This window comes from Schistocerca serialis, unplaced genomic scaffold (assembly GCF_023864345.2).
Source record: "Schistocerca serialis cubense isolate TAMUIC-IGC-003099 unplaced genomic scaffold, iqSchSeri2.2 HiC_scaffold_1406, whole genome shotgun sequence".
In the NCBI taxonomy this organism is placed as follows: Eukaryota; Metazoa; Arthropoda; class Insecta; order Orthoptera; family Acrididae; genus Schistocerca; species Schistocerca serialis.
Genome location: NW_026047632.1, coordinates 1,617,707 through 1,761,885, shown reverse-complemented (window position 1 = coordinate 1,761,885; position 144,179 = coordinate 1,617,707).

Here is a 144,179-nt window from a genome sequence, read left to right as displayed (position 1 = left end):
CTGTAGATAATCCCAAGGCTTTTCTTGGCAGTAATTTAATCGAAAGAACGTAACATTTCTTATCGTGTTTTCTGTGGATTAAGGGAGACAACGCTATGCCGTTTTAGTCTGTCCCCTAAGCAATGAAACTAAAAGACAGATTTGCCCCGAGTGGAGAAATCGCTTCATCGTATCGCTAGTACGGACGGCCTCCAGATTCAGCCGTTGACAAGAGTCTGCTGTCGACGCTTCCTCGGTTCCCAAATAGAGCAGTGCACACACCGAGAGGTGAGTAACATACACGGTAATGAATCACTTCGTTAAATATACTGATATCAGGTTTCTTTTTTTTCTGGTCTCCCTATAAACCTACGGCGCAAGAGTAACATACTCTGTGTGGCACGGTGGTGGTACGTGCAGCTACGGTGAAGTATAATCTGTCGAAACAAAGAGGTGCTGTCAGTTTCTTCTGACCAGAAGACATCGTAGCTCCATATACTACCAATATGTTACCGGTTCTGAGTAAACTGAAAGCACCTAAATACTTACTCCAGAACCGTATCTGCACTGGCTCCAAAACTTTAATAGCAGCTGGAAATTTCGATACTTACGTCGAAGCATCGGTCTGGACGAATCAGAAGAGTCCTATTGTCTGTGTCATGTAAGAAGGCGGCCCAATTTTCAGCTGTTCTCCTCATTCCCCTCCACTAGCCACTGGCGGCCACTAATATTCATGCTCTTTCCGAGCGGCTAGCAGCGAGTTCCATTCCAGCAGAGAGCGAGAATCTCGCTCCTACGTGCAGCACTGTTGCCGCACTTCGCCACAATCGAACTGTCCATCCAACTATCAATTTCTTTCTTTCCTTTATTTTCTTGCAGCAGTACAGCTGTGAATCTGTATCTTGTAAATGTTTAAGAGCGATTAAAAAAAAAAAGTCGTATGACGGCAATAAACGTGAAGTGCATCACAAGCAGGCGAGGCGGATTATTTACCTCATTTATAACTTTTTTAAACGTGAATTTAAAAGCGAGTCTCCTACGGTTGATATTTGAAAGCACAACAATGGCCCGCAGAACCATGTGCGCGAATTGTAAAGGGAAGTGTCAAGACTGTCGGAACTGTAGAAACAGTTGGTTTCGTGTCGCCGGAAAGCATCGAAATCGCAAAGAACCAGTAACACAAATGGATAGTTTTAACATTGATGTTTTAAAGAGATCCATGTGAATGATGAATGCCTGACATAACAAAAACGTGTTACAATTACGCAGGCTTCAATGGTAAGCGCTTCGTCAAGGTAAAGTATTTTCAAAGACATTGGTTCCAGATACGCTAAGAAGAGAGTTTTTACTTCAGACAAATGATATAGGTGCAGCACGAACTACATCCCATATAAAGATTCACGATACAAGAGAAGGAGGTAGGTCAACAGTGTATTACCTCGATGAAACATGGGTCAGTTATAATGATTCCAAGAAGATATGCCGGAAAATTATTGATGGTACTGGCAGTTTTAAATTTCTCATAGGGATAGGTTCTCGGACAATTATTATGCAGTCTGACTCTTCTCGTTTTGTTTCTGAGAATAAACTTGTATTTACGTGCAAGTAAAACAGCAGTGACTACCATTCTGGATGAACGCTGCCAGTCTCGTGATGTGATTCACAATTCTTGTCATACCTCGCCTCGAAGTCGGTCATTGCCAGTTATAATTAAACTGTTATAGAAAAAACATCAAGTACAAACACCTGAAATGTGGATATTTTTCCCCAGCTTAAAAATAAAAAAGTAAGCATCGTATAATCTAGACTCGTGTCGATCTTCTGCAGCTCGTTAATTTATACTGTACCAGTCACGTGACAGAACGTTCACACACGACTTCCTTGCACATGAATGCGGTCACACCATTTTGCGTTTACTCACGTGTCACTGTCATTGTAGCCACATGGAATTAGTTTGGGCAAAGGGTGTTAACACTATGTGGAAGAAAAAGAAACAAAACATTCAGGGTAACATACAGTGAATCGCTTGTACATGAGGCAATAAGCAACGAGGCAACAGACAACATCCCACCTGTAGTGTGGGCATAGTCTGTGTAGCATGCTGAGAAGCTTTAGGAAGAAGAAATTGACAGGGAAACGATGATTGATATAAGACTAGAACCTGTCATCATAAATTTAATACCAGATTGTTCGGAAACAGACTCAAACACAAGTGAAGATGGTATTACAAAGTAGACTTTGGAACAAAGTAACATTTCTTAGTTTTAAAGACTCGTGGCTTAAAAATGTGTTTGTCAACAGATCAGTTGCATACATAATAATGAGAACTTCCTAGCCTTTCTGATTAGGACTTGTATCCTTTTAATTATGCAGACTACAAATATATTGCCCAAGGAGAAGTTAAGCTTCTCCCACCGCACTGTAAACCTCTGTCATTTTCAAGACACTTACTGCACAGGGCTCTAAAATGACAATGATGGTTATCTGTCGACATATCGGTAGTTTTCGATGTTATCGGTCAGATTCCCTGGAGTTATTCGCAGGTGGAGCTTAATTTTTTGCTCGTTCTATTGATTATCAATGCGGTCTCTCACTGTAACATCGAACGTGTTAGTTTACACTCACAATGCCCGTTAACAAAGAAAAATATGACAACTTACTGACCATTGTTACGGTAGTCTTTTACATTAGTCTTTTCTACCACTAATTCTTTTTTTACACGCAGTGATTACACTCAACTACCGTCAAACACACACACACACACACACACACACACACACGCACACACACACACACACAGACACACCTTAGAGACAAAGCAGAAGCAGTTGTCAAGCAGATATAATGATTTCGGTTTGTGCTCGAAGTTAATTTTGTAGTGTATTAAATTTCTACTTATAATGCAGTTCAAATCGCAATAAATGGTAATTATTGCAAGCAGTTTCAATGTCGTTTTGAGAAAAATGGTACTTGGCTTCTTCACAAAACTGTGTCAGCTGTTCTCGAATATTTACTATTTCCCTCGTAGATTTGAACCTATAATACGATGTACCATAGGCAAACGAGCCTGAATGTTGTCCCTAGCAATGCAGTTCGGCCACGTGGACTTTGTTTGCCCGCTCTCTGCTGCTGGCACGTGCGCAGTTCTCACCCCACCCCCTCCCCCACCCCCTCTTCCTATCCCCTCCGCGTCTGTATGCGGAAGCGCCGCCCTAGATGACGAGGGCTTTAGTGTGCGTTATTAATGGAAATCTTCAGAGTACAGCACACGCCTTGTTATGTAAAAGTCAGTGTATCTATGACAAAAATTCTAATAGTACACCGTATTCAAGTACAGCAACTGTTTCCCGTAATTGGGTCACGGTTTTCAAAGGTTATGCACATGTACGATTCGCGCCAATTTCTACTACAGTTTTCTAGTAAGGACTATTGAAACACGACGGAGAGTGCACAGCACATTTGGTAGAAGCAGATATTAATCATAAATTTATTCTCTGTCATCATCAAGGCATCTTTGATGCGGATGTGATACGTGGCCGGAGTGTGTAAGATGTCGCAGAATTACTTTGCAGAGAAAGATGCAACTACAACGTTAAGACTTTGGCAACAGAAGTTGCGCGTTTCGATTGTCGAGACAGAAATGAAACCGCTGGAAATTTGTGCGTTTGGCACTTGTAGCCCACACTGTTCCAAACGAGCTGTTAGCACAAGCTACGCAGCAAACACTTTCCAAAATCCATGGGTTGGATGAATGTAGGGATCTAGGCTATGTTGGTCGTCAGATCGAAAACTCTACGAATGGCGAAAATTTTTGACACGACAGAATGTTTCTCTCTAACCCACTATTATGAATTTACTCTTCAAGTGACGTCATCTCGATACTGTGTCGGCATCTGTACTGGATTAATCAGAAGCCATAGCGTTTCATTCCGTATAAAAACAGGACACTACGGATGTTTCTTATTAAAGCATAATGACACGCAGTCCTGAGGAAAGGGCCAGAAAAATATGTGCTTCCCGTGAAACTGACATTTAGTCTTCTGTCGAAGCGGCCATCTAAATGAGCCACAGTCCAACAAGAACAGGAATTCTCAAATTACTGCAATTCTGTCGTTTGTGTAAATAAAGAATTGTCAGGACAGTGTTTGAAACGTTTGCTGTCGCTCTACCTGGCCAAACGTAACAAGGACAATTATCGCGTTAACATTGCGACTGTTGGAGAAAGTAGGTTAATTGACTTACTACATGTGTGACACTAACACAACAAGATCAGTTTTGAAATCAGTAATTGATTCCAGGTGTAGATAATGTAATTCTAATCCATTTGGTTCCGAACCTCACAGCAAGGATAGATGCACCCCCTGTGTATATGTGTACCTCTGTGGTCGAACGCATGAAACTTGGTGTGAGTCCACAGTTTCACATGCGCCAACGAGCGGCCTATAACGCAATCACGCGCAGTAAAATAAAGCTTTGGTGATCTTCGTTCTCCCGATCGGCGCCGCCCTGCGACACGACAAAATAACACCACTGAAAAAAGCTCTTCCCTGTTCATCGCCTTTTCAGAGAAATTAATTGTTGGCTCTAATGTGGCCCTCCTCCTCTCATGTGGAGTGTGTAAAGACCCTCGACGAATCGTTTTTTATCTGTTACCGTTTAACGAACGCAATTTGTACAAACAGAAGGTGAACAGCTGATACATTGCCACGAAGTAAAACAAGGCCTCACACTTGGGTTTAGATTTCGCATCGATAAAAAACAGATGATGCTGTCAACTTCATTATTACTTGTTCTCAAACTGTGGCTGGTGACATATCCGCTAATACTATGTACGTGATTAGGAGTTCGCCTTGACTCTAGAGGAATTTTGCTAGGCAGCTACACTTCCTCAAAACCATGGACTGTAAATACGTTCCACCCCTTACTGCTATTCCTATTCCTCACTACGCAAGTCATCCAGGTGAGTATAATAAACGTATCACATGTGTTAATTGGTTTGGATAAAAACGTTTAGACGGTATTTTTTGACGATTTCTACACGTTTTCCGGAAGATCTTCTCACACAATCGCCTCCTTCTCGGGACTGTAGAATAACATCAGCTGGAGGCAGCTGAGACGAAGGCCGTCCATGAATGTGTCGAGTGCGAAACAGGAAGTGTGCGGATGCGTTAAGATGGTAAAACTGACCAGCGACTGTCAGTGTGACTCATATGTGGGAGTGGACACGCGTCTCGAAACTTGAGGGATACGCGAGGTTGTGGTGTGGGTACATTTTAAAAATGTAGTCTCTGCGTCAAATATAGATTCGCTCTTATTAAGACAATTAACTCATGCATGCAAATTTCTCTGTCGCTCTCGTTTACTTCATATAACAGCCATTACTCGCGGGAGAGTTACAAGTGGCAACAATCCGCGATGCTAACAGCAACAATCAGTCGCTGAGGCAGTGACAAAGCTGTGTCAACGAAAAAATAAATTCGACTTATATGTGTATAATGTTTCGCACTTTCGTTTCAGACAAAAATATTTGCAGTACTGTTATCGACGCAAAACCGGGGGTACAGACTTTTTTAAATCATAATATTGCTTAACGTTTTCTGTTATCAGAGAGGCCACACTGATCGGATTTCGCAACAGTAATTTCAATCGAGACAGCGGCGTTCCTCCAGACCAATTCGTCGAATCATTTACGTCCTTACGTGAGGAAACAGCGTCGCAACCACCGACATGTTCCCTGGCAGCACGACGGCGGCCATACGTTGCCGGGGAAAAGGGCGATGGACCTTTTTAAAATAATGTCGAACTGCTACTAAAGTTTTAACTCGACAAGAGCACGGACGGCGTCTGACGCAAAAAATGCCGTCGCGAGCAACTCCGTTCCCAGTTGTAACGGAATTTTCTGGCCACAGCAGGTGTCGGGGCAGTTTATTATAAACGCCGTGCCGTTTTAATCGTCCGTTTATATGATACTGACGAACTACCGAGCGGCGAACTGGAAGGAATTGCGATTACGGTGATGAGGTGAAGGCTTTTCTTAGTTGTAGTTTGATCGGGAGAGCGTAAAATTTCTTATCGCGTTATCTGTGGGTTGAGGGAGACAACACAATGCTCTTTCAGTCTATTCCCGCAAGCGATGAAACTAAAAAACAGAAAATTTACCCAGAGTTGATGAACTCGCTTCATGGGCTCGTTAGTAAGGGCGACGTCATTTCATGGCGTCTGTGGTTTGCGACCGGAATTTCAGCTGTGGGCAAAAGTTTGCTACCGTTACTAACTAGAGACGCATCCTTACTTCTCAAATAAAGCATTGCATACACAGAAAGCTGAATAACATACACAGAAATCAATGAGAGGAACTTATTTATAATGATTTCATCGTATTTTTTTCTTTCTGGTCTCAATATATACCTGCGGCACAACACTTTCATAGCATATGTGACGTTGTGGTCCACGTAGAGGAACGGTTAAATATAATCTGTCGGAACTAAGAGGTGCTATCAGTTTCTTAAGATCAGAAGACAACGTAGCTTCATTTGTTAGAAATCTTGATTACACTGAAAGCTGTTAATATTGCCTCTTAAATCGTATGTGGATAAACTCCAAAACAGTAACTGCTAGTTTCGACGTTTACTTCGAAGCATCGAGTTGAACGAAACAGAAGTAGTATGCGCCATCCACAGAAATGTGTTGAGCACCTGACACGCTTGCTTACGCAAAGTCAGTGTATTAAAAACAAATTAAAGATTCTAGTAATACACAGTAGTTTTAGCTTAGCAACTGTGTTTGCCCTAATTGGGACATGGTTTTCAAAGATTAGGTACATGTACGATGGGTGCCAATTTGTACTACATTTTTCTAGTATGGACTTTTCGGACACGTCGGAGAGCGGACACCAAATTTCGTACGAGCACCTAGTAATGATAACTTTCACTCTATTGCCATCAAGGCAACTTTCATACCGATTTGATACTTGGCTGGAATGTGTAAGAAATCACAGTACTACTTGGCGGAGGAGGAAGCACACTCCAACAAAAACCCTTTGACAACAAAGGTTGTACGATTCTATTGTCGATGCAGAAAATAAAATGGAAATTTGTGCGTTTGGCACTTGTGATCATCGTTTTCGTAACGATCGATAAGATGTACGCCATTTGCATGTACTGAGAGTATATTAAAGCTGTAGTAGGACAAAAATTACACGATTAAAATGCTAAAACTTAATAATAGGACAAATCTTTTGCAATACTAAGCGTATCATCGTGAGTAAGAAGACTGTAAGGCCAAGCTCTGTCGATGGTAGGGGCTGTATATGTGGTGCTGCAGAGTCGGTCGTAATAAACAGGACGAGTGTGTCCATGTTATGACGTCACGGCTGTGTATCACGGAACGTGGCCGGCCGCGATGAGTGCAGGATACGTGTACATTTTCTAAAGTAGGTGTCTACATCTCCACATTATGCGTTTCCCGGGCTGGATGCACGGCAGTGCTTAATATGCAAGTGGTTGCAGACTGACACGTGGATCAAAAGTCGAAATAGTTTGCCCAATCACGGAGCAATGAGGAATGCTTGAACACTTTCTTTCAAAAGAAACAGTTTTAGCCCAAATGACTGTACAAACCTGTTTAAAAATCCTTGCATGCGTTGAAGGTGTGGATGCATGTTGGTCGTCAGATCTAAAAGACGCTCTTGACCGCTCGTCGTTTCGACTGTCCAAGCGTGTCACGTAAGTGGCCGTAACTTTTCCCTGGCTTCACCTGCAAGCACAAAACTTTTCCACTGCCATCACGCCATCGACGCTAGAATGTGACATAATTTTCAACTTGATACGCCAAAGTCTTCCTCTGTTTGTAGTTTATTCGTACTTGAAAAGAAAGTTACGCTGCTAGAAATTCTTGCAAAAGGTGGCAACAGGTGCTTGTTTTTCTTTGTGCGTTGTGTTTTATCTACACGTCCGCCATATTCAGTGAGAAACACCGAACGACACAGTGTATGTTTGTATAGTCGTGGTGTACTTCAAGAAAGGGAACTCGTCTTTCATCGTTTTAGAGGAAGAACACTTTCTTCTCCTCGTATTAAGGGACGCGAGTCGGTTTACAGCCAACAGACAATGGGGCGCACTAAAGCGAGCTCGGCGAAGCCTGTGTGGCAACTGCCGCCTGCCTCTCACTGTTGTCGGTAACAGTCCGGAGACATCGCCTCGGTGGCATCTGCACGGCTCAACCCTTCGGGGGTTCGAGTCCTCCCTAGGGCATGGGTGTGTGTGCTGTCCTTAGTGTAAGTTAGTTTAAGTTGGATTCAGTAGTGTGCGAGCCTAGGGACCGATGACGTCAGCAGTTTAGTCCCATAGGGACCCAACACCACCACGTCGGTTGCATCGGCTACAAATGTGTCATATGACTGTGAATAGCTAATGCGTAAGTACGAATACAATCTTCTGTTCGCATCTATCCTCATCCTGTGACGAAAATACAGCGTCTTGGTTCCATTGTTGCGTTCACCAGAAGTGGTATTGGGAAATCGGTTTACGAAATCCGGTTTTGGGAGCCCCATGTAGGAAGGGGGGGGGGGGAGGGGTTGTTACCAACTGTATAGCACGGAACGAGATGAACGGACTGTGGCGTGGATGGACGCAGTCGGTCCGGCAGTGCCGACACGGACGTAGACGCCTCGCTCGCTCTGCTGCAGCCGTTCCCTCGCATGCCGCGGGCCGAGCTAGCAACCAACGAGTTAAAATTTCATAGAGTGGCTATAGGTCCGCCATGTTTGAAGCAAATTGAAGTTCTGGCCGCCATGTTTTCTTTAGTCAAGGCATTCGTCTGCTGTGTCCCGCCCCCTTGTAACTGCGTTTGACTTACTTGAAATAGCCCATACTAGCTTTATTTTTTCTAAAACAAGCAATAGACAGCAGTGATTTCAGTGTACACTGACAGCAAAAAGGGATGTTTTTGTCGAAATATGGCTAAACTTTTCGATGTAGATAACACTACAAGACAACTCAAATAAGTCTGTCCATCCACTATAACGTTACTTGTTGCCCATAAATTAATGCAATTAGAGCAGGTACCACCAGAATATTACGGTGAAACTTCTAAACATGCTGTGGTTAACTATTAGAAACAGTAACGGGCGCAGAAATGCGATATTTTTGTCGCTATTTCAAAGTAAACAGTCAAAGCCTCAAAAACCAGTACACTGTGAACGAGAATTTATTTGAAATATGTGTTACAAGTAGTTAACACAAGCGTAGTAATTCAATAACAAAGTCGAAGCGTTCTTGGGTGGGGTAATTTCACAAATTTTCGTAAGTAGCTGTATGCCTTGGCAGAATAAAAGTGTAGGGTCAGGGCAAATTTCCTTATTTGCTGAGAATAATGGCATACTTTAGCACTGCACTGAAGCTCCAATACCTCCTTCAACAAACCAACTACATGTTCACTGTTTAACATATCAGAAACTGAACTACATAGCCTTCTTCTCAAACCAGCAACTAAAGTCTGTAACTGCACTATTCTTCTTTTGTGTCGTACACTAAGTTGCTTCATTTGCTTTATCCGCTTCTTTAGTCGCACATTCTCTGCTTGTACTCTGTTATATTGTGTTTTCAACTTCTTAGGGCTTGGTAGACAGTAATTGTGGTCAGCAGAAACAGATGTGGGTCCGACAGGCACTGGAAGAATGTAGTTACATCATAAGTTTATAACAGAGTTACACCATAAGATTATAATAGACAGTATGTAATTCAAAGTAATAAGAACACGGAGTAAAATTAAATTATTGACTTACTTTGTGCTAATGATGTCAATGTAATAGCACTATCTTGCAAATTGTCGAAAGATCGCTTTCTGGTTTGCGGTCGTAATACTTTATCTTGCTTTTGTAAATGTGGTGGAAAGTTAAAGATAGTAGGTACTGGTTTTGACAAAAGGCGCCTCTGGACGTTTGTGTGGTACATATATTTCTCTTCAAAATGAGCTGAACAGAGGTAACTGGCTGTAGTAGGAAACCAGTATTCTCGCTTCATATTTATAACCCATCTTTTTGTAATTTCCTTATCTTTTAAAGGAAATCTGTAATCAACGATAAATAAATTACTTCCTGCATTTGTCTTAGGCATAATTACAGTTCCAATGCAAATGACTCTTTAATAAACATTAAAAAACGTGTGTCGTATTTCGGTACTAATATACTTACTTATAATAGGAAATATTTGTCGTTTTATCGCTGCGATTTGTGCAGTTGAACGCTGAACACACTGCAGGCATGTTGACTTCAAATTTTGTAACAAAAAAGTCAACCAGAAAAGTTAAATATTACAGTAATATCACAACATCTGACACACTTCCAACACAAACAACAGTAACGCTTTCCTAATGTTTTGACTAAGGAGAACATGGCGGCCGAGTTAGCGTTGGTTGCCGCTAGGAGCGCTGTAACTAGTATCTCAGCTACTCTATGAAATTTTAACTCGTTGCTAGCAACTCAGCCTCATGACGTCATCGTGTTGTTTGTCGTTGGGGGGGGAGGGGGGGGGGAGAGAAATGGGGCAGCCGCGCGCCGCGGCTGTCTGTGCGGCCCAGCTGTGGCGGAGCGGCCAGGCGTGTGGCTGCGTGCGGCGCAGTCCCGTCTCTCGGCGAGAACACCAGAGACACGTGAGGCGGGCAGCCGGCCTCCACTGGGGTACTTGGAAGCTGCGGCTGTCGTTCTGCTCGCTTTTGTGTGGCTTGTCGCGTAACTCACGACGGAACTGCTCTTGTTTAATACATTGTCTTACTTTAACAATTAGGATCGATACGTTAGGGATGGCGAATAGTTTGTTAAATTAGCGCGTCGAGTGTTTAATAATATATTACTCGTTATTTATCGCCTTGTTACAGTCGTTTAATCGCTGATATCTTGAGCGAGAATAGCGTGCAACGAACGGAAAATAGCGCCACATTCAGTCGGGCAGTGTTTCGATGTACCATTGTCGATTCCTGCAGATTTCTCGTACCACACTTGTTGGAAACGAAAACCACGCGTTCCTGGCTACGTCACTGCAACGAAATAACCAATGTTCGTAGAGGACGCAAGTATGCGGAAATCATCAAACAGCACTTCGGACTGAGTGAGTTTTAGTGCGACACGGCGTCTTCAGCCACTGACTCCAGCAGCCGTGGCTGTCTGTAATTCTGAACCGCCAGCCGAGAGTGACAGCAGGTTGCCTCTGTTGCGGCTTGCAGTGCTGACAGAAGTTTATTTTTCCACATTTCGCTTAATTTGGCCGAATTTGAACATCTAAAATGTTGTAAGGTACTCATTCAAAGGTATAACCTGCCGTTACGGCTTTCACACAGTAAGAAAAGTATCACAGTTGTAAACTTGGCGTGTCGCGAGGTAACGTAACGCACGGCGCTGAAATACGCGAACGTTAATCACCCAGTATTTGAGCACTTCGCGACTTCGAACACACGTGGAGAATAATTTCAAAGAGTTCCAAAACTTTTTCTCGCTTACACGCTTAACGTCAAATATTACAGACGTTAACGCGTCTGCAAAGTAATCAGACGTCCGAAGTTGTTTAGTGCATAGGCATTCCTAATCCTGTACTCCACTCGTGGCGTCATGCCGACGTGCTTCTGGCGATGAAACGCAGCACTTGCGTTTATTTCAGTATTTTTACAATTTTATGGAATTTAGGTTGTGATGCGCGAGGGATCTGTTGTTTTCCCCAACCTACCTTAGACTGAGGCGAAGATTTGCTTGGTTGTTGGCGAATTCTTGAGAATTTATCGTAATGTTTGCGTTTCATGAAATAAAACTTTCTCATTCTCTTTTATCGTTCTGTGACGTCATGTTTCGTTTGTGATTTGCTGATAAAAGAGAAGCGGTCACACACCACAATTTTTTTGCTCTATAGAACTCTGCAGCGCTTTGTTCTCGTGTTAGTATTTGTTGGGTAAGAGAGACTCGTGTGTCGACGAAGCTACGCAAGGTCTTTGACACGCGTCGTGTTCCCAGTGGCTTGTTGTGCAGAAAAGTTGTCGCAATCGTGCTTGCGCATTAGTGGTATCTTACGCGACCAAAGAATGGATGATGGTGATTGACTGTCACTTGCCAACTTCTTTATCTGACGTTCAAATAACACAATTAAAATGCAGTGTAAATTTTTATGTGCGACCTATAACGACGGCAGAATCTAGATTTAATTGGTGCCATTTCCAGTGCAATATTTGCAAGAATCTAGGTAGATTTGTTATTAGTTTCCGTCAGAGCACTGAATCACGTCGGAATTACATTTGTGGAGGTATTTGCTAATTATATTTGACTGAAACCTATAGCAAATACTATTTCGTTTAGGCAGATACTGTTACAGAAGCCTTACCCGTTACTGATGGTAAGTCACTTTTAGGGAATTATCGGTAGCCACTGACGCCAGATTTACCGACACTTTAGCATGATAAAGTACTCAAAATCTTGAAGACTTCAGAAATGTCGTATATCATTTAGACTGCATATCGTCATAAAACGCAAATTTGAGTACCAAAACTATGAAATTGCCAACTTTAACTTCGCAAACACATAGATCAGCACAGCGACTGTCCAGTTTGCTCGCCGCATCCAATCGCAGCACAGAACGCGTGATGTCACATAAGAGTGACTGTCTTCACACGTGAGGGACGGGATGATTAAATAAAAGTTCCACGAATTTTATGAATAATGCGTAACCCGAAATCTGAGCTCCAACTGGTCCTCACTTTCGTGACACTGAAGTGTGTGTGGTGGTTTCCGTTCTTATACTCGGCTGTCACAAAATGTGCAACGCAATTGATGCACCGAATTGAAGACCTGTCCAAAACGTCTCGTGTGTAGCGAGATTAGTAGTGCTGAATTGTTGGGAAATGTGACGTTGACGGTTGAAGAGTGGCCGGAGCCAAAACAGTTTCAGAAAAAGACCGCCATTTAATCGAAAATGTGTGGAATTCGCTCTCTGAGGCACACATCGATTGCCCATAATTACGGATTAAGACCGCTGGTGACTTACGAATGTGTAGAATGTTTCTGGGTGCTTTTCATTCTTCACGTGTTCTGTCCACCAGCAGAATATTTGACAGTGTGGTGTCTCACACGATACTTGGGCTAGCAGTAACGGTACTGTACCACTGGGTGCTCATAATCTGAAGTTGAGCCACTCACAGGGGTCCAGTGTGGACTGTAACTATTGTATGGCAGCGAAACTTGGTATATAAAGCCCCCTTGCGGAACCGATTTACACTGGAAAGAAATTATTTCCGATTTTGGCCACCAAATGGCTCTATCAACGGAAGAAAGACGTATAGAAATGTTTCCATATGTAATGGATTGGCAACGGAACATGGGCAGGAAGGGTCAAACAAGTGAGAAGGGCAGAATGTAGATCTTGTTATTAACCGCCAGCTGCACAATTTGTTCAGTATGAGCACCGAAGACTTCTGCGAGACGTTGCACAACGACAGATTCGCACCTGGTAACTAAAATCGGAACTGATTTCCTCCGGCGCAAACTGGTTTCGCATTAACGCCTCACCATACCTGCCAAGTTTCGTTGCCATACGATAATTACAGACCACAGTGAACTTCGGTGAGTGGCTGCATTTTACTTACGACCACCCGATACTTCTATGCCTCTGCTGAAGAAAAAAGCGATTCGCGAAAATTTCGCTGTCGCATTTGTGGCCCATTTGGTCATAAACCATTTAGTAGTTAGCCAGTTAAAAAAAGTTTGCAGTTGTCTGACTTCCGTCTTGTTTCACCTTTTTGAAGCATCAACACTCCTTAGGTTCTGCAAATACCCGTCTTCCCAGTACAGGCGGCTGTCTAAAGTGGAGCAGGTCGCACCTACCGATAGGGGGCGTCGACATTGCCCCGTGGCGTAGTGATGTACTCTGTGACGTCATATATACTTACGCATACAACAGAACGCGGTGATGTTTACATGGCTGCTATATTACGTGTTTTTTCTAATATGGGTTGTGGTGGAAAAGTGACGTGTTGCGTAGCCCGAGGTCTAGGCTGGGTTGACAGGTTACTGTACGGCTGTCAGTTAGCGGAGCCAAAGAAATGGAGTGTTACAGTAACGATAATTATTGCTGTGTCAGATATTTTATGGACGTTAGATTTCGACGAGTGTTTTATGTCCGTTTTGATGTCGTCATCGATCGAAACACAGTTGGAACGGCAGGTTCAATATTTTTCAGCATTGGGCACAGTTCGTAGCTAGTGTAAACGTACGTTTACACCTGTGTAAATTTGCGTGTGCACAAGACTGACGCAGCCTTCGCACAAAGAGGCATCGGTGCAGCCAGCCTCGTACGCCTGTTGACACGTGGGCGCGGGCAGTGAACACGTCCTAGGCGAATACAGGCCGTGCTGTCCCGTCCACGGTTTTGTTTCGTTTGCTCCGTTTTGCTGCGTCGCAATATTAAGTTCTAGTCTTTCGTGCGCTTTCAAATTTTTGTTAACCCATTGGCCGAGTGGCCTAAAAAGGAACAAATGGATCTGAAAAATATTATCGTGCATTCTTATGACGCGAGTTATCGGTATCATCTAGTGTGTCTTCTGAGTGATATAATGGAAAATCGAGTTGAACTTTTTACTGCTAATGTTATGAGGAAACGTGCTTTCCAATGCAGTGGTAACGCGTATGAATTACTAATGGCCTTTTGAATAACATTCATGTTGATTTGAGACACACTATATAGTACCTGCTATCTATCGCTGCATTCTCGAAAACAAACAGCATGAGAAACCAGGCTGTAGTAAAATTATAAAGATTACAACTTAATTACAGCAGTCAACCACGAATATTATATGCAAAGTTTATTTACACAAAACCGTTACCGGTTTCCGATTTTCAAAAAAAAAGTTGTTAGATGGCTTTCAAAAGCTGATCAGTACTTGCGTTAACCGCCATTTAAAAGAATATTCGTTTCTGTGCAAAATATCAAACCTTCACGATCGGTTTTTCTCTGCAGATGTGAAATTATCGACTAAATTTTCCCACGCAAATGACGTCGGAGCTTTGTGTTGGGACACTACATAACTAGATGAAAGGCAACAGTGAACCCAGCTACAGAATCAGTATGCATTAAATGAAAAATAAACAAGAAGCAGGATCATTCGTGAGTGGTAACGAAAATGATGTACAATATATGTACAAGTCAGCGATATAGTAGAGATCCATCTGCCCTGTAAAGAACGTTAGATCAGTTACTCTGGCAGTTCGTATCTTGTAATCGGTATTTCAGGTAAGGAAAGCAGCCACTCGTCACTGATTCTATAAGTAAATTGTCAGCAAGACGTGAATTAAAAGTTAATGAATAGCAGCTCTGATAGCTCACCATACGTGTTAGAAAACACTATCATACATAAATTTCTCATCATTGTTTTGCAGGAAGAATAAAGCCATTGGCGTATTAATTTTTCGTTCTTGAGGCTGCACAGTAAGATGTTCTAGATTTAATTACGGTATTAAAACACACGCTACCTATTAACGATACCTGTGCCTTGGTCTATGAGTACGTCAGTCAGGTATGAAATTGCGTTAGGTTGCATGATCGTACTTAATGAATAGTGTACTGGAAAGGAGTAATAAAAGTCCGGTACAAGTAGGCATATACTCACCATTTACGTACATCATCGTTGACTGCTTACGGCAAGATGGCAGATACTAATGTACGCAGTATAAATAGTAGCATTGAAGTCACTACATAGTTTTGGCAGTATGTGATTAGTTAGTACAGAAGTGCTAGTACATTCTGTGAATGAAATATTAGGCGCTGCGGTGATTAATTGGACGTGCACAGAAGTACTTTGATTCTTAACATTATCAGGAGAATCCTTGGAGGCAGGTTTTGTGTGCAAATATTATCTATATTATTAAAAGAATTTGTAAATACAACATTGTCAACCTTTCCGACTAATAATTACGAGAACTTTTGGCGTCACACGAAAACAACAACGGGATCGAAATCATGAGTTGAGTCGCTCAGTGAGCATACCGTCACAGCAATGGAACACGACACAGGAGGCAAAATACATGGCTACCAATAACTCATTCACTGGTTTCCAGAATTCTACATTTTCCGAAATATTTTTCGCCTCAGCGAGTTTAGACAGTGCCGAACACCCGATCTTACGAATGCAGCGCCTTGTGAAAACGTCGAAAAGGCGAGAGAAGTGTTTTCGTGTGTTGGAATGTGCGGCATATTTCACCAAATGTGGCAGCTTCGACCGTGGAGGAGGGTGAGCGAGATTTTTGTACAAAGAAGTCAACAGCAGCGACAAGCCGCGAACTCTGAATACCGCAGCAAGGTGTGTGGAAGACCGTGCGTCGGCTGTTACACTTCGAACCGTACCGTCTGCAGCCCGCACAACAATTGAAAGCAGAAGGTTGCGGCCGGCGCATTCAGATTCGCGCCACAACGGAGGGAGCACTGGGGGATGAACCTCCATGCTGATCTTCAGCGACGGAGCAACCTAGAATTTATCTGAAAAACTTAATCTCCGCAATATGAGTGTGGGCGACTGAAAATCCTCATGAAATTGCGGCGCATGAACCAGATTCTCCGATGGTTAATGTTTTCTGTCCAGTGTCACAGACAAAGCTGAATAGGCCGTTGTTATTCTGTGAAGGAACTAGGACGATCCTCAGTACGCCACACCCTCACATTGCGGAGATAAGCATTTTCAGATAAATGCGAGGTTGCTTCGTTGCTGAATATGAGCATGGGGACGAAATGTCCATCCTCAACCGGTCCGTGCATAGTGGCGCAAATCTCAGGGCGCTGGTTTTAATTGTTGTGAGAAATGCAGACGGCGCGGTTCGATGTGTGACCGCCGACGCACGGTGTTCCACACACTTTGCTGCGGTGTTTAGAGTTCGCGGCTTGCGCCTGCTGTTGACTTCTCTGGACCGCGTACAGAAATCTCGTTCATCCCCACAGCCGCCACATTCGGTCAAATATCCCGCATATTACAACACGAGAAAACTCTTCTCTCGCTTTGTCGGCATTTTGGCAAGGCGCTGCATTGTTAATGTGAGGTGGTCGGCACAATTTAAAATCGCTGAGTTCGCTGTTATATCCATACACCAATCATATTTGTACATGTAATATTTCGGAAAATTTAGAATTCTGGAAACGAGTGAATGATTCATGGCAGCTCTGTATTTCGCCTTCTGTCTGTCGTCTTCCGTTTCTGTAACAGTATGGTCACTGAGCGACTCAACTCATGGTTTCGATCCGCTTGCTGCTTTTATGTCATGCCAAAAATTAGTTCAATTTTTAGTCAGATTGGTTGACAATATTTTATTCACGAATTCTTTGAATAACGTAGGAATATTTTTACAGATAATCTGCCTCCAAGAACACCCCTGACAATGTTTACAGAGAAAATACTTCTGTGCCCTTACTATTAATCACAGCAGCGCCCAATATTTCTTTCACAGAACGTTCTCGCACTTTGCCCCTTCCTGAGCACACAGCGCCGACACTGAAGGTACCGCCTCTGATGCCAGTACTTACACTGTGTACGTTACTGTCCGGAATCTTTCCGTAAGCAGTGAACGATTACGTACGTAAATGGTGAGAATAGCCTACTTGTATCGGACCCACAATACTCCTTTCTGTTACACAACTTGTGTACGTACAGTCATGCTCAAAAGTATCCGAACGAATCGAATTGCATTTTGCCTGAATCGCATGCAACCCGCATAACGCAGCTGTTTAGCAGGTTCTCTAATAGCCTCTCAGTACATCTACATCTACATCTACATCTACATTGATACTCCGCAAGCCACCCAACGGTGTGTGGCGGAGGGCACTTTACGTGCCACTGTCATTACCTCCCTTTCCTGTTCCAGTCGCGTATGGTTCGCGGGAAGAACGACTGTCTGAAAGCCTCCGTGCGCGCTCTAATCTCTCTAATTTTACATTCGTGATCTCCTCGGGAGGTATAAGTAGGGGGAAGCAATATATTCGATACCTCATCCAGAAACGCACCCTCTCGAAACCTGGCGAGCAAGCTACACCGCGATGCAGAGCGCCTCTCTTGCAGAGTCTGCCACTTGAGTTTATTAAACATCTCCGTAACGCTATCACGGTTACCAAATAACCCGGTGACGAAACGCGCCGCTCTTCTTTGGATCTTCTCTATCTCCTCCGTCAACCCGACCTGGTACGGATCCCACACTGATGAGCAATACTCAAGTATAGGTCGAACGAGTGTTTTGTAAGCCACCTCCTTTGTTGATGGACTACATTTTCTAAGCACTCTCCCAATGAATCTCAACCTGGTACCCGCCTTACCAACAATTAATTTTATATGATCATTCCACTTCAAATCGTTCCGTACGCACACTCCCAGATATTTTACAGAAGTAACTGCTACCAGTGTTTGTTCCGTTATCATATAATCATACAATAAAGGATCCTTCTTTCTATGTATTCGCAATACATTACATTTGTCTATGTTAAGGGTCAGTTGCCACTCCCTGCACCAAGTGCCTATCCGCTGCAGATCTTCCTGTATTTCGCTACAATTTTCTAATGCTGCAACTTCTCTGTATACTACAGCATCATCCGCGAAAAGCCGCATGGAACTTCCGACACTATCTACTAAGTCATTTATATATATTGTGAAAAGCAATGGTCCCATAACACTCCCCTGTGGCACGCCAGAGGTTACTTTAACGTCTGTAGACGTCTCTCCATTGATAACAACATGCTGTGTTCTGTTTGCTAAAAACTCTTCAATCCAGCCACACAGCTGGTCTGATATTCCGTAGGCTCTTACTTTGTTTATCAGGCGACAGTGCGGAACTGCATCGAACGCCTTCCGGAAGTCAAGAAAAATAGCATCTACCTGGGAGCCTGTATCTAATATTTTCTGGGTCTCATGAACAAATAAGGCGAGTTGGGTCTCACACGATCGCTGTTTCCGGAATCCATGTTGATTCCTACATAGTAGATTCTGGGTTTCCAGAAATGACATGATACGCGAGCAAAAAACATGTTCTAAAATTCTACAAGAGATCGACGTAAGAGATATAGGTCTATAGTTTTGCGCATCTGCTCGACGACCCTTCTTGAAGACTGGGACTATCTGTGCTCTTTTCCAATCATTTGGAACCCTCCGTTCCTCTAGAGACTTGCGGTACACAGCTGTTAGAAGGGGGGCAAGTTCTTTCGCGTACTCTCTGTAGAATCGAATTGGTATCCCGTCAGGTCCAGTGGACTTTCCTCTATTGAGTGATTCCAGTTGCTTTTCTATTCCTTGGACACTTATTTCGATGTCAGCCATTTTTTCGTTTCTGCGAGGATTTAGAGAAGGAACTGCAGTGCGGTCTTCCTCTGTGAAACAGCTTTGGAAAAAGGTGTTTAGTATTTCAGCTTTACGCGTGTCATCCTCTGTTTCAATGCCATCATCATCCCGTAGTGTCTGGATATGCTGTTTCGAGCCACTTACTGATTTAACGTAAGACCAGAACTTCCTAGGATTTTCTGTCAAGTCGGTACATAGAATTTTACTTTCGAATTCAATGAACGCTTCACGCATAGCCCTCCTTACGCTAACTTTGACATCGTTTAGCTTCTGTTTGTCTGAGAGGTTTTGGCTGCGTTTAAACTTGGAGTGGAGCTCTCTTTGCTTTCGCAGTAGTTTCCTAACTTTGTTGTTGTACCACGATGGGTTTTTCCCGTCCCTCACAGTTTTAGTCGGCACGTACCTGTCTAAAACGCATTTTACGATTGCCTTGAACTTTTTCCATAAACACTCAACATTGTCAGTGTCGGAACAGAAATTTTCGTTTTGATCTGTTAGGTAGTCTGAAATCTGCCTGCTATTACTCTTGCTAAACAGATAAACCTTCCTCCCTTTTTTTATATTCCTACTAACTTCCATATTCAGGGATGCTACAATGGCCTTATGATCACTGATTCCCTGTTCTGTACATACAGAGTCGAAAAGTTCGGGTCTGTTTGTTATCAGTAGGTCCAAGATGTTATCTCCACGAGTCGGTTCTCTGTTTAATTGCTCGAGGTAATTTTCGGATAGTGCACTCAGTATAATGTCACTCGATGCTCTGTCCCTACCACCCGTCCTAAACATCTGAGTGTCCCAGTCTATATCTGGTAAATTGAAATCTCCACCTAAGACTATAACATGCTGAGAAAATTTATGTGAAATGTATTCCAAATTTTCTCTCAGTTGTTCTGCCACTAATGCTGCTGAGTCGGGAGGTCGGTAAAAGGAGCCAATTATTAACCTAGTTCGGTTGTTTAGTGTAACCTTCACCCATAATAATTCACAGGAACTATCCACTTCTACTTCACTACAGGATAAACTATTACTAACAGCGACGAACACTCCACCACCGGTTGCATGCAATCTATCCTTTCTAAACACCGTCTGTACCTTTGTAAAAATTTCGGCAGAATTTATCTCTGGCTTAAGCCTGCTTTCTGTACCTATAACGATTTCAGCTTCGGTGCTTTCTATCAGCGCTTGAAGTTCCGGTACTTCACCAACGCAGCTTCGACAGTTGACAATTACAATACCGATTGCTGCTTGGTCCCCGCATGTCCTGACTTTGCCCCGCACCCGTTGAGGCTGTTGCCCTTTCTGTACTTGCCCAAGGCCATCTAACCTAAAAAACCGCCCAGCCCACGCCACACAACCCCTGCTACCCGTGTAGCCGCTTGTTGCGTGTAGTGGACTCCTGACCTATCCAGCGGAACCCGAAACCCCACCACCCTATGACGCAAGTCGAGGAATCTGCAGCCCACACGGTCGCAGAACCGTTTCAGCCTCTGATTCAGACCCTCCACTCGGCTCTGTACCAAAGGTCCGCAGTCAGTCCTGTCGACGATGCTGCAGATGGAGAGCTCTGCTTTCATCCCGCTAGCGAGACTGGCAGTCTTCACCAAATCAGATAGCCGCCGGAAGCCAGAGAGGATTTCCTCCGATCCATAGCGACACACATCATTGGTGCCGACATGAGCGACCACCTGCAGATGGGTGCACCCTGTACCCTTCATGGCATCCGGAAGGACCCTTTCCACATCTGGAATGACTCCCCCCGGTATGCACACGGAGTGCACATTGGTTTTCTTCCCCTCTCTTGCTGCCATTTCCCTAAGGGGCCCCATTACGCGCCTGACGTTGGAGCTCCCAACTACCAGTAAGCCCACCCTCTGCGACTGCCCGGATCTTGCAGACTGAGGGGCAACCTCTGGAACAGGACAAGCAGCCATGTCAGGCCGAAGATCAGTATCAGCCTGAGACAGAGCCTGAAACCGGTTCGTCAGACAAACTGGAGAGGCTTTCCGTTCAGCCCTCCGGAATGTCTTTCGCCCCTTGCCACACCTTGAAACGACCTCCCACTCTACCACAGGTGAGGGATCAGCCTCAATGCGGGCAGTATCCCGGGCAACCACAGTCGTAGTCCGATCAGGGGATGCGTGGGACGAGCTGGCCGTCCCCGACAAACCCCCATCCGGACCCCCACAGTGATGCCCATTGGCAACATCCTCAAGCTGTGTGACCGAAGCCAACACTGCCTGAAGCTGGGAGCGAAGGGATGCCAACTCAGCCTGCATCCGAACACAGCAGTTGCAGTCCCTATCCATGCTAAAAACTGTTTTGCAAAGAACGTCTGAACTAATCTACAGAGAGCGCAAACAAATCGACAAAATTTAAACGGTTATTAAAATACAAGATTGCCTAGTAAATGCAGTAATGCTGCTACTTGCGCACTGCTGACACTGCTCGGCGGCGGAAGGAGACTAAGCGAAATTACACTATTCAGGTACTAAAACACGATGCTACACTCTCAAATACTATAATACGCCCGAAATTTATGAATTAAACAATGCAAGAACCAAAAACACGCAAAGAAATTAAGAATTAAACTATGTAACAAACGAGTGAGCTAGGAGTATACGACTTGCTGCTGCAGCTGCTTATCCAACGGCGGCAGGGAGCACAGTCGTTTGACTCTTGAAAATGGTTCCAACAAGTCACCACTACGAAACACTGCTCTGTATCGCAGTAACTCAAGATGTAAAGTAATACCACGATACTACTAATATCAGGGAACCCCTTATCACATATAAACTGTCCTTAACGCTTGTAAGCTCACATTTATTACAAGAAATGACATACCTCAAATGTTACCACTCTCATTGTTACGTCGGATAGGTAATGCACGTAGTAAGTTCGTCATATTCATGATTTTTTCTTGAAAGTAACATACCGTACTTATTATTTAAAGCAAAATGGCATTAAAAATTTAAGTTATTAACGAGCAGCTAGTAGAGAATATCTATGAACTTCAAATGACACGACGAACCGTCTCGTTCTGCATATGGATTCAAACCCAGGTCATGTAGACTAAGCAAAGATTTCGTGACTGACGGAAACTAACAGTCATTCCTGACTAGGCGTACAGAGAATGATATACCTCGATTTTAGACCGTATCAGTTAGCAAATATCAACTATAAATTACATAACGTAAACATTTTTAACGGACGCGGATTCCTACCCAGCATCTATCGTCCTTGTTAACGAACTACGAGAGATGCTAAATATTGCTTCTTCACATGTAACTTATTTGAAATGCCGTGACGTGAAGCTTTGTGTTGGACTGGGGTTCGAACCCAGAACCTATTCTCAACAACATTTCTCCTCATACTATCACCCGTCTACTCCTGTTCCGCTCGCGAATGTCGAGTGGCTGGGGCGATCGTCGGCAGGGCCTCTTATATTGGCTGCAATTGCTCAGTTTTTCTCGTCGTGGTCATTTCGCTGCAAGCCTGAAAGCCTCGAGGAGACGCGTTGGCACGCCACTTTTTCAATTACAGGCCACACGTCCTGTGGATACATTCAGTCGAGACCGTTCATAGCGACATCACTTTTAACGACTTATTGGCTATAACATCGAAATGTAATGGTTCTATCTAAACCGTACATGAATGCTGTATTTAGGCTATAACACAGGAATCTAATGGTCTCACCTAAACCCTATATGAACACTATATTTATAAAGTCCCTTAGGACGTCTCTTTTTGCGACTTACCGAATAAAACTACGTATTTTTGTTCCATTTTCTGACAAATGTATCGGCTGTAAGATCCAATGCTAGTTTTCCTTGTTGCTTATTTGGGGAGGTAACTCTGATTTTCAAACATTCGATTTCTGCAGATTTTTGGTTTCAAATCAGGCGTCACAACGAATACATCGTCAAATGCAAAGTGAGTACGTACATCTTAGATCCTAAAAGCAAACTAACGTAACAGATTACGTTAAGTAGGACAGTATATTGTAGTATGTGTTACTGTACAGCGTATAGTGCAGGATCGCTAACAAGAGATCAATTTTTTGCATTCAGATGATACAATAGTATCGTCAGTTATTTTCCTAACCATTTCAGGAGTGAAATTTTTTTTGATTGATTCAGATACTTCTTTCCCAGGTGTACTTCTTCGCTGAGGTTTATGGGCCAAGTTCGCAGAACCACATTTGCGTATTCTTGGAGCTGCTTCTGGATGCACTCTACCAGAACTTGTAGCATTTTGCGAGTGTTGTCTGTGTGCATTGTTTCTTCATTGCCCCCACCCCCCGTATCTTCTTTATTTGTATTCTCTTCAATGTCTATATAATTCGATTCGAAATCCCGTAACTCGGATACTTGTTCGTCTATTAGATGTTAAGCGAAAATTTCCGCCTCGTTCAGGTCTCTATGACTCATTGTAGAAAATCTTCCTCAAAAGAAACACGTTTGCACAACTGTGACAAACTGCTAATAATAATGGTTAGTCTATAAATCAACCATGAAAATGAAACTAAGCAACTAGACATTCAACAATGCGCCATCAAACTGGCATTCTGGGTTGCCAAATGAGATTTAGACCGAATTAGAATAGCGGTCGCAGGTGGCGTCAACCCAGTGCAAAATATGCTCTTGGGCGCAAAAGTTAAAGTTTTTTTTCGTTATTATTTCCAATTTTTAAAAGGAATGATGGGCGATCTGTTATTTTAAAATGTGTGGATAAAAGTTGTATTTCATGATCGCTGAAATTCCTCTACTGATTACTAGTTTCAGATCATTGACGAGACTTCTTCAGATCTAAAACACAAAAAGGTAGCATAAAAGAGGTCAACTATAGCATTATACGTTTTATGCTTAAAATTCCATTCACACACACAAGTAGTAATATTTATTGGTACGTATCAGCCACCAGGCATTACACAGCGCCGTAGTCTGTTGAGCTGAATCGCTCTTGTTGCCATGCACACACTGAAAAATTTTATATACCGTGACAAAAATAATGACATAAGTGCATTTGGTAAGTGGTGTACAGCTTGAACCTCAGCTAGTGCTTGATTTGTAAAAACCAGGTTCCGATACTGTGGTGACCTTCCAGGGTGGCAGCGGGGGGTGGGGTCAGGTGTGTGTTTCTGCAACTGACCTCTTAAGACGGTATTTTAACGCTTTTCTGCGCATTTCAAAAGTGACAGTACAACATCTTTACTACTAAAAAGATAATGTTCTATCATACCACGTCTCAAAATCTGCAGTATCGATCCTTTTTTTTCCCCCAAGACCGAGACACCAGTGGGGAGTACCTATGCGTACCGTCACAAATCAAGCACTGAACTTGCCGACAGTAGGTCGTACTGGATACGCAGTGTGCAACGTCAGCCATACAGGTCCACTGCTCACAATGCCACTATTGTGTTGGATTGCACAGACTCTGACAGAGGTAACTATCACTCAGCCCGTGTGGGGATGTAGGTATGGCCCGTCACTCGCAACGCTGCAGGAACCAGGGAGTGGCTGTACTACGGCCGTCAGGGAACTGGCCGCGTATGTAATGTATATATGTATGTATGTTTTTACTACACGAAAGCGCCGACTGCTAGGTGGCGCCGCTAACCATGGAGTGTGTAAGCTCGATTCACAAAAATCTGCTAACGCTGTTGACATCAGTTTATGGAGAGGCGAAGTACAGGCGAATTTCACAATTCTATATATTTACTCCTATTGATGTGTAAAAGAATCCTTTAGTGATTTCAGAATGTAGGAGAACATAGGATGTTACTTTATTGACGTCATTTTCGTCGCATCAGTTCACCTTGCTACCAGGTGATGGAATGGAAACAAAAGCAAAGTGAGCATTTGCTCATAATATTACATAAATCAGAGTCTTACATAAAAACTGACACTTTAGCTTCAGAAATCGAAGTAAGGGAAAAGTTCTACAAATAGTAGACAGCAGAGTTTGACTATATAAAATTACCTATTAAGGGTAAGCGTTGGTCAAAGTAAAAGCGGCACCAGTCACAGTTGTAGAAGTGTGTCTGTACTCTGGCAGCCCGTTAACAGTGTCTGTGAACTACAGCCGACGTGGCACAGTACAGAACCGTTTCACATGGAGATGAGAGTACGGCGTGGATAAACATTCCACGTCTAGATAGGTTTTGACCAGTGTCGTTAGATGTGGCCGGGTTGCTCATCCGGTAAGAAGTTAGGGTCAAGGTTCAAGGTTGAAGTGTCATGTAGGACACGAAAGTCTGTGTGAGCATGCACAGCCAATATGAAAGTAAAATGCTTACCTTCAGAGTCTGGAACTGAAGCTTGAGTCGAATCCACGGTTGAAAGATAATCGTTCATGTTGGATTGTTCATCTCGTACACATTATTGAAATAGTTACACTAAATGTCAATTTAAGGATTCTCCTAATTATATTTAAAAAAAAATACATATATATTTATGAATAAACATCAACGGATTTGGCGAATGTTCAGAGATTTCCGTTTGATAACATGATTTGTTCTACTTTTTCCTGTCAGGCGATTTCTTCTGTCAGTTATAAGATGTCCTGCCTTCGAGAACACTCTTTCACACGGCGTGGAGGTTGCAACAATACACAGTCGTATTTTTGCAAGTTCAGAGAGCGAGGGGTATACTGACACCCGTTCAGACCACCACTGAAGTCGATTGCCTTGTCTCTGTATCAGGGGCTCTTGTAAATATTTGTCCACTTCCACCATTGCAGCAGCTCTCGGGTGTGGACTACCCTGCAGCCTGGAAAACACTTCGTCAAATTCGAGCCAGAGACTAGAAGTAGATTCAGTGGTTGGAACTGAGATTGTTGCAGTAGCAGTGGATGTGTTCGTCACAAATTTCTCACAGTGCCTGATCAGGTTTAATTTCACCTTCTCAGCAGAATTTTTATCAGAAAAACCTTGTAATTTGAACCGGGGATTTAATGAAGTTGCTTCTGCAAAAATGAAATTTCCCTGCATATTTCTAAGCCGTCATTTTAGGTCTTTAGCTAGCTTTTCGGCCATTATTAACAAAGCTGCAACACCATTTTTTCAACGAGCGACTAAGGAGTATACCTTTTGAAGCAGTGACATTTTCACTTGACATTTCCTCGGTGCAGTGTTTGAAAACTTTCAACAGGTCACAGGCCTGTGTTACACTCGCAATGTCCTCTGCAGTCAGACTTGGAAGATCCGGATAATTCAGAGTGATAACCATCATTAGGGAATTCTTAACCTCGATTATTCTTCGCAGCATATCATAGGTTGAATTCCATCTTGTAACAGTGTCCTGTCTTAGTGTCAGAACAGGCTCCTTAAACTGTTCCTGCATCATTTTGAGTTTCGTGCAGGCCTGTGAATTTCTTTTAAACAATTGAACATTTTTTTTTTACTTTATTCAGAATGGTTTGAATGTGCGGAAGCCCATTCTGAGCAATTAAATTGAGTGTGTGCGCAAAGCAGGGGATGTGTTTCCAGGCTGTGAGTCTTACAGCTGCCACAATATTAGCAGCATTGTCGCTAACAACACACACGACTTTTTCTTGAATGCCCCATTCCCTTGTGACATGTCGCAGTTCTTCGGAGAGTTTTTCTGACCTGTGCCTTTCGTCGTATTTAAAGCACTCTAGGAGGGAAGATGCCAGCTCCAGGTCTTTAACGTAGTGTGCTGTCACCGAAAAATAACTCTCATTTGTGGTTGAGGTCCACCCATCCATTGTCAGCACAACCGCTTCCGCAGAATTTATTTTGACTCTTACAATTTCTTTCATCATGGCGTACTGTTGTTTTAGTAGTGTATTGGAAATTGTCCTCCGAGCTGGCATTCTCTGGTTCAGATGGTTCAGATGGCTCTGAGCACTATGGGACTCAACTGCTGTGGTCATCAGTCCCCTAGAACTTAGAACTACTTAAACCTAACTAACTTAAGGGCATCACATACACCCATGCCCGAGGCAGGATTCGAACCTGCGACCGTAGCAACAGCGCGGCTCCGGACTGGAGCGCCTAGAACCGCACGGCCACCGCGGCCGGCTGTTGAAGGGCAAATAATCCTTCACAACAATCTCCAGAAGTGTGAAATCTATCTCCTGATTTCTTTTGTTCGAAAGAGATTTCGAAAAATACGTAGGTAATGTCCTGTGTAAAAATGCCTGCTGTCTGATAATGAAGTGATACTGCTATTTTCTGGCACCGACTGCTGTTCGCTTCTGACAATTGCTGGTGTTGGTTCCGGATTGTCCCACTTCCCCTTGCGCAGTTCTCATTTATGCCCTTATTTATCTAAGATTGCTGTAATTTTTCAGGGAATCCAGCGTAACTGGACTGTCTGTGCATATTTCTCGTGAGTCATCCTGGGCTTCTGTGCCTATATCTGGAACAAGCAGCATTTTCTAAAATATATTTTCCAGTTCCTAAAATTATTCTCTGTTCCACGGCTCGAAATGCCTCGATTATGCCCACACGTAGCTCATACATGTCAACAGTCACAGTTACTTTCATCATTTCCACCGGAAGATAGCGATGGATTTGCAGGTATGTGTGCAAACTGAGGAAGTAACTTAATGAACCATGATCGCTGCACCTCAGAACTCTGATGATCCTGAAATGACGGTCGTGCGGAGGATGATTAAACTTTGCTATCAGGACACAAGTGACTGGCCTTTTCCACTGCTATAGACATATTCGTAAGGTACAAGGAACGAAATACAAAAGGACTGACACGTCAAAAAGAGCGAGAGGTAAACTATTTAGTGCTCGTTCCACAGTATCGAACGTGAAAAAGTGCTCATAGCTCATAAGGTATGCATTTTAGAACTTAGTTTACTGGACCGTTTCTCTCCGATCGTCCTTTATAGAAGTGTCCATTCTTATTCTACTAAACTGGCTAATGCGCTATATTGCAGTATCAGTAGCTTCGGAGACATTTAAGCTTGCATCTCCATTACTTAGTACTTACGTATTCCACTTTTTTGCGTATTGTTTCTTCCTGACTAATGTTTCAAACTTCAGTCTACTCTTCACCACTATTAAATTGTGACCTGAGTCTATAACTGCTCCTGGGTATGCGTTACAATCCAATACCTGATTTCGGAACCTTTGCCTGACTATAACGTAATGTAACTGGAATCCTCTTGTATCTCACGGCCAGCGTGTTCTCCAGACATAAACCCTATCGAACATGGCTGGGACAGATTGAAAAGGGCTGTTTATGTGCGACGTGACCCACCAACCACTCTGAGGGATCTACGCCGAATCGCTGTTGAGGAGTGGGACAATCTGGACCAACAGTGCCTTGATGAACTTGTGGATAGCATGCCACGATGAATACAGGCATGCATCATTGCAAGAGAACGTGCTACTGCGTATTAGAGATACCGTTGTGCATAGCAATCTAGACCACCACCTCTGAAGGTCTCGCTGTATGGTGGAACAATATGCAATGTGTGGTTTTCATGACCAATAAAAAGGGCGGAAATGATGTTTATCTTGATTCTATTCCAGGTTTCTGTACAGGTTCTGGATCTCTCGGAACCGATGTGATATAATACATTTTGATGTGTGTATCTATAGGCAGATAGGATTTGCAAACCTTTTTAGCATCAAATGCTAAGCATTGTCCTAACAGAAAGCCTGAAGGTAGTACAATTGGACCTCCTCTTACAAAGTCAATACCGTCTTCAGTTGCTCATATCTCTGTTTTAAGTATGTGGATATTTGCAAGTAACTTGAACCCTTCTTAAGCTGTTTTAAATGTGTGTTTATATCGTCGAAATTTTTTGACACTGTACCATACTGGCTCTATTCACTCAATGAGTGAATATATTTGTTGTATGTATGATTGAGGGTTTGCAGAATAGTATGACGTATTTATCATATCTGTAAATATCTTGCATAATATTTGTTTTGCACTGGTGCTCTTTCAATGAAAGACAAATACACATTTTAAATAACTTTGTTTATTAACATTTTTTACATGCACAAAATAAAAAAAAACAATTGTTGACACATTTCTTAATATTCATTCTGTCTTATATCTCTACATTATTCTTTAAATAACTGGTTTTTTTATGCTATAAATTCTGCTTCCATTGTGTTCAATCCAACAGGAGCAACGATGTATCTCCGTTCTCTGTCTGTAAACCAGGCTCTACAGTTTCAATATTTACAGGATTGTAGTAGCAGCCCTTGGTGCTGCAACCATACATATGTTTACATATTGTTCTAAATCATCTTGTATGTAACATTCACTTACATAACATACAACATCGTTTAGTAACGCTTTCACATATACTTGCCACCGTATTTGTCTGTTGCAATCCGTAGTGCACTGCATAACCATTACAACTTCACGACACTTTTATACAGGTCGATGATGGTTGCCTTATTGCTACAGATGTTCATGTGAAGAGGAAGTTGAAAAGGATCGTAGTCTGTTGTCATCAACTTCTCAGTGTGCTTCATCGGCCAACAATGCTCGCCCTAACTCATATCTGTAAATTGTGTTTTACATTACGACGGACATCCTCAGTTTCTACTATAACTTCACACTCACGATCTCATGGTAATCCTACATATACATGTTTTGAACCATACGCTAACATGTATGTACTGGTAAATAGTAGCATTCTGAAATGAACTGATGATATCATAGAGCTGTATAGATGACCTCGAAATCCCAAGACTTAATGCAATAACATGCAAAAATTATATAGCACGACGACAGGGCAGTTAACACACTTTCTAAGCAGTGAAGACATAGTGAAAATGACACTGTGCCGCGACTCTCGTCGGTAAGTACTATTTCAGTATCCACAGTCCAGTTCGCTTCAGGATACAGAGACCAAGACCATGGGAGAAGCATAACTGATAAATCATTTGTAATTATTTGATGAAATTATGACATACACCTCAGGATCCAGAAGACAGCCCCTGGGTAATTACATATCCTGATGATTAAGCATGCACATAATCGAATCAGCACGTGTGAGGATAAAGAGATTCTGGAATTAGCATTAGAGTTGATCATCATGTGACGTCACAGCAGCGGGCAGGACATGCAGCTGCCTCAACCGTGTTGCAACGTGTGACCCTGTTTCTGTTATGATAATACTGAGGCCATTGAAACTGGAATATTTAGAAAGCGTCATTGAATTGTCTGTAAATAGAACATTCACCCCATGCTTGAGACAAGCACATCAGCCTTCTCCACTGCTAATCCATTTCAAGATCCTCTACTGATGTCTGGGGAGATCGAATCCTTTCTGCATGAATGGGTCCTTGACTAGATGCTTGTTGACTATTGATGACGGATTCCACTGAATTTTCCGTAAATGGTTGACAATCAAAGAGGACACAACGAGGTTTTCTGCTGTGCATGATGAGGGTTTCCTTGATCTCAAGTGTTGATGTTCTGCCTGTGGAGCATCTCGATGACTGGCCAGCTGAGGATTCTTCAGAATGTTCTTCCAGACCTTTAGGAGAGCTGGTTTCTTAGAGCTGGGGGTGGGATGATGCTGAGAACAGGAAGTCTTAGAGCGATTGTACTCTGAATACATCCCATAATACCTGATTCAGTTGGACATCTATCTTGTTAGTATGAGCACTATTGATCCTGGTCGAACAGTAATCTTCAGCAACAGAGCACTTATGATAGGGTTAGAGCTAAGGATCTCAAAACACGAGCATTAGCTCCCCATAAGATACCACCAAATGTTTGAAGACTGTTCTTTCTCGTTTTGACTTTAGGTGCTACTTGTAAGTCAAGAGTTCTATCTAGCGCTGTTCCTGTGTATTATGGTGTAATGCAGTACAACGAGACTTGGTCTCTGAATCTGTCTTCTGGTGTGCACTCTGACTGTCTTCTGCATAGATGTAATGTAGATACAATTATTTTCTGTGGGTTTAGGTGGAGCCACTATTTCTTGATGTATACATCTAAGACTTCCATATCAGTGGCTAAAGAGGTTTCAGTATCAGAAACGTTGAGGCTCTGAGCCACGAAGCAAATGCCATCAACATAAATACATTTTCTTGAAGACTTTTGGTAAGCTGTGCATGTACAGACCAAAGTGGTAGTGGACTCAGAGCAGACATTTGAAGTAAACTATCATTTGGTTTACGTACCCTATATCTGTCATTGTGAGAATGGATATGAAATGCTCTATTGCTGAGCATGTTGTTAAGTAAGTCCTTAAATTGACGACACAATCGTGAATTTTTAAGGAAGTGCTTCTAACCAAGCAGTGTCGAGAACAGCTGATAGGGCCAAAAAGGCAGCTACACTTACTAATTTCTGCTCATACTCATTTTCGATATAAGTAACTAGATACAGTGTCTCTTCCTTAAATTACTTTCGCTTCTTAAGCTGGGCTAGCGCCTTTATTCTTAACGAAAGAGTGTGTTTCGATTGTTACTATATGTTGAGAGTTGCACTCTGTAACTTTGTTGGTGTAACCAATAGTCCATGGAAAATGTGGTTCATTAGTCAGCATGGTATGTTTTCATTATTTCTATTTGCTTATTTCTTTAATATCTGAAAACAGTTTACTATTCACATTCACCCGATAGGTACTTTCCAATTACTTACACAGTTCCAAGATATGCTATTAGATGATGGCGTTCAAGCCTACAGAATTCATAGCCACATTGTATTTACCATGACTGGCATATCATCACACAGTACTACGTAACTTTGTTAAATATGGTTAAATCTAAGGCAATTCCCTGTTTATTGTTTCTTTTACAAGCTAACAATAGTTGATTGGCAACCAAAACGTGTAATGGATGGTAAAGCAATGTGTTTTTGCGATCAAGAAAATTAAAAGGTTTCGTAATTAAGTTTTAATGTTTTAGAAATACATAAGATCACTTATCTGCAGCGCCTAATAAGTCAGGTCTTAATAAAATGTGGTTAATTTCAAGATCATTCGTCGACTACTTCAGAGTGACTTTGTTAAAGAATGTCTGTTTCTGAGTTGCTGATCCCAATTACAGTCACTGTTGACAGGGGAGAGGTGAAAATGAAAATATTTAAGTTTAGTACAAGCAGCAATGTGCCTTACCAAACGTGTTACTCTTTGAATGGAAATGCGCTTGATGATGTAGTGACGCTGTCCATCTTAAATGTGAGGCTCTTATTTGGTTTGGACACAGCGTGTAATCCTGGCGGATTGGAGGACGATGTTATTCTTACAGCTGAGTCCTGGCATTCGCCTTATGAGTGGGTTAAAACCTTCCTTTAAAAAAGCATCACCTGCGATTGTTTGACGATCGTTATGGCATTTTGTGTCCTGTTACATTGTACCAGTAGTCTTTAAGACTAATGCTTAGGAACTAATCTCTAGTATGATACGAAGGGATTTGTAACATAACCGTTTAAGTCAGAAGTAAGTGCCATGTTATATAGAAGAAACTGGAGTCCTTCTGAATGGTGTAGTGGTCTATGTCTTTGTATAGTCAATAGCATAGCTACATCATATTTAGAATTTATGCTGTCATGACATCAGATAGGTTTGTTTTTTGCTAATGTAGTTATGTCAGATGTATATATCATACTGAAGGTAATATTACAGATAGGGAAGTGGTCATGGATGTAAATGAGGTGGAAGATGTAACTGTGCGAGATCAAATTTGACAGTGTTCTGAAACATCTAAGTCGAAACGAGGCCCAGGGAGTAAACAGTCTTCTGGCAGGATTACAGGCAGCCTCGGGAGAGCCGGCCACGGCGGAGCTCTCCCACCTGTTGTGCCCGGCGTATGAGACAGGCCAAGTACCCACAGACCTTAAGAAGAATTTAATGTTATCAGTTCCAAAGAAATCAGTTGCTGGTAGGTGTGAAAATTACTGAACTATCGGTTTAACAACTCGTCGTTGTAAAATACTAACACAGATTCTTTACAGAAGAATGAGAAAACTGGTAGACGCCGACCTCAGGGAAGATAAGTTTGGATTCCCGAGAAACGTGGGAACATGCGAGGCGCAACTTGACCAAATGGAGGGGCGGTTGGTAGGACACGTTCCGAGACGTCGACAGGTAACCAATTTAGTTTTGAAGTGAAGTGTGGGTGAAAATCGTAGAGGAAGACCGGGTGGTGAATACAGTAAGGAGATTGGGATGGATGTGGGCTGCAGTATGTACTTGGAGATGAAGAGGCCTGCATGTTATACAGTAGAATGGAGAGCTATTTTTAAAACCAGTCTTGACACTGAGGGGCGCAACAACATCTCTCTGTGTTATAACATCTTATTTTCCAGTTGGCGTATTTCTTCATTGTTTATAACTGGCTGTCAGAGTACCTCTGAAGATAACGTGAGGAATGCATATTTATTCAAAGTAGGGGTAGTTGAAAATCACAGGTTGGCGATGAAGGATAGATTTCGTGGATCCACTGTATTTTAATCTACTCGACTTGCTTAGCGATGATTCCTGCTTGTTTGTGAAGGGGCTGACCTGCTCGTTAATTCTGCCACATGTCGGGCAGTGTCAGTACGCAGTACGCAGTGTCATCTTTGTACAGGCCTCTTCTTTCGTTCCTCGATCTTTAGCGATGTCAACCGTGTTGTTGGTGTGTAGCAGTGGAGACGTGACTGTCCCACGTGGCGTCGCTGCGGCTGGCTTAATGCTTGTCGAATGGTGATCACCAAGCAGCGCTTGTACTTGCCTGTTTCCAGCAACGTTTTTAGTAAGCTGCACACTTTGGCGTGGGAAGTTCAAAAGTAACGTTTCAAAGAGCAGCCCAGCATGCCACAACCAGTGGAAGGCGCGTTCGCCGTCCACGAGAAAGCGTGCTGGCGTTGCTCCTGCCGTGTTGCGTTCAGCCTGCGTCGCTCTGCTGCTCAGTCCTGGGACCGGGTCACCTGTGCTGTGGTTGCCGCTGAACCTGGCTTGTTCTTGTGCGATTATATTGTTCTTCCTTGAATATTTTTAGTCTGTCTCGAAAACGTTCCCTGTCACTGAGAGCACGGTAACCTATGATTTGGTGTTGTTTTTTGGCCTTTCGGGTTGGGAAATCACCTTGATTTTATCTTGCTTCTATTTTAGAGAAACTATTTTCAGTTTCATGGCCGCGATGAAGAAACGTCTGATGTGTTTGAGGCAGGTGTCTTGTGAATTGAGTGATTTATTTTGTTATCTTCCAGTGCCTCCAGTCTCTGAGCTGCTTTCTTTCCATTTCATATTCGTCAATCATATAAAGAAGTGGATGTTAAGCGGTTGCATTCGGATTTTCGAGTATTATATCTTCGTCGGTTCCATCGAATTTTGGATACCGTGGATGACCGTGAATGTTTTTCTAGCACTTTGAGGAACTTCTTTGAGGTCGTCAGTAATGAATGACATTCTCATCTACTATTAAGGATGGCTGTTCGCAAATGGTGTGCTTTGACCTGTTGGAAATTTTTTCCAAAAACTGCTGCTATTGTGGGACCTAATTCTTGTGATTACCTCGCGCATCATTTGGTGGGTTTCTCTTCTTATTAGGTCATTGAAAACGTTCAAGCCAATCGTAGCATATCCATTTGGTTAGTGCCGTATGGTCTATAGACTTTCCCTACTGTTTAATTTTGTTTCTTATGTACGTCAGGAGTCTTTCTCTTTGTTATGTTATTTTCTTCTTAGGGTAGTTTTAGGTATAGCAGGTTGTATTGCTTCCACTTGTATTTGGTGATTACAATATGTTATAAGGAGTGGTTTGAATAGTTGATTCGTTAGGTTTTGTGTTAAAACGTATCAATCTGAATTTTTCGACTATCCGATTTAGTGAGTTTATGATCGTTTTTCCTAGTTTTTGTAGTTGACACCATAATAAATGTGAGGTATTCGTTAGCTATGCAGTCGCCAAATTCAGTATAGCTTCAGAATCTGGGTAGCTATGTTGTACATAGTATGTGTTCTAAGATAGAAGTGCCATAGTGATTGATAAAAGGCGGCGAGTCATTTCTGAGTCTTGCGTGATTCAAAATGGCTACAACAAGTTTAATATCTTTCTTGTTCAATTTTTCAGCAAATATCGCAGATGTAGCACTGAGTCTCCTGTTCCTTTAGCTGGGCAAAATGAGAGTATATAATTAACGAGATCAGCTGGCAGTACCGCGGCAAGATACATCGTTGTGGTGTTTTATATGGAAGACGCTGAAGCATCTATCTCAGCTTCTACTATGGTCTGGTTTGCGTGACAGATACAGCTATCTAGATTGATTTCTCTACCTGCTCATGGGGTACGTGCTGCGACTATAATACCAACTTCTTTTTTTCTTATTATGCCTTTAGGGAGTTTGTTTTTAGAGCAGAAACCCAGTGTGTTGACAATGCAGATAGTGGCAATATCTTTCTTAGGCTTGAATGTGAAGGTCAATTCTTGCTTCCTGGTGTCTCAGGCTAGGTTGGGCATAGGCCTCCTTGTCTATCAATATGGCGATATAGACGTGGATCCGTGTTCGCCAAAGAACGTAGTAGGAGCTTTTTAGAAGCTGCTGTTATTATTTCCCTTCTTTCAAATATCATGTTGGGAAGGGCTGTAGTAAAAGAGTATGTTTTCCGTTTGATTGTTTTCGTGACATTCTTGGACGAAGACCGTGATAGTTTGATCAATGCGCTTAATGTTTTCAAGTTTTGTTTGCTGAGATAGGCTGTTTTGGTCTTTCTTTGCAACTCTCATCACTATTAACGTTATCAGTGTTGCAGCTCCTGCAGCTCCTGCATTTTGGTGCTTCTTGTTTCGAGTCTATTTTGTAATTAAAAATTGGATGTGCTCGACTCCGCTCTTCACATTTCAATTTATATCGCAGCTTTTCGTGGCTTTTTTGAAAGTGTTGCAATATGGACGTAGCTTTTATTGAGGAGGTAGTGTTTAAATAGTCCAACCTTGTGAGGTAAAGAGTGCATTCTGAAATGGTGAACAAGTAGCTTGTTAGTTGGTTCTTTGTAACTATAGATGACTGGAAGGAATAGCGGGGAATTTTGATTTAGTTTCCCGGTACCTTTAGGTCCCCTTCAGTTTTTTCGTTTGTTGTACCACGGTCAAAATTGGTTATCACAAAGGCGAGCGTGAGTCTGTGTGGTTTCTCTTTTGCTCAGTGTTTGGCGTGCGGTGTGACTTCTGTTACTGTTGCTTCAGATCGGTAAGTAACTCAAACTGTTCTCTCGCGTTTCGATATCTGATGGGTGTGTTGTGATGCTGCCAAATTTTTTCGGATTTTTTCTGTGAATGACTTGGTGGCCCAGGCAACTGTTTTAGTGCAGGTTACAATGATTTGGCGGTTTCTTTGCCACCTTCTTAGTTTATAGTAGGGTTTGCTAAAGTGCCGTAAGTTGTGTTAGATGTGCTTTAATTCCATCTGCATCCAACCAGTTGTAAACGTTGTTCTTCGTGAGATGTATTTGGATGAGTGTAAACTATTTGTAATTGGAGTATCGTGTTTGTGTCGGCTTTGCCTGTTTACTTCGTATTTCTTGTCGGGGTTTTCGGCGTAGCGTTGCGTTTCTGGAGATCTGCTGGAGACAGAGTTCTCTACTTCAGTCTGGTGCGCTGTAATCTGTTGTTGCATATCGGAAACAGGACGATCCATAGTCCCCACGCCCTGCTTGAGAACGCTCGCAGTCAGCGTTGGGTTCTGTGCCTTTAGCCTCGGCAGATGCGAGTTGGTCGTCCCTGTCTCAGAGTGTGGCGGTTGTGCGGACTGCTGATCCCAAGTCTGAGTCGCTCTGACAATGCTGCGTTTGACGACAGTGGCGCGAGTTACGCATGATGCACTTTGCAGGGGAAATCGTCTGAGTAACATGTGTGCTGTCGAACAACTACGTACATGCAACAACAGTTCAAGCAGTTTCGGCTGCGAGAATGCTTGTCTCCAGATATATCAGAGGAAACCCCTTAGTAGGTATATCGGTTGCAGAAGTTAATGCTTGATACCCCACGAGTGAAAGGGTTGTAACAGGTGATTCCCTGACCACCGATATCTGCTCGCTGGTTCGCCTTTTTGAAGACCAGAACGTGACAGCAGCGGCTGTAAGCAGCAGCAGGTGGTGGGGCTTCCAGTCCTCTGCTGCTCCTGATTGGCTGAAAGGCCCCATGTAGAAAGATTTCGTGGAGAGGCTCGGAGCTCGGGGAAACGAAAGCTGGCCGTCGGCGCCCGTATGGCCGACGTGGCGGGTCGCGGGCGCTCTGGAGCGGAGTTCTGTGTCGCGACGCACAGTGTTCTCGAGTTTCCAAACGCCTTCTCGTTTGCGCGCATCCATTACCGCTTAAGAACTTTCCTGTCGTTATCTGCGAATGTTGAAATAGCAATTAGTGTGGGCGTTTACGGCGAATTGTAGCTCAGGGAAAACTCTGTGATGTTAGCTAAGTGGCAGTGGTGCTCCGACTCAAATGACTGACTTGGCTGGAATAATTGGATAGCTATAATCTCAGTTTGATATCCAAATTTGGGAGTAATGTTTTTTGAGTGACCGTCTTCCTGTTGAGTTTGAACTGTGCATTTCTTACAGCCAGTCGAAAGTAATTTCCTGGACTTGGCTGTGAATGTTCCCAGTACTGCGGTCGGAACTCGGGATCTTGCCTGGGGGTAAGTAGGTAGCACGAGGGCCGTTAACTACTGGCTTTCGAGCGATGAGGTTCGATACTTTCCAGCGGGTCGAGGCTCGGCTGGCGACCACTGTGTCGGACTGACTTTACGCGTGTCCCGGTGGTGCAGGACGCTTGTCTGGGTGGGCCGCTAAGCGCCCCCAGTGCGCCCCGTGTCGGCTCTGGCCACCTCCACCTAAAGAGAAGGCCGCGGCGCGCTCTCGTGACGTCACGCAGAGCGGGCCAGGGTTGGCTTGGCGCCGCGCTGACAGAATCGAGGCGCACGGCCTGCATATCTTCGTCAAACGGGTTTACAGAATGTGTTGAGCTGCCGGCGCCCCCCTGCGGCCAGGCGGGCTACACCCGGCACCTGCCTCCCTCGTGCCGCTGCGGCCTCTGGTTCCACTGCGTCCAGACGCAAACCGCGGTTAACTCTGCGGGTGCCTGGTAAGTGCGCGATGATGGCTATACTTTCACAATTCACGAAAATCACTCCACGTAGTACTATTTATCACAGGACTTTCAGTTGGGCTTGAAACTAAATTCACACAGACACTCCTTTACTTTGCTCACTCAGGTTTTATTTGAACAAATGGGAGATCGTCTATTGATTACGAATCACAACAATTTCGGCGTACTGTGTGCTTCTAGTGAAGCTACTATGGCACATGTTTTCCAGGACTCACAGTACTGGCACAAGTTTATCCTGCCACAGTACTGTTTCTGTAAATACGCCTTTAAGTAATGTTCTTCCTTGCTCAAGAGTGGCACATGGAACATTAACTTTTAACATCTGCCATAGTACCCTTACAAACCTCTAGCTTAACAAATCACCGTCTTGTCTCACAAACCCAATAATGCTAATCTCATATAACTCTGCCATTCGACATTTTGCGTTCACTTCAAGCCACATTTCGCACAACAAGTCATCTGTTACTTTATTACCATACCTGTTTGAGCCACTCTATGTAATCGAACCACTAATAAGCTAAACAAACCCATTTACACTTTCATTCACACACAACTTCAGTCATTGGCCCCTCTCTTTTGATTTTATAAGTATCTGAATGTCTCTTGTCATGGTACTTGAATTACAAATCATGTAAAAGTACATCTTTCACACACATATGGAAAATTTCCTTGTTTCAGACATAATGTTATATACTAATATCATACATTATACATTAATAAAACCGACAAACTGCAAAGACAGATCCTCGACGGAAAACGGAGATAAAACGTCCTATGAACATGTTTTCAGAAATGCACCATCGTCATGGTAGATGACCCTGACGAACGGGAATTTCTCCGACAACATCCTGCGTTCTCCTTGTATATAACAGGCCGTGTGATTGACGCAGCCTATTGTATACACGAAGCATTTCCCAACAATTTTAGTAAGTAGTCTCAGTGCATTAGAATAGGTAGACAGAGGCTACCACTCACAAATAAGCACACAGTTATAAATGAAGGAGACGTTAGGAAAGAGAAGTACTGGCTGTACGATATGAGATTCAATGACGTTTGATATTGTCATACCAGGTACACTCCATTTTATTGCTGAGTTTAATGCAGTGTAGTGTGGAAACAGTTATTTGCGAAAAATACTGAAGGAGGCTACAGCGAGGATTCTGAAAAGGGAGACTGTTCATTGTTTCTCCTGGCCAGATTCCTCTCGGCTGCCGAACACAGCTCTAGACCTGCAGGGATGGTGGTTGGGTCCCACCAAAGAAGTATCCTGTTCTTGAGTATGGGGAGCGTCGTTCCATTGCAAACGAAACAGACGAAGAGCACTGGTCCTTGCACCATCGTAACTAGATGCATATAGTACACTAACTGCGCTATTCCCTGAGCCTGGTGGAACCCAATTCTAATAATAATTCCTATTCCACTTAATATAACGGCCTTAACTGACATAAAAAGACATTGCTTCTTCGAGGCAAATTTCTTGTTATCAACAATTTCGAGTTGCCGCATGGAGCACCGAGTACGTAGGTACATGTATCCAAGCAGTCCGAGACAAACCAAATTGAATGTCACAGACACTGAAATCCCTGCAAGGACTACTATGCGACTGTGGATCAGGTAATATTTACTCGTCTTTTCCAAAGCAACAGCTGCCACACATACTATACTCCACGGTATAAGCACACACAGCACCTCACGACGGAATAACTGGCTTACTTCAGCAGGTAGTAGCTGGTTAGGAAGCCTGAGATGGCGAACACAAGAATACATGTGGTAGCAGAATGAGTTCAGCCAGATACAGCTGAGAAGTGTGAGGGCGCTGTCTATCAACACTGCTGTAGGTAAGTCAGGGACGCCTGCCATACGATACACGACCTCAGAACACAGGATCTGGACTATGCACGTGATCTGAAAGGACAAGAGTATCTTTCCAGGCAAGTTGCGTAACTGGGGAAGGTACATGTATACTCCGGCAGTCGAAAAACGGAAAATGATATTTATCAGTATAAATGAGATTTCTAAAGGCTTCAAGCTGTCAATTTTGAAATCCTTGTATTTCAAGGTGGCGTTGTTTAAACTGTTTTTGTAGTTCAGTGTTTCTTCTGTTAGCTTTTGATAGAGCATCCTGTTAGTACTATAGAATATTCCAAATCCGATACTAGTGAACGTACAATTATGGGAAGTCCAAACGACGGAAAAGTCGCGACACTTTAGCAACAGAATAGCTCTGGAAACAGAGCAGATGGCGTCTGTAGCGTTCGACTGCAGACATGATTGATCGTCAGGACTATCGAAATAGCAGCGAGCATCGTGCACGGATTGTATCATACTAAACGGGACGTCCTGACAAATGCCGTACGAGTTGACCGCCATCCAGGCCAGCAGACAGAGGTTGACGTTTACCCTCTGCGTGTAGGCCAGGTAGCTGGTGACGGGTATGTGGGGCGACCTCTGCACCACGTCGTCCCACAGCTGCTCGCGGCACTGCTCGCGCTGCTTCACGGCTTCCAGTGGCAGGTCTTCCAGCGGACACGTGGGGTGGTCCAGGGCGTTCACCAACAGCTGCACGCAGTCAGTGTTCACGGAGAGCGTATCGTGGCTTCTGTCCTCCAGCTGCCACTCCTCGTCTGCAAGAAAACGACAGCAAGTAGGTGGTGGCCGTACACTGCAGGCAGCTGAATCCAAAGTCTTCTCTGGATGACGAGCCTGGGCGTCGTTTACCCGCATCATACAGGTTCAGTTACCCAGAAGTATGTAAGGCGGCATGTCAACACAAAGTAAGAGTATTAACAAAGACAGGTATCATTGTTAAAATTCACGTCTATTTCATCATGTCCAAGAAGTCCCTGCATCGCTCTTGACATAGTAAAAATAAGGAAGTAAATAGGTTTTATTGATAGTCCTGCATGGAAAAAAACAATGTTATCAGAATTATATTTTTGTTTCAGCGCTGCAGTCTTTGAGTTCCGAATCCATCTTGTAAAGGAGGGATTAGTGGAGGATTCGTGGGTTCATGAACGTCCGCAGATAGGAAAAACTATGTAACGCATGATGAGACCATTTGCCTCAGTCCCCCTCGTAAAGTAGCCATGCCTGATTGAGATAAATGTCCTGTATTTTCAGGCTGTCTCAAAGACAGGCCACGTATTGGAAGCAATAAAAAGTGACAGGAAACGTGTGTCACCCACACTTAATCAGATGAGCAGTCTCCAATGAAAATCATTTGCAAAAGAGTAGTTGGACTTCAAGCATCTTCTTCAACAATGCACGACCACACTGAAAAAATATGAATACGAAAGGATTTAGGCCCATGTTTGTTACTGAATTATCTGACAATGGTGTGGAGCAACGATTTGTAACCTACCGTACTTTGTTGTGGTGACTTCTGCCATGTCTCGCTCAAGAGTGTTGTTTGCGTATAAATGTGCCATATACCACTGTTTGATCAGGAAAAAATTGTTTTCTTGTCTAAGGAAAGTACCCATATTACCAAGAGTTGGAAAGGAACCTACCTCACCTTATGTGGGCCATTGTGTGATCAGAATACCTGTTAGGACCACATTCTTTTGACGCTTACATGAATGGGAACTTCCATTTCTCTGTACAACAGAAGTTTTCAGTATCTCAGCTCCATGACAAGGCAGTCACGGATCTTGTGTGGTTGTAGAAGGAAGGAGCTTGAGTCTCGTTTTGTTGTTCAGATGTGTGGGTTTCTTAATGAACAACTTATTCTCGGATTATTTGGTTCTGCAGCATTTAAAGCCACATTAAAGTGGTTACCACGAAATCCCAACATTACCACCTCAACAACCTTTTGAAATCGTCATGACAAACTTTTGATCTTACCACGCAAATAACTGAATATGAAGAATAATAAAGCCTCATGTGGCTCAACGTTGAAAGATTAATGGAAAATTGACACAAGTGTTGAAGAAGTCTTTCTAAGCAGAATTACTAGAACGATCCGCAATAAAGCAAGGGGGACAGCGAGACACATAGATATCTGAGGAAGGTGTGATCGTCCATACACTGATCCGTTGGATACGTATTTTTTTTATATATATCTAACTACCTCCATATAGAATATACTCTTTTGACATAACTCCATAGGCGTCCTGTACAAAGAAATAGGATGCAGGCTGAATTCTCGTCTTTGTGATATTTCACTTTCCTCCGTGAATTTAGTGACCCCATCACGCAGCGTAAAAAAAAGTGATGGAGCATATTTGTCACCAGTTTGTTTCGTTAGCACGAGATTGTCGAGAAAAAGCACAACAAAATACATTAACTGATGATTTTGGGAGTTCCTTTGCCACAATGAACGATTTACTGTTAATACTCTGTTTGCATACATTCAAAAACACGCAGAAAAATGTAATTACTTCGTCTCACTCGTACCTAGTGTAATGATAATAATGTAGCAATAAATGCAATTGGGACATATATGCCTCAGCTGCTGAGTGGATGAATGTGGGATTACAACTCCAGAGATTTGGGATTCAGGCATTGCTCCCGAGATTCCTTCTTTCACCTCTGACATTGATTTATGGAAATCGAAAATGTTGGAACTGTAGAATTGTTCGGAGACCCAATAATTAACTGTGTCCCACAATTATTAACTGGGTAAGTTAGTTCAGAAGTAGGAAGACGGCGAGTGACGACAACCTGCAGTAGGACAGTGGCTCGCGAAGCACTGTGGTGACCAAACCAGGCTTCAGATTGATGACGGCTTTACCTACTGCATTCTGAGAAGTCCTGATGGTCGTTGTCCTCGAGCACTATTCCTGTTCAGAGTACAAATCAAAGGAGAGTGATACTGATATGCTACACGTCATCCAATGTATACCTCATTGGCGTGTTGAGCGTAAATGTATACCCAGTAAGACGAATAAGTTCTGAAAGATTCTTATACACAGGCACAGTCTGTGAAAATCCGAATGCACGACTTTGTCGTAAACACTCCATTTTCTTTGTTATTCATTCCACTCCCACCACATTATCGTGTGGTGCGCAAGGTTTGGACACTTTGCTGCTTTTTGGGGAGAATGAATAAAATGATAGGTTTCAAAAAAATAAAAGCCATAGCGTCTCTACATAAACACATGTACATTGAAGCTGATGATGGTGCTATGGTGAAGATAAGGCTCTTGCTTCTGGCAAGTCACTGGCAGTCAGTTCCCAATAACTACTACGAGGGTAATACAGTATGATGCAGGTGCCGGCCAGAAAGGGTGTATGTATTCAAGGTGTTGGAGTGGGCTGGGAAGTATGATTGACAAGTTGATGTGGGTAGAGGTAGGTGTGTGGGAGGGATGACAGTGGTCAGGAGGCTGGAAGCGGGACCATCTACATATTGAAGAGGCGTAGACGCTAGGATTATAGCTGGTTGGAGGAGTAAGTGTCTACATACTATTCTGGAACAGGAAGAACCAGCCAGCTGAAGTTCCGCTCTAATAGGATACAGAAGGGGCGGGTAAGTGGGGGGTGGATATGACATGTTGGTATAGGCGCACCAGAAGCCTAGGTATCCAGAGGATAAGCGAGAAAAATTGCTTTTGTTCCCCACGTTTATGGAACGTTTACAATTTGTGACAAAGTCTGAGGAACTTCAGAAGAGAGGGCAATGTAATCAGCTGGTAGAGCTTGCGTCTGAGACGGCAAATATGATACAGAGTGCAAGGTGTTCTAAGACTGTAAGGAATAGTAAATTTTTGAGAGTGCTAAGATCCAAGCTATATTAACGGAAGTAACACTGGGGCCACTAAGGCTTTTGGAAAGACGAAGGAAGAAACAAGATCAGGGGTTAACGTCCTGTTGGTGAAACAGCTATTAGAGCATAACCCAGAATTGGGAAGAACGGGGAAGCGGGACAGCGGCGTCCATCCATAGGAACCGTCGTGTCATTCACCTTAAGCTGTGTAGGGACATCGCAGAGAAACTAAATATGGTCGAAAATCAAGTTTGGAGCCAACAGCTTACCACAGCATCGCCTCGTTCAGTGGGTTTTACCGAAGTACAGAGGATGGCTGAATGATGGAATTCCCACATTGTCGAGTTTCCTGTCTTCTTAATTTGAGTTTGTTGTAAGCTGGGGATGCGTGATTATTCCAAGATATGAGAAAGTGAGAGTCCTCTGCCCATGTCAGCAGAGAGGAATGGAGCAGCAGGTCCACCGCCTTACTGCAAGCGCTTATCTTCCTCCACGTAATTGTGCACTGTCCTTGCATTGTGAGAGAACTGTGACTCGGAGTTATCTGTTGAGTGTACGTGACTTAATGGATGCGTTAAGAGCTTAACATCCACATCTGACACACATGTTGTTGTGTCATGCTTTTAATAAATTTACAAGCAGATAAATGAAACAGTCAATGATCAGAACGCCTTATTGTTTGGAAAGCAATACACTTATCTTTAGCTCCTCGTGGCTGTGGCTGCGTGAGCACGTGTGGTATTAATTGGGGTCCAAATACACAGGAGCTGCTGAAAACACTGAGCGGCATTACAGTGCAAGTCTGCACATGATGAGCACTGAACGTTTACTACAACTGTGCCAAATATGTGTCTGTTGTTGGCCCTTGACTCTCTGTACGTGCATGCTTGGCCTAGGCTTGACTGAGTGACGTTACACCGACACTGTACTCTGAAGGCAGAAATTCGTCGCTTCTCTGCAGTCGTCATGGAACTGTTGATACCCTCGTAGACAGAACAGAACTCAGGCTGGACTCTGGCAGAACTCGTACCAGGCACTGGCAGAGCTGGAAATACTTGTCGTGTGTGGCGCCTCGAAGCTACAGGAGGAGTGGCTTACTGCTTCTTTCTCATAGGCGGTGGCGATGCTGCTTAGGTGTACAGCATCTCTGCGGTGGTCGACTGACGATTTGCTGCAGGCGATTATCGTCGACACCACATGTGTCACCTTCAACAGTGTCACAGGCATCAGTGTATCATGATACACTGAGGAGAGGTAATGTAATGTAGAACACTGACACGAGGTCTGGTGATGAGAAACTTTATGCTCCAATTCCCCCTCCCATTACTGGGGAAATATCAGCAATGCAAATTTCTTCCATCACCAGGATTCGAACCAGCTTCCCTTTGAAGAGAGTACCACCAGACAGTCATGTTTATGTGTGCAATGGTGGAAGTTAGGGAGAGAGAAATGATTGGTGGTATTTCTTGTAATAATTCCTTGGGTTTTTAACATAAGTGATTTTGATGTAGCAGAAACTACACCGAGAGGTGAAGTTATCGAGGCAGATGGAGATATACTGTTGAGTAAGATTTACAGTGACAAAAGAAGCATGGTGTGCCAGACAAGGAGCTATACAGGAAACATAATTCATTGGGACACCTGGCACTTGCCAGTTTCCTCCCGGAGATCCGAATGTGCGACTATTGCGGAATATTTCGCCAATGGAGGAGTCATCATACCACTTTTCAATTATAGGCCACATGTCCTGTGGACAAATACTAGTGGTTCCCATTACCTTCTGCATTCTCATGCCTTTGAGCACTGCTGACTCTTCAGGGTTTTAGGAGCAGGGGAAAAAAATTGCCTTGAAGCTCTATCCGCCCATCCATCATTACTGATGATTTTTATTCTAAATTTAAGCAGTAGCGAGGTTCGAACCTGGGTGCCATGACGTTTTGATTAGTATACAAAGACACTACCCTTAAATCATAGGTGTGCCGTGGGATATAAACTTGCATACAGTATGATATCACACAACTTGACTAGAGCTAGTAGGAAATAAGAGTTGTTTTTTTGAAGGAGGTCGAAAGTAATGGAGTCATGAGCAGCCTCTCATAAGAATTTCCTGAAATTGTAAGACGTCGTGGTCTCCTTCATTGCTTACATATTCCGCCCTCACAATCATATTCTGCACATCAAGACGCTTCATTCGAGCCCAAACTCGATAAGATAAAGTCAGTATTGTATGAATTCATGTAAACGATATGCAAATAACTAGTAAATCGCAAGTGCGCACCTTGGTTGAAATACTCGAGGCTAGCGTACACACATACATTCCAGACACGACGGTCACAGGAGCTTTTAGCTCGAGAGAGGCAACTGCACCCCAGGAGGCCAGTCCCAAGCTATCTACGTCGGCCAGTGACCGCCTGTAGAGCAGACAGCGTTTGCTCGAGTGAAAGGACGACCCCGTGTTCGGCTTAAAAGCAAATTTCGCTACATTGTGTGGGAGCGGCCAGCCTACGCATTCTTTACACATAGCATGCAGTTTCAGAGATTTTCACAGGGAGACAGCAAACGCCAAACACCGATACTACAGATTTCCGGATTGGTCGCCTTAAACAAAACGTCATTCTCCCTAGAAGAGCAATGCTGATTGGCAGACGATATTTCAGATGCCTTGAGCTAAAGGAGTAATGGAAGAGATCGAAAGATATACCCCTTCACGTCTGGCATGCAGAGGGTCCGTTCCGTTGTCACTCTTGGAGCGAGAACACGTAATGAGAGCGTGTGCGCTCGTACGTGTACTCAAAGAGCGAGGAACAAGTCTCTCCTCAGTACTTCACTGGGAGAGCACCTCTGTCGAGAGAGAATCGAAGTGCAACTGTATATTGAGTCCTTGCGTTTAAGCGTTGTTCACTGTGTTGGCCGCCACACTTATTGTGCGGTGAGAGCGGACTGAGTAATAGTTAAACGCCTGTGAGCGAATTTTTGAGTGGCATCGCGGTGGACTGGTTATCTGACCGGTGCACCACGCCAATAGTTAGACTAGGGGCGAACAGGAGTCCTTGACTTCAGCAAGGCGTAGGGAGAGTTTGATTGGTGAAGGTCAATCCAGATAGAACGAGAGTTATCTTATTTGTCGGCCACGAGCGGCGCAGACAGCAGTCATCACAGCTACAGCTCTTGCGACCCCCACATTTCCTCCACAACAGTACCCTTCACTGCTATCACACGTGACAGCCTCTACTGTACCTAGCAACATTCTAACCGATAATTATTCAAGTTGAGTAGATGCGGCTCTCAGCCATTCTGCCAAGTCAATAACAATCTTAAACTTTGTATAGAAATTTCATTAGCGAATCCTATCCTTAAGAGGTAACTTCACATTCTGAAAAGAACCCACAAATATCGTGTTCAATTCATAACTAAAAGTGCTATTGTGATTTCTCAGAATTTTTGCAAAATAAATAATAATTTTCGTTACTTTCATGTTTTTCTTGCACTAACTAGCACTACTCCAGTACCCAAGTATCACTAGTTACGTAAGAAATTTTGTGAATTTTTGTGTCATTTCCTTACAGTGGACGACTCCAGAAGGTATTTATTGCTGAAAGTTTTTCAGGCATTTCTCTTTAGAACGTTAGGAGTCTCCGTCTGACTTCTGTAGTAGTGTTGGGGGTGGAAATTGCATCTTGCAGGAGCCAAAGGGTAAAGGGTACATCTCAGATTAATCTGTTGCGCAGACTGACAGAATAGCACCAAAATGTGTGGCTTTTTAGTCTTGTGTTGTAAATGCTATATTTAATTCGTTTTGTGGCGTTATAGACAGGTATTTTAAACTGGGACCAAGAGATATGGTGGTCGTATTTGTGTGACATTCTATGTACCGAATTGTCGAGCAGTCATTAGATACAGTGAGTATATCTTTAAGATATGAAGCACTGAGTCTGGCTTGTTAAGGTTGTTTGGTAACATGTGGTTGTTATGGATGAGAGGAGAATGAATCCTTTTTCAATAGATTGTTCAGTTTATGGAAAATGTGGCAGTGTTTTTGTTCATGTGTATCACCAATCCCAGGGTTTCTGATCTGCAGAATGAGGTGCTGGTATCAGGATATCTCACAAGCACCAATTGGCAGTACCATCTGATTGTATGTTGTAGCAATTATCTGTGCTTTGTAGAGTGTAGAGTTACTGGGACTGTGTTACGTGACTGTAACAATTTTCATTAAAGTATAGTTTTAGCATTGAAATAACATGTGAGTGATGAAAATCTCGTTGGAGCTGATGGAACAGACATATGGATGGAATGCTATGCTGCTACTTTGTCTTGATGTTTTATGTGGCGAAACGAGGTTAGGTATAGGTTTTAAGCTGATGTTTTGGTGTGGCTGAAGATAAAGTTGGATTGCTTTTTGGAATAGGTGACTTGGATGTTAAAAGTGGAAAGTGACTGTGGCTGTTATCGTCATCTGTTGGACGATATGTGGACGTTAAAAGAGAGTGAATGTTGTGGAAAACAGTGGTTCTAAACTGGATGTCTTTCATGTTAGGGATGCGACACAAGAAACTGTTGAGATGATGACGGTGAGCTCGACTGACGGTGTAAAAAACTGTGGATCTGAACTCAATATCTTTGATGGTGAGGGTGCAGTGCATGGAGTTGTTGGGATGCGGAATGTAAGTTTAGTGTCGTGAATAATGCGTTTACGTTATATTTATTAGAGCATTCGAGTTGAGGCTGTCTAGATGATGCAATTGTGCAAGGATTGTACATTTGGCATAGTTAACATGGGTGGTTTTACGAACTTCCAGTAGTTTGGGTCAGCAACTTCTGGTAATCAGTGAACGAAAAACCGTTCCAAGGTTTTGTTCATTGTAGGCCAGGTGGTTCTGCGATACTGGGTCAGATAGTCGTCACACAGGAAGTATTTTTGACCTCTGTATTGCACTGTAAATGTTCATTGCACGTTTTTGACATCTTCGGAAATGCCATTTTCGACTATGTTATGGTGATTTGAAAATGGGTCTCGGTCCGAAACAAGTCATCAAACGAATAAAAAATAAAAATTTGCAACTTGGACTGGTTTTCTGTCCTACTGGTGGGTGGTCTTGTTTGTAATTGGGATAGGCCAGGTGGTTCTGCGATACTGGGTCAGATAGTCGTCACACAGGAAGTATTTGTGACATCTGTAGGCTTGGATTTGCGATTTAGGTGATTTTACACAATGGCAGCGACAGCAAAACAGGACTCAGTTCCTGATACGTTGGTCTGTTGTGGGCAAGCATCTAGTTCTGCTGGACAGTGATGCGTAAAACAGCCGACAGTAAAGCATCACGGTTTTAATAGTGGCGAGGGCAACTCTTTCAGACAGGGCCGTTGTAGCAGCCTGTTGGATGGTGCAAACCATTTCGAACATCGCCACGTGCTCAGAAGAGATTCGCACCAGTTTCTTCTTTCCCTCCCCCCCCCCCCCCTCCCTATCTCGACCGAACTGCCACGACCTCTCCGATCTCTCTGGATTTTCACGACCACTTTCCCCTGAAGATAAAATGGCTCTGAGCACGATGGGGCTTAACATCTGAGGTCATCAGTCCCCTAGAAGTTAGAACTACTTAAACCTAACTAACCTAAGGACATTACACACATCCATGCCCCAGGCAGGATTCGAACCTGCGACCGTAGCGGTCACGCGGTTCCAGACTGAAGCGCCTAGAACCATACGGCCACACCGGCCGGCCCCTGAAGATATCTTCAATGTCTGGCTTAAAGTTAGCTTCCAGAATAACAGCTAGTGGTCCACAACTCTGTAAGGTCTTGTCGCTGCTCATTCTTTAATATCTTGTCGCCACTCGTGAGGAATTGAAACATCAGCTACAGCTCACACGTTTGCTCTCGGTGTCCATTACAGTTTCAGTCATGATTATTGACATGCTGCAGAGTGCAGCTCAGTCTAGCAACAGATGGGGTAAGAATCTGCTTGTTTGGTAACTTGCTAACAATGCGTATTTCCTTTTATGTGCCAGTATTATTCTTATGGTAGTCTGCAGTAAATTATCGGCGACAGCCGAAATTTTGGAAAGGCCTTTTTTCTCAGTATTACAGTTCCTGGTTCTAATATACGGATATTCTTATGATAACTTACTTCCTTATCTGTTGTAACCCTTTTCGACCACCTTTGTTTCTTAATTTGTCGGCTTACTACCAATGAAAACCCTGCAAGTTCGATTGCCTGAAGCGGTCAAGAGTGACAACGGCAGGCATAAATAATTTTTCCGCTGAGAGAGCACAAGCCGACTGTCCTCCTTTCCTCTCATCTAAATGGAGTTACTCCCTGCCGAACAAGAAGCTATCAGGCAGTTACAAAGAGAGAAATGAACGATTACAACTCGTTTCACGTCTGGTGCACGATAGATAGATGATCGAGTAAGAGATAACGTCCAGCAACGAGAATAAAATAATAAATTAAAAAATATAGTGATTCGGAGAAATAGAGTTGTTTAGCAGACAGGTGCGATAGCTGTGTTTCCTCAGTCCTACTACAGTTGATAGTATTAATACTTCTAAGGATAATATTAACAGTGTATCTGATACAATTAACTGTTCAGTTACAAATCGAAATATTATTCGTCAAAGAAAATTAGTAAATACGAACAGTATCGTGCTAGGATCACACTTGAGAAATTTAGATCACTACACCAGTTACAGTATTGACAAAACATTAGCTTGTCTGAAGCCGTTAAGTTGCAGAAACCATTCGCCATTTTTAAAACAAGGCTTAGACTTGGTCTGAAAAAAAACTACATATACAGAATTTTAGAGTGTTTATAGAAGATAAAAAGGAACACTTTTTTATGTGAGGCACGTGTCGCACATTTATGAAGGTCTTATCTGAACTGGCGTTCAGAGACGGTGTTCAAAGTGCTGTGGGATGGGCACTGTTTTAGAGGTGTTGCGTGCCTCCTACGGGAGGGAGACGAGTTGTTCAGTGTACCAGACACTGGCGCACTCACCAGGTGAGGTGGTTGCTGTTAGGCTGAGGCTGCAAACATTATTTGTGAGACACCCACTTGTTTCGAGTGTGTTGCACAATCGTTAGCACCCAGCTGGCACTTGAGTAACGTCTCTAAAACATCACTCAGCTTCTGTGCATCGCTGGCGTCGAAACCTTCAAGGGCCACGAGCAGGTGGAGGGTACACCTGTGACATTTGTATCACATAAAATTTATTCTTTTTAATCTTCTGTAAACAATCCAAAATTTTGTGTACGTAGTCTTTTTTTAGTCCCTGCATAATGAAGAATTCGATAATACATCGAAATGAAGTAGTTAGCTTGTCATAGATCCAGACGGAGAGTTGCCGAGGAATCTAAAAACTGACTTTGGAAAGAGCACCAGAGATCATGCGTGGCGTGCATAATCACGCAAGATCTAAAACTACATATTCAGAAGGATATTTGAATCTCATTCCTCGAACAACTGAACAGTTGTCAGCGCATAACCATGAAGTGGCCGGGTCCCAGTATTAAACTTACCTACAGTCTTGTAATGGTAACCGTTGGATGTATAGAAGTTGTCAGCTGCGGAGTGCCAGTAGACACGATAGAAGGCGTACAGTTCGTCAGCGAGGCTGAACATTTGCGACGCCTCTGGCTGCCGCTCCTTGCACAGCGCACTGAAGTCGTCGTCAAAGGAGAGGTTCCACGGCTGATAGCGCAGCAGGCGTACATTCAACAGCGGCCGCCTGTAGTACACAAAGTGCGAGGTTAAAAGTTAAAAACCTAGCATGTATAGTTTATGCAAGAACGTACAAGTATCCAAAAATGTGTGTGAAATTTTATGGGACTTAACTGCTAAGGCCATCAGTCCCTAAGCTTGCACATTACTTAACCTAAATTATCCTAAGGACAAACACACACACCCATGGCCGAGGGAGGACTCGAACCTCCGCCGGGACCAGCCGCACAGCCTGACTGCAGTGCCTCACACCGCTCGGCTAATCCCGTGCGGCTAAAAGTATCCAGAACGGATTTCCACTCAGCAGTGCATAAGATACTTCCTGGTAGATGAGTACTGTGTGCCAGACTGGGACACAAACCTGGAACTTTTTCATTCTTGAAAGGATGCATAGAAACACAGCAAACAAACGCAAACGCATTGGTCTTTTCAGCATTTTCATTCTTTAAAGGATGCATAGAAAAACAGCAAACAAACGCAAACCCATTGGTGCATTTTAGCACATCGAGATTTCATCTTTAGATTTCAGAGCACTTGAGTGAGATACCGATTGAACTATTTCTTGCAGATCATCCACTCCGTTCTGTGCTACTATACCGTTTTAACTGGTTTCAGACACATCAAACAGCAGAACTGCAGCGCTTGCCGCAGAATACCTCTTTTCTTTAAAGAAGAATTTCGTATTCATTGCAAGAGAGTGAACATGTGATATTTATGTTAAGGATATGAACGAATTGTTCAAATTTGTTATAGATGATTTTAGACGCTGACATGTACACATGTCTGTCATGAGCTGAAGCACACATTACCACTTGAAAATGGCTCAAAAGGCCGAAACTGCAATAGTAAAACAAATAATTTTTAAAGTCAATGGCGAATATGACGCCCTTAAAAAGATAGACATCGAGCTGGGCAGGCAGGAACTGAGAGCCGCCGTCGCAGCCTTACTTCCGCCAGTAGCTCAGCCGCTGCCTTCCAGCCGTCACAGAAGCTCCCCTGCACGGCTGGCGCGACCAGCGCTCCCGGAAGGATGGGCATTGCAGTGACCAGAGGCCTCGGGAGTTGCTTCCTGGGCGAATCCTCACTCTGCAGTGGAGAGTGCAGTCACTTGAAACGTCGGGGATCCGACACACGGCTCTGACCTGCCAGGGAGTTTCCTATCTGCATTAGGTGATGTGACATCTGCGATAATTTTCCGTAAAGACTGTATGACAGCTGAAAGCAGAACTCCCACAGGAAGATGAGTTCAACGGACAATCGTGAATGTACCGTCAAGCAGGTCCAGTTATTCAGTCCCTTTCAGCCAATCCAACGGCCAAGGACAGCGCGATACGATGACTTAAGCTATTTCACAACCGTCTTTGCAAATACCAAACATGTGTTTTTATTTCACAATAGGTCTTTCGTTTTACTCATTATACCCTTATCAGTTGTGGCATTTTTATAATGTTTCCACTTACATCCGGCAGTGTGCATCCCACCATCTCACACTGCTATGCTTGACGTGCAGAAGTACATGTCTGCTGACGTAAAACTTGACAAAATGACGCTTCACTATTGCATAAAAATGTTTGTTTACTTGACTCTGAAGCATTCGCTCCGTCTCGCTTCGTGATTGGTTGGTGCGGGTGTCTAGTTTGGCAGTGAAAATTATCATACAGAAATTGTTGGCCTAAGGTCAGTGTTCCGTACATAGATTCGATGCATATGTGTCAGGTACATATTATGATGAGAATGGAGCCTTCAGAATCGGGTATGAGACAATTTTTTCCTGATTAATCTACGACTACATTCCCTATAGCCCATCAACGATGGAAAGTTTCCATACTGCCAGATACAATGCAGAACAATCAGTACTCCCTATACTCCTTGTAGTATGGTCCTTGGTTATCACTTTTAATTGACAACGTCATTGCCAATTAAAGCATGAAGCTGCATCATAATGAGTTCCGTGTGGTGTCTGGATCCCCAGTTTGACCGGAAAGCTGTCCCTCCCTTAAGACATGTGGTGCCATGGTGCTAAGGCTCGCAAACCATTTCCACGCCACGTACACCAGCACGCTGTTTTGCTTGGAGCTACAGTACCACACCTACTCCACTGACAAGCTGGGACTCAGAACCCGTGCCGTGATGAAAATCATCGTTTCTACGCCCCAGATGCAGGATGTACGTGCATACTGACAATGATCTGAATAAACATTATACGGAGATTTGGTTGTGGAAGAATTTCGGGAAAGGGCTGTTTTTAACATAATGGAGCCGTTCATTCCATAAGGCAACGAAAGAACGGATTTAAATGAAGCGAGGAAGTGAACAAACAATATCCAGTGAAACAAGCTCTAAAGAAAATCTCGAAACTTCTGGACAGTTGGGAATGCACTACACAGCTATAATGATACAACACTGACTGCCATATTCAGTTTAGGAGCAAGTGCGTTGCCACAGAGGACGAAATAAATACTCGCCACATGGAGCTGGAGTGTCGACAAGCGGGGCAGACCGCTGCGACGGAAGTCAATCGTCGAGAATTTGCGTGCAGAGGCAGGGGTCTGTGTGCTATAGGCGGCTTTGGCCTGTAGTGCTGGAGCCATTACTGAACGTACCATGCGAGTCCAGTAAAAAAGTGGATTGACGGAATTTAGAAATGACCGACTGTAAATGGCGATACGTGAACTACAGAAGAGACACGAAATGGCGCGCTGCCTGGACTAGGAGGGTGGTACCTAAGCTGCACCACTGCCGCTGTGGCCCCTCATGCGTCTTTGGTTCTCGCCTTTGTACTGACATCCAACAGAAGTTAAACACGCTGGGTCGTATGAATAAACAAGACGACGTTCTCTGGAGAAGATTCTCCATCCAAAGAACATTCTCAGGGAAAGTTCTTACGAGCAAAACATTCGAAGCCATAATCTGTGACGAGAGGGTTCCTTTTTCTCACTACCTCTGCTCCCTGCTGAGTTCTCGGTGTGTGTGGTCTGCCGTGTCCGGCACAGAAAGCACGTGCAGTGTCACGTGTCATTCAGCTCGCTCAAACGGGCGACATGTCTGGAACCGGCACCACTGTGTTCAGGCAGAGTTGCACTACGTTTCATTTTGTTTATTTTATGTGCGGCAACCAATTAGTAAGACAATTACGTACAGCTTATGAAAATGCATTTTCTTGAGGTTACCGAATTTACAACATGCGGAAAACTTTTCAGTTATAGAAGTTAGGCGAACATTATGCGAACGAAATCTTAAGATTGCATGACTTTTTATCTACTCCAAGCCGGAACTCTGTCAGAGTTCTCTAACACGAGATAATTTTGGTTAAATACGGCCCACAACTGTCTGCTCGCGTGGCAAGCACGTAAGCGCCCCACCATGCGTTCGTTACGAGTAACAGGTCGCTAGGTTTGCGATAAACCAGTTATTAATTTTTCTGGTAACCCTACTTATTTCTAACATCACACTATATAAGACTTATGCTGTGAGAAGACATGATGGTGAACGTCTGGAAAAGTCAGCGACACGGTTGTTTGGTGTAGGCCTACAGCTAAATGTTCTCGTACGTCAGTCTGAAAACTTGGGTCTACTAAATAGCAATAAAAATGTTTCAATCTTCACTTCTTTTAAGAGGTCGTCCGCAGATGATGTTCTTATTGTCAAAGTGATATAAACTTCTACAGCTCCTCAATTCAGCACTTCGTTGGGCTATATATTTCTGTTTTTGCCTCCCAAGCAATATGAATTCTGCCATCATTGCCAAAATGTAGGTAAAACTTAACAGAACTTACTCAGCCCGAAGAATGCTACAGATCTCGCTTCAATATTTTCCGGTTGTGAGAAGCTCCTCTAGTTTTGTTAACACGAAATCGGAGAACGTTCTTTGTTTTGAGCAACATCCCTCACCCTTTTACTCGCGATGAGCACATTCTCGGCTGGAGTATATTCTCTGACTCGCTTTACTCATGTAAACCTCAAAATGTCCTCCCAAAATTTCCAGTACGAAGTATATCCTCCGTTTTACTGACACGCCCCACTATACTTCGCCAGCACCTCAGCTCTCACATGGACTCTGCCAGTGGTTCTTCGCCGATCATCTCCCACCCTTCGCCGTCGTCTTCATTGCTTCACCACTCACAGAGAGCCGTAGTCTGGCAGCTCCTCCGCCACTGCCTCCGTCAAATGCTCCACCACCGTCGCCGCCACCTGCGCCACCGTCGACTCCCTCTCCAGCAGCGTCGCTGCCTCTGTCGCCAACACCGTCGCCAGCCCCAAACCGCGGCCCGCCCCAACGCCCGCACCACTGCCGGAGCCAGAAGTTCCAACCACATCCACATTCGTCACCGCCGTCATAAACTCCTGTCAATGTCCTTATCTACACACAACTGGGGCCACCTATTACACCACAAGCCTCATGCATGCAGTCACAAGACCAAACAGATCAAATAGAATAGATAAAACCTCACGATTTCAAATGAAACCAAGCCAAAAATGATTTCACTAAATTTACGGACATGAAACCAATAATTCCTCTCAACTATCGTCCTTTGTATCTACATCTACATACATAATCCGCAAGCCACCGTGCAGTGCGTGGCGGAGGGTACCCTGTTCCACAACTAGTCGTTTCCATTCCTGTTCCGCCCGCTGACAGAGCGAGGGACAGACGCCTGTCTATATGCCTCCTTAGGAGCCGTAATTCCTCGTATCTTGTCTTCCGTGGTCCCTACCAGAAATGTATGATGGCGTCATTAGGATCGTTCTGCAGCCAGCTTCAAGTGCCGGTTCTCTGCACTTCCTCAGTTGTTTTCTTCGAAATGAGAGTCTTCTTCCCTCCAACAATTCCCTGCTGAGCTCCCGAAGCATATACGTAACACTTGCATGCTGATCGAAACTCCGGTAAGAAATCTACCTGCTCCGCCTGAATTGTTTCGATGCCTTCTTTCAATACGACCTGGTGCAGATCCCAAGCACTCGAGCAATGCTGAACAAGAAGTCGCTCTGGCGTCCTACACGGGGTCTCCCTTACATACGAACCACACTTTCACAAAACTCTCACAATAAACCCAAGTCGACCGTTCGCCTTTCCTACCAGAATCCTCACACGTTTATTCAATTTCATCTCGCTTCGCAACATTACGTCCAGATATTTCAACGAAGTGACTGTGGTAAGCAGGACACTTGGAGTGCCGTATCCGGATATTGCGGGTTCGTTTTTGCTACTCATCCGCTTTCGTCTACAGCAAGAGCCACCTGCCATTCATCACACCAACTAGAAATTTTGTCATCTTGTGTCAACCTGCAGTCACTCAACTTATTCCATATGCTCGTTCTTCCGTTATCACCCCGCAATGGGACACCGTGCCAAATGCTTTCGAGAAATCTAGAAATACGGAATCTGCCTGTTGCCCTTCATCCATAGCTTTCAGTGCATCACGTGAGAAAAGGAAAAGGTGAGTTTCACAGAAGCGATGCTTACCAAAACCGTGTTGATGTGTGCACATAAGCTCCTTAGTCTGAAGAAAGTTGATTATGTTCGAACTGAGAATATGTTCAAGCATTCTGCAGCAAACAAGTGTCAGGGATATTGGTCTGTAATTTTGTGGGTCCGTTCTTTTACCTTTCTTCACTTGCACTTTTTTCCATTCGCTTGGTTCTGAGAGCTGATCGCAAGATTCGCGGTAAATGCAAGCTAAGTAAGGGGCCAGTGCCGCACACTACTCTTTGTAAAACCAAACTGGCATTCCACCTAGGCATTGCAACTTATTTATTTTCAGCTGTTTCTCTACGCCAGGGGTACTCATTACTATGATTTCCAAACGGGACTCTGTGCGACGGTCAAGCGACAGCACGTTTGTACCATTCTCCTGCGTGAACGATTCCTTAAACGAGGAATTTTTAACTTCGGCCTTTTGGAATATTCTAGCGCCAAAGCAGACTGGTCAACGTGTGACTGAATAGAAGCGTTAGATCCGCTTAACGATTTTGCAGAGGAGGAAAACTTTTTCCGGTTCTCCGGTGGTAGCTGTTGTATGATTCGCGCACAGATCTTTTCACAGACGCACGAATATCTACAAACCTTGCTGTCCTCATTTGCGCGTTCTCTTTTGAACCGAGAATGTAACAGCCTTTCGTTCCTCAGCATTTTCCGAATTTTGTTATTAAAGCACGATGAGTCTTTTCCGCCCTTCATCCACTTAGTAGGCGCATACTTTTCCGGATCACGATTTACAGTCTCCTTAAACTTTAGCCATAATTCCTCTATGACCATAATTATGGAATTAAATGATTGTATTTTATTGTCTAAGTGAGACGCTGACAACTGCATATCAACTCTCCTAGCGTTCTTAACTGATTTACTGACTTTCGTAACCATAGTCGCTATGATGACATCACGATCACTAATCCCCATATCTATGCTGACGTCATCGATAAGGTCGTGCCTGTTTGTGCTGGCTGACGAACTAGCTGCTCAACACAGTTTTCGGAAAACGTGTTCAAAGTCCTTCACAAGACTGTCTGTCTGCACGACCTGCAGTGAATCCATAGACGTCCCAGTCTATACTCGGTAGGTTAAGGTCACCGCCAGCTAGTGTCGTGTGATCTGGATATTTATGCAATGCTGATTCTTTGAATGGCTCCACATCTGTCCCAGCGGAGTCGGGTGGGTGGTAAAAACATCCAACAACTGATATGGTTTCACCTAGTCCTGTTATGTGCGACCACGTAACTTCACTATTGCACTCAAATTCAGCATCAGTAAAGAGAATATTTTTTGTCAACTCCAATAAACACTTCCCCTCCTACGGCGTCGAATATGTCTTTCCGATAAACATTCCAAGACTCGCTAAATATCTCAGAGTTTTTTTTACTTTGGGTCTTAGCCAGCTCTCAATTCAAGAATAATTTGAGGCTGAGAACGTTCATGAAGGAGAGCAAATTTGGGAACTATGTTACAAATACTTCTACAGTTGACTGATAAAAGTTTCAGAGTCGAACTAACTTTACTCTGAAAGCTATCTGATTTCCCTAAATGTGTACCAACTGGCGAGTGTTCATGAGAGTACCTCAAACTACTGGCTAGCCTGAAACCCCCCATGTGCACTCCACAAGTACTCTGCTATCCGATCAGCTGCTTCCTTTGTGTAGTGCACCCCTGTCCTCAAATCTACCCATCTCCGATTTTCAGTTCACCTTCCCAACCACTGTTACCTTCATTCCCACTGCCTGACCGAATGTCGATAGTTTTATCCCGTCACACTATCTGCATGTGTCCGTACACAGTGAACCGGTAACCCACTCACAGTTCTGATGACAGATGTGGAGTAGCAAACCAAAAATCCCTACTCAATAAACATCGTGGAGTAACAATACCGTTCCTCGAAAACAGCTCCAGTTGGCTACAAGTCATGTTCAATCATCCTGCATAATACTTTATCCTGATTGTGTATTTTACCACCCTGGCCGTGATCTGTCCTACTGCCTGTCGCTGTCCGAGAAATCCTATAGCACATAATTTCGTTCCTCACACTAACCACTGCCTCTCCACAGCTGTTTACCCACATCGGTTCCCATGATGAACTTAACTGTAGATGTCGGATGATCACCTTCGTTTCAAAAGACCTAGTCCATTTCCCAGACACACTCATCCCAAAGTAGCTCCCCTACCGACATCTTCAGATATAACTGCAAAAGTCTTTCATCTAATTTATAGCAATCACGACTGAGTCTAATTGTCCATCCTAATCCATGTTCTCCACCTCCATAGCTATCCGACAATAAACCACCTGAAAGAGTCCAACAACACCGCCACAAGACCTGTGGTGCCTGCTGGGAGCTTGCCCATTCCCACACAGGAGGCCACCTGGTCACCCTCCATAGTGCCAACATATCTCCTACAATACTCCATTCCACGACCCCATATGTCAACCACTCGAGAGACTATTCCGCTTTCCTCCCGCTCACAACCTCCACTATTTACGCTCTGTACTACGGACTGATTTAAACACACCAACCACAGGACAAAATAAAAGAACGATGGCTATCCGCTTCCTTCCCTCATCGCTGCTTAAATTTTTCCTCCATCTATTGAGATGAACATGACTTGTGGCCTCTTTTCCTCACCGACTGGATGCCAGTATCTGGACTAGAGTCGCTACTACATGGTATTACCGTAATTTCTCCCGAAGTGGTTTTTTTTTTTTTTTTTTTTTTTTTTTGTCCCGAATAAGACGAGGACACGCTCACTTTTCGTGTTAGGTTGCACATCATTGTTTGCACAAATTATGAAAACTTCGGAAGCGTCTGTAACCATCAATACTTTCTCTAGTAAATGCAGTAACACCGTTTATTGTGTCAGTTTTCTCCGCTGGTCTGTTACGTAATACGTGGCACATTTTAAGACACGATGCGAATCAAAAAATCGAGGGCTAAAGGAAGTCAAAAACCTTTGTAAATCACGAGTTTCTGTAACCATGTCCTTCACTACTGTCTGTTAGTGCTCGTTCTTTACTCCATTTTGAATTATATGATCCCTGTGTTTTCTATAACTTTAATGAATACTTCCATGGATAAAAGTGAGATAAACTCCAAAAAACCATAGTGAGTACGACAGACATTTGAGTGTACACTGGTTTATACCTGATTATCAAGTTCCCTGGCCCGTCCTTGTCTTCTTCCACCTCGTAGTGCTCCACCTGTTTGCTGGCGAATTGCAAGTCCTGTAACCATCCGGTTAATTTCGTGCGCAGCATGTCTTTCACACGTTCCATGTCCTTAATCCAACCGTGGAGTTGCTGATCACTTGCGTTGTTACCCTGAGACACACAGAAAATAGTTCAAATTACTTTCATAACATCCACAAGCAGCAACCTTTCTTAGTACACAGTTACATGTAGCACTATTACATGACACTGAAATTACTGCCAGCGCATGAGTGTAGTACATTCAGTTTTGTACAGGCATAAAAACATTAATGCACAGCAGATGCCTAGTGGGGCTTTATTAAATAAATACATTTGTCAAACTGTGACATCAGATTAGAGAGGTGCAGATATTTCTTGGTAGTTGACATTACAGACGTCTGAATGTATGAATGTATACTCCCGTGACGATGTATCCAACTGAAATGTTCTGGAGCTGCCAGCAGCGTCGAGTTCCTACGTGTAAAGCCACATGGCGTGGCTGGAACTCTGACGAGATTCTATTCAAACTTTTGAACGATTTTCGAAAATAGAATGGCCAGACTGTTGACAAATCCGTAAAAAACCTACTCGTTACCAACGCTGTGAGAAACCTGAACACATGTTATGACCGTCTACAAACGCAACGATAGACATCAGCCGCTCCATATCTGAAACATTGTCTGCACACACGAAATGTCAGTTTGACTCAAAATTTTGTAGCGTTTGTCTGTTGCCTGGCTGATCGCTTTTGCCGAAAATTTGCGTTTGTTGCTCGTCATCTAACACGATGTCGTCTGTATCTGAACACGTCTCGAATATTGCAGATTTGAAGGAATGTATTGACTGTCCGAGCGTTAAGATCGTTTTTTCTGGACCATTTTCGGGTACGAAGTTCACATTTGTGTCACATATTAAGGTCTATGTTACTTTGGCGTTGTAAAATTCGTAAGCTTCTAAGTCAATGCAATAAAGATACGGCCATTTAAATTATATATTTTGATACTCGAAACATCACTCATAAAATCAATATGGTGCTCCCTGTTGATTTAGAATCATGACATTTTGAAAGAAGCCAGATTTCACAGTGCAAATAAATGAAAAAAATCTTAAAATCCATAATTGGTAACTATATAACTCTAGAAAATACTTTTCGTATTATTTTTTATCAGTCTGCCTATTTGTCTGTCCATCTGTTAGGAATCTTTTTCTCTGGATACGTTCTGGGTATCATGTTCAAATTATGTCACATACAAAGGTATACGGACCCTTGGCGGCGTAAAAACTGTAAGCTTATAACTGACTCCAGTCAACAGATACGGCCGTTTATGTCTCGTGTTTTGATAATCGAAAACTCAGTCATCGAAACCTATAGGGTGCTCTCCATTGACTTGGAATCGTGGGATTTGGCAACAACTAAGTTTTCCGGTACAAGTAAAGCAAAAAATCGGAAACTTGTCAACTTGTAATTATATCACATAAAAATGTCGTTTTCGATTTTGACATACATTGTATTCATCACCTGTTGAAAGTATAACATACGAACATTACTGCATCCAAACATAAAATGTATATTGTATTCATGATTTAGTACGTAAACGGAAATATGTTATTAAATCTTCTCTCCCTACATACATAAATTAAAGTCCTCTGCTTGCTTGTTCTTGTTTGTTTGGGCTGGGCTGAGGAAATAACGAAGAATTTCTGGACCGATCTTGGTATTGCTGGGAGCAGTATCTTGCCAGTAAAGTTACAGAGTCTCGATAACAGGCAAAAATCATTGGGAATCTCGATTCCCAGGACGGAGAGTTTGTACAGAACCCTTAGTGCGTGAGTCCCTCTCGCACTTGCCCATTCTGTTTTCCTTTCTTCTGTCTACCCTAGCATCACCCAGTATGTTGTTGTGGAAGGTGAGTGCTCACCACAGACATGGGTGCCGTCGGGAGAGTCTGAGGGAAGTGGGACAGAACTGCTCTTGTTCTCTGTACGTGGGGTGCCCAATCCTTTTGGGTCACACTGAAACAGGTGACAGTGGTTCCACAATAGATTATATTGAGGTAGGGAACCAATACTCGAAAGTGCATATTTATTGTGTTAAGGAGATACACAGCAATAGATTATATTGAGATAGGGAACCAATACTCGAAAGTGCATATTTATTGTGTTAAGGGCATACACAGCATACACCACCCAACAACAATGTAGCTGACACCAATTCTTCAAAGCAACGACTGTCAGTCTGAATGAATGTATGTATTGCAATGATGCCTGCAGTTCTTCACACTCTGGCAAAGATCTCGGGTGTCCGTTGTGCACTGGAACAGTAGCAGCTGATAAACAGTGTACACACCTGACCACCAAACGGACCTACTGTGCACAACTAGGCTCGTAGCACTCAAGCATCGCAGTGGAGCATTGAGCTCTATGTCTGCTTGTGTCAATCCAGTATCGTTCACAGAGCTGTACTTTCCAACTTCATACAGTTTGTATTGTTTGTGGATGAGGCCTCATTCATCCGCGATGTTGTTTTCAAAAGCCAAACAGGCAGATCTAGAATGAGGACAACACCCACGCCACCCACATCGGAGGCCAACAGCAAAGATTCTCAGTCAAGGTATTTTAGGACATTATCCAAGATCATTCCACTTTGATGTCAATGTTTTCAAGCACCTGAAGAATACTCACTCTCATTGTAGGACTCGAAAGGGGGGTCCTCTCTGATGGCCATTGCGATCGCTGTATCTTACAACGCTAGACTTCATTCTCTGAGGTTATGTACGAAACACCTGTAGATACAGCTGAACACCTGCTTGCCAGGGTACAAGCTGCCTGCCTCCTGGTACAACATTGTTGCTCACGGGCGAGGCCTCCACGACGAGTGCGGCCGCTTCATGTTTAAAGATGATTAAAGGTGTAGCTGTTGTCACACGCATCGACTCAGTCTGTGTCTCGACAAGTTTCTACACAGTTGTCACTTCCGCCCAGCTGCTCAGAACAATAAAGTGTGACATGTCTTGGAAGACAGTAGCGTGATTCACTCGATTCCACTATCGCAGTAGCCGCCACGATACAGGAATGTCCTGTGGGGATATGCTGACATCACTCCGAAACTGTGATCACAGAGAGAGCGTCATGCACGTCAAAGGTCGTGAGGTGGTGGTGGTGGTGTGAATGTGGGATATTTTCAAGCACTCTGCCATCCTGAATTTGGAATCATTCAATTGTATGTCAGTCAGACACCTTAGGCAAGCGTACGGTGGTGGAGAGAAAAACGGATTTATTTGTGTTGCAGATATGTGCAAATATATTCTTAATAAAATTTTTGTACTTATTTAAATACTCCCGAGCTCATTTTTTACAGTTCTTTTGTCAGCTATGTTTATTTACCAGGCGACATCTACACTCTTTTTGGAGAACTGTCGAGATGATTTCCCAAGTTTCTGCAATGTGTCGCTGAAAACGTAGCCGATCAGCAGCTACTTGCAGCCAGCATATTCCATTTCGTGCGTTTCTGTCACAGCACAAACCCACTCGTTTATGTGGAAGTTGTTGTTCTTACGAGAAATAAACCCGTTTGTGCTGCCTTGCGTCCCCGCTTGGTAAGTAATGAGAGCAGTTGAAAGTTGTGAGGGGCGTGTTCAAATGTGTACCAACACGCTGGGCACTGTCGCAATGCGCTATGTGTAAGTAATGTTAGCGGGGAGAGAAGAAGCGTGATGAATTGCGACTTGAATTGCAGATCAGCGCACGCTGCGTGGCTGAAGGGGTTTGTAAACAGCCCTGCGGAGGGCGACCCGAGTCTCGCTCCCTCTCCGACTGCCAGCCAGCCCTGATATCGGAGTCAAGTGCTCGTGCGGTATGCGTGACGACGATGGTGACTGCAGTCAAGGCCACGCACGTTGGACAACAATGATGACGCCGCACTGTTGTCACTGTTTACCGACGACGGTGTGATGTCACTCATCATGGTCACCTTGGCTGAGGATGAAAGCAAGTATACATATTTTCTACATTGTTTTTGTTTATACACTACTGGCCATTAAAATTGCTACACCACGAAGATGACGTGCTACAGACGCGAAATTTAACCGACTCGAAGAAGATGCTGTGATATGCATGATTAGCTTTTCAGAGCATTCACAGAATGTTGGCGCCGGTGGTGACACCCACAACGTGCTGACATGAGGAAAGTTTCCAACCGATTTCTCATACACAAACAGCAGTTGACCGGCGGTGCCTGGTGAAACGTTGTTATGATGCCTCGTGTAAGGAGGAGAAATGCACACCATCACGTTTCCGACTTTGATAAAGGTCCGATTGTAGCCTATCGCGATTGCGGTTTATGGTATCGCGACATTGCTGCTCGCGTTGGTCGAGATACAATGACAGTTAGCAGAATATTTTATTTATTTTATTTATTTATTGATTTATTTAACCTGGCAAGATTAGGGCCATGAGGCACTCTTTTACTTCTAACCAGGCATTCTACTTATTTTACATTCATATGTTTTAGTAGGTATGTTAAACTACATCTAGTACAAAAAGTGAAATAAACAATTAGAAAGGTACACCTGGAAAAATACATACATATAGGGTTTATATTCGTAGATCATAAGTACTGTTATAATTAGACATTATCGAAGAGACAGATTTTATATAGGAGTGCTGGCAGCAGGGAGTACCGACGACAAATACATGCCGCTTCAAAGAGGATCACACCACTTCCTGGATTCACAACGCTTCATGCTCACGTCTCTTTAGAAATTTGCTGAACCAACGCGTCCTGAAGATATTCTTAGCAAAGGGAGCCACTTATCTCGATGATGTAGAGTTTGAAGAGTTTCAACTTGTGACGGAGAAGGGGTCTTTCCATACGAATATCTGGATTCTCTAGTAAACTAAGAGGCATTTCCATAATGAATGCAAAGAACGGGCAGTTGGTGAATGAACGGCAGGACTTCGGCATCTCTGATTTATCAGAACATGTAAAATGATGAACACCAATGTACATCTGACCGGCAGCATCTTCGAGAAGTTCTGTAGCATATGGCTGAGATTTCGTGGGATGCCATGTTAAGAAAGACACAAGCCAGCAGCGAGTTCTTGACCAACTTTGAGATGCATGTCTTCCTGGAACATGCGGTCCACAAGTGACTTTGCCAATGTGTGCGCAGGTATGCCAAAGCAAATACCTTGCAAATAATCGAGGGGGAGTACAAGTTGTCTGACGATTTCAGTTTCATCCTTTACCTGGATGTAAACTGTCTCTCAAAGCAAACCATGCAACAAAGTCTCCCTTTTCAAGGGCTCTCATGGATGTCCAAAGCGGAAATCACCAGACTGAGGAAAGAGATCAAATATGTGGCCGCTGATGCTGTTGAGGGATATGTCCTAGAGGTAGAGCTGGACTATCCCACAAGTCTGCATGACAGACACGGTGATTTGCACAGCCTGAAAGACTTTCACGTTCAGGGACTTCAGCAGGTGCCTCCTCTAGGACATTGGCGCTGCACCACAAATGCTTATCAGGAGACATTTCGATTGAGGTTATATACTGAGGTATATACTGCAATTCCAGCTGGAAGCAGGGGTGTCCTATCACGATCACAAGTGGTTCATCGGGGGGCATAGGTGTGGAAATCTGCTGCACCCTGACTATTTACTGATGTGTCTGGGTGGGTTTATTTGTTAGTAAAAAGGTAAAAAGGTGTTCCATTTGACTGGGTGTGTGTGGAATACTTTGAAGAGCTGTTTCTCACAGTTCTGAGTGTATGTTTGAGATTATGAATGTTTCATTGCACATTGCGTGCGTCCGTGTGTGTGTGTGTGTGTGTGTGTGTGTGTGTGTGTGTGTAAGAGAGAGAGAGAGAGAGAGAGAGAGAGAGACAGAGTATATATTTCGTGTGGAACATGTACAATATGTTTATGGTGCGTGCGTGTGTGTGTGTGTGTGTGTGTGTGTGTGTGTGTGTGTGTGTGTATTGTTTTTGAGCTGCCATTGCTGTTGCTGTTGCTGTTCTAAGTACAGGGTGTTTCAAAAATGACCGGTATATTTGAAACGGCAATAAAAACTAAACGAGCAGCGATAGAAATACACCGTTTGTTGCAATATGCTTGGGACAACAGTACATTTTCAGGCAGACAAACTTTCGAAATTACAGTAGTTACAATTTTCAACAACAGATGGCGCTGCGGTCTGGGAAACTCTATAGTACGATATTTTCCACATATCCACCATGCGTAGCAATAATATGGCGTAGTCTCTGAATGAAATTACCCGAAACCTTTGACAACGTGTCTGGCGGAATGGCTTCACATGCAGATGAGATGTACCTCTTCAGCTGTTCAATTGTTTCTGGATTCTGGCGGTACACCTGGTCTTTCAAGTGTCCCCACAGAAAGAAGTCACAGGGGTTCATGTCTGGCGAATAGGGAGGCCAATCCACGCCGCCTCCTGTATGTTTCGGATAGCCCAAAGCAATCACACGATCATCGAAATATTCATTCAGGAAATTAAAGACGTCGGCCGTGCGATGTGGCCGGGCACCATCTTGCATAAACCACGAGGTGTTCGCAGTGTCGTCTAAGGGAGTTTGTACCGCCACAAATTCACGAAGAATGTCCAGACAGCATGATGCAGTACTCGTTTCAGACCTGAAAAATGGGCCAATGATTCCTTTGGAAGAAATGGCGGCCCAGACCAGTACTTTTTGAGGATGCAGGGACGATGGGACTGCAGCATGGGGCTTTTCGGTTCCCCATATGCGCCAGATCTGTTTATTGACGAAGCCATCCAGGTAAAAATAAGCTTCGTCAGTAAACCAAATGCTGCCCACATGCATATCGCCGTCATCAATCCTGTGCACTATATCGTTAGCGAATGTCTCTCGTGCAGCAATGGTAGCAGCGCTGAGGGGTTGCCGCGTTTGAATTTTGTAGGGATAGAGGTGTAAACTCTGGCGCATGAGACGATACGTGGACGTTGGCGTCATTTGGACTGCAGCTGCAACACGGCGAACGGAAACCCGAGGCCGCTGTTGGATCACCTGCTGCACTAGCTGTGCGTTGCCCTCTGTGGTTGCCGTACGCGGTCGTCCTACCTTTCCAGCACGTTCATCCGACACGTTCCCAGTCCGTTGAAATTTTTCAAACATCCTTTATTGTATCGCTTTTCGGTCCTTTGGTTACATTAAACCTCCGTTGAAAACTTCGTCTTGTTGCAACAACACTGTGTTCTAGGTGGTGGAATTCCAACACCAGAAAAATCCTCTGTTCTAAGGAATAAACCATGTTGTCTACAGCACACTTGCACGTTGTGAACAGCACACGCTTACAGCAGAAAGACGACGTACAGAATGGCGCACCCACAGACTGCGTTGTCTTCTATATCTTTCACATCACTTGCAGCGCCATCTGTTGTTGAAAATTGTAACCACTGTAATTTCGAAAGTTTGTCCGCCTGAAAATGTACTGTTGTCCCAAGCATATTGCAACAAACGGTGTATTTCTATCGCTGCTCGTTTAGTTTTTATTGCCGTTTCAAATACACCGGTCATTTTTGAAACACCCTGTATGTACACACTGAAAACTTCTCTCTCTCTCTCTCTCTCTCTCTCTATGAGTTACTAATAAGTGTTTAATAGACATTGGAAATTAAAAAATTACCTTATTCACAAAAGAATGTGTATGTTGTAATGAATCAATTACGAAATAAGAAAACTGTTACGTATATAACAAATACGAGAAAAAATGGAAATTAAAAAGCTTTCAGTTGTTTTCACAATACAGTTGTTCTTCTTTTTCATATTTTTTGAATGAAATACCTCCTTTATCAGTTTTATATTGGTGGCAGGAGCCAGAGAAAAATAAATCCTTTTCGAATACAATATTTTTTAAATTTACACACATACATACATGGCCGACCGGTTCTAGACGGGATCGCGATTTATCGCCTCCAATTCGTATTTGCGTAAGTAGAGCTTTGCGGATGTGCGCCAGGAATACTGCACGCGTTTACGTGTGTGTGTGTGTGTGTGGGACGTGCGTCACGTCCTCGCTGTGACAGCGTGCGGGTATCGATCAGCGGGCAGCTAACATCCCGTTTGCGGTCTGAGCCGCTTCGCGCTTCCGACAGCCCGGCTGTGGGCGTCACAGCAACACAGGGCGAGGGAGGCCAGCGGGGGACACGGGCCGAGTCCACACAGTAGGGCGCCCGGCGCACGGTCAAACCCAAAATCACTGTAGTGGTGACACGTGGCTGCAGTCGACTCTTACCCGTACGTTGATAAGCAGTATAGAAAACGAAAAATAAAATGCAGAATTTCCCTCGTTGTGCAGGAGCAGTGAACTGGAAGGTGCTGCACACTTTTGTATCGGCACCTTCCAAAACGTTGAATCCGTCGTCCTTGCTATAGCGCCACTGCACTTTCTGCCATCTAGACCTAATCTATGCCGGCCAGTGTGGCCGAGCGGTTCTAAACGCTTCAGTCTGGAACCGCGCGACTGCTACGGTCGCAGGTTCGAATCCTGCCTCTGGCATGGATGTGTGTCATGTCCTTAGGTTAGTTAGGTTTAAGTAGTTCTAAGTTCTAGGGGACTGATGACCTCAGAAGTTAAGTCCCATAGTGCTCAGAGACATTTGAACTATTCTGACCATACATACATACATATTTGTTCACAGTATTATGTGAGAGCCCAGTTACCAGGGGCACAGGGTCAAAATCGTAAGCTGCGTCATTACCTGGGCCACAGCACGCTTTGCCGTACTACTCTGCAGGGCTGTAGTGAAGAACCACGAGAGGAATTATCTCGAATACGAATACTTCAAGACTGCTGCAGCTGTCTGAAGACTCAAGTTTCATTCAGAAAGCAAAGTGTGTCTTTAAATTGAAACTATCTGTACAACATTGGTTTCACGGAATAACTTTTCGCAATTACACTTTTCCTAAGCAGGTGCAGTGTATGATCAACGAAGCGTATCTGCACCGCAAATGTAATAAAGAAGTCGTCCTTTAAACATTCTCGCAAGCTGTGAGGTACTAACTCTACAAAATATTGGATACGTATCAGGTAAATTGCCTTTGCTGCAGTGAAATGCTTGGATGATGGTAACGAAAACAAGATGCAATGACAGGACATGACACGATGTCGGCAGAAACCATCCTTAAATGCGGAACCCGCAACTATCAATCTTTGAAATTACCATCCAGCAAACATCCGTAATATTTATAGGAAAAGGATTTAATCTACTCAGAACCTTTTCAGTTGACTAAAACAGGTATCGCCTAATTCTCTTCTCAAACGATCGAAATTGAGACTCACACGATACTTTAGGGACTGGCACGTTGCTACATACGCCACAAAAAGTTACACAAAGACACCGATCATACTGCGTCCTTTTGCTTTCCATGTATACTACTTTCAGAATCCAAACAGTCATAGTGTGCAGTGGCCATTCTATGTGTTAAGGTTGGGTTGTTTGGGGAAGGAGACCAGACAGCGAGGTCATCGGCCTCATCGGATTAGGGAAAGATGGGGAAGGAAGTCGGCCGTGCCCTAAATCAGAATGGCCGGACACGGGATTGAACCGTCGTCCTCACGAAATGCGAGTCCAGTGTATGTGTTCACATAGCTTTTATTCTCGGTAGTGGGAAAATCACTGGTGGTAGTGTTCATAAGTCATAGACAGAGAATTCAGACTCGATAATGATTCGAGTTAGGCCACGAGACACTTGCAGAAAGGCTAACGACTAAGATGAATGCTCTCAGAAAGCAGCATCCGGTTTCAGGTTAGTCTGACAGAGATATTCATTGGGCTTGACGCATTCACTAGATATTCCGCTTGTGACTGTAGTAGCACAGTGCCTTTAACAAAGCCACTCGCAGACGCAACACGCGCTAACTGATGGACCTTCATTATAGTTGCGCGTCCTCTGTGGCTGCAGCGGCTGGGGCATTGCCGTGTCACACGGACAGTGGTGGCTGGCAGTGGTGAGCACAGGGGGCCGCCAATGGCGTCGAGCCACAAGTGTCAGCTGCGCTATCGTCTGGCCATGGAGTCGTGGGAAATGCTCACGTGAATGTTAAGGCGGGAAGACGTTGAACAGTTGTGTCGAAATGTATGAATTATGTGGTATGTATACAGGTTCATTACGAGATTTGAAGTTGACGAACCTCCATGTTGAGCATAAGTAATTTTATAGGCCTTCCATATGGAGTAGAAATTCTTAGGAAGAGAAGACGCCGATGGAGACTTGAAATGCCACACTGAGACTCTAGACCACTCTCCACTAAATATGAAGCTAACATGCTTCAGCTTGTAAAGCAGGATTGGGTGCAAAGTTATCTGGATCTGTTAAAGAAGTAGCTAGCGCATACGAGAAAAGAAAGATACAGACGATTTTCTTCGATCTCTAACCATTCCGAGCTTAGCCTCCCTGTATCATAGCCCCAAAAGGCTCACAGAAGTAGAGGTTGGTTCAGAATTCTTCCTGAAGGTTAGTATTAGAACTGTAGAGCCAAAGATAGCTACAGTGTGAAGAAGGTAATCTGGGAAACAGTCTCCAAGAACTGGCCAGATGGTGTGTGTCATTTTCTCACCCCCTGTACGTAGTTTATAAGAGGAGGAAAAAACTCCACTTACCATTCGTTCGAATGCGAGGGGAACCAACAGCTGTGAGGCGTGCGTCGCACCGAGTGAGAGCAGCTGCGCCAAGTCCCGCCAGTAGCTGGAGAGTCGTTCCCGGAAAACAGCCGCCTGGGCCTGCAGCTCTGCACAAGACGGGAGACGACGGACTGGTGAACAAGCCAGTGGATCAGACTTCTGTAGGAAGCACAGCTTTCACTTTCTGCCCCCACAAAGTGAATGCAGGTAGCATTTACCTTTTGAAACTAGATCAATATACAATGTCAGTAATCGTATGAGTTACAGCATGGACACCTTGACCGGACGTTACAAAGCTCATATTCCAGCGACAAATTTAAAGAGCACATCAAGCAAAGAGAGAGGAGTACCATCACCTAACGTAGATCCAGTAATAAAAATTAACCTAAGGGTAGAAGTATCAAAATACCTGAAGAAGTGGAAATGTAGAACTATTTCAAAAATCACCCACACAGCTTGCCCAACAATAAGACAGATTTAAGAAATAAGAGACCTCGAGATAAATTCCAGTCAGTTTTACGTGCTAATAATAGAAAGTAACATAAATGAGAATGCATAGTTTGGCTATTTGACTTTGACTTACTGACAAGCATAGGACGTAACGATTTGCACAGAATCGTGTCTATGCTGGTTTTATAGTATGAGTAGTCTTTACAACGTTTCCCGTGCCGTGAGTTGTATGATATGTATGGAAATGAGGAAGAATTATGTCCACTCATAAACGTTTTTATATTTAGGATGTATTTATTTTAACATAAGTAATATATTTTAGTAATTCAGTAAAAAATTGAATAAGGTGTTTTGCAAGTGTAGCTGAAAAAGCCATTCTCGGCCTAAACTTTCTAAGGAGCATGGAAATGTATGACTACATTTGTAATGGTACAGTACGTTACATACTAACAGTACATTTTACAATTACATGATGATACACATAATGTTCTGTAATGTGTGACATGTATCCCATCACATGTTTTTATCTCTTTTTTTGTACTCCTTTTTCTTTTTATTTGTCCACCGGATCAATTCATGTACGAAAGTTGTTCTGAATGCGATTTATGCCTTTGTGATGTTAATATGGTACAAAGAATACATATGTAAAATGATATATATATATGATTATTACTGGCATGGTTTCATGAGCAGCCAAGCTACTGTAAGCCTTTGACGATGGATACCATACGTACTATTACGCCCTATCATGATAAAGAAATGTCTTATCTTATTTCTTTACATCAAGTGATTGTATCGCAAACAGAATGGCAAATTCCGTTAACGAATGTACACACGATATTAAGATACTCTGGTATAAAACGTTTACTGTGGGATGTACAATCACTGCTAAGAGCAAAGAAGAAACGACTTGTGAATATGTTCCCCACCAACCGCCTCAGTTGTCGTATAAACATCATGAACAGTGATTTGAGGAGATTCATGTTAGTGATGTTAACATCAGTAACAATAAATTTACCTTATGCCATTGCTATGATCCTTACGCTCATCTAAAGTTGATGTACAGTCGCAGTTAGGAGACTCAACATACAGAGACAACAGTGAGATATACACACGTCAGAAGATTTGTAAATTTTGACACCTCCAATGGCCCGATGGAAGTGATGTGCTGTTTTTAGCATTTTTTGTAATATAACTGCCTCATGTATAGGATGATAGTGGCGTTCTATACATGCCATCTGCACTTCACGTTTCGGTTATTGCTGTATACCTGTATAAAGGGCACAGGACCGAAAATGTAGTCGTGAAAACAAATAATGTTACAGTTAATGGCAGACACAACGTCTTTAAGAAAAATACTGCATTATTTTTATGCCCGTGCCAGATTTTTGGCATTTCGTTCTTATGCGAGCCTATTTTCAGTACAGAAAAGACATTGCTAAAGATGGAGAATGATGTGTGTACACGATGTTTATTGCGTTCCTAATGCTATTGGAATTACTCAGCGGCAAATCGCAAAAGAGAAAGTCCAAGGAACGTGCATCTTTACGACTTTGTAAAAAAAAAAACGAATCATCGGCATGAGGGACTTGAGAGCATCGTACCGACACATTACACTGGCATCTGGCTGTAGGGCAACGACTGCAGAATGTGTAGCCACGGGTTGGGAGAAGTTCACCAGCCATCACAGACAGACCGATGTAACCTGGGTTGAGATCTGTGGCTACCACTGAAACCACACCACAAGCAGCATAGTGTAGGGCGTTCTGTGGTGTTCAGCGGCGGGAGTCGCTTTTGCCTGTGGCGGTCAGGTCGACGCTCCTCTGTCCTCAGGTGGCCTCGTGAGACGTCACGGGAAGCAGCGGTCGTCGAGGGGCCTACCTCCCCAGCCCACAGAAACAAACGGGGGTTAGGAAGGCTCGCCATCAAATCATGTGGAAGGCATGTGGAAGAGCTCTTAGGAATTTCGAAAATTGTTCAGAAATTTGGAAGCCAAATTATTATTCAAACTGGTTCTCCAGATAAACAATCAGTATCTCTTGAAAATATCATTCACATAGTTCTTTATGTTCAAGGACACATAGGTGCTAGGACATCCGCACAATTACCTAAAGAGCTCTCACACTCAAGTTGCTCACAAGAATATGTATATAAGAGGAAAAAGTAGATTGAGAAAGTGCTAGATGACGATCAATTTGGTTTTAGGAAAGATAAAGGCATCAGCGAAGGACTTCTCAGTTGGCGATTGATGATTAAAGCGAGGCTTAAGGAAAATCTAGGCATATCCGTAGGATTTGTAGTTAGATAAAAATCGTACGATAATTTAAAATGTTGCAGGATTTCCGAAACTCTAAGGAAAATGGGTGTAACCTCTAGGGAAAGAAGGGTTACGTGCAATTTGTACATCAAACAAGAGGATAAAGTAGGAAGACCAATAACAAACAGATTAGGTTAGGAAAGGTAAAAGACATACATCTAATCGCCCCTACGATTCAATCTGTACATCGAAGAAGCAATGACGGAATTAAAAATGGGGTTCAGAAATGGAATTAAAATTCATGTTGAAAGGTTATCAGTGACAGGAATAGCTGATGTCATTGCTGTTCTCAATCGAAGTCAGAGGTAACAGTAGGAGATGTTCAGTAGAATGAACAATCTAATGGATAGACTCTATGAATTAAGACTAAACCAAAAAAAGATTAAATTAATGAAGTCTAGCAGAAATTAGATCAGTGTTCAACTTGTCAGAATTGTAGACTAGGATCAAGACGAACTGAAAGAATTCTGCTACCTTGAGGACAAAGTAGCCAGCTGAAGTGGCCGTGCGGTTCTAGGCAGTGCAGTCTGGAACCGCGAGACTGCTACGGTCGCAGGTTCGAATCCTGCCTTGGGCATGGATGTGTGTGATGTCCTTAGGTTAGTTAGGTTTAACTAGTTCTAATTTCTAGGGACTAATGACCTCAGAAGTTGAGTCCCATAGTGCTCAGAGCCATTTTAACCAAGGACAAACCAACTCATAATGGAAAAATGAAAGAGAACATGAAGAGTAGAGAAGAACATTCAAAGAGGATGTTCACGGCCAAACGAAGTCAACTAACATCAACTGTCAGTTTTGTCACAACGAAATCAATCAATCATTGATAAAATTATTTAATAGGATAGATAAAAGAATCGACTCACGAAGCAGCGGCAGAACACACATAGAAACTGTTGTGATTGGCAAGCTTTCGGAGCCAGTGGCTCCTTCTGCAGGTAAAAGGGTTGAAACGGAAGGAAGAATGGTTAAGGAAAAGGACTGGCCAGGTCTAGGAAAAGGGGGAAAAGGGGTAGATTTTGGGAAAGTCACCCAGAACCGCGGGTATGAGGAGACTTACCGTACAAGATGAGAAGGAATGTTGGGGACCGCATCCAGGGAGCTTAAAGGTGGAAGATAGGTTAATATACAAGACAGAGGTTACTGCTAAAACATTGATCTCGAGTTAACAAGAGTGTGTCCTCCTATAATAGCCCTGTAACTGGCAAAACATATTCTATCAAAGGGAGAGCCAGCTGCGAAAAGATACAAGTCATATTCCAGCTACTGCGTAAACACTGTTTAGCCTTCTACATAGGCATGACCACCATCACATTATCAATTAGGATGAATGGGCATAGGCTGAGGGTATATACTGGTAATTCACAATATCCTGTTGCAGAGCATGGTCTACGACGTGACATTCGTGACACCAGCGCCTGTTTCACCACCTGGATTCCTCCCCAGGCACCAGTATCTCAGGACTCCGTAGGTGAGAACTAACTCTACAACGTGTCCTTGGTTCTCGCCATCCAGCTTTTTATCACTGTAACTACTCTTTGCTTCACTCCGTTTCAGTTTCCTGCATCTTTCAATGTCATTCCCATCTATTTTTCACCGCCCCATCCCACCTCTGTTATGTACAATGTGTTTACCTTCTCACTCTTAATAACTTGTGATCAATGTTTTAGCAGTAACCTCTGTCGTGCATATCACCTTGTCTTAAGCCCTTAGGTTTTCAAATCTCGTCCGATGCAGTCCTCAACAATTATTCTTCCCTTCTCATCTCGTACAGTAAGTTTCCCCTGACCCACAGTTCTGGGTGACTTTCCCAAAATCTACCCCATAAGTTTTGAGCACAGTATTCTGTGAAAGTGAAAGAAACATGGACAGTGGGAAAACCGGGACGGAAGAGAATCGAAGCGTTTGAGATGTGGTGCTAGAGAAGAATGTTGAAAATTAGATGGACTCATAAAAGAAAAAATGATGAGGTTCTCAGCAGAATGGGTGAAGAATGGAACATACCAAATGCTTTGGTAGGAAGATGGGACAGTATTTTGTTCTTGGTCATGCAACCTTATTGTTTCCTCTTGGTTCTTGTACGTATTACCCGTCTTTCTTTGCAACTTACTCTTATTTTTCTCAATATTCCGAACATTTTGCAGAATTTTACATTTCCGGATGCTTTTCCTTTCAGGGCCTATGAATGTGTCCATTTTATTTTCCAAGTTTTGCTTCCCGCATCAGTTACAATGTCAGACGTGCCGCCCTCTTGTGCTATTAGCCTTCTGACAGTCAAAATGATCGTCATCTATCATATCCTCTATTATCTTTTCCATTCCTCTGTATATATTATTCCTGTCGACAAATTCCATACATGAGGTGTTACGCTCATTGTGCGGTAGGCCTCGCAAGTATCTGCTTATATCTTCAGGGTTGTATCTAATGCTATAGCGCCATTCTCGTATATTCTAGACGCCAACTTCAATAATTCTTGGTTGACACTTTCGCCAATGATTTTCTGATCAATTGCTGTGTTTTTTTCTGTTTCCCAAGGTTTCTTTTCCGTTAGCTCCTTATATCTATCTTTGTTTGTCCAATTTCTACGATGCCCTTTTCACAGGCGTCCATTTCTGTTCAAATGAACTGCCTGTGTGGTATTCATCAACGTAATATCTACAGCCCAAGAGAAATTCAAATGAATTTCGTGATTGCTTTGCACTTTAGTGTTCCACTCCTTTCCGCATTTTGTTCTTCCAGACCATTCTCTTAAACTTCAATCCACTCTTCATCGTAATTCAGTTGACATCTGAGCTTATATCTGGCCCTACGGGTGCCACACAATCTACGAACAGGATTTAGAAAACGATAGATTTCGACTTCTAGACATAGATAATCGGACAATTCTTCCCATAAATACAGAATTACGAGTATTAACAAGAGCCTCACCAGGACGTAACCTCACATGGAACTTTCCTGTGCCTCGATCCTTTTCGAAGCATACCTCCTGTGGGGAAGCGAGAGTTTTCTGTAGCTACCGACGGTTGCGAGTTAAAACAAAGAGCGACAGAGGGAGAGAGAAAGCGACTCCCCTCTCTTCCACTCCGCTCCAAGGCCAAACCTCGTGTGCAATCATGACTGTTTGTACTGAAGCCATAATGTCGTGTAATTGCAGTACGTGAAGTTTTGATATTTTTATCATTATGTAATTTGTTAAAAGAAAGGCGAACAAACATGTAAAAGTAATGCATCCACAGTTTGAAACAGTTACACTGTTTTACATCTAAGTCAACTTAAAGATGTAGAGCTACAATTTTTGTAGTATGTGTATTCTGATATAAAGCATAACATGCTACAGTTGCAAAATTGTACATCAGCAGTTGATTTTATCACTGGGATGTGTATCAACAGTTGTGCATGTCCCATCAAGAGAAACGTGTGTTCTTATGTGTCTCCATTGTTGTTGTTGTTGTTGTTATTAGCAGAAGTAGTATAATTATCACTACCGTAAGCTGCTCGTGTACTTCGCATGTCGTAATGTTGACCCATTGAGATGTCAGGTTATATATAAGAGAGTGCACTAATGCCTTAATTTTATCAGGTGGAATAGACGCATTAAGAAGTAAATAAATGTACACAATGTGCCAAATTCCGCTACTTCTTATAACGCACATTACATTATTTCTAAGGACACGGGCTCTGTCGTTTCTTGCGACTCTTAGTGTCTGTTCTGCTGGGGTTGGCATCGTGTAGTGGATCCCCGTACGCTCTGTAGCGTATGGCATTAAAGGTCTAAAAATTTCGGAAAAGTTACTGTACCTTCCTGCATTGTCACTTTTATCGCAACGACAATGAACGAGAGTCTTAAAACGTCACGTGTCAGAGATCTGTGCTGAAGTTTAGTGAGCGAGCAGTCTAGATCGCATCACATCGCATATTGATTTTTTAATCCGGACCTGTGCGCTACCTTCATGCTGAGTGCCCTGGGGACGCTCCCAAGACAGCAGCTGTGTTCACAGACCGCGTGGACACGCTCCTGGCTGGACGGCCGAACACTCAGCCGTCCTGCCGCATCCCGACATGCCCGCTAAGCCATCCGGTCTCAGCCTCACAGCAGATGTCTGGCACCAGCGTGTGGACAGCGGCGGTCTCAACGTCGCTGCGATCTGGCGGCTCTACGGGACCTGTTGACTGACGTCAGCTGAACACGACACAACTGGAGAGACTCGTGGACTCTCTTTGTCGGCCAACTCAGGCCCTTGTCGAGGCTAGAGGCGGTGTGCTCTACTCCTGTGTCAGCATGATCTCTCTTTATCTGACATCGAATGAAATCTGTCCTCAGCCTTCTTGTTTATTACTTGTAACCTTCCACATAAACATAACTAACTCGACCTTCTTTCGTAAGGAGAAAAACGTACACTTGCGAGATCTCAACCTTACATACCAAACACCCGCCCTGTCTTAAAATAAATGGCCATGCTTATGATAATAACTTTAGACGTTTTCAATTGTCGGTATGCGTCTGTGTGGGCTGTAATCTCTCTGATTTTATCCTCACGATCTCTTCGCGAGATATACATAGGAGGGAGCAATATACTGCTCGACTCTTCAGTGAAGGTATGTTCTCGAAACTTCGACAAAAGCCCGTACCGAGCTACTGAGCGTCTCTCCTGCAGAGTCTTCCACTGGAGTTTATCTATCATCTCCGTAACCCTTTCGCGATTACCAAATGATCCTGTAACGAAGCGCGCTGCCCTCCGTTGGATCTTCTCTGTCTCTTCTATCAACCCTATCTGAGCAGAGTAGGCCTACTGTGCAGCGGGGTGACGTCCTGAGCCCTCATAACCTCTTCATGTCGCAAGTGTGGGAAGACGTGCGTGGAGCCAGTTACGTCTGCCCCATGTGTTTCGAAACTTTGTTCTTCAACTAGAACACATGTTATTTAACATGAAAAACGGGTAAGCAATATGAGCAGATAGTATTTCAATGCCATGCGCATATATGGTCAACACTGTTTAGCAATATTTTAGGACATATTCTGCAGCAGTTTTTTATAAAACACACGCACACACACACACACACACACACACACACACACACACACACACAGATCTCTGTTACAAAGGCAAGGTGAAATCTGACAATATTACTTCTTCAAAGCAAGCTTCCTAAACAGTCAGTTGGGGATTTTACGTCTCCGTCGCGTTGTGCCAATGAAGTTGTTTGACGAAAATGATCGTGGTGAAAGGGTATCGTCATCATTGTCACCACCATCCTCTCATAAAGAATAGTCTAACGTCAATCAACTATTCTTCTCTCCATTTAACGGGTCTTCTCTATGACTGCCGCAACTAAATCGCAAGGTACAAATAGTAGCACAAAGAAACGCTCATAGAGTTTCTTTTGCCTCGTGTAAGAGTTAGTCGAATAGCCACATATAACGGCGCTTACCGGTCACAACTGTCGCGAGCTTTGACGTTTAAACGTGGCAATTTGACCGTCACTGTATACTGCTCCTGGAGGTGCCACACTGTCAGTTGTCGGTTGACCGGCACTATAAACGCGAACCTCTAACTCACCGTACCGTACAGCAGTTCGAGCTCCGACAATGGGCGAACGCAGTGGAGCGTGCCAGAAACAAGTGGTACACGAGCGTTGAAAAGCTATGTGTTCAGAAGGTTTTAACTGCGTACAGTCATAATCGTGGAGCAAATCTCCGCGCGACATAGACAGCTGGGGCTCATACCTGGCAAGTGTGCGTTTTGTATATCAGACCAGGTTGGTGATCTTCTCTTGTTAGATGCAATCGGTTGTGATTAGATAACTGTTTCTTTTCTTCAGTGTGATTATTATTTAGTTCTGATGTTTTTATTTCTGTGCACTTTAATTAGGACAGAATTTTCAAATGTGGTGCAGCTCCATCACCATGCGTTGATTAACTTCGACGAGAGTTTTTACAGAAAACCTAAATGAGCACATTACGCTTTATTTAACAATAACGAACTTCCAAATAATATACTCACCAGGTTTATCCAACCACACTAACTGAACACGACGCCGCCCCTCACAATTCATCCTGCTGAACGTGGCTCTTGTGATGCGCCGAACAGCACGCACTGACTGGGACAGGATATGATGCCTGAGATCAGCCGCTTGCAGCGCTGTCACGTTCCATTCCATGTTGTTCAACCTTTCAAAATAAAATGGAGTCAGCTTATGTGACAGATGATACTCTGAAACTTGACTGTATTTTGTAGACTAGAATAGTGAAAACTAAACTGAACTTGCCCTTCTCCAGGTTTTACGTTTCCCATTGATAGAGGTCGCCAGCCCCTTAGAGACGAATCGAGGTGTCAGACAGGAATTCTGGCGTAAATTACGGCTGGTATGCGAGTCTGCTAACATATTCTGGCGAACTGATAATTTCTAATGAAATACAAGAATTCACATACAAACATGCAGCCAGAAGTATGATTGGACAAGCACGGCAGACCGCCTTCAAAGGCATGGAGTGGGCGCTCCCCCACAACATGGCTCACCGTCTGCTCCTGGGCGCCATAGTCACGAGCAGCACTTCCACTATAATACCACGTTTTCAAGACGTTGCCATGTCTCTCCTGTGCCATTTGGATGAGGTTGAATCTTGATCTTTCTTGACAAGAAAGACCATACTGCGCTACCTTACTCAGTTGGACTGAATTCTTATAGCACTCTGTCTTAGGAATTAGCACCTTGGCATCCTTGATTGTGAGATTAGCAGGGACAAAATTGGACAGAACATGCAACCCCTAAGTGGGAGCTGTTGTAGCAATGTCATTAATAGTCAACATGGCTCCTTACGTCTTAACTGTGTGAGTGCCATTCTCCCACGCTTTAGCACAATATGCGACAGCTCAATAACCAACAGAAATTGCAGCGTTGTTTTGTTTGTCTACATTTGCTCCCCAGCTTTTTTGCAGGAATTAGAATAGAACCAAACGACTTTCACAGGTCCGCGCAGTGCTGCATAAATAACAGTGACAGGAAGAGGGAGACACCAAGGTAATTAAGGAAGTAGCTGCAGGAAATTTTGGTCCTATCCGGGGGCACATATGACTTCCTGTGTGCCTCTGTATCATGGAGGTAGAACTCTGTGGGATCAGTTCCGCTTGTGTTTTGCTCGAGTCTCTATTTTTAAAAGTACTCCATCTGTTTGGTGTCAACTCGGAGGCTCGTCGACACAGTCAGTAAGTAGCCTGTTCCACTAGATGAATGTGGTCACTAGGCGACCACTACGAACAACAATAAAAAACTACCAGGGACCTTGGAGTGCGAAGAAATTGCCTAAGGGGACACGTGAAACGGAACCTGGATCAGTGGAGTGGGCTTGTGTTCACCGGCGAGTACAGGTTTCGAACGTCGACTGGGGATCGTCGTACAAGGCTGTGTAGGTGACCAGGCACCGGTGCAGGTCTCTATCCATGGGTTCTGCTGCGGGGCGGGACTGTCGTATTTTGGGTTGCCATTATGGTTATATCAACAGTAGCAGGAAACAGTATAACGGGAGTCGGATTCTTTAGGAAGGTAGAGCAGAGAGTGTGTTACAGTGAGCAGTTCAGTGATACAGTTAAGCTTATCACAATCGACAGCAAACCAATACCCACAACGATAGTTCAGATAGTACATGCCGACGTTTGAAGCTTAAGATGACCGAAAAAGTATATGAAGGTATTGAAAGGGTAATACAGTACGTAAAGGGAGATGAAACTCCATTACTCGTGGGAGACTGGAATGCAGTTGTAGGAGAAAACGTGGAAGAAATGGTTACTGGAGAATATGGGGTTGGGATAGGGAATGAGAGAGAAGAAAGACTAACTCAGTCCTGTAATAAATTTCGGCAAGTAATAGCGAATACTCTTAATCACAAGAGGAGGATGTATAATTGGAAAAGGCTGGGTGATATGGGGAACAACAGTTAGATTACATCATGGTCCGAAGGAGATTCTGAAATGATATAGTGGATTGTAAGGCATACGCAGGAGCAGATATAGACTCATATCACAATGTAGTAATGATAAACAGTACGTTGAATGTTAAGAGATAAGTCAGAAAGAATCGATACGCTAATGTGTCAGATACAGAAGTACTAAGGAATGACGAGATACTATTGAAGATCTGCAAGGCCATGGATACAGCAACAAGGAATAATCCAGTAGGCAGTCCACTTCAAGAGGAATGGATATCTCTGAAACGGACAATAATAGAAGTTGGAAAGAAAAATATAGATACAAAGAAAGTAACTGCAAAGAAACCATGGGAATTAAAATAAATAACTGAAGTATTTCTTTTATTACCCATGATGAAAGAAAGAAGTTCAAAAATGTTCAGGGAAATTCAGGAATACAGAAATGCTAGTCACTGAGGGATGAAGTAGACAGGATGTGTAGGAAAGCTAAGACGAAATAGCTGCCTGAAAAATGTGAAGAAATCGAAAAAGAAATTATTGTTGGAAGGACTGAGTCAACGCATAAGAAAGTCAAAGCAACCTAGAGTGAAATTGTTAGCAAAGAGTGGTAGTATTAAGAGTGCAGTGGGAATTTCACCGTCAAAAAAGGAGGAGGAAGTGGATATATGGAATGAGTACATTGAAGGCCTCCATGAGGAGGGAAGATTTGTCTGATGTGATAGAAGAAGAAAGAAAAGTCGATTTGGAAGAGATAGGAGATCCAGTAATAGAATTTAAAAGAGCTTTGGAGGACTTAAGATCAAATAAGGCAGAAGGGGTAGATAACTTTCCATCAGGATGTCTAAAACCATTGGGGGGAACTGGCGACAAAGCGACTATTCATGTTGGTGTGTAAAATATATGAGTCCGCCGACATACCATCCAGCTTTCGAAAAAATATCATCCACACAATTCCTAAGACTGCAAGAACTGACAAGTGCGACAATTATCGAACAGTCTGCTTAACATCTCATGCATCCAAATTGCTGACAAGAATAACATATTGGAGAATGGAAAAGAAAATTGAGGATGAGTTAGATGACTATCAATTTGGCCTTAGGAAAGGTAGATGCAACAGAGAGGCAATTCCGACGTTGCTGTCCGTGATAGAAGCAAGACTAAAGAACAATAAAGTTCCGTTTATAGGATTTGTCGACCTGGACAAGATGTTGAGCAATGTAAAATGGCGCAAAGTGTTAGAAATTCTGAGACAAACAGGGGTAAGCTGTAGAAAGAGACAGGTAATACACAATATGTACAAAAGCCAAGAGGAAAACAATAAGAGTGGATGACCAAGAATGAAGTGCTCGGATTAAAAAGGATGTGGGCAGGGATGTAGTGTTTCGCCCGTATTTTCAGTATGTACATCGATGAAGCAATGATGGAAATACAAGAAAGGTTCAGGAGTGGGATTACAATTGAAGGTGAAAGGGCATGAATGATGCGATTCGCTGATGACATTGCTATCCTGAAAGTGAAAGTGAAGAAGAATTACATGATGGGCTGAATGGAATGGACAGTCTAATGAGTACAAAATATGGGTTGAGAATAAATCGAAGAAAGACGAAAGGAATTGGAAGTAGGAGAAATGAGAACAGAGATAAACATAACATCAGGATTAATTGTCACGAAGTATATCAAATTAAGGAATTCTACTGCCTAGGCATCAAAATAACCAATGACAGATGGAGCAAGGAGGACATCGAAAGCAGATTTGCACCGGCAAAAAAGGCATTCCTGACCAAGAGAAGTCCATTAGTATCAAAGATAGGCCTTAATTTTAGGAAGAATGTTCTGAGAATGTACGTTTGGAGCAGAACCTAGAATGGTAGTGAAACATGGATTGTGGGAAAACCGGAAAAGGAGAGAATCAACGCATTTGAGATGATGTACTACAGACGAATGCTGAAAATTAGGTCAACTTACAAAGTAAGGAATGAGGAGGGTCTGCGCAGAATGGAAGAGGAAAGGAATATGTGGAAGGGACACGATGATAGGACATCTGCTAAGACATCAGGGAATGACTTCCATGGTACGAAATTGGAGAATACATCCAGCAAATAATTGAGGACGTAGGTCGCAAGTGCTGCTCTGAGGTGAAGAGGTTGGCTTAGGAGAGAAATTTGTAGTGGACCACATCAAACGAATGAGAAGACAGATGACTCAAAAAAAAAAAAAAAGAAACACATGGAAAGGTCTCTACCGTTTCGTCTCCAAGTGCTGGAGACATCTTCAGAGGCTAAAAAGGCTCAGGCAGCAGTTTGAAACTTCTATAAACTGTACAAGCTGAACTGTTTGTTCGGATCCCTATGATGTCATCAGACGGCTGCGTAAGAGTGCAGAGTCACGAGTGCGTGTGTTGTCGAGCTTCTGCCGGGGAACACTTGGCGCTGGTTTCAGTATTCAGCACTGAGGTCAGCAACTAGTCTAATTTCTCTCATTCTTCTTTCCGTTAAAGTTGCTTTCGTGCTTTGGAATTTGAATGCCCTCTCTGTAAATTCAAGCACAGTAATATTGGTTCCGTATTGCAGAGACGAATTTTTAGTTTCCCTGGTCCCAGTGGATGTTGTGCAACTGCCGATTTATTGCTATTTCGCAAATGACAACTGCTCTTCTGTTCCTTAAGCAAGAAATGAGTACTACACATGTGTGCTTCACTGTGTGTGCAAGACAATTTATATATTCCTCCTGTGGCAAGTGCTGGCCGTACATTCTTTACAGTGTTCGAAACATTCACGCTCCTTCATAATTGGTATAAACACTGCATCAATACTATGTATTCCTCGTACTCTGATCATGTGAAACATGACTGCTTTTACGAATGGGAGTAAATCTTTGTTTCTTCTTCATGAGAAGCTCCATACCTTTATGGACTTATTGCCCTATTAAACTCTTTCTCAGATTAATCATTTCTTCTGAATGTAGTGTTTAAATGGTCGGAGCGTTCCTCCAACTCCTCTGGTGCACATTATTTAAGCCAAGCCCACCAATGTTCTCATTACCGCTCTTTTCAGTTTGTGACAATGACTGGAATTTTTGTGAATGTATCCACATGTGTGAGTGAGTTTTTTGCAGACCTTCTGTGCCTAACATCTGTGGATTTTCTAAGTAGCCGTACATTTTAAAATATTTCAACTTCTTTTTCTTTTTCTATACTGGATTTTATATTATAACTAATATCATTCGGAAAGTTTAGAAAGTCCGAGTTCTTTTTGTCCATGAGGCTATATAACGAAGTATGAGTGTCATCAATATAACAAAACCAACGATAGTAATTTTTCTTGCTGGGCTGATGAGCTGTTCCTTCCAGTTTTACATATAGAACTCCGTTGTAACTGTGCTGAGTGTGTTTCCTGTAATGAATACAGTTTCAGAAAACTGGATGATTTATTCCAGAGCCTCACAAACTGAGCGAAGTCAGTAACACTTTGGTCCGCCTCAGTTATTCGGCTTCGCATTTACTGGCAGAGCTGTTGAATGTCCTCCTGAGGGACATCGTCCAAAATCATGTCCAGCTGGCAGCTTAAGTCATGAAAACCCCGAGATGGTTCGAGTGCCCTGCCCGGTATGTCCCAAACGTTGTCAGCTGGGGAGAGGTTTGGCGCCCTTCCTAGTCAAGGTATGTTTGGCGAGCAATAGAAACACTCGTTGTGTGTGTGGGCGGGCATTACCTTGCTGATATGTAATGTCAGTATGGCTTGCCATGAAGGACAACAAAACTGGACGTGGAACATCGAATATCGTCGACGTACCGCTCTGCTGTGTGGGTGACTACTAAAGTGGTCCTGCTATGAAAGTGAACGGCACCCCAGACCATCACTCTCGGTTGTTGGGCTTCATGGCGGGCGACAGTCAGGTTGGAAACCCTCCCCCCCCCCCCCCCCCAAGTCTCCAAGGCGTTTCCAGACACATCTTTGCTGGACATTGGGGCTCAATTAGAAGCGAGGCTCATCATAGAAGACTGTTCCAGTCAATGAGATTCCTGGCCGAAGTCGCATCTGGAGATGCCCCAGATGGTTGTGGTATACCAATCTTACTATCGTCCGCCATATGGTATGACAACCTCGAGTGATGGTGTGGGGTGTCATTTTTTTCCACAGCATGCCCTCTTGCATATGGGGAGAGTTTTTACTATTTGTTTTTAGACTTGCCAAACCCTACCTTGGCCAGCAAGGTTGTCAGACTTCTTCCCAATTGAGAATAATTGGAGCGATATAGGCAGGGACGTCCTACCAGCTCGGGATTTTGACGATCTACCGCAGCATTTGGACAAAATATGGCATGATGTTCCTCAGGGAGACATCCAACAACTCTGTCAATCAATGTCAAGATGAAAAAGTGCTTACATAAGGACGCATTATTGACTTACTTAACTTGTTAAGCTTCCCTCTTGAAGAAGTCATCCACTTGTTTGTCTGCTCATGTACAGCACAACTACTACTTGCTGTATCTTCCGGATATTTCCTTCACGGAGTGTTCCTTTTTTTGTCTAAGAGTGTAAATTCCATATGTGACATCGTTTTATCAAGAGCTACTATAGTAAGCAGTAATAGAACGTCTAAATGGGCTAATATCTGATGGACATGAAGGATTATATTTTTTGTTTAATGAACTGAACCTTTTATACGTCTTTTTTTGCTACAGAGGTCTGTTGAAGACTGGCCAGGTATTTGGCAGTCACGCTTGTCGAGCAGTCCATAGCGCTAACAACTGGTCTTAATGGAATGACAGGTTTGTGAATTTTTGGTATACCACACAATCTTGATGGGACCAGTTCTGATGTAGTAAGACATTTGTAGTTGGTGAGAGAAATCGAAGAGGCTTTTACTAGCTGATGCGTTACCCTAAGTACTGATCTTGAGAGATTGCTTTTAATCTCACTGTACCTTCGTGGTTGTAATACAACGCAAGTTTTTCTGCAGTAGGTTCATTATTTCATGAGCATTGTAGCGTTGTCCTTATCTGCTGGAAGCTCTAGAATTCATCAGAATTGAAATCTCGGATAGGTCTCTCTCCACAAGTTAAGTGTTGTGTCATTGTTTATTGACTCTTGTGGTGCCTCCACATTTAGGAGACGAAGTCTTAGGCACACAAATATGCCATGGACAGTGGCCGAATACCTATTAAGCAAAATTCACCAGTAGGTTGTATTTAAATTAGTTATCAGTACGAATACAGGTGTTAGTGTTTGCTGGAATTACAAAAGAAACGAGGAGTGTAGAAATGGGGTGGCCAAGACATCAGCTCACGGGCCATGCCCGGGCACAAGTGCATTTGGCTCGTTATACACATCTCACATTTCTTAAATTTTCTCTGAAGTGCTCAATAAACACTGGGCTGAGCAACCTTACAGTTTTATTTCATGGATTCTGAACTGTACACCTTGCTGTGTTTTCTAATTTAATCAATTGTACATCATGGGCTGATAATCCATTTATCAATGGGAAAGCATGTGTTAGTTTTACACCCTCTTGCTGTACAAATACATTATCTATTAGAGCGCTACTGCCTTGAGCTATACGTGTAGGGAAATTGATAGCTGATTCTATGTTATATGCAATTAATAACACTTACACTTTTCCGATCTGAACTGGTTAGAAAGTTTACTTAGAAGTCATCACAGATTAACAACTTCCTGTTTTTGGCTGACAGACAGCGTAATAGGTAGTCAAACTTTTTTACTAGCTCCCAATCTCCTAATGGGGACCTGTACACTGTTGCTAGCATCAACACTACATTATCTAGCTGTAGTTTATATGCACAAACTTCAAAGTGCTGATCAATGCAGAATTTGCGTACTTCTACAGTTTTGTACTTATATCCTTTTTTTTTTTTTTTTTTTTTTGTAAACGGCAACCCCCCCCCTTATCCATGCTATATCTGGAAGTGTAAGAGGCTAAATTATACTAATTTATACTGACACTATCCATCACCACAGTTACATGGTGTTCAGACAAAGTATATCAATCCCACTGTTATTTGTGAGGTCATCTACAAAGAGAGCTTCACTCCAAGGTTAAACGCAGCGAAAACCTCTCAGACAAACAGAACCTAAACGATGTCAAACTCAGCGTAAGGAGGGCTATGCGTGAAGCGTTCAGTGAATTCGAAAGTAAAATTCTATGTACCGACTTGACAGAAAATCCTAGGAAGTTCTGGTCTTACGTTAAATCAGTAAGTGGCTCGAAACAGCATATCCAGACACTCCGGGGTGATGATGGCATTGAAACAGAGGATGACACGCGTAAAGCTGAAATACTAAACACCTTTTTCCAAAGCTGTTTCACAGAGGAAGACCGCATTGCAGTTCGTTCTCTAAATCCTCGCACAAACGAAAAAATGGCTGGCATCGAAATAAGTGTCCAAGGAATAGAAAAGCAACTGGAATCACTCAACAGAGGAAAGTCCACTGGACCTGACGGGATACCAGTTCGTTTCTACACACAGTACGCGAAAGAACTTGCCCCCCCTGACAGCCGTGTACCGCAAGTCTCTAGAGGAACGGAAGGTTCCAAATGATTGGAAAAGAGCACAGGTAGTCCCTGTTTTCACGAAGGGTCGTCGAGCAGATGCACAAAACTGTAGACCTATATCTCTGACGTCGATCTGTTGTAGAATTTTAGAACATGTTTTTTGCTCGCGTGTCATGTCGTTTTTGGAAACCCAGAATGTAATCTGTAGGAATCAACATGGATTCCGGAAACAGCGATCGTGTTAGACCCAACTCGCTTTATTTGTTCGTGAGATCCAGAAAATATTAGATACAGGCTCCCAGGTAGATGCTGTTTTCCTTGACTTCCGGAAGGCGTTCGATACAGTTCCGCACTGTCGCCTGATAAACGAAGTAAGAGCCTACGGAAAATCAGACCAGCTGTGTCGCTGGATTGAAGAGTTTTTAGCAAACAGAACACAGCATGTTGTTATCAATGGAGAGACGTCTACAGACGTTCAAGTAACCTCTGGCGTGCCACAGGGGAGTGTTATGGGACCATTGCTTTTCACAATATATATAAATGACCTAGTAGATAGTGTAGGAAGTTCCATGCGGCTTTTCGCGGATGATGCTGTAGTATACAGAGAAGTTGTAGCATTAGAAAATTGTAGCGAAATGCAGGAAGATCTGCAGCGGATAGGCACTTGGTGCTGGGAGTGGCAACTGACCCTTAACACAGACAAATGTAATGTATTGCGAATACATAGAAAGAAGGATCCTTTATTGTAGGATTATATGACAGCGGAACAAACAGTGGTAGCAGTTACTTCTGTAAAATATCTCGGAGTATGCGTGCGCAACGATTTGAAGTGGAATGATCATATAAAGTTAATTGTTGGTAAGGCGGGTGCCAGGTTGAGATTCATTGGGAGAGTCCTTACAAAATGTAGTCCATGAACAAAGGAGGTGGCTTACAAAACACTCATTCGAACTATACTTGAGTATTGCTCAACAGTGTGGGATCCGTACCAGGTCGGGTTGACGGAGGAGATAGAGAAGATCCAAAGAAGAGCGGCGCGTTTCGTCACAGGGTTATTTGGTAACCGTGATAGCGTTACGGAGATGTTTAGCAAACTCAAGTGGCAGACTCTGCAAGAGAGGCGCTCTGCATCGCGGTGTAGCTTGCTCGCCAGGTTTCGAGAGGGTGCGTTTCTGGATGAGGTATCGAATATGTTGGTTCCCCCTACTTATACCTCCCGAGGAGATCACGAATGTAAAATTAGAGAGATTAGAGCGCGCATGGAGGCTTTCAGACAGTCGTTCTTCCCGCGAACCATAAGCGACTGGAACAGAAAAGGGAGGTAATGACAGTGGCACGTAAAGTGCCCTCCGCCACACACCGTTGGATGGCTTGCGGAGTATAAATGTAGATGCTAACAGATCATCTACTTTATTTTTTATTCACCTGTTATTCTGCTGAAGTGAGTTGATACTACCCTTAGCTTCATCCCTATTTACTGTACATGAAGCTTCTGTTATTCTGTTTTTCTTGAGTGTTGCCTGTTTGGACTTTGACCTTGACATAAAAAACGTGTCTGCCTGGTGCCATTAACCACAGGGGTCACCCTCGTGTGACTGAGGCTCCCCCTTACAGTGTCAGCTGACTTATCTTTCCCCTTCCTATTTAGGTGCAGGCCATGCGTAGTGTATCCTCACCTACCAGTAGTGTCAACAGGAACATCGCGTGTGTGAGGTTTTGGGGGTATCTGGAACATCCCGTTCCTCCACTACTTCAGATAGCAAACCAGAGTGTTAACACGCCTTGCAGCAGTGTTTACGCAGGACCGAACATGGCGCTGAAAGACCTCCACAGACACCACATTTGTGTGGTTTGTGTGGCCAGTTCATGTTCCTATTTCATCCAAGTCTCTCGCAATAGTACAGCTTGGATTCATACCGCAGGCTGTTTCCTGCTGCCCCAACTGTAATTTCCTGGTCTCCCTAGCATTTGTTTTCACAAAACTTGTGAGCTGGTGCGCTGCACCTAATTCCTGCTGACGCTCCTGGCCTTGACTGTTAACTAGAAGCAATATTCTTCTTTTCCTATTCTGATTTGATCCCTACGTGTCTTTTTTTCTTGAAGCTAATATTCTGCTTCAAAATACATTCAACTACATCTGGATGAGGGCCTTCCTCCACTACTTCAGATAGCAAGCCAAACTGATATACTAACTGAATTTCGAAGTTTTTTCAAGTTTCTCGTTTTGCTTCTACCTTTCCTGTCCCTGTTTCTTCCCTTAGCCTACATAATTCCAAGTCCTCATTTTCTAATTCAGCCTCAATGGCACAAATTTTTACCTCCTTTTCAGCGACTTTTCTGTCCTTTCTACATAACGTACGTTGCCATGGAGAGCGTCTTATCTACCCAGTTTCCTCGCCGCTACATTCGCCCCACTAAACCATAACCTACACAGTCTTCACACCCCCGCCTTCAGATTTCTACAGTAAACATCACATTTGCTAGACATGTTTTGACAGAAAAATTTACACAAAGGAAGAGGATAACTTGGCACAAGAGCACTGATGTTACGTAACCTGTATTAATACGCAATGAAGCGCTAATGCAAACAAACTTTTAAAAATCTCAAAAACTTCATAAAACTACCCTTGTAATTCTTTCTAGGCCACAACGTATTCTTCAAACTTCGTATTTTGTTTAACACCAGTGATTTTAGGGAACTTCACTGTCTTTGTCAGAATGTGTGCGTTCCATAAACGCGATTTTCCTTTTAAATGCATCCCCATCAAATGAGGAAAAAGTTACCTTGCAGTGCATTACTGTGGGCAGTGTACAGTCAAGTCCAGTTAAAATGTGAAATCTGCACTAGATTACACATGTTTTCATTTTTGTTCCTGCATTGCTTTTTTTGTCAAAAAATTAAACGGTAGCAAGTTTTAAGTAGTTCCAGGTATGTGTTTCGACATAACCTACGTACTTTGCAGTACGATATGAAGTCTCCATAGGAATCGTTCAGTTTCACTGAAAACCGTTGCAGCTGAAAACGGAAGATGCGTGTGACTTCAGCATTTATACTATGCTTTCTTCCAATTTCGCCATGTGCCAAAGGCCTGCAAGTTTAGCACAAAGTGCTTTTTGATGTACAAAACAAGGAATCTCGTCCGTCGACATTCGTGATTTAATCCTGTTTCATTGTCAATCAAATCTTTAAACTCTTTCTGCATATTCCAGAATCCGAATCAAGAACAGTTCTCCACATGAGTAACCTAGAGGCAGGTATCCTCCGATTTGTGAGGCAACTTAAATCACTTAATAACAGCAAGTCTTCCGGTCCGTACTGCATACCAATTACGTTTCCTTGAGAGTATGCTGATGCAACAGCTCCATGCATAACAACCTCACACAACCGTCCGCTGGACGAAAGATCCGTATGAAAAGATTGGAAAGCTGGACAGGTTACACCAATATTCAAGAACGGTGGAAGGAGTAATCCAGTAAATTACAGCTCCATATTATTAACGTCGATATCCAGTAGGATTTTGGAACATATATTGCGTGTGAGGACTATGAATTACCTCGAAGAAAACGGTCTATTGACACACAGTAAAGACGGATTCAGAAAACATCATTCTTGTGAAGCACGAAGTGTTGAGTGCTATTGACCAGATCGGGTTAATGGAATACATTGAGAAAGTTCAAAGAAGAGCTACACGTTCTGTGTTACCCCGAAATAGGGGAAACAGTGTTACTGACATGATACAGAATTTGGGGTGGACATCAAAAAGGCGTTTTTCATTGTGGCAGAATCATCTCACGAAATTTCAGTCACCAACTTTCTCCATCGAATGCGAAAATATTTTGCTAACGCAGACATACTTAGGGAGAAACGATCGTCGTGATAAAATAAAGAAAACGGGAGCTATCAGGGAAAGGTATAGCCATTCGTTTTTTCCTCGCACTGTTCGATATTGGAATAATCGAGAATCGTTGTGAAGGTCATTCGATGAACCCTCCGCCAGGCACTTAAGTGTGATCTGCAGAGCATCCGTGTACATGTACATCTAATGTCGTTTCACAGTTGGTATGCACTACCTGTAACGTATATTAATTGAGAAACCTCTTTGCTCTCTTCTGTCACTGCCACTCATTTTAAAGAATCGCGACGGTAGACCGCTCGACTGCCTCCTTCGTGCAAACAGCCACTGGCCCAGTGAACCTCCATCATACCGAGATCACACAGCGAAGGGTAAACAGCGCTGACAGCGCGAGTCTGCCGAACTCGAGAGACTCCTGCCGGCCGGAAGACGCCGCACCGCGACGCCGGGTGAAGCGCCGCGCTCTTCCGGGCGCCTCCGAGAAGGACCGAGCGGAGCCGAGCGGCAGGCAGGCCGGGCCCGCGCCGCCCGTGGCTCAGACACGCTGCACGCGTGACTTGTGGCACGGCGCGGCCGGCCGTGATTATGAGCCCCTACCCAGCTGCGGCGAAGTCACTCAGTCAACTCCTGAGGCGTCACCGGTGGCCACAGGTTGGATGTAAGATCACATATGTTCGTTTCATATTTTACAGGAAAAAGATGTCCATTTTTAAAAGTGACAAACAGCAAGCGTGTAAAACACAACGCATCAGAATAACACATATTAAAAGCATAATATTACCAAGGAATACAGCAGTATCAAGAGCCATCAACTAGAGATAATTACAGAGAACACTGCAATATTTTGAGAAATGTCATTAGACCAGCTGATAGTATCAGCTTCGTGAGTAGTATGTACAAATCTGAGAATAACATCAAATTACGCTGGTATACAACGAGTACAATGCCAGGCGAGCAGCGGAAATCTTCGGTTATCTGTTTACTGAATGTCGTAATGTGAAGACGTTACTAACGTTAACGGGATTTGCAAACGTTTAAATAATAAAGTCTTGTACATCGAAAAAAGGTCAAACTCCTGCGCCTCACTCACTCAAATTGCTTGTAACACCATTTTTAATGTGGGCAATTAAAGGTAAAGCTAAAGGATGCAAACTGTAAGGAAATGGAAGCAGTAATTACAGAATAAATAAGAGTGCATGTGGTTGAGATCATATATTATTTGGGACAGTATATTTTTCTATATCATGCACTACCGCTTTTGCGTCAGTCACCTAGCTCATGAAATTAATTTTTTCCTGTACGAAAGTAAATATTCAGTCATAAGGCTGTAAAAATAACATGTTGGTAATATCTAAATCAACTTCCACTTCCATACTGTACAAACCCCTGCGAAGTGCGTGGTAGAGGGTTTTTCCTGCAGTAGCACATGCTGGACCGTCTCCCCGGCCACTTCGCTCCTGTGCGCCCTGTAATTAGTGTGACCTCGTCTTTGCCGGCCCTACGAGAGTGGCAGCCAGGCGTCCGTCTTGTATCCTCAGGTTCTTCGCTTCATACAGCTTCTTGGAATGTTGTGAGTAGGTATTCATCTTGAGGTGATTTCTCGACATGAAATCTCACTTTTTCTTATCTCGTCTTTGATTTAAGAACAAAAATTTGAAAAGATTCAACCTTGAACAAACACGGTTTCTTCTCTTTTTACCGATATGTATTTCGGCCATATTTCATTATCACCAGCGGGTTTCCTTTATTCTTTTGCAGAGTAAAGAGTAATCTATCGCAATGGGATACGCTTATTTTTGGGAATGTGTTATTTTTGCTCAGAACGTTATAACAGACATGTAAACCATAGTAGCACATGCCGTTGTTCATGTCGCTGCATGTCATCTGCAATACCGGGATACCAGCCAAACTGGAAATAGCAGACACGGACATCAGCAACAGCATGTGCCATTAACGCATACATCTTTCTGAGAGCGTTTTGAATGCAAATGTACAATTCTAAAATTATACGTTTCCCAGTGCAACAATATATTCTTTCTAGTATGAAATTTTCTCTCTACAGCGGAGTGTGCGCTGATATGAAACTTCCTGGCAGATTAAAACTGTGTGCCGCACCGAGACTCGAACTCAAGACTTTTTCCTTTTGCGGGCAAGTGCTCTACCAACATTTTTTATTTTCTTTTTTTATGAAGAGGAAAAGAGAATTTTTCGCATCCACCCACGCGTGAACCCATGAGCTTCCGTATCCTATTCCCGCGCGCTAACTACATTTTTTTTTTTAAGGAAGGCCACAGGGCGTGGTACACGCCGCACTAGCAGTGGGGTCTCTTCACGGCACTGCCGGTGCGTCGAGGCCCAAACCCCTCCCACCCCTTTTCTCATGTCCCCAGTTGGGTCATAGCACTAAGTGTGCAGAAATCTTAACACAAAATTCCCATTCTCCGATGTAAGAAACACAAAGAAACCTTTTCTCTGAGTAGAAACTGAACACTTATAAAAACTTAACAATTCTTCTTGAATCACACAAATACTTTGGAAGTCGAACACGAGTAATTCTGAACAAAATGTTTTGAGAAAACTCTTCGTGTAACATAGAAGATTCGGAAGCAAGGTAATAGTAAATAATAATAACACAACTGACTTTTAATTTTCTTCTGTTCGTTCTCGTCCAAGGTGTTGTAGTGGTTCCACATATTTAACCGACATCCATTCTTTCAAAAATGATCTCCAGCATGTTGCCGTAGTGCTTCTTGTGGTTGCGATACGTGGTGATTTTTGCGTATTCACACTTCATGTAAACGCGGAATTCTATCTCGTTGTCCGACCCAAGTTTGCTGATGACATAACTAACATATTTTCCCGGTAAGCAGCTAATGGCGTTGGTTTTTAATTTCGGAAAGTATGTCATGTCTGGTCTCAGGAGGAGCGATTGCGTTATATATTCGGCCGAGGATCTGGCGACAAAGGCGATTTGTTGCCTGATCCAATTCCAGTTATTCACACTGCCGCCACAGGTGAATCTGTGGATGAGTGTATCCACCAGACTGCATTTTCCACAAAGGTGTGTCTGGTTTAAACCGATCCCATACAGTGTCTCGTTGGTGCTGATGACATTGTTAACTGTTTTGTACCATGCGGAAATAGCGTCTGCAGAGAGCCCGGCATAGTTGATGTTCCGCCATACAGCTTTCCAGTCACAATTAGGGAATTTCTTTTCAGTTTTGTTTCTGCTCTCATTTAACTTCCTTTCATGTATGATGTCGAGCGTTGTGATACATGTGTTGCTTCTGATTTCGTCACTAAGGTAACTTGCTTCGAGGAAAAAGTTCCTCACATACTGCAGACGGGCATTAATCCTTCGCACATCAATCGGTGCTTGCAGGCTATGGGGTGTCACAGCCTCAATGAGCTTAGAGGTTATACATTGTGTAAGTTCTCGGAGTACATGGAAAGTCCGTTTGAGGAACAGAGCAGACGCTTTATTTCGAATGTCCACCAAACCGAGGCCCCCGTTTCTGACATCCAGTATAACGGTTGTCGCACCGAGCCTGAATATATCTCCTCGTCATAAATAATTGGTAACAGTGGACATGATCCCTTTCGATACTAGTTTGGGGATTGGAAATACCTGTGCAGTGAAATACGCTTTAGACAAAATGCAGGAGTTCATGAATCTGACTTTTCGCACCTGGTCCACAGTTCGATGGATGTTCTCCATTACAGCACCATGAACTTTCCTCCTAGCTTCCGTCCAGTTAAAAGCAGCCATCCTCATCGGACATGTCATTAAGGTTATTCCCAAAGTTTTGTGTTTGTTGTCTTGTTTTGCCCATGACAGTCAGAGGTGATCTAGGCCCCGCAGATTCAATATTTTACTTTTGTTTTCATTGGTTGTCGCTCCCGACGCTAGAAAATACTTTTGGATTTCTCTTTCCAGTGTAACTGTCTCCTCCTTATTCCTTATTACAACACCCACGTCATCGGCATAAGCTCGTATGACGGTTTTCTCACCACTCAATGTTATGCCTGTTAGTCTTGCGTGGACACTGCGGAGAAAGGGCTCTAAAGGTACGGAAAATAAAAACATAGATAAGGGACTGCCCTGTGGAACCCCTCGCCTTATCTGTATGGGTTTAGATGTTTGGCCATTGATTGCTATTTTCGCATTTATACCTGTTGCAATATTTCTTAGCATGTTGACAATCTGTGGGTGGAAAGCCATTCTTGACAGCGTCGCAAAGAGGTATCTATGACTAACGCGGTCAAAAGCTTTGTTGAAATCTATAAAGATTAAAGCACATTTTATACTTGCCACTGACGTAATTGCAATGACGTCTCTGTATGCAGATAGACTTTCGAATATTGTTGTGGTTGGAGAACAAGATTAATGATGACTCAATATTTTGTTGGAAAAGGCAGGGAATCTTTTGTTGATAATACGCGAAATTATTTTGTAATTAGAATTTAGTAGCGAAAGAGGCCGAAAATTGTTTAAGTTGATTTTGCCTTAACTCTTAGGAATCAGTACTATTTTACTTTCCTTAAACTCTGCAGGGACCGCTTTTCCGGTCAGGACCACATTCGCCATGGAAGTGATCTTGTCCCCAATTACAGACCAGTAGCGGGCATAAAAATCCACAGGGAGGCCACCAAGTCCCGGAGATTTTTTGAGAGGTGAGTTACGCACTGCCTCATGCACTTCATCTTTAGTAATAGGTGACAGGATGTCAGCGTTTTCTGTTGCCGACAACTGTGGACCTAAAATAGTGAGAAAGTCCTCGAGAGCTGCATCGTCCACTGTGGTAGGGGCATATAAGTTGTCATAGTACCTGTGGACTTGGTCCAGTATTTCTTTCTGGTATGTGAACCTAGTACCAGTGTGCGTCTGGACTTGATCAATAAAAGTTTGACGTCTGTTTTCAGCATGCCGCACCAAGTGATACAGAGAAGCAGTTTCACCAGCTGCTACTGATGTGGCTTTCTATTTAATTTTTAGTCCCTCCATCTGCTGCTGTTTAATGCTTAATAACTTGGCTTTTGTTTTTTGATATCATTCAGACGAATTACGTCATCATTTGCCTCTTGATAAAAGTCTCTTAAAACTTTATAATAAAACTCCATTGTATTCCTCAACTCCCTGCGCCTCGCTACACTATACTGCATGACAACTTTCAGCAGCCTTGGTTCAGCCCTCCTAGTCCACCAGTCAGTGACTGTTGTGTGCTTGTCTGCTGTGCGGAGGCACATAGTCCACGCTACTCTTATTTTCTGTTCCAGTTCTTCGTCAGTTAAAACAGACATATTCAAATTCCATTGCCCTCTGAATCGACGGGTTGGCTGTACACTTAAATTAAAGCAAGTTAAAAGTGTACTGTGATCGCTAAAATACACGGGAACAGTTTCAACGTTTAATAAAAAATTTTGCAAATTTGGTGCCACGTAAATTGTATCTAGTCTGCTGCGGGAGTGGCTGGTTATACACGTGGAGTCGACTGATGTCGGGTGCTGAAGTTCCTATACATCTTTGAGTTGTAGATCACTTACTAACTTTTTTAACTGTGGCGAGTAGTTGAAATTGGGTTGTTGATCTTTTTGGTTTAAAACACAGTTAATATGTCCACCTAATATAAGAGAACACGGATTATTCCTCAATAAATAAATTAGTTCATCTTGAAAAAACATCGCACCATCCAATTTATGGGAATTTCCTGATGGGGCGTAAAGGTTAAGCACGGTCATATCGAAAATTTTTATGCCTACGGCTCTTCCTGATTCTAGTCGTTCGATTTCAGTCACCGGAATGCCTTCCCTTATAAGAATGGCTGTACCGATATGGCTTCTGTAGAAACACTAACAATTCCAAAAAAGCCTGGGATCCGAAATGCCGTCATCGCAACTTCTTGTAGCAACGCGATATCTGTCCCAGACTAGTACAAGAATTCTTCTGATCCTGCCAATTTGAAGGGTGACTGTATTTTATTAATGTTAATAGTAGTAGTGCTATAAACTTGCATCACAGACATACCAGAAGAAGCTATTTGGGATGAGGATCGGTATGATTATAGCAGCAACGACCTTCTCTCCAAGTCACGATACTTACAAGCTGTGTGCCCATTACATCTACATCTACATCTACATCTATACTCCGCGAGCCACCTTACGGTGTGTGGCGGAGGGTACTTATTGTACCACTATCTGATCCCCCCTTCCCTGTTCCATTCACGAATTGTGCGTGGGAAGAACGACTGCTTGTAAGTCTCCGTATTTGCTCTAATTTCTCGGATCTTTTCGTTGTGATCATTACGCGAGATATATGTGGGCGGTAGTAATATGTTGCCCATCTCTTCCCGGAATGTGCTCTCTCGTAATTTCGATAATAAACCTCTCCGTATTGCGTAACGCCTTTCTTGAAGTGTCCGCCACTGGAGCTTGTTCAGCATCTCCGTAACGCTCTCGCGCTGACTAAATGTCCCCATGACGAATCGCGCTGCTTTTCGCTGGATCATGTCTATCTCTTCTATTAATCCAACCTGGTAAGGGTCCCATACTGATGAGCAATACTCAAGAATCGGACGAACAAGCGTTTTGTAAGCTACTTCTTTCGTCGATGAGTCACATTTTCTTAGAATTCTTCCTATGAATCTCAACCTGGCGCCTGCTTTTCCCACTATTTGTTTTATGTGATCATTCCACTTCAGATCGCTCCGGATAGTAACTCCTAAGTATTTTACGGTCGTTACCGCTTCCAATGATTTACCACCTATGGCATAATCGTACTGGAATGGATTTCTGTCCCTAAGTATGCGCATTATATTACATTTATCTACGTTTAGGGAAAGCTGCCAGCTGTCGCACCATGCATTAATCCTCTGCAGGTACTCCTGGAGTACGTACGAGTCTTCTGATGTTGCTACTTTCTTGTAGACAACCGTGTCATCTGCAAATAGCCTCACGGAGCTACCGATGTTGTCAACTAAGTCATTTATGTATATTGTAAACAATAAAGGTCCTATCACGCTTCCCTGCGGTACTCCCGAAATTACCTCTACATCTGCAGATTTTGAACCGTTAAGAATGACATGTTGTGTTCTTTCTTCTAGGAAATCCTGAATCCAATCACAAACCTGGTCCGATATTCCGTAAGCTCGTATTTTTTTCACTAAACGTAAGTGCGGAACCGTATCAAATGCCTTCCTGAAGTCCAGGAATACGGCATCAATCTGCTCGCCAGTGTCTACGGCACTGTGATTTTCTTGGGCAAATAGGGCGAGCTGAGTTTCACATGATCTCTGTTTGCGGAATCCATGTTGGTTATGATGAAGGAGATTTGTATTATCTAAGAACGTCATAATACGAGAACACAAAACATGTTCCATTATTCTACAACAGATTGACGTAAGCGAAATAGGCCTATAATTATTCGCATCTGATTTATGACCCTTCTTGAAAATGGGAACGACCTGCGCTTTCTTCCAGTCGCTAGGTACTTTACGTTCTTCCAGCGATCTACGATAAATTGCTGATAGAAAGGGGGCAAGTTCTTTAGCATAATCACTGTAGAATCTTCATAGAAATCTTCATAGAAAAAATTTTACTGCTTTTAAACAAAGTGCTTGAAAAGAAAATTATCCTGAAATCCTGACAATGCATTGCTATAAGTCACTGTGGTCTTTCTCTTTCTCCTCGTCAGTGTAGGCTCTGATGACTTCATATTTAATATTCTTTTTCTTGACGTCTTTCTTCTGTGGTGTGGTTTTCGCTCGATGACGCGTGACAGCAAGACCTGGTTTCCGTCGCAGCCTCCGACGGTGGCCGTCTTGCGCAACGGCTGTGGCTTGCGAGTCGTCAATATTTGGCTCCGGGGTGTTGTCAGTTGCGTTGTCTTGCTGGCGAGGCGGTGATGCTTGTTTATTTCCTCCTTCGGCGCGGTGTTGCGCTTCGGAGCCAGCAGGTTGTTTGCTTGGTACTTCCTCGTACTGTTCGCACTGTATGGGCTGTGCACTCGATGCGGTTATTGCAGCTGTGACCTCAGGCTCAGGGTCACATTCCTGTGAAAGGTCACTACGAGCTGCGTCACTATCTGTTCGTGGCGGTATAATTCCTTGTGCGGAAGTGGGAGCCACATCGACCTGCATTTCATCTCCTTTTACCACTTCCAACAGGACTTGGCTTCGGCTTCCTGGCAACGGGTGTTTCACAGGAAGAGTCCTCATCAACATTTTTTTCAGTGTCCTCTAGAGGACGCTTTTTAGTGGGAGTCTCGCTGTCACGGGACGGAATTTCAGCAGATAATGCAGGTTTTAAAGACGGAAAGTCATTAATATTAAGTGCAACATTTTCAGAGGTAGTAACAGGATCCACGACAGCCGCCGCTTCTGTTGTATTACTGGCTGGCAACAAATCGTTGAGTGTTAATTTCCGGCGTTGCTTAAGGTTATTTGTTAGCACAAAAACACGGCGAGGGCAGTCCTGACGGAGGTTACCTGACTCGTTACATACATGACATGTAGGGGTTTGCCCTGAGTAAATAACATGCGCCTTGTGCCCGTTAACAACGATGTGGGAGGGAATGTTTGCCTTCACTTCCATCTCCACGGAGCGAATGCCGTTAAAGCACTGCAGCTTGAAATGCGAAGCCCACCTTTCGTTGACTATTTGCCTGACAACCCCACACTTTGAAAGGTCATCTTTAATTTTCGAGTTGTCTACTTCTATCGGAATATTCAAAACCCTAACATTTCTAATTACAAACTCGGAATTCCTGAGTTTTACAGTATTTGTAGTACCATCACGGTGTATAAATTCCGTTTCATAACCAAATTTTTCCAGAAAGTGGTCTACACTCACGGAATCGTTAAACTTTACAAACATGCAGTATTCATCAGAGTCTAGCTGCATGGTATGAGCAGATTCAGGATGAAGCCCAAATACCTCGGTAATCTAGTCGTGTATTTCCAGTGCAGAGGGCTGTACTCGACGGGTGTACTTGTCGAAGGTGAAAATCACGGTGTTTTTTCTCACGGAGTTTGCCATGGTGTTCTGCAGCGAAGAAATTTCGGACAACGCCGAAATCCCAACAGCACTACGTAGAAAGACAACATGAACGAAGACCAATAGCCAATAAACAGTCACGAAACACGAAAACACTGGCGTAAACACTGAACGTTCACGGAGAAAACTTGAGGAGCGTGCGACCGCGGCGACAGCTGAAGCCAGACTGCTGGCTTACACGATCTGTTGGTCTATCAATGTGGACTGTCCAAGTATCTGCAACGAATGGTGAACCACTCGCAGTGATGTGAGGCAGTGGCGTAAAAAGATTCTAGCTGACAGGGCTGTTGACGAGTGTCACTCCAAGTGACTGGCGATAGGTTTCAAACCAGACGAAAATTGCCAATGCCTGGCAAAGCAGCTCCATCTGAACCAGCTGCCTAGCAATCGTTCGGAAGGCAGCTGCACAGACTCGACATTTGGAGTCGGCGGCCGTCGCTCACACAGACACACACACAGCTGCGCGTCTTGAGTGGGCCAAACCACGCAGAGACGGACAGTGGCTGGGTGGAGGTGCGTCACACGAGTCGCGCGATTTCGCCTCTTCTGAAATTATGGAGGTGGCGATTGGACTGACGGCCTATTGGGGATGCAGTTCAAGCCACTGGTGGTTCCATGGTGTCATAGGGGTGTTTCTATCACCACGACTTGCATTCAGACACTACAGTCAGTGTGAACCTGAACCAGCACGTTTATTTCAACATTGTCGGTGACGAAGTGTTGCCCCATTCTCTGGACACTTGCGTTGTAGAAGATGACACACACAGTCGTGTTCCCAGGGCTGCGTGCATACACTCCCGGTTTCACGAACACTCGGGCGCCCTACAGCACTTCGAGGCGAACAGTAGACAACCCGGTCTCAGAGCCGCAGACGTTGGACGGTACTGTCTGGAACAGCGGCTGAGACGTGGCAGCCGACATCCCCACACACTGGTAGCTCTGCGGGATCTGATGCGTCAGTGGGAGGCCTCGGGCAGATGCTGCGTATCTGAAGAAACTACCGGAACTCTCTTCCCCGCCGACTTGACGAAGTCTTCGAGGCTAGAGGCGGTAATACCGTGATGCCATTTCATGATCCTTGAAGCAAAAGTTGGCTTGAATGTGACTGTCTTACTATGAGTTAATGATGTACGGAAAGAATGGGAATCATGCACCAGCTAGTTGTACTTCACAAGTTTATTCTAATCCTTACCTAGGTTTAAACAGATGTAAACCTTTCTTCCTTGGAAGAAGTAGTAACGTGTGTAAACTTATTGTGTGAAAAGAGAACACAGGTCATAAAGCTCAGTCAACACTAAAATGACCCATATAAATGCTAACGTATAGCCACGTGGCTCAATGAACGGTGAAGCAAGGTAAAAGTGTGAATAAACATCTGACGTGCCAATGGTTGGCTGTTCGATTCCTATGGCTTCCATAATTTTACTGTTGCTGACTGCTGCCTTGTTAGAGATTTTAATTACGTATATACAGCAAACGTAGTGGAGTATTACTGTAATCTGGTGGTGCAGGGTGTCGGCTCTATAATTGCTTCTTTCGAAAAGTAATTAATTTAGCCACTTGCAGTGTTTATTGTTCACTTTTGAACTAATTTACAACTAACAACGATATCGAGCTACAGCTGTTGTCATCTCAAACGACACTGTACTTTCATTGATTTTTGATAATACGGTTGGGAAATAGGGATATAAATTCAATTTTAGTAAGGCTAGCAGTCTCGATGAAAGGCTCTTTTTGTTCGTTACCGCTTTCAGTCTCTGACTGTCATCATCAGATCATTTACTGTCTGCTGTAGCGACATGCGGAGACAGAGAGCGGAGAGAGACGTGTGCCACGAGGCACATTCCATTGACTGCTCGGTGGAAAGTGTCAACAGAAGAGGCGGCGGCAGAAGGTATTAGCGCGCTTCCTCTTTGTGTCACAAATGTGCCCTTATTGACAGATAGTTAGTATCGCAAAATAGGAAAAGTAGGTGACAGCATTGAGAATAAATTTATGGAAAGAATTAGTTGTACGGTTAGTAGTAATGGCATCGAGTGGTCTACATACCTCGGTACACAGCGGGAGTCGATACAGTCGTCAGCGATTTGGCAGTCGAGCTCCTCGACGAGTTGCAAGGATTCGGCCAACGTGAGGCGGTGGAACTGCGCCAGGGCGCAAGCGCACCCCCCTCCCACCGCCGCTCCACCTGCCGGCGGCGGCGGCAGTCCGGAGACCCAGAGGCGGACTGCCAGGTGCAGCGCAGCTGAGACCGCGGGGGGCAGCTCCCAGCTGTCGCACGTTGAGAACCACGGTGCCCAATCTGCAAAACGCTCTTCAGTCACCTCGACGTCTGCACTCTGACTCACGAGCTTTCATGGGCTACTCATATGCTCATCACTACTAGCAGCTACTGAAAGTGAAACACTGAGAGAGCTGCAGCCAACGATAATGGACACGGCGTGAGGTGTGCTGCACACTTCTACAAGCAAAACGTCAACAAGTCAGCTGCCTGTCAGCACGGCGGCCACTGCTGCGGCTCCCCTTGACGAGGAAGCGGGAAGAGCTGCGCCGACAGTACAACACTGGACACTGTGCCGTCATTCCGTATGAGCCGAGGTTCTGACTGCAGCATCGGTGTGGACGGTCCGTGCATCGAGGCCCTGAGCAGAGCGGAGAATGCCAGCTTGCACTCTCGCCCATCTCACGGGGAGCCACTCGGTATACAATACGTAATTGGTTACACTGATCGCAGCTGTTACATTTCTGAGTCCTTGAGGCAGCTCGCTTGCGATATTTTCGACACCCTTTCAACAAAATAATTTAATGTCGCATGTCAGCCATGCTTGACAGAGTTAGCACCGCTACCACAGGAACGTGCGATGTACCTGGCTAGGCGCAGACAGTAATATTTAAGTCAAAATCACACTTATCGTTAACTGGTTTGATTGGCGAGATTGGGAATAAGACATATGGACCCGTGCTGCCATTCGTTGTTCTGTACACTTCCGAGGCCGTAGCAGCAGTTCTGTCCCTTTGTCTTGCGTAGGAACGTTCAGCGCTTACGGAGCAGGGAGAAAACAAATGTAATACCTAAATACTCATCAAATGTTCAGATCATTTTAGAAATAATCGAACTTAAATTGTCGACCAATATGCAAGTGCCGTTGACATACGGTTCCTCGCCGCAAATGAAGCAGCAATGAAGGCACAGAGTGGCAGAGAGTGGCTTTGCACTAAAAGGTGCTGATCTGTTCTCACCTGCCAGAAAGTTTACGGCAGAGTGCCTGTACACACAAAAGGTATTCTGCCTGCTCATTCCCTCACGAGGGACTCACGTCTTTTTGAGCAAATGCGTGATAAAACCCTCAGTGAGTTCAAAATGAAGCAAAAGGAAAGAAGAAAGCGTAATGTCTCTGTGAAGGAACAGACGGTTAGCCCGCGCAGCTACACTCGTCAGATCCGCTTCGCTAAGGCAGCCCAGCTGAGGCTACCTCGGCGGTGAGCTGACCTCGCCGGTAAACATTCTGAAAGTTCCGTACCCGCCCAGTGAGACTGCTAATTCTGATGACGTCTCTCGCCGTAGGTGTGGCTACCCGGCTGTAAACATAGAAACAGTGGCTTCTGATGGGACTGCGGGCAGCTGCTACTGTTAACCGAAAAATCGGGATGCCATTGCGGTATGTCTATTGTAATTAACCACTGCGAACGTTCGAGTAATGCACACCTGATATCAATGAACGTAATTGACTCGTACAGAGGGAAGTCCACGCTCCTGACCCAACACGGAGACCTCCGCCTCGTCGTGTCTGAGGGCCGACTGACGCACTTGGCGCTCTCCGTAACCTGCGATGTATTCTCGCGAGAGCCTGTCCCCGTCAACTGTGCAGCGATACTTGAAGCTTCCCGTACTGGAATAATGCCTCAGTTACGGCAATGACTGAGAGATTTTCCCTGACAAATTCTGTAACGAAAGGAAACTACCCCTGCTACCATTAAGTGTGTTTACGGCCGACTGGCGCGCCTCCTGCACGTACTCCCCGGCCTGCGCGTCTGGCTGCAGGCAGGCCGGCCTCCGACGCAGCGGGCCACGGGCCCCACCCCCGCACTGGGCGACTCGCGCCGCGGGCCGCTCGCGTTCTCCGGCCGTGGGAACACACTTCAGCCACAGCCTGGAACCTCTAAAGTCTGGAAACTCTACAAGCCACAGAAAACAGCTGGTTGTATCTAATGAAACTATCGACTTTCGATTCTGCCTCGTATGAGATCATTTTTTCTGTATCTTTAGTTTTTATCGTGTGATATTTTAACTCGTTCAAATAGCAAGTGTATGTCTGAAAGCATTACCAGGGGACTGATAAGGTTCACTTTCTCTTCTGAACCTCCGTCAGGAAGTTGATGATCGTTCCTTCAGCAGAGAGGAGCGGGGGCAAAGGTGCTACAGATACACTGGCGGAAAAGAAAATCTCAGCACAAAATAAAAATTACTGTAGAGGAATGAGATTGCGGGCGTACATCGCTCTGGATGACACACCTTATAGCTTCTAAGGGAACTATCAAGTACAAAAGCCGCTGCCTCAGCTCGAGGTAAAGCAAAGGTGAAAAAGCCGAAGTAAGGCATCCTGCAGCTCTTTTAATGTAAATGTTTGTAAAAGTAACATTTGGATTTCCTGGTCAACTCCTACCAATAACCCATTTTATTTTCCGTGTATGCTGTAAGCTACGGGTAAAGACACAAGCCGGACATGCACTTGCATGTCAGATGTGACAGCGTTCGGCGGCCCACATGTTGCCCACGATGCTAACACAACACTGGCTGATGATGGCAACAGGGGGCGGGACTGGAGCTGTCAGATGATGTCGACAGCACGAGGCTACGGAGCGTGGCTGAACTGCTTAGTCGACGACTAACTCACGACAGTGCTACAGTGCTAGTGGTGTTGTTACAAAGCAGAGCAATGGCGCCGATAAACAAAGCAAACATTGCGTTATATCTTCAGAAACAGTAGCCAAAGTCGAGATTTGATCAGAAAGGAACTCAAGAAATTTCGCTGAGTGTGAAAGAAGTGGCGCATGAGTCAGTGGAATGCGTGGTGTCGTGCGAACAATGTACAAGAGGAGTGCAGTGATGGCGGTACTTGCACGGCACTAGAAAGTTGTACTGAAACAGGTGTGCTGTAGTTCATCGTCGCTGTCGCACAGAGGGCCGCAGCTCCCGTTTCCAGTCAAACGTAGTGAAGGACAGTCGTTGTCCAAGGAGCGGATACTAAACATCATTACGTACTTGGAAAATTGCAGACAGCATAGCAAAAGAACAATTACGAACATATTTTGAACAAGTCTGCAGAAATATGACCGTTAGTGTGTAAGGAAAACTACAGACATTCAACGGAGGACAAGGCTCAGTTGCGCGTTTCAAGGATGCTCGACATCCATTACAGAGATTTCAAAAGAAGCAGTGGATGCTTGCATGACGTCAAACAGTGCTACAGAAGTGTGAGACGTGAGATGATGAAATTTCGAAGAAAGCGTCAACTGAACGATGCGCAGCAAACTACGCGATCGACCGAAATATTTGTAGATGAGATAAGTAAATTTACCCCATCGTTGAGTAAGGAATTTGTTTTCAACTGCAGCCAATCGGCATATGAAGAGGAAACGTAGATGAAAGGGACCATGGAAATTAGAGGTACCAAGAGAGATCAGTCAAGATCATCTATTATCAATTCGCATTCGTATACAGTTATGCCGACTGATTAACCAGACGGTAAATTGGCTGCAACGCTATTTATTGCTCTGCGCCCTTTGATTCTTTCTCGTGTGTGTAATTTTGGCAGGGGCCGTAGGGAATATTTACGTCACAGCAAACAAGAGTGGGAGAACAGACGTAAGAGAACTACAGCTATTGTATGATCACTGCTTTTGGCCAATAACTCTTCAAAATAGGTGTTTTTTCTTGATTCCTAGGCCGCGCATAGAAATCATACTCCTAAAGAACAAGCTACCGCTCCTGGAAAGTGTGTGACATAGCAGTTCGTACCACCTGGAACCACCAGATGAATAGTACCTGCAGACGTCTGTCTTTTCTGTGCGTATGAAACATTTTATAACACTACCTGCAGCAACCCCTTAGAGGACAGCCAGTTTTACGATAAGCTCCACGGCAGGCTGTTTCGCATTCGGTTGCACGCCATCACTTTCCTTCAGTTCTCGTCACCCTGTTACACCAATGTCATTTCTATACGTATTCCTTAAGAGTGGATACCTAGCTGAGCGTCCTCATAATAAACGTAGTCCTTCACGGTCAGGCAGAAAACGTGTAATTTTTAATAACAGCATATGTAAGCCAAGCCGCCTGTGAGTGTTTGATAAGTGGACTGTGCATAACGTCTTATGAATCCGTACAGCACGAAAGAGCACTTACCGGAACGGTCACAGTACTGCGACCATAGCAGAAGTTCACCGGCAGTGAACGCCGGGCGTTTGTCCACGTGCCAGCATAAGCAATCCAGCACCGAGGAGGTCCCGTTTGCTGCAATCAGAGCTGCCACTGTGGCAATTACGCCCGCCGGCTGCATTGTCCGCTGTCGACACTGGGGAGCAAACAGAAGCAGTGCGCGCCGCAGGGAGCGCGCGCTCAATATGACGGCGGGCGCAGCGGAAGTCTGCCGCAGGACGGCCAAACCACGGGAAGCGTGGCGTGACGCCTCTCATCCGGATGACCGCCGTATTCCTGTTTGCCTGGTGAGAGTTCGCGAAAGTCGTCGAGTAAAACAAACGTGGTATCTGCCCTTCCCCAAGGAAGTGTTGTAGTCATTGTGCTGTTCCTAATCTATAAAAACGATTTAGGAGGCAATCTGAGCAGCCATTGTTTGCAGATGATGCTGTCTTTTACCATCTAGTAAAGTCATCAGAAGATCAAAGCAATAGCAAAATTATTTAGAGAGTGTACCGGTGCGATGCGTAAAGTGGCACTTGATTCTAAATTATGAAAAGTGTTATGTCATCCAAAGGAGAACTAGAAGGAACCCGTTAAATTTCTTTTACTCGATGAGTCACACAAATCGAAAGGGTGCCGTTTCAGCTAAATGCCAAGGTATTACAATTAGGGCCAACTTAAATAGGAACGATCTAATCGAAAATCTTGTAGGGAATACTGTGTTTCGTTTGCAGAACACCTAGACAAAGCGACAAGCCCACTAAAGAGACTTTCACTTAGTGATGCTAGAAGAACCCTCCGCCACACACCACCGGGTGTCACGCAGAGTACTGGTGTAGATGCAGATGTACATCTACAACTCCACACATACTCCGTAAGTCGCAATATGGTGCATGGTGGAAGTTGCCTAGCACCATCACTAGTCATTTTCTTCCCTGTTACGCTCGTAAATACAGAGAGGGAAAAGCGACTCTCTTTATGCCTCCATCATCATCAGTTTTTTGCTATATTAGCAGGTCCTTTGCCTCTCCATTTTCTGCGATCCATTGCCTCCTCCTTACGGCTGCTGTATGTTGTACCGTCCATTACGTCATCCAGTATCTGAAATCTCCTTCTTCCTCGCTTCCTTTTCCCTTCTACATAACCTTCTGCACATATTTTTATCAGTCCATCATTCTTTTTTAATATATGCCCAATCTAATTTCTTTTTCTTCTCTTTATTACATCTACCAACTGTCTTTTGTCTCCCACTCATCTCAATACCTCTTCATTTATTACTCTGTCCATCCAACTTATTCTTTCCATACTCCGCCATGTCCACATCTCAGAAGCCTCCAGCCTTTCTCGGTCTTTATTCCTCAAAACCCATGTTTCAGGCCATACAGAAGAACACTCCATACAAAACATTTTATCTTTTCCTCAGTTCTATGTCCACACTGCTGCAGAAAACTCTCCTTTTCTTATAAAATGCCTCTTTTACCATTGCTATCCTTGTTTTCATTTCTGTGGTGCACTTCCAGTCGGTGTCTATCCTTATTCCAAGATACTTGAAATTTAGCACCTGTTCTAATATTTCTCCATTCAGCACAATTTTTATTTCTTTATTTTCTCCTAGTGCCAATACTTTTATTTTCTTTGTGTTAATTTTCATTCCATAATGGCGTCAATTGTGTCCACTAAATCCTGTAATTCTCTTTCCCCTGTGGCTAGAAGGACCATGTCATCAGCAAACCTCAAACACCCTACTCTTCTTCAATTTCTACTCCTTTGTCATCTAATGTGCATTGGGCAATCATATTTTCAAAATGGTTCAAATGGCTCTGAGCACTATGGGACTCAACTGCTGGGGTCATTAGTCCCCTAGAACTTAGAACTAGTTAAACCTAACTAACCTAAGGACATAACAAACATCCATGCCCGAGGCAGGATTCGAACCTGCGACCGTAGCGGTCTTGCGGTTCCAGACTGCAGCGCCTTTAACCACACGGCCACTTCGGCCGGCAATCATATTTTCCAAGTAGAGATTGAAAACGTTAGGTGATAGACAGCATCCTTGTCTTACTCCTTTTCCTAGTCCGATCCAGTTTGTACTTTCTCCTCTCACTTTAACTGAGGCTTTTTGATTAAGATATAATGAGTCTTCTGGTTTTCCAGACCACTCTCTTTTCTCTCATTACAGTCGCCAGCTTGTCCCAAACCACATTGTCAAATGTCTTTTCTAGATCGGCGAAGCACATTTAGAGGTCTCTTCCTTTTTCAATAAACCTTTCTCCCAAGAGTCGTAGGAGCCCCACTGCATCTCTGGTGTCCGTATTCCGTCTAAAGCCAAACTGCTCCTCGCCAAGGTTCTCCTCCATTAATTTTTAAAGTCTCTTATTAAATATTCTTAACATCATTTTGGCTGCATGTGAAATGAGGCTGATTGTCCTGTGCTCACTGCATTTCTTGATTCCTTGTTTTGTTTCGGTAATGGAATCATTAGTTTTGTCAGAAAGTCCTCAGGCCATTCACCACTGTCACATATTTTATTTATTCATAACCTCAATATTTCCCTTATTTCATCTTGTTTCAAGCATTTTAATATTTCTCCCGGCATCTGTACCTACTGCTTTACCATTTTTCATTGCAGTTATGCCAGACATTACTTCTTCCATTATGATGGTTGGGCCTTCCTTTCTGGTCATCATTTACACTGTTGAGTAATTCAAGTTCTACAGTTTCTGATTTGCGATCTGTGTCATATAGCTCTTTTAGATATTCTTCCCATCGCTGGAGGACATCGTCACGATCTTTGTTCACTACCTCTTCGTCTTTACTCAAACTTTCCATAGTAGCACTTCCTGTTCTTTTTTAATCCCATATCATAGTCTTTACTCTGTTGTACAGTAAGTCGTATCTTCCCTTCCTGTCCAGTTCTTCGATTGCATTACATTCCTCTTAGCCATTTTTTCCTAGCCTGCTCTGTTTCTCTTTGCAGTTCATTATTTAACCTTCGGTCCATCATTCTTGCATCTTCAGTGTTCTTGTTTTTAAATTTTTTTCTCTCCTCCACACACGAAATCATTTCTTGTGTGACCTAACGTTTCTTTCCCCTTTTCCGTTTTACATATCCTATGTTTTGCTGTCCTGCTTTAATGATTTCTTCTTTCAGCATATTCTAGTACTCGTTGACGTTATCAGGTAGTTCTTTTGTTTCTTAATGTGTTTAGAAACTCAAGTGACAGCATTTGTTCTTTGTTGGATCTTATCTTCTCTAGATCCCACTTCTTCACCATGACTCCACAGACACCCTAATTTCTCTGTTAGTGCTCCTTAAGCGAAATGGACGTTGACGTCAGTGAAATCGTTCTGCAGTCAGCTCCTAATGTCGGTTCTCTAAATTTCCTCTATAATTTTCCTAGAAGTAATATCGTGTTCGCTACAGGGGTTCCTGTTTTCGTTCACAAACCATCTCCATAATACTAGCACGTTGTTCGATCCTGGAGGTAACAACTCTGGCTGCACAGTTAAATTGCTTCGACGTCTTTCCTTTATAAGACCTTGTGTGGATCCAAAACACTCAAACAGTGCTCAAGAACAGATTGTACTAGTGTCCTATATTCTGTCTTCTGCAAATGAACCGTTCTTTCCTAAAATTCTCCTACTCGAAGTCGAGCATTCACCTTCTCCGCTGCACCCTTACATGCTCATTTCATTTCACATTGCTTTGCAACGTCACACCTAAATATTTCATCGACGTGAATGTCAAGCAGCGCGCTGCTAATTCTGTATTCGAATATTTCTACATTTAGATCTAACTATAATTCATCTTACCAACTAGAAACTTTGCTTAAGTCATCTTGTACCCTCCTACAGTCACTCAACACTTAGACGTTCCTGTACACCACAGCATCATCAGCTCATCCTGTCTGTCAGATTATGTTCTGCCGCACTCCTGGCGATACCTTTGTCTCTCATGAGCACTCGCTGTCGAGTGCAACGTAAGGGGTTCTGCTATTATGAAATTTGCGTTCCACTCCCATATCTAGAAACCTTATCTGCGTTCATCCGTTAAGAGACTGCAGTGAGGCACTGTATCACAGGACCACAGTGGACTGCGAGCGAAATCGCTGCCTCAGGATCTGTCAGTACTTTTCTTCCGGTGTCATATTACAGCAGACACATATCCATATATCGTCTTCCCATCCACTCACCCTTCCCTCCCCACTCCAATCCCCCTACATTCCCCTCCCCGACACTGCTCTCGCCCAATAAAGATCATTTCAGTTCTGTATAAAGTAGTGAAAAGAACGTCACAAAGTGCAGTCACCAGGGATGGGCCGAAAAACCAAACGTACTCGGCAATACTTATGTATTACACCAGGCCAATGAACTCCAGCTGGAATGCAGCAACAAGCCACAGAGTATCTTCCAGATTTATCAGACCTGCAGTCTTTCAACTATTTCACACAGAGATCAGAAGTTCCTCAAGTCGGCAAGTCTCAGTTAAGTTGCAGAAGTGTACTGCTTTTCACCAACACATATACTGTGGCTGTTAGTCTATCTAAAAGCGTCAGTGTAGGTCCAGAACCCGACAGTGACTTTGGGATGGCTGTAGAAATAGAAAACTTTTGACATGTTTTTGGCATCACAGGACTATCTGTGCAGCATGAGGGAGTATACAAAGAAGTAGATGACAACAGAGTGTGGTGCATTACAATCACCAACTGACTTTAAAATGTATGGGACGAGGGTTTCAACAGTGCATATCTACAGGGAAGCTATGACTGAATCAACTTCAGGGGATATGCGCATTTAAATAAAACATTCGAGTGTGGGGAATTTGGATGATTTATACTGCACCTTAGCGACTGCTACAGACAGACTGAGGTGCTGGTATCTGAATGTAAGAGGAGCAGTGTATAAATGCATTTATTCTCGCTGTACCAAGACAGCCTATTACTATCGAGTTCAGTGAAGTAGAATGCAGGGGTGGTACGTCTACTAATACATATGTTGAGGCACTTGCTCGACAGAACACTATACAAGCTGAATTTTTTAGACTCATATGAAGCAACGTCTGGGAAAACATTGCTCTACACAATGAGTATAAAACGTAGATATGTAAATAAAGAAAATACAGAATAGATTGTTCTTCCTGCCTCACTGCGTACCAATCCTCACCATTGTACTGCACATAAACATGTGATGAGCCAGTGCTTACTCGGAAGTCTCCAGCACTGTGCGCGAGACGTCTCTGTGGGGCACGTGTCGGCCGGGCAGTGCTGTGGCGAGCTGCCGCCGCGGGCCCCACGTGGCCACTGGCTGGGAGGGGAGCCGCCAGCCCGCCTCCAGAGGAGACCTGCAGAGGCGGGGCCGCAGCCAGCAGCCAGCAGCCAGCTCCCCACCCAGCCAGCCAGCCAGCCACGGCCTCCACAGCTGGTGAGGGCAGCCAGAGGGGTGGCACGCCACAGCGTGTGGCCCGCAGCAGTCAGCACTTTGATGTTCGTGATGAATTACATACAGTTACTCTAACTCAGGGGTAATGTTTTGCGAAGCTGCTGTGACTGTACATAATTTTTTTAGTTCCTATTGTTTTACCTTGAAGTTTACTTTGTGCTGATATGTAAGGTGTCTATTTTTGAAGAAAAGACATGTGTAATGCAGCACACTGTAAATAACAAGCCACATGTTACAGTACTGATTTAAGGAAATCCTCCTTTTTCATCATTTACATCTGGCTAGTCATTTGTAGTGATTAGGTTCTTTTCTATGAAATAACAACGATATTGTTAAGAATCTTTTTTTGTAAAAAAAATGATCGATGTGTATTTTTTAATATATTCATATTCTATACCATTTAAGCCAGCCGGTGTGGCCGAGCGGTTCTGGCGCTTCAGTCTGAAACCGCGCAACCGCTATGGTCGCAGGTTCGAATCCTGCCTCGGGCATGGATGTGTGTAATGTCCTTAGGTTAGTTAGGTTTAGGTAGTTCTAAGTTCTAGGGGACTGACGTCCTCAGATGTTAAGTCCCATAGTGCTCAGAGTGATTTGAACCATTTATACCATTTAATCACATATATAATTTCACATTTAATTCCATATACATTTTTAAATTAATAAACTATCTGCTTTTTCCGTTTAATTATGTGCCATATTTACATTTAATTCCATGTACAAATTAAAAACTAATAATAAGCTCTCTGTTTTCCCACTCAACCACTTTTTCTTTTCTAATTTGTTTTTGCCTGTACATAATATGCGTAGGTGAAAAAAGAACCGCACATATACACGTGCACACATGTAGGCACTGAAGAGTAAAAGAAATTGGTTTATGTGGCACAGACCTGACTAATGTCTGAAGTAGTGCTGGAGGGAGCTGACACTTTCAATCCTGCAGGACTGTCCATAAATCCGTAAGAGAACCAGAGGGTGGACATCTCTTCTGAACAGCACGTTGCAAGGCATCCAAGATATGCTCAATAATGCTCACGTCTGGGGAGTTTGGTGGCTAGCGGCAGTTTTTAAATTCAGAAGAATGTTCCTGGAGTCACTCTGTAATAATTCTGGACATGTGGGTTGCCGCATTTCCCCGCTGGAATTGCCCGAATCAGTCGGACTTTACAATGGACATGAATGGATGCAGATGATGAAACAGGATGCTTATGTACGTATCAACTATCAGAATTGTATATAGACATATCAGGAGTCCCATGTCACTGCAACCGAAAACGCTCCACACCATTCCCGAGCCTCCAGCCCCTCGAACGGTCGGTCCCCTGCTGACATGTATTCATGAGGTTGTCTCCATACCCTTAAATAGTCTTGTTTGAGGCACAGGTCAATGTCCTAACGGATTATCAGAAGAAATTATATAACTTTTGGCGCCAAAGGTAACTCCATGTTTATGTCTCGTTTATAATCGATGTCTATAAAGTGGCCACGGAAAATCGCGGAGGTAGTTATAATCAAGGAAGTACGATAGATCTAGTTGGTTGCTGGCTGTTCTGTAAAAAGCATCTGAAAAGCTGGGTGGCGCCAGAAGTCGACTCACCGGCTTCTGAGCGGTACGAGCTACTGGCAGCTTGCTTTCGGTGCAGGGAAGGCCACTAAGAATGCCGCAAATGCAGTACAACAACTTGTCTGTGCAGCCGCGTGAAAACACGTAGTGGGCGGCCGAGTGGGTGCCTCGGAGGCTGACGGCAGCTGACGGTGGCGGCCGGCGCCGTCCTCTCAGGCAGTGGGGGCTGAGCGCTCACTGCCGAGGTAGCCGCCACGGCTGCGGCATCGTGCTAAGCGTCCCGGAAAACCGGCGCGAGTTAACCGAGCTATCAGTGACTCCAGCAAAGGCTGGATTTTCTTTCTTTTCCGAGCCCGCATTTGCACAGCCAGGGTCCGCCGTCTGATAACTTTCTGCGGACCTCGGTGCTCCACTCACAAGGGGAGGCCACCAATTGTGAAATTCAGATTCGATTCATACTGCGCATAATAAAAGCTCATGGCCAGAGGTGTAATGTGGCAAAGCACCAAGATGCACTTCTCAGCCGTTGTCGAGAAAATAGACAGTTAAAAGAAACCGTTGCGGTGAAATACTCTCTACGATTAGTAATGTTCTAGAGCGTCGTGGCGCAGCGGTAAGTGCTGGGGTTCGTAATCCGCAGGTCGCCGAATCGAATCTCGCGCTATGCAAAATTTTTTTATTATTAGTTTTTTGTAATTCAAATATACACACACACACACACACACACACACACACACACACATATATATATATATATATATATATATATATATATATATATATATATATAAACACACACACATAAACTATTAATGAATTGCTTATGCATGTTGGTGAAGGCGGATTGCTCTCCAATTGTACCGCCTCCATTTTTCCGTTTGTTTAACAGGATGTACCAAAGCTCTCACGTCCGCACTGATTTTCGACGATGTTATAAGTTGCGCTAGGGACCGCATCTACCTTCTTTCGAAGTTAGCAGGCAACTACGCTGTTATGCGGCGGCTCGTTTCGGCCCATTCAACATCTGTCCTTCAAGTGTAACGAGCGAGTAACGGAGTTTATATTTCATACCTGCCACAGCAAGTTTGTGTTCGTGGTGTCTCTATTCTAATTTGAACGTTTGACTTACGCTATACGTATTCGTTTCGGAATATCGTTTCTACGTCTTCCGTTAACTATACGTGGTTAACATTATGAAACAATTAATAACGTTTGTGAAATACAACTTTGTTTTTCCACGACAAACGACTTTCAACAACTTATTATATGCACAATTGTTGCAACTGAGTGTGTGTGTGTGTCTGTGTGTATACACACATTTGAATTACAAAAAACAAATACTAAAAAAAAGGTTGCATGGCTCGAGATTCGATACCGCGACCTTCAGATTACGAACCCGAGCGCTTACGGCTGTGCCACAACGCTGTAGAACATTATTAATCGTAGAGTGTCTTTGACCGCAACGGTTTCTTTTAACTGTCGATTTTCTCGACAACGGCTGAGAAGTGCATCTTGGTGCTTTGCCACATTACACCTCTGGCCATGAGCTTTTATTATGCGCAGTATGAATCGAATCTGAATTTCACAATTGGTGGCCTCCCCTTGTCAGTGCTCTCGGGCCCCGCCTCACCGCGGTGTCTAGCTGCGCAGCTGACGTCACGGGCAGCGCTGCCCGTGCACTGCCGCGTGGAGGTCTTTTGTCATTTTTTGTGTAAGATACAGCTGTAATCACTTCTCGAAATTATAATACATGGAATTTACAGATCGAAAATTATAAAATTTTTGAGTTTTGAGAAGAGAGAAAATGCAAAGTGGGAATGATTGGTAGTTGTGGCCTCAACAGCGCTGGTGAGGAACGCGGTCTCAGATCGTGTCCTCGAGCCCGACTTCCCTGGGCGGCGCCTCCCATTATTAGTTTACCACATGAGATATTTCACGCCTCGAATGTCACGAGACCAGTCACCCCTCGCATAACTGTTCTAATCTCTAAATGTAGTCCAGGGAAGGACAGAAAAGACGATAGAAAGAAGCACAGAATGTGGCAAGGTATCCAGAATTACTTACCCTCCAAGGTCAGCTTGATGTTATTACTTGCGGTAATTAACATCCACCAGTTTACCCATTGCTCACAAGCCACACTGGAGAACGTAGTTCATGTTCTCCAGTTGGGCTGATCACACAGCAATACACAAACTTTGGCACAGCCAACAACTCCCACTTGTTCTCCAGGGTGTAAATAAACCAAAGAGTGTGGCTGAGGCTAAGGTTCAAAGATGTTGCATTTGGAGGGAGCTTATCTTTGGTCAACAGTAGCATTCTAGAAAATTGCTAAAAAGAAAGAGTGTGTCAAAAAGGACTTTGTAGCTTTGGAATGATACAGAAATATATTGAAATATCTTACAGAGTCGGTTGATGTGTTATTTTGTAGCTAAGAACCTCAAGTTTCACCTAAAAGTGTCATTTCGTTTCGATGTGAATACCATCTATGATGTGGGACACATGCCACTGGTAGTCGACTTCCCCTTCCCACATTCCTTGCGGAAAATCGGCTGAAAGTTGAGCAACGGCAGCGCAGATTAAATTTTTCAGGTCGGCCGAATTTGTTGCTACGGGAGGAACATACGCGCGGCCTTTAATGAAACCACCGAACAGTTATTGCAGAGTTCGTTTCATGGTACCAGGACACACAGCGGGCACGCTCCACACCAGTGAAAGCAGCCATCTTAACTGTGCACAACGGTGCCGTTGCTGCTGGTGGAATGGGGCACTGATGGACTGAAGTACATGCAGGTTGTTTGCTGCATAATCATACACCTACCGATTCTATAAGTTATCTCAATACATCTCTATATCATTCTAAAGTAGCAAATTCCTTTTTGATTCGCCCTGTACATCTCTATTTGGATTACATTCATTATAATTAAAGTCACATCTATTGGATTACATGGCACAGAGAGAGTCTTGTAGCTTTAAATGATGAAGTGTTCCGATTCGAAAACTATATTTGCCGAAATCGCAATTGAACGTACAGTGATGACTAGTTTCGGCAAATTTGAACTGCCATTTTCTAAATATTTTTCCTTAATACATATTAATTATAACCTAGACGTCTCAGCTTGTAACCCCACACCCTGTATGAGTTGCAAACCATTGTCGCCACATCAGTAGTAGAGCTAGAGCAAGCCTACAGGGCTTCCACGGACACTTCTGTGTGAAGTTGTCTATTTTAACTACAAGTTACTCGTGATTTAATGTGTATGGCGAGCGTGGACTAGAGGTGGAAGATGGACGCTGATGATCTCATAGTATAGGATTATTGTCTGCAAATGTTGCCGCTCTTGGTTGCTAATACACTGCCAGAAAAAAAATGGTGCTTTTGGAGGTTAATAGGTCACTCAAGATTTATTGTTGCGATGGTGCATATGCAGTACGTGAAGTGGTAACACATACGGACGAATAGCACACACGGTTGGACGAACCAGGCATCGACCCAACCTGAGACATCCATATTAGCAAGTAGCGTAGCCACCACGGGCGGCAACACAGGCGCTGACTCTCTCATAGTGTCGATAGTATGGGTGGCGAATACAGCCCTGGGATACGTGATGTCACGTAGTTGTGTAAGAGTCCTCGCTTGACACGTCGCACCTGTCACTTGTCGTCCCATCATAGCCCACACCTGCTGCACTGGAGAGGAGTCCAGAGATCTTGCCAGCCAGGGAAGTTGCCACACGTCTTGCAGGGCCATTGAGTTTGATGAGCAGTATATGAACGAGCATTATCCTCTTGGAACAACGCGCCATCTTTCTGTTACAAGAAAAGCAAAAGAGCAGGTTTAACAACATTCTGCATGTCCTCTCCAGGAACGGCACGGTAAGGCCAGTGTGTACACTCTTTGAGGTAGCACTCACCAGCTCTTCGCCGTATGCACAAACGACCGTCACTTGGATGCAGGCAGTATCTGCTGGCGTCGCTGAAGACCAGGGCGCGCCATTCCTTCTTCCAGGTGAACGAAGCCCTGGCGGCACCAGTCGAGCTGTCCACGTCGATGCTGTGGTGTGTGTGTGTGGGGGGGGAGGGGGGGGGAGGGTGGGAGGGGAAAGGAGCTAGAAGTGTGGGTGCCCACAGTCTCACTGCTAATAGGTGATCCGCAACAGTTTGTGTTGAGGTGTCTGGTCTCACGAGCTGTGTTACCTGTGCTGTGGTAGCTGTACGCCCTGTCGCCGCTGCCCCTGGACTAAGACGATTCTGGCGGGCCTCAATTCAGTATTATTTTCACCTTATTTCCTTTCTGTATTAGTGAAGGAAGCAGTACATAAAACGAAAAATGGAGTTCAGAATTTCCATCGTTGTGCAGGAGCAGTGAATTGGAAGGTGCTCCACACTTTTGAATCGGCGCCTTCCAAAACGCGGAATCCGTCGTCCTTGCCATGCCGCCACTGCGCTCTCTGCCATCTAGACCCAAATCTATGACCGGCCGGTGTCGCCGAGCGGCTCTAGGCGCTTCAGTCTGGAACTGCGCGACTGCTGCGGTTGCAGGTTCGAATCCTGTCTCGGGCACGGATGTGTGTGATGTCCTTAGGTTAGTTAGGTTTAAGTATTTCTAAGTTCTAGGGCACTGATGACCTCAGATGATAAGTGCCATAGTGCTCAGAGCGATTTTGAACCTAAATGTATGGCGTGACAAGCTTTGTCACTTACATGACGTGAGTCTCACCATGGGCTTCATGCCAAACACCAACAAATAATCTAAAATAAATTTCGTCTGTTCCGAATAGCTACACCCATTGGTAACCGCTTCATTAGGTTTTAACTGTATATCTACACATATAAATAACTGATTTATAAATTTCATATAAGAATATAAGGAGAAGATTAAATCGATTAAGTAGACATATAGATATAAGAGTAGCAAATTTTACCTGTTGATTATCAGTACAACGGAGAATACAGAGAATCTGTGGTACCCTCATGTCGTTTATGTACGAAGTAAAATATTCGACAATGTACACTAAGTTACTCCAATGCCTCCTCCGCCTACACTGTTTGGCGGAAGGACCCTCGCCGCCGTGGGGTGGCGTGCGTGCCTCAGTGATGCACACAGCCGTACTGCAGATCCAACAACGTGGAAGGGGCGTCTGTGCAGGAGCCAGACCAACATATGGTTCCCGTAGAGGGGCAGCTGCCTACACAGAATAATGCTGAAGGTAAGATGGGTAACCTTCCCCATGAACCATGGGCCTTGCCGTTGGTGGGGAGGCTTGCGTGCCTCAGCGATACAGATGGCCGTACCGTAGGTGCAACCACAACGGAGGGGTATCTGTTGAGAGGCCAGACAAACGTGTGGTTCCTGAACAGGGGCAGCAGCCTTTTCAGTAGTTGCAAGGGCAACAGTCTGGATGATTGACTGATCTGGCCTTGTAACAATAACCAAAACGGCCTTGCTGTGCTGGTACTGCAAACGGCTGAAAGCAATGGGAAACTACAGCCGTAATTTTTCTTGAGGGCATGCAGCTTTACTGTATGGACAAATGATGATGGCGTACTCTTGGGTAAAATATTCCGGAGGTAAAATAGTCCCCCATTCGGATCTCCGGGCGGGGACTACTCAAGAGGACGTCGTTATCAGGAAAAAGAAAACTGGCGTTCTACGGATCGGAGCGTGGAATGTTAGATCCCTTAACCGGGCAGGTAGATTAGAAAATGTAAAAAGGGAAATGCATAAGTTAAAGTTAGATATAGTGGGAATTAGTAAAGTTCGGTGGCAGGAGGAACAAGACTTTTGGTCAGGTGAATACAGGGTTATAAACACAAAATCAAATAGGGGTACTGCAGGAGTAGGTTTAATAATGAATAAAAAAATAGGAGTGTGGGTAAGTTACTACAAACAGCATAGTGAACGCATTATTGTGGCCACGATAGACACGAAGCCCATGCCTACAACAGTAGTACAAGTTTATATGCCTACTAGCTCTGCGGATGATGAAGAAATTGATGACATGTATGATGAGTTAAAAGAAATTATTCAGGTTCTGAAGGGAGATGAAAATTTAATAGTCATGGGTGACTGGAATTCGAGAGTAGGAAAAGGGAGAGAAGGAAACATAGTAGGTGAATATGGACTGGAAGAAATGAAAGAGGAAGCCGCCTGGTAGAGTTTTGCACAGAGCATAAGTTAATCATAGCTAACACTTGGTTCAAGAATCATGAAAGAAGGTTGTATACATGGAAGAATCCTGGAGATACTAGAAGGTATCAGATAGATTATATAATGGTAAGAGAGAGATTTAGGAACCAGGTTTTAAATTGTAAGACATTTCCAGGGGGAGATGTGGACTCTGACCACAATCTATTGGTTATGAACTGTAGATTAAAACTGAAGAAACTGCAAAAAGGTGGGAAATTAAGGAGATGGGACCTGGATAAACTGAAAGAACCAGAGGTTGTACAGAGTTTCAGGCAGAGCATAAGGGAACAATTGACAGAAATGGGGGAAAGAAATACAGTAGAAGAAGAATGGGTAGCTTTGAGGGATGAAATAGTGAAGGCAGCAGAGGATCAAGTAGGTAAAAAGACGAAGGCTAGTAGAAACACTTGGGTAACAGAAGAAATATTGAACTTAAGTGACGAAAGGAGAAAATATAAAAATGCAGTAAATGAAGCAGGCAAAAAGGAATACAGACGTCTCAAAAATGAGACGGACAGGAAGTGCAAAATGGCTAAGCAGGGATGGCTAGAGGACAAATGTAAGGATGTAGAGGCTTATCTCACTAGGGGTAAGATAGATACCGCCTACAGGAAAATTAAAGAGACCTTTGGAGAAAAGAGAACCACTTGTATGAATATCAAGAGCTCAGATGGAAACCCAGTTCTAAGCAAAGAAGGGAAAGCAGAAAGGTGGAAGGAGTATATAGAGGGTCTATACAAGGGCGATGTACTTGAGGACAATATTATGGAAATGGAAGAGGACGTAGATGAAGATGAAATGGGAGATACGATACTGCGTGAAGAGTTTGACAGAGTACTGAAAGACCTGAGTCGAAACAAGGCCCCGGGAGTAGACAACATTCCATTAGAACTACTGATGGCCTTGGGAGAGCCAGTCCTGACAAAACTCTACTATCGGGTCAGCAAGATGTATGAGACAGGCGAAATACCCTCAGACTTCAAGTAGAATATAATAATTCCAATCCCAAAGAAAGCAGGTGTTGACAGATGTGAAAATTACCGAACTATCAGTTTAATAAGTCACAGCTTCAAAATACTAACCCGAATTCTTTACAGACGAATGGAGAAACAGGTGGAAGCTGACCTCGGGGAAGATCAGTTTGGATTCCGTAGAAATATTGGAACACATGAGGCAATACTGACCTTACGACGTATCTTAGAAGAAAGATTAAGGAAAGGCAAACCTACGTTTCTAGCATTTGTAGACTTAGAGAAAGCTTTTGACAATGTTAACTGCCATACTCTCTTTCAAAATCTGAAGGTGGCAGGGGTAAAATACAGGGAGCGAAAGGCTATTTACAATTTGTACAGAAACCAGATGGCAGTTGTAAGAGTCGAGGGGCATGAAATGGAAGCAGTGGTTGCGAAGGGAGTGAGACAGGGTTGTAGCCTATCCCCGATGTTATTCACTCTGTATATTGAGCAAGCAGCAAAGGAAACAAAAGAAAAATTCGGAGTAGGTATTAAAATCCGTGGAGAAGAAACAAAAACTTTGAGGTTCGCCGATGACATTATAATTCTATCAGAGACAGCAAAGGACTTGGAAGAGCAGTTGAACGGAATGGACAGTGTCTTTAAAGGAGGATATAAGATGAACATCAACAAAAGCAAAACGACGATAGTGGAATGTAGTGAATTAAGTCGGGTGATGCTGAGGGAATTAGATTAGGAAATGAGACACTTAAAGTAGTAAAGAAGTTTTGCTATTTGGGGAGCAAAATAACTGATGATGGTCGAAGTAGAGAAGATATAAAATGTAGACTGTCAATAGCAAGGAAAGCGTTTCTGAAGAAGAGAAATTTGTTAACATCGAGTATAGATTTAAGTGCCAGGAAGTCGTTTCTGGAAGAATTTGTATTGAGTGTAGCCATGTATGGAAGTGAAACATGGACGATAAATAGTTTGGGCAAGAAGAGAATAGAAGCTTTTGATATGTGGTGCTACAGAAGAATGCTGAAGATTAGATGGTTAGATCACATAACTAATGAAGAAGTATTGAATAGAAATGGGGAGAAGAGGAGTATGTGGCACAACGTGTCAAAAAGAAGGGACCGGTTAGTAGGACATGTTCTGAGGCATCAAGGGATCACCAATTTAGTATTGGAGGGCAGCGTGGAACGTAAGAATCGTAGAGGGAGACCAAGAGAAGAATACACTAAGCAGATTCAGAAGGATGTGGGTTGCAGTAAGTACTGGGAGGTCAAGAAGCTTGCACAGGATAGAGTAGAATGGAGAGCTGCATCAAACCAGTCTCAGGACTGAAGACCACAACAACAACAACAAGATGGGTAAATTCAGTTCTTAACGAAAAGTTACATAATCGAATGGATGAAACATATAGAAGAAAGCAACTGACAGCAAACGTCTTCAAGTATGAAGGCATCGTTAATCAAGTAATGGAACAAAGTGTGTGGTAGTACAGAAAACGTGAAGAAGCAGAACAGTGAATGGTTGGAGCTATCAGGAATTCTTTACGTGATTAGCTACAATTGAAAACATTACTAACAGATATTAGCATCCATAGGTTAAATACTGATTCGCAGGGCAATTTGAGACACATTGCCCATGATATCCACTCCTTTAGATTACGAACGACTGTGCAAAGAGTGTTACTTAAATAGTGGTCAACGTTTTGCTTCGAGATAGAGATTTTCTTCGGTCAGTCCTAAACTATTCTACCTGTGTTCTTCAGAAGTACAGTGCAATGTTCTTTCGGACATGTATGCATTTACGCACGCTTGCATGTCCGAAGAAACAACGCATCGTATTTCTGAACAACACAGGCACTGCAGCATCGCATTTATCCGCCGATACCGGGCAAGCGACTGTCAGTTAACATATCTCCCCTGTACGGGAATATTCACAACGTATGTACGAGTGCAGGGATAGCAGACACACGGTTGAAGACATAGCCAAGTCAGGGTCCAGTGATGAAGAAAAGCAAGTGAATTTACGCTAATGGGCATGGTTTTATGCGCCATTTCGTCACATAAGTGTTTGAATGTCAATTAAATAGGTGGTAGAACACTGGTATTTTTTCCTGTATTGGTTGATGAGTCAAACTTTACATTTTCTTTTCATTTCTATCCCTGTTCCACTTTCTCCTCAGCGTGAATGTGGCGTTCCACGTTCGTTCGTTCAGATGACAACAGCAGACAGTAGAGCGGTGTACAGTCTGCATTTCGATAGAAGCACAAAAAAAATGGCTCTGAGCACTATGGGACTCAACTTCTGAGGTCATTAGTCCCCTAAGAACTAGTTAAACCTAACTAACCTAAGAACATCACACGCATCCATGCCCGAGACAGGATTCGAACCTGCGACCGTAGCGGTCTCGCGGTCCCAGACTGTAGCGCCTAGAACCGCACGGCCACTTTGGCTGGCGATAGAAGCACAACACAGCGACAAAGAAAAGAAGAAGGAATTATCTTCTCACTGCGTAATAACACAATGACTACTGCAGCGTTGAAAATTAATACGTCGCATAGGGTGAGAACAGTAACAAGCGCTAGTGTTCTGTATATTTTATATGTTCATATTGTAACGATTGTTATCGGGTCTGTCTTTGTGACCGCCATTTGTGTTGTGTGTACATGTGTGGCCGGTGGTAACATTTATGCTTCAGGTTTCACCATGCAAATTTAATGTTTGTAATGTATCGTCAAGAAATGTAAGTAGGACGTAAGTGTGTAATAAAATTTGATAGCAAGCTTTCTACAGCATAAACACAGTATGGTAGCAGTGGATGGATTATAATATTTCGGATCAATCTTTGAGATAAATTATCTTCTAATGTAATTCAAGAGTTCAGGACTCATTCGGCGTTCATCTGAATGCGCTATTAGCCTAAAAATGTTGGCCGGGGAGTCTAGGTATGCCTGTAGATGTTGGTCTATTGAATTTCCTGTTAAAACGTGTCCGTTGAATTTTATATTGCTGTTAGACATTTCGGGGCTCAGATTCTACAGAAGCAGCGTCGCACTACCACATTTTTGTTAATGTGACGTGGAGGACTGACTTTATGGCAGCTGGTGAGCAGTCATCGCAGCAGTCTTCTTGAAAGACGGTGTTGCTTCGCCTGAGCCTTCCAGTTCTACAGTGGCGGTGGCGTCCTTGTGGTAGCACGCTGTGCATGGCCTTCTGTTCGCCGATGAGCGTCAATTCCGTAATGGATTTAGAGTCACTGACCAGGGCAGTCGCTTTCCTGCAGTAGACACGCTACAAGAAAGATTTACCTGTTATGGTCACGAATCGAACTGGCTTGAAAAACTATAAGCATCCCCAACCGTATCTGGTGAGACTGCCTTTTGGGGTGATATTCCCTTGCATTCAGCCTCCTCCTACTTGCCAAGGGCAAAGTCAAACACACTATGTTCAGCACAGTGTAGATGAAGAGTCCGTGTGGAACCACTTGCCTTCTACCATTTCATGAGTACTGCATACTGGAAGTGTCTGCGCCTGCGCAGTATAGCGACATACTTGCCAATATGTTGAGCCTTGCATTTTGTCGTCAAGGCATCGGTTGAGTTAGCCAGTCCTTGTTGTATTCTCGTCATGGCCCGTTTTCAGGTATATTAATTCACAGTTTATCAAATCTTTTGACATTCTTGGTCTCGTTTCAATTTTAAAAAATAAGAAAAACATCTGGAAACGGAGAATGACAGTACCATTTCCAGCTAACTACGATATTGTTTTATTCTCTTTGGAATAGAAAATGTGTAATGAAATTTTAAAAAAAGTAAAAGTGGTAGACCGTTTAGCTACGAATCGTAGGGTCACACGATCTAATCCTGCCTGTATAATTTTTTTCCAGTCTGTTAAAAAAAGAAAAATAAGCAGTAGGTGCTCGATCCCTTAGTTTACTAAGCACTTTAAAACCTCCCGTAAGAAGATTACAAAAAAGTGGGTTAGGGTCTTCTATTAGTAATAAAAACGTCCTGTGTCGCTGGTTCTGACCTCGGCTTTGCTTAATTTTTGAATAAAAATCAACAGCAATTGCAGCTGAAGACTTCTGGCATAAGAAGTCAAGTCAGCATCGTTTCTCCAATGGCCTTGTCAAAGACGGAAGACGGTGGACAGCCGATGGTGGTTCAGGACCCTCTCTTAGCCTAGGGGTGGGAAAGTGCCCCTATAAGACGGAAGAATCAGTAGTTATCAACAGTATGAGGAAGCAGAAGGTAATGAGAACCACTGCATTAAAGATACATAAAGTGTATCAACAGGAAATGTGGCATGTAACTGAAAAACTGTCATAACTGTCTCTGCATTGGCAAAATATTTCAAACTAATCCACCAAACTAAGAGACTGATTATCCAGTGAAAGGGTAATGTTCTAGGAGTCGGTGCGTTGAACGTTAGAAGACTCAAAAATGAAATCCTAAGGCTCAGTACAGATATAGTGCGGGTGAGTGAAGTGACTTAGAGCCTTGGCATCTAACACTCAGCCAGCACCGTCTCTCTTCAAGCCCAGAAAAAGTTTTGTAAGGGTTTATGTAAACAACAACAACAAAAACCAAAGGCTAGACGCGTGGAGAAAGAGAACAGAGACTGCTCCTCTGGACTGCAGACAACCTAAAGAAGAATTACCTCCCGGGGATAATGAGAGCTGGTGTACCTGGAAGTCCCTCAACAGATTACGAGCTGGTGTTGGGCGGCGTAAAGAAACTCTTGAAAAATGGGGATACGCTAGAGGACCCTCACCTTGTGAGTGTGGAGAGGAGGAGATGATGTCTGCGAAACTGACGTCTGTACCCGTCGTCATGCACTGAAAAAGATTTTATGCTGGCCAGTTCTAACGCTTTGGCCGAAGATAATTTAATTCATGTCTGTTATTCCATACTTAAGTATATTTATGAATTTTCATTTATGTACAATTACTTCTAACAGTATGCTAACTGTAATGCTTTGAACGTAGCTGACTTTTGGGCAAAAGCAAGTTAAATATGTGGTGTCACCGGCAGACACCACACTTGCTAGGTGGTAGATTAAATCGGCCGCGGTCCATTTAGTACATGTCGGACCCGCGTGTCGCCACTGTGTAATCGCAGACCTAGCGCCACCTCAAGGCAGGTCTCGTGATACGAACAAGCACTCGCCCCAGTTGTACGGACGACCTAGCTAGCGACTAGATGTACAAAGCCTTTCTCTCTCATTAGCCGAGAGACAGAATAGCCTTCAGCTAAGTTAATGGCTACCAACTAGCAAGGCGCCATTAGCCTTACAGTGATTGTAATTAAAGTCTCCTGTGTATAGTCAAGAGCGATGTACCACAATGATTGATTAAAGATAAGTATTAACCCAGCTACGTACTTTTCTTCATAGCATTAATTACGTAGCCTGTTCCAGTACTTCACGCCCGTCTGCGTTAGTCTAGCGTGCATTTTCAGCCATCTCTAGCTACAAGGTGTTGGCCCAGCTGCCGACACATCAAAATATACATCTCTTTGTCCTTTTCATGTTTACATGTTAATGTCCATGGTCTACTTACATGTTTTATAACTATTAATTTCTGTTAATTCCCTTGTAATTCGTGCCCTTAACACGAACAAAAAAGTGAAGTGAAATGGAAGTAAGACAAGGGTTTATGGTCTGGCGAGTGTAGCAGTAGAGAAGGTGTATAACAGGTTATGAATAGGAAGACAGGCCACGGAGTGAGCTAGTGTGAATAGTCATTGATATGGTTTTCCTCGTCAGAATCGGCAGCAAACCGATACCTACGACGACAGTTCAGGTATACTCGCCGATGTCGCAAGCAGAAGACGAAGATATAGAGCAAGTATGTGAGTGTATTGAACGGGTAATTACAGTCCCTGTTGCTCACATTATGGAAGTTGGACAGCAGAAAGACACGTGCGAACACTCTGGCTTCTCCTAGCTGGTCTCAAAAAATTTGAAGGCCGCGCCGCCTTTTATTACACAGATAATACAAAGAAAAACTTCGACTCTGTGGTCACAATCTTAATACAAAGGTTCTGAAAAAAACACAGTTACTTTGAATGTGGGGTATTACAATGCCCCCTGAATAACTACGATACAATGCGTAGCTCGGTTGTGAGTAGTCATTCAGCCTTTACACACCGGTAAGAGATGTTGATAGGTACATTCCTCTTTCATATTCGACAAAAACACTTGCATTAAATGTAAAGTTAATCACAGTGAAGTCTTTGGCACGGGCTTGTCCCTCATCAACATGACGTGAGTGACACAAAGTTCACCAGCTAATAAGATTTCCTTGGGACACTCGCAGAGCCCACACATTGTGTTGTCTTCGTGGTCTCACCCCACAACCATTCATCACTCTGTCGTATTTTATCAAGGGAAAGGGTTGGAAATTGTTCATAGCGTAGGAATAATTTGACTTTATACACATTCGGACAAAGTTGAATGTTTGTTCCCTGTTTGCAGAATAATTTGCTTATCTGCAAGACTTAAGAGTTTTTGAGTTTACACGAATATCAGGCGGCCGGATCTCTTGTTTCGTCGTAAGCTTATAAGCGTGTACATTTTATATTATCAATAATGTACATTGAACACAAGTGCGGCCGGCCACGGTGGCCGAGCGGTTCTAGGCGTTTCAGTCTGGAACTGCGCGATCGCTACAGTCGCAGGTTCGAATCCTGCCTCGGGCATGGATGTGTGTGATGTCCTTAGGTTAGCTAGGTTCAAGTAGTGCTAAGTTCTAGGGGACTGATGACCTCAGATGTTAAGTCCCATAGTGCTCAGAGCCATTTGAACCATTTTTTAACAAAAGTCCGGCGACAATTGGAGTTTTCGGCTGGCGCGCAATTTTTCGAGCCGTACGATGTGGATCGCGCGTGTGCGATACTTTACGGTGGCGCACGGACATTACGACCCACCCTTCGGATCATGCTCTTTAAACGCTTACTTTTGATAAGATTTCATCTTTATTATTATTTTAATTTTTACGATTTCTTTAATTTATGGCAGTTTATTTCACAAATACGATTCTGAGCAACCTACATGTCAGTCTGTCTGATCGTGGGATTACCCAATTTCCTTATGCTGCAGCTGCGTAAGTACGTTTACGTCATTCCCCGTGGTGAATCCGCTGGGGAATTGAATGCACTGACTGTCTCGCAATGTGCGCAGTGGCTCGCTCTTACGGGAGTGAAATCGATTACAGTTAAGTCACTGGTTCAGGTGGGGGCAGTGAGCGATTTATAAGGTGTTAAGTAGTGCAAAACGATCTCAGTGGAAATAGAAGACAGTGATAGAGGTTCTAGTACTCCCAAGGAATGTACAGCGGCGTTGTTTAAATGTAAGATTGGAAAATAAAAATACGGAAAGTGTGGGAAACGTCTCGTGACTGTAAAGGTTGGTTCGGCGCTATTGAATCGTACTCAGAAAGGGCTGTATGTAGCACCTGTAACGTAAATGTTGAAACTGAATTGATATGTGTCAAAATACATTTTATAACTGAAAATAATGTCAAAAAAATTGAGGTGGTGTCATATAAAAGGTAGACAATTTTGAGTACATGGCAACAAATGATGTGTCTTTAAATAATCGTGCCCACGCTGACTTGGCAGGATTCCTGGCAGGACAGCCTTCGTTTCATTCTTGCAAAATCACCTGGATGGCGTAGTTCAGAGTCGCTGTCCTGATTCTAAAATTTGTGACGCTACACAATTGCGTTGAAAAGGAAATTTGGAAATTTGTAATAAGTTCCCGTCGAAACAAATTGCTGATGTTATTGGTCCCTAGGCTTAGACACTACTTAATCTAAGTTAAACTAACTTATGCTAAGGCTAACACATACAGCCATGCTTGAGGGAAGACTCTAACCTCCGGCGGGGGTAGCCGCCCGAACCGTGGTAACGCGCCTCAGGCCACGCGGCTAACTGCTTTGAACTAAATCTCTCCAGATCATAAATAATGTGATAGCAGAGAGCCATAACAACGTAGAATGAACTTGCAGGAAAACTGAGACACACGAAATTCACTGTTCTCACTGAGGAGTAAACAAAAGTAGAATCTGTTAAAACGTCGTGTGTTCTGGTTTGATATTTTGTTAACGACACAAATAAAATTGAAAGTATATTTTGGAACCTTTGTGGAATTTCAAAACATGGTGAATATGATAAGGCAAACGAAGGTGCAAGAAGTAAAAACCTTTTTCTAATCTAATGCTTTCATTTTCTGAGTATAATGTTTCTGAAAACAGTATTACAAGATTTGCTTCTGGTGATGGCCAGTTATATGATGCGATTGAGAAACTCTGTTGCTACTCGGTTAACTGAAAAATGTCGTGGACTAATTATTCTCAAATGCATATTTCACATTCTTCACACGTGTGTCAGTGGAGCTTGTGAATGTCTAAGAACCTGCATAACCATTTTAAGGCTAGTGTTAAGTGACACGACCTGTCACAGACGTGGCCTCCATCCAGTATACACGTACTTGCCATTTAAGGGCATGTTTCGCCTTTAGCGGAAAGCCACTGTCGCAGGAACGCGTATTTGCGTACCGACATCACTGCGGATGTGCGCCGGGAAGCTCCACGTGTTTACGTGTGTGTCTTGCAACAGCGGACACGAGTACTGACGTCATGTCCCAGCTGTGAACGCAGGCGGTTAGAGGTCTGCGGTCAGCTGAAATCCAGTTTGTGCTCCAAACTGAGTCCCGGTTGCGACAGCGCGGCTGTGGGCGTTATAATGCAGGGCGTGGGAGACCAGCGACACGGACCGGGACCGTACAGTTTGGGGCCCACCGTACGGGCCAACCCAAAATCACTACAGCGGTGACACATGACTGCAGCTAACACTTACCAGTACATTGATAAGCATTACAGAGAATGTAAAATTAACTTCAGAATTTCCATCGTTATGCAAGAGCTGCGAATCGGAAGCCGCTGCACACTTTAGAATCAGCACCTCCCAAAACGTTGAATCCGTCGTCCTTGCCACGACGGTACTGCGTTCCCTGCCCGCTATAGTTCTGGCCCTGACACCAACTCATTTCTTTTCCTGGGGTTATGCGAAATACCTTTGTCCAAAACCATTCCACAACACAAATCGCTCATTTCTGATGCATCAATTATTCCACATACACTTCTAAATGTATGTTACGAAATGTTGTCGCTTACATACTGTCTGTGTCGGCAAGGGCTTCATACAAAATACCTATAAAGAATCTAAAATAAATTTCCTCCTCACGGAATATCTATAACCACTGGTAATCGCTTCATTCTGTTTTAACTGTATACCTAGACACAGTTTTAATCTGCCTGGATGTCAGCGGACACTCCACTGCAGAGTGAAAATTTCATTCCAGAAATATGAACAAAGACTAAGAAGACTTAAAGGATTCAGTAGACGTATAGATAGTCTTACCTGGCGATTACCAGTGCAAGGGAGGATACAGAGAGCCTGTGATACCCTCATGTCATTTATGAACCAAGGAAAATATTGGACAGCGTAGGCTACAATACTCCAGTCCCGCCTCCTCTTCCACAGTTTAGCAGCAAGGCTATGCAAGATTGGGGTGGCCTGCCTGCCTCAGTGATGCAGACAGCCATACTGCAGATGCAACAACGTGGAAGGGGCGTCTATACAGCAGCCAGACCAACATATGGTTCCCGAAGAGGAGGGCAGCCTGTTCTTTAGTTAGAGGGGGTCAGTCCAGATGAGTTTCAGAAGGTCTGGCTATGCCCACACGCCCCCCATACGTTGGTATTATGGGAGGATGATGGGAAGCACACAACTGTCATGCATTCATCGTTGTAGAATCTGAAATGTGATACAGAATAATTCTGAAGATGGCTAAATTGAATACATAGTCAAGAGGTATAGGATTTAACTAATAGAAACAATAGTGGCCCTGTCTGACCAATTCAAGGAATCGATTGATAGGATACATCCTCAGGTATCAAGGAATCGTTAACTAGGTAACCGAAGGAAGTGTGTGGTGGTACAGAAAAATCGGAAAAGTAAGCACTGAATGGTTGGAGATACCAGCAATTCCTTACGTCACTAGGTACACCAGACATTAGCATCCATAGGTTACATCCTGGTGCGCAAGTCAATTTGCAAGACATTGCTCATAATTTCCAGTCCTGTTGATGTTTTCCTCAGACCACAACTGAGCTGGCCGCGGTGGACGAGTGGTTCTAGGCTCTTCAGTCCGCAACCGCGCGACTGCTACGGTCGCAGGTTCGAATCCCGCCTCAGGCATAGATGTGTGTAATGTCCTTAGGTTAGTTAGGTTTAAGTAGTTGTAAGTTCTAGGGGACTGATGACCTCAGATGTTAAGTCCCATAGTGCTTAGAGCAATTTGAACCATTTCAACCACAACTGAAACGTGTCCTATGCACGTAAACAAACGAAAGCAATGTGACTAAAATAATGGTCAAAATTTTTTCGTTCGACGAGAGCTTTTCTTCGATCAGTACTATACTGCTCTACCTCTGTTCTTCAGAAATACAGTGCAATGTTCTTTCGGACACGCATGCATTTATGCATGCATGCATGTCCGAAGAAACATTCCATCATATTTCTGAACAACAAAGGAACTGCAGCATTGTATTTATGCGCCGGCATGGCGCAAGCGACTGTCAGTTAACATGACTAGTGGGGCAAACTATGTGCTACGACACACTGTATTGTTGCAAATTTAATCAAGATGGCGGCGATGACATCATCCAAGATGGCGGCATGTAGACTTGGCAACAGCGCATGACGTCATCCGAGATGGCCGATTTTGGCAGGAAAATAGGCCAACTGTGCTATGTCCACTAACCTAACCTCCAGAAAAAATGGCGGAAATTTTGAATTTTGGCGGGAAAATAGACCAATTGGGCTACGTCCACTAACCTAAGCCTCCAGAAAAAATAGGCGCGAAATTCAAATTCCAACAGGATAATGCATGCAAAACCGTACTGGCCTTTATTATTTTTTATCATTTATTATTATTATTATTATTATTTGCCTGCCCCCACTAACATAGAATCAAGATGTCCAATATCTGCAGTCAGAAAATCATTTCCTTTACACTCACAACAAAAATCTGTCCCAACTTCAAATTCCAACACCATAATCTATCACATGTACGAAGTAGCCCACATTCCCACTCACTTATATTTTTCTCACTGCTTACCTATCGTAACCATGTCAAAGAATAATAATAATAATAATAATAATAATAATAACAATAATAATAAATGGCACTTGTACTAACATAAGTCACCTCCTGTGAATTGGCAGGAAAGGAGGATGCAAGTCTTTATTTCAATAAGTACAGACATCACTTGTTCTCCATCTCACTTAGTACACACATCTTGGAGATGGCAGCTGCACCCAGTGCGCTCACCACGATATTCACACCAGAACTGGTTTAGTTGAAATCGTCGCCAGCAGAGGGTCCTACTCCTACCTGCCACGGTCGCCACAGGTAAGGGAGCGACCGCGTACCCCCACGTTACGGCCGGTCCAGCGTTCTCGTCAACAACAACAACATATTATCCCAGACAGGAGAGTCTACCCCCTGGCCAAAGCAGCATGTTGATACCTGCACATCTCTAGGAAAGAAAGAAAGCCATGCCACACGTTTCCCGCCAATTTTCTTTCTGCAGGACACGTTGCACCCTGTCCATACCTACCTCACGACTGCCCTTGTAAAAACTTGTTTTACTCACACTTGCTGACGTTCCAACTGTCCGTTGCCTACACGTTTCCCGCCAAAATTGTTTTCCCCAAACAAGTTAGTACCTGCCAAGACCAACCGTTCACCATCTACCACGTGTATTTCTCGGACAAAGTATGCCCTTCCACGCTTTTTGCGTCAAAAGCTATTTCCTTAAGACTGGAAGCTTCCACAACAGCATGTGTGTTCGGCCCTAACTTAACTAATCACCCTATTCTCATTATCCAAACAATATCCTTTCATTAGCAACACACTCCTGAATACAAGAGTGATTGCATGTCCCTAGTCGTGTGCACAATCAATTTAATTATTTAATTGAATCGACCACTTAACGTCTCTCGTCCGAAAATGCAAAGTCCACCTCGACCTCAAATCAATTTTCGTCCACCTGGACGAATGAAATAGTTAAACACTCTACTGGCCACTACGTCCCTTTACCGATCCATGTTTATTCGCTAACATGTACTATTGTGCACTCCACTTCTAGCAAACAAAGCCGCTAACCTAAGTCACCTTTGCTTCTCTCTCTCGTGCCACAAGCGCGAGGCTGCCCACATCACAGTCGCCACCTTTGTACTCTTGTCTGACGTACTCCTCCGTAAATATTCCAACTATGAACTGAATACTGTTGTTCAATCCACGCGATCTAGAACATGGCCAGAGCACGCCCTCCAGTACCTAAGCCGAGAAAATCGCTCGCTAGCTTACCGCGAAATACTGCAATCCATCGCGCGCTCGTAGCTAATCCCCTCGGCAAGTCGATCTAACGCGAAGTTCGCAACTCAGATCCATATCTACACAACATGAGGACTAAACAAAATTTTATATAAATACTTAAGCTTCCCTTTACGAAGAAAAAAAATAGCTAACGATAATCATCTCCATACTTTTTAAATCATGTCCTTCAGCCTTACTAACGCCCTTCTTGATACCGTGAACATCCAGTTACACTTATATTACTTTTAATAATAAATCACCCATCCCAACACACTTTATGATCTCAAGTCCTCAATTCACTCTCTATTCTAAATACGATCAATTACTTTTCTATAATTTTATAAAATGCTCAGCCCTCCCCCATGTGCTGGAAGCATCTGTGTAGTTCAGCTTTCAGCCACCAGAGTTGTTAGTGAACTCATTCACGTAAGGAGCCACCCCCTGCTCATCTTTCTCACTCGTCCATCGTCGGCCGCATCGTTCGCTTTTTGTTCTCGGTGACTGTAAGTCCTTATAGGATGATGGACTCGATGAATTTTATGAGGGGGCAATAGACTGCCCAGATCAATTATTCGTGCCCTGGAGTCAGTGACAGAAAGGTAATTACTCACTCTCATTACAACCATGTTTGTGTTCGTTAGAATTAATCGCCATAGACAGTGTACTCATTTAATTTTGTCTCTACAGCGGTCGACTCGCAGCTGGGCAGTCGCGCGCGTGCCTGTCGTGGCCAAACTGGACCGTGAACAACGCCCGGGGGGACGTACCTCTCCGGCTAGAACGCCCCCCGCCGCTGCGCGCAGAGCTGCATCTGCCGTCGCCGAGGTCACGCAGCCTGGCGCCTGCCGGCCGCCACCTGCGCCTCCAGCCGCTACCAAGGTCACAGAGCACGCCCCCGCCTGCTCAGACTGGTCCCTCACAGCAGCCAGCACGTGCACCACCACCACAATCGTGTGAGGTACAGCACGCCTCACCTGGTTATAGCTCTAGCATTAGTGATCCTGTGGCTAGTGGCAGTTCTCTCTACCGCCCTTTTAGAGAAGTAGGTCAGGTCGGCGACACCATACCTCAGTTGCAGTGCTCTGCGATTGCGGACGCCTTTGAGGAGCGAATCTCGATCACTAGGATCGAAAACCGGGCAGGGGGGGTACGGCGATCCTGTTGGACTCTGAAAACCTGTGTCTCCCTGTCCTAGAAACTGAGCTTCTCAAGGTCGTCCAAAATCCGCGTTATCCCGCTGTTAAGTGCAGTACAGTGCTCTGCATTGAGTTATCACCCTCCCCCCCCCCCCAAAGTTCAGACTGGTGATGGAGAGGCCAGCATCCATCATCTTTGGGGGGATAATGACGTGATAACGTGGAGCACATCAGTCGCCGAGTGGTTTCATAAATTCACCTTGAGTGTCATATTGGGCCGGTTTTCCGAGATGGAAGTCAATGGCTCAGCTAAGGCACTCAGCAGAATTCTACACATGGACATCCATATACGTGTCCATGATCCGCTAAATGGAGGGTGTAGCTATATCTAGCTCCCTAAACATATACCAAATAAACATGCGTGCATTTATGTCCAAACTAAAGATCAGGCTTGTTTTGCATGGTCAATCTTGGCTTGTGAAAGAAAGTATAATTATAGAGATTGCCCTCATCATCGAGGTACATACAAAGTCAGCGATATTAACACATATTATAACTTTGATGATATTGAGTTCCCTGTCAAGGTCCAGGACATACCTAAATTCGAGGCACAAAATCCTGGAATATGGGTACACGTTTCTGGCCTGGAGAAGGAAAGCAAGTCAGATGAGCCAGACAAGCATATCGTAGTCGGCCCCCTCCATTTCTCAAAATTTGCCAGTGAGCATGTAAATATGCTTCTCTTTTCTTAAGGTGACAATTATCACTATGTCTGGGTGAAGGACATGTCCCAGGTCCTTTCCTCCCAACTATCACCTGATTGTTATGTAAAACATATTTGTTTCAGGGGCCTTAATTATTTCTCATCTGAACAGTTATTAGCTACACATCTAGTAGACTGTACCTCCAAGGATGCGGTACGGGTTATCATGCCTAGCCAGGAAAACAAACCACCATGAGTGGTGTCTATTTGTTGTGTACGCCTCCTCACTCCTGTGACCCGATGTGAAGGCGATACTACGACCTCACACACCACCTTTACAGAGAAACACATACCATATACTGCAGCGTACCAAATTGTATCGTCATATGACACCAACCTTAACCGATACAAATCTTACGTCGGGGATAATCCATCGATCTCGTTGCTCTCTCAGCTCGAAAAATTTTTACTGGAAGTTGATACACTGTACAGCGGCAACGTTCCCATTACCAAATCGAAGGAGAATGAAGATTTGTATAATAACGGCACCGAGTGTCATATTTGTGGGCTGCCGTTAGACAGAAAAGCGGAAACTCCTCGTAGGGATCACTGTCATCTTACAGGGGAATTTCGCAGTGCAGCTCACAATGCATGCAATTTGAAGTACCGATTACCTAGGCCCATACCAGTTTTCTTCCATAATTTAAGTGGGTATGACACTCACTTTCTAGTTGAGCACTTGGACGATTTCGGTTTGGAGAAAGATCAGGTCAGTGTCCTACCTGAGAGCGTTGAGAAGTGTATTTCATTCTCCAAACGAATGACGCCGAGAATTACGCTGTGCTTCCTCAATACACTACGTTTTATGCAGGCACCACTATAGAAACTTGTTGAGACTCTAGCTCATGGAGAAATGCATATCACTCGAGCTGCATTTCCCGATGAGGAAAAGTTTCAACTTGTGACTAGGAAAGGGGTTTTCCCATACGAGTATGTGGATAGCATGGCCAAACTCGACAAAACCAGGCTACCGACATAACTGCATTCTCCAGCAACCTCACAGGCGACACCGTAACGAATGCAGAGTACGAACATGCCGTGAATGTCTGGCGGGAATTCAATATTCCTAATTTAGAAGAGTACACAGACATGCACTTGCTTGCGGACGTTTTCGAGAAGTTGCGGAGTCTATGTTTGACCACATATTCTCTGGACCCCGCATTTTATTACATGGCACCTGGGTTGTCTTGGGATGCGATGCTCAAGAAAACGAAGTGCAGCATCGAATTATTGACCGATTCTGACATGCTTCTTTTCTTCGAGCAGGGGATCGTGGGGGGCTTTGCCAATGTCTTCATAGACACGCGAATGCAAATAACCGACGGATGGATGACAGGTTCAAAGCATCCCTTGATTCAAGTTACATAATGTATCTAGACATCAATAATTTATACGGGCACGCTATGATGCAATCGCTGCCGATTGACGAGTTTACATGGCTGTCCGAAGACGAATGCACGGGATTTAGTGGAAAAATCAGGGGGGGGGGGGGGGTATGGCCGCCGATTCTCATGTAGGGTATGTTGTGGAGGCAGAACTCACATACCCTATTAGTTGGCATGACGCGCATGCTGATTTGTCGCTGTGTTCAGAGCAACTAGTTCCACTAGGAGGTTCCACACCGAAACTGATGACGCAACTGGGGGACAAGCAGAGGTATATTACTCATCATCGCAACCTCCAGCAATGCCTCAGCTTGGGTATGGAGCTCATTAAAATCGCCTGGGCCATCTCCTTCAAGCAGTCCCCCTGGCTGAAGGAGTATATTGATCTGAATGCGAGACAGAGAACTTCCATGTCATGTGACTTTGAGAAAGATTTTTATAAATTAATGAATAATTCAAATTTCGGTAGAACTATGGAGAATTTGATGGAACGACGTGAAATTTTTATTAAAACGCAATGGGATGGGCGTTATGGCGTAAGAAAATGCATTGCCAGACCAAATTTTAAATGGGTCACCATTTTCAATAAGAACTTTGTTGCTGTGAAGATGGCTAAAACTGCAGAAGAGTTTACTATGTAGGGATGTGCATACTAGACCTATCCAAACTCCACATGTACCGCTTTCATTATGGGTTCGCGAAAACTCATTTCGCAGATCCTAAATTACTTTATATGGATACAGATAGTTTCATCTGTTGGGTGAACTGCGATCCATATGAAGTAATTAGGTACCACGCCAATGAATTCGACACATCTTCTTATGCGGCCGATAATCCTTATGGTAATGTTCCACAAAACAAGAATGTTATCGGTCTCATGGATTTTAGAGTTTGTAGGTCTTTGGTCCAAGATGTATGCATATTGCACATTGGAAGGTCCCACTCAGAGACGAGCTAAGGGGGTACGACGAATGGCATCATGAGCTCAGTCTATCGATGACTATTTGCACTGCGTACGTGGTGGTGTTCACGGTGCTGAACCGCAGCCACCGCATATGGTCAGGCAAACTAGCATTCGATCGATAGCGCACGAGGTATACACTCTGCTGCAGTTTAAAATCGGTCTGTCGCCTCATAACCATAATAGGGTCATCTGTGATGACGGCATTGAAACTCGCCTGTACTCACACTGCTCACTTGTAGCGAGAGAAGGGATGGGGGACTCTGATTGAGGGGAAGAGAGAGATACTGAGAGAGAGAGAGAGAGAGAGAGAGAGAGAGAGAGAGAGATGACAAGAGTGTCTGCAGAGTAGTAGTATGACCCTTTTATCATAGTGTAAATATTGAATGAGAGTGTTTTGTGGTGTGTATCAGATTGTGTACTTCTGTGTATGTCTGAGTGTGTGAGCCTGTGTTAAGTTTTTCTGTGTGTAAATATAAATATTATTTATTATACAAAAGAAAAAATCATAAAAACACAAAAAATTAAAAAACAACAAACTAAAAATAAAATTATTAAAAATTATTTATATATATTTGTATATATTTCTTGACGAGTATTACTAGTTAATGTATATATGAACAAAAAGATAAAATTTTAGACCTTCAGTTCCTCCTTTTATAATGAAGAAGAAAAAAAAAACAATTTTATGCAGTTCATATCTGCTTCGATCTGAGTAGTTGTTATAGATTTTAGTTTATAAGTTTCACCTGGCACTAGCCATCCAGTCAGAACTAGTTTTAGGTATGTGAGTTCCCAAAACTAAATTCATTATATATATATATATATATATATATATATATATATATATATATATATATATATGTGTGTGTGTGTCTGTGTGTGTGTGTGTGTGTGTGTTCATTTTATTGGATCAAATGTTTATAACGACCCGTGTATGTTCATCTGGTTATTGTAGGGGAAAAAAAATGTTTAGACCAACTTACTTGAATGAAATGTATTTTCAATTGGTCTTTGTACTGGAAAATGTTTTAGAGCCGCTAACTTGAAGTAAAAAGTAAAAATTCGTTTGCCATTAGTTAATAAAAAGTCTTTCCTGTGGAACTTTACTACCTATACTATTATTTATCTTGTAAGATACTGTAATTAGCTTGTGATACCTCTGCTTTAGTTGTAATACATATATACAGTCATCTCAGCACGCTACTTATGAATAATGCAAAACACATATCTGCAAAAGAGCAGAAATTGCATTTTTTACATGATCAGAAATAATGTATCTGTAAACTCATATAATGTGAAAAAAAACTGTATGATTGTACTGATATTTCGCAAACACTTTAAAAAAAATTAACTCATTTTATTGTAAAAAAAAATTCTAATGTCCTTATTATTTTACCGTCGACATGATCATTCTTTTTTATTAAAAAAATGATAGATATATACAAAACGCTGATAGAGCCACAGTGCACTGCAGAGAGGAGAGGTATAATGTTTTTACTGCTTTAAAGACACAAATGAATTCTGAATGACGAGTCCTGGGCTTCGTCCGCCGGTTGCAAACAGACAACAGCACTCTCTTCCAGGTCCTGTCACTTTAAACATCAGGCATCTGACGAAGTGGACCCTGCCACTTTCCCTCTTTCAGGTCCTGTCACTTCCATCGCCGAGCAGGCGAGGTGGAAGCAGGTAAACTGGCTCAGACAGCTCCAGCGGAATGCGCTTCATGCACAGTATCACCAATAAACTTACTTCTATGGATGTAGGTGTCCCAGAAAGAAAACAACAAGTATTCTTATGGAGAAAAAAATTATTTATTTATTTGTGAGCCATTTTAAAAGTAATTTTACATTTTCACATGCAGACACAAAACTATTTGTTTCTTATTCACATGTTCACTGACTAAGTTGATGGATAGGTGGACAATCGTAGTATTCCAGGTTCTGGGTAGCCGCATATTTGAAGATTCGACGCAGCCAGCTAATCTTCTCACCGCCTTTAACGTAGATTATTGTCTCCTTGTGATCAAATACTCTCAACACTTGCAGCAAATGTTTATACGGGATGCCAGGGTCATCCCACTGAATCCCATGATAGAATTTTGTTAGCCACATTGCGCTTCTGACTGTCTTATTGCACTTGACGTCTTTCAGTGGTTTCGGCGATTCAGCTCTTGATGCAAATGTTCCTATTATTCCATCACAATGCGTGAATGCTATTAATGTACAGTCTTTAATTATGAATCGCCTGCACTCATCATAATAAAATCCTGGAACGTCAGCTACGATACTCACACCTTCAGGTAAAATCGTGATCTGCCCTAGACCTAGCAGAGTGAGTATTAATTTATACAACTCGTTGCACTACACCAGTGAGCGGACAGTAGTTAATGAGACGATCATTCAGAACGAGAGTATATGCCGATGTCTGATCAGGTAAGTTTGCTGAAGATTCAAATTCAATCCATACATATACAGGCCCTGGTTTAATTATTTCATTCTGTTTTGAACAGTCAATCACGATTATTGGCGCTAGCTTCTTGAAACTCTGTGGGCTGAGTAGGCATGCTTCATTTTCAACACCTTCATAGTAAGATGCTCGAATTCTCGCATACATGTCAAATGCCTGACTGTATACATTGCTGTCCCACTGTAGATGTAAATTCTCGTATGGGTAGTATTCTGAATTCAAGTAGACTCTGGCGTTAGTTAACTTGCAGTGGTCAAATTCAGTCGAGTCCTTTGATACATTAGCACGCCTTTGAGTTTGAAATGCGAGTATGATGAATCGAGGTGCTTCCAACTGCACTGATGTTTTAATAGCCCAAGTATGTGTGGACACTGTAGGTAGGACTGGGTATTCAAAATCTCCCATGATTGGAAAGTTAGTGGTAGGTAGGTGCGAGCATTCAGAACTTTTAAGAGCTTCAAGTGCTCCTCGTCGGCAATGATGATGTGAGGCATTTTCCATGATATGCTATTAATCTTGATTTGAACATTCTTTGCAGCTGTTTGAGAGATTGAATTCGCATCACTTGCGCTCCTCACCAAAATAAGTTCCTCTTTAGCGTTGATAATTATTCGCTGCATATCCTCAAAATAACCCATAAGCATTTTTAGTGGGATGCACTTGGTAAACCGGCTTTGTCCACCCTCCCCATCCGCTGCAGCTATGAACCACCCAGCATTTTCCAAACTGTTTGAATCAGAGGGTAAGGCTGAAACGTACATCTTAAGGGTTGTAATACCGACATTGCGTGTGCTGTCGATTTCAATTCCATTGAGTTCATAACGTATCTCTTGAAACAGGAATGCTACAGCATTTCGGGTGAGCTTCGAGAGCGCTACGCCAGCCCCGTCAGCTTTCTTAAATGTGTAGTCCAGATAGAGGAAGCTCTTGCTAGGCAGTGTTACCGCGTCCTGATGCTGGACAACAATCCTAATTTCATCATTTTTGTTAAATGTGCTTGAAGCGTAGGGATTGTGTGAGTGGTATTCATGACGAATAATTCGGTCATCATACTCTACTGACTGAGTTACGCTGAGCGACGTCATTCTGCGGTTTTGAACCTGCTGAAATGAGGAATTCGTAATTAATGCCTGTTATCACTTTGCCCTTCTGCGTTGCACTGACGGGTTGTGAGCTTGGTGTGCTAGCTTTATACCTTATTCACATCTCGCCTTAGATGCAGGTGTACAATGATCTCTTCTCCTCTACAGTTAACAAGCTGATTACTGTGGTGCACAATACACAGTTCAAGGTAGTCCAGTGTCTGAACAGTCACCAGGAGATATATAGCGTTTGTGAGGGCTTCAACTATTTTATACCCTGTGCCAACTGTAGGAAAGAATCCGTAAATTGAATGAATCTATTTATCATTCAGGTATGAGTTTGTGGCAATATTACACTCAACGTGGATTGTACTCATCGGGAGTATATCTACAGCAAGATCTGATGTGTAAAATTTACTGGCGTCCTTCACCAAAACACGATCCTTCGCAAAACCTAGCAGTGGACCAATTGAATATCTCTGTGTAAAGTCGATCGTAGCACTCTCTGTCAGTATTTCAGATTTAAGGGTATTAATGTTTGCCCATAGTTCAGTACCTTTTCCTGACTGTTTTAAGAGTTCGCTTAAATCATTAACATCGTAGGCACCAGGTTGTATTTGTAGAATCTCCTTCCGGCTGTCAATTTCAAAATGTAGTTTACTGTTGCTCTGTGTGATATTTGGAATGCTCTTATACGTCTCTAGAACAATCAGTGCAATACTCCTCACCCCTGCACTTAAACCAATCGGCGGAAAGTAATTTGCACGTAATACTGATCCTCGCTCTTTTAAAGTCAGAGTGCATCTAAACATCAAATGACGGTCATCTGTTCAATGACATCTCTTTTATACATCGCACACATGATCTGACGATGACACATTCTAGTGGGGGTTCGCCGTAGCTGTGATGAGGAACATAACGAAGAGATGACCGCACAGGCATGTGTTAAAGTCCTGATATCGCCGGAAATTATAGAAGACGCGTCTTTTGCTGGTGAAGTAGCGTTGTAATTCTTCAGGTGGCTGTAAATCCCTGAATGAATCGAAATACTGAACTGTATTTGGCCTTTTTTTAACATACGTGACCCAATGGGTCCCTGGACCCCCAGCAGCATCTAAGATTACAATTCCGCACTCATTAGTCCTCCACATGATCTTCGGTAATGTATCGCACATCAAGACCTCTCGGAATGCGCGAATGTGAAGTTTTTCTTTTACAATTTTAACTAGATCTCTATTCGTGGGCGCTCGGTCAGGTAGGATAACTAACGGACTTTTTTTATTTATGAAAAGACCTAGTCCTTTCTTGTATGGTTTCCGATAGCCGCTGCCTCCATAGCGCGATTATGTCTTTTGGCTTCCTCTAGTTGGGCATGAGCATTCTGGGCGTTTTTAACCGTTTTGGCGACAGCTGCAGCCCCGCCTGTAAGCGACCCCACAGCAGACAGGGCTGCAAGGGCTGGAACGAGGAACGGGATAATTCCACCTGAAGTCTTTGGTAGGACCCTAGCTGGTTTAACTGCAGCCTTGTTCTTCTTGCTCCTACCGTTCAACACACGTTTTGCCGCACACATCGAAGTAAGAATACAGTTTTTCCCACAACTGGGGTTGTTCTTCGCACACAAAGCTGTTCGAGCTGCTTTCATAATTCGTTTGTAATTCATCACCCCCAAGCCCAACTTCATTTTTCCACGCATGGTTTTATCAACCACGAATGCAGCAACGCGTTGGCCTATTTCTAGATCTTTTCTTCGCCTTATTTGCTTGGCTTTACCTGCTAATATTCGGTCAGCGACGTGGCGCGCTGGGAGATCCTTATTTGCAGCGTATGCGGGGTCGTGTTCAAGGCAGACTTCGTCTAGTAGGTTAATACCTTTATCACCACCTGCCAGACGTTTCTGAAGCTTTGTTCCAGACCCACAGAAGTTATATCCGGGAATGTGCAATTCAACAGGTAATTTATCGAGAACACCACCTTCACCTCTTGTTATGATATGTCTCCTAAAGTGCATGGTAAGCTACTAACGTGATAGATGTCTAGGCTCTCGGTTATATACCAAATTGTCAGCGTCAATCCAACTGTTTTCTGATGATGGACATCCTAACCATTATCTAGCGCTCTATTCCCGCCATATCTTAT